At 40.1% G+C, this 144,179-nt stretch overlaps 3 protein-coding genes across 5 annotated transcripts in view; 1 reads left to right on the forward strand and 2 right to left on the reverse strand.

Moving 5' to 3' along the window:
* Positions 1-5,311: 5,311 nt before the first annotated feature.
* On the forward strand, positions 5,312-72,146 carry ZDHHC17 (zinc finger DHHC-type palmitoyltransferase 17). Its single transcript, XM_066183289.1, has 17 exons — positions 5,312-5,384; positions 22,151-22,254; positions 30,878-31,000; positions 34,241-34,318; positions 35,721-35,865; positions 41,840-41,904; positions 43,212-43,374; positions 47,939-48,064; positions 49,302-49,444; positions 51,693-51,793; positions 58,864-58,988; positions 60,962-61,024; positions 62,169-62,262; positions 65,514-65,597; positions 65,986-66,143; positions 66,954-67,048; positions 68,989-72,146. Exons 1-17 carry the CDS (start codon positions 5,322-5,324, stop codon positions 69,125-69,127), a joined length of 1,869 nt encoding a protein of 622 aa, XP_066039386.1. The 5' UTR covers positions 5,312-5,321; the 3' UTR covers positions 69,128-72,146.
* A 1,817-nt stretch (positions 72,147-73,963) lies between these two features.
* CSRP2 (cysteine and glycine rich protein 2) lies at positions 73,964-82,349 on the reverse strand. Its single transcript, XM_066183290.1, has 6 exons — positions 82,292-82,349; positions 78,774-78,892; positions 76,709-76,877; positions 75,603-75,735; positions 74,858-74,951; positions 73,964-74,260 (listed from the first exon to the last, which is right to left on the reverse strand). Exons 2-6 carry the CDS (start codon positions 78,883-78,885, stop codon positions 74,184-74,186), a joined length of 585 nt encoding a protein of 194 aa, XP_066039387.1. The 5' UTR covers positions 78,886-78,892; positions 82,292-82,349; the 3' UTR covers positions 73,964-74,183.
* A 52,985-nt stretch (positions 82,350-135,334) lies between these two features.
* E2F7 (E2F transcription factor 7) overlaps positions 135,335-144,179 on the reverse strand; it is a 19,932-nt gene continuing 11,087 nt past the window's right edge. For 2 of the 3 annotated variants that reach the window (XM_066183293.1, XM_066183291.1), the window contains 5 exons: positions 143,641-143,722; positions 142,505-143,024; positions 141,355-141,625; positions 139,700-140,124; positions 135,335-138,442 (listed from right to left, as the gene is read on the reverse strand). In XM_066183293.1, the coding sequence (XP_066039390.1) occupies positions 138,266-138,442; positions 139,700-140,124; positions 141,355-141,625; positions 142,505-143,024; positions 143,641-143,722 (1,475 nt within the window). In that variant the 3' untranslated portion in view covers positions 135,335-138,265. Of the gene's footprint in view, positions 138,443-138,799; positions 138,834-139,699; positions 140,125-141,354; positions 141,626-142,504; positions 143,025-143,640; positions 143,723-144,179 lie in introns of those variants that run through there. The other variant, XM_066183292.1, reaches the window with a different exon arrangement.

The raw sequence follows: 144,179 nt of genomic DNA on the forward strand, positions 1-144,179 counted from the left end.
AATCAATGCAGAATTTGTCAGCAGTGGAATTGCATCAGCAAAGATAATCACCTAAGGAATTAGTATGATTGCTTTATGTCACTCAAGGGCTATACATATTTCATGCTAATAAGATTATTTTGGCAGAAAAGAAATATCCAATAAAATGCAATACCACCAAAAATGAAAAGCAAAGGTGCTATGCTTAGTAACAGTGATTTACTCAGTGATTTGAACTCTGTGCTCAAATATGAAGTAATGATTCTACAAAAAACTTATTTGAAAGCAACAGAAAGTGACAGAAAGAATCTCTCCAGAAGGAGATATTCACAGGCCGATGTGCTTACTGTTTTGAAGGCACAACATTCATTTAGACATTTAGGATTCAACAAACACAATTTATTCAGGGTTGTTTTTTTTTTTTAATAGATGTCTAGCATCTTGCAGTTTGTCACTGTTTTCCCTATGTGTTTATGTCATCAGCATTATATTTCAATAACTCTATGGAGAAATCTCCTTGAATATAATTTGATACAGGGATTTGGCATCTATTTATACTGTGGGAAACTACACGTAGAAAAGGCTACCTTTAAATTAAATGGGTGATAATTTCACCACTGGAAGGGCATTTCCAGCTTCCAGTAGTCAAATAGAAAGTTTGTTCCCTTAAGGAAAGTGAGGGGGAAACAGTAAAAATATATTATTTTTCTGATGTTTTATATCAAATATTGTCATTAGGCCTTTTTTAAGACCAGCAACCTCCTGGACTGTTTCCAAGGGAGCAAGAGGCCACGTAGCAAAAGAGAAGACTTCCTTAGGCAGTCATCCTGTTCCATAAAAGCACCTTTGCAGACCAGTAGACAATATGGCTTCCTATCCCATCAAAAGAAGTTTGCCCCAAACAAATACTCTCAGAAGGAGTAGAGAAGAAGGTGACTTTCCCTTTTAGGACCCCTGTCTATGCTGTGCACGCTACAGGCTACAGGGAGGACCCAGACACCGGATGATAATTCAGCTGGGATCTTTCCAACATTTTTCCCCCTGTTTTAGGAAGATTGCTTCATGTTATCTAAAACTGCCTGGCATGATATACAGTGCTATTTGGCAAATAGTAAAGGATAGTATAAACGCAGCATCTGACTCTCTTCTCTTCACAACAATGTAAATCAAGATGACCACCACTGGAATTCAAAAACACACTGATTATAAACTGGTGTAAGAGCATTGCCAGGCTCTCTTTGGTGATGCTCGGGAACAAACTGCCTAATGCAGGCACTGTGACTAATTCTCTGCACTGTGCAGAGAAGAGCCTGACCCCGCTCGGTGGTGAGGGAAACCACATTACCCACTGCTGTCTTGTACCCGCAGCACAGACTGACGTGTGGCAGCATATTACATGGTCACACAGCCGAGTGGCTGCTGTCCCCAGTCATCCTGGCTGCCAGATGCTGCCACCTCTGAGTAAGGACACTTGATCCCCTCATGAATCCTCTCCTGAACTGCCATGGCTTTCAGCCCAGGATGCTGAAAGCTCACGTTACTTTGGAAGAGAGGGCTGAAGCCTTCAGTGGTTCAGGACTGCACTTACAGCGAGATCTGATGGATCTGCCTTCCAGGATAGTCACCCCTCTCAACAGGGCGAGGCAGTGAGTTGGGACCAAAACCAGCTTTAGTCGCGCAGGTTTCATTCATATCCACACAACTGTCAGGGCCCTGAGATACTGTAACAGAAGAAGAGCCTGCAGTTACAGGAGGCACTGTATTGAACAATTTCACTATCTGATTTCTGTTTTCAATCATGCATATTTAATATTCTCTTAATGCACTTGCTTTGGGAGCATTTTCAGCTGGATTATATTTTTAAAGACAAATTCTGTACAGCTGTCATGCAAACTCACAGGTTTTCAGTCACCCAAACTGGTCCAAAATGTGAGAAGTGGATGTTCTTCATGTAGGAATGAATGCAGAGAGAAACCATAGACTTGAACAAACCCATGCAGAATGACACGTTTTATACCCTCATTTTGGTAAACACATTTAGATGGGTGCACGTCATTTCCAATACATGAAGCACAAGGCTCAAACAGTAACGTGATTAGAAAATGAAGCATAGATAGAGAATAATAAAGATAAGTACTCATAGCCCCTCTTCCAACATACTCAGAGAACAGGACCATGACATGGCTTCTCCACATATTTTAGGCCTTGATAATGAAGGGGCTAAAAACCTTGATCTTTTGGGTCAGTGTGCAAGTGACAACTATGTAAGGGAAAATGGCAGAGACATCTCAGTATGGTGGCAAATGCATCTCATGATTTATTAATTAGAATAGAATGAATCAAAACCATGTATGAAAAGTGAAGGACATGCACAACTGTTCTAAAGATACACATTTTTGTAGGGTTGAGTAAGGTACTTTCGACTTACTACCTATTTTTGTACTAAGATGTTCCAGTATTTTTATTTAAAATACTGTACTTTATATTTTCCAGTACTTTTGTACTTAAAATACTTAAATAGAAGTATTTTTGACCTGCCAGGAGAATAAACATTTAGCTTTAATTGCAATATTTTGTTGCAAAGTTCAACAGTTTATGCATACTTTTAGTTGTTTTAAGAGTTGATAGCATAATACAAAGCTACTACTAAGAAATGTGTGTTAAAAGTCTTTTATTTCACTGTCACATTTCACAGTCCAGTAGAAGACAGAAGCTAAAAAAGCTGCACAGTCGTGCCTAGTACTGAATCATGTGTACAGATGTGTATTCCATAAATATGTTTTGTCTCTGCCAAAGGACTTGTTAAAAAAGCTTGTAAAAGAAGAAAAAATTCATGTCACAGAATAGGGAATCATAAGCCTTTGTGCTGCTTACTTCCCAGTTCGGCTGTTTTTACGCTTGCCTGAAAATTAGAAGGTATCCAGACCTCATGCCCCTTTCCACAGTGATTAACATAAAGCAAAACAAAGACGAGAAAATCTATGTGTCTGTGGTACTGGTGAACTGCTTTCCTTTTGTAAGAATATGACCTAAAATAATTTTCTAGTGGGTGTGGTGTTTAACCAATATCCCAGACTTGTCCCTGTTGCGTGCCTAGTTAAGTAGAAGTGGATAAAACCTCTCTGGTCAATACAGAGAGCACTTCACACATCAGCTACGGAGCATTCAGTGTAAACACACAGAAGAGCATTTACTGCCATTGATCAACAATAATTCCTGGCATTTACAAGGCATCTTTAATCAGAGAGATAAAATTGCTCTGCAACGGTAATAAATTCCCAGAGTACCCCCCTGAATGAGATGACAAAGTTTTGGATTTACGAGTGGGCAAAGTAAATCATAGTTAAGTGAAATACTTGCTCAATGTCAGATAGTAATTATTTTGGCAGAGTCCAGATAAACATGTAACCTTACAGCCTTTATGATTTGTGGGAAATAGGAGTAAACTTTGTTACTGTAGCAAATTGTTGGGTTTGTATCTGCCATTTGCTGACTCTGCACAGACCATAACCTCTTTGTAATTACAATGCAAAACAACGAAGAATCACGTTTCCATGCAATTATGTAAGATTGTACGTAGATTAGGAAAGGACAGGAAATGCTTGAAGTGTGGAAAACTTTTGAAACTCCTGACCCATTGCTAGCTTTTGAATGAGGAGCTCTCATGCAGAGGCACAGTAGCACAGTGCGGTATTCTAGTTCTGCTGTTCCTTGGTGGTAAAGGGACACCCATTCTGAAGAAAGATACAATAGGCTGCACATAAACCACACTCACAGAGGAGCCCCCCGTTTAAACAGCAAAAATTCTCTGTCCAGATATAGCTGTGAACAGAATTGGTTTGCAAATGTGCAGATCTGTGAGGAAGAGACTATAAATACTTAGATAGATAGTCAGACTGTTTGTTTACAATTCAGTTCAGAGCTTTGGGACAAAGCATAACTTCTTCAGAGTTGCAAGGAAAAAATAATCTGAATAGTAAAAATACTATAAAGAGTTTCAGTTATTTTATCATCCTTGCGTTTATTATAAATAGGAGTGATGAACTGTCATGATTAATAGGATTTCTATTTCTGGAGGTTGAAAGGGAGGTAGGGGGTTGAAAACCCTCTTCCTCATGCAAATCAAATTGCAAATTATATCTAAGCCCTAGTACATTTAATAATATAGACTGTTAAAAAAAGATCCTCTCCGGTATGCTCTGTGTCTTGTTCTGCTCTTTTAGCACTTCAGTCCTTATGGTTTCAAATATGTGCTTTGAGACCTGTTTCACACCCCCGGTTTCTAAATCTTATGTCATTCTTCTTCACAATTTTGAATTAAAATACAGATTAAAAAAAAAAAAGACATTTATGGTTTAACATTTTAATAATGCTGCAGTCAGATTTTATTAGTGCTTCTCTGTTACATTCTGCATGAGATAGGAAAGAGTAATGAAGAGAACATCATTGTAGGGTTTTAGGCTTATGAGCTTAATGTATTATGATACAACAAAATATATTATCTAAAGGTCCCTTTCTCACAAAGGCAAATGAGAGCACCGTAGATATAGCAATATAAAGCAGCAGTCAATCCAGCAATAACATTCTGTAATTGCAAAACCATTTTTGATTAAAATGCAATTTATTTAAAAAAATGAAATAAAGCGCTTTAGTATTCCTGATCTCGACTGTACGCACCTTATACAGCCTGTGAGAACAGAAATGACTAGCTGAACAGCACCAAGCCTATTTTGTAACTTGTCCCCAAATCCGCAGCCATCTGGGCAGCGCGTGTGTTGGGATGTGGGGAACCACCGGCCCAGTCGGGCACAAATGATTGGAAGGAATTGCTTCCTCAGGACTGCTGGGGGGTTTCAAACATTCCCGCAGCTGAGAGCAAAAACCTAATTAAAACCTTCTTGCTTTCTTCCCATGGTCTCCTTTTCTACCCTAGCAGACATGAAGATAACTCCCAACAAAAACTGGACAGACATTGCTTAGCATGGAACCAAATCTACATTAAAGGTGGAAGGTGAAGGGCTCTCTTTTCTCTCAAACTCCAACTTGTAGTGAACCTTGCTCCCTCTCAGGAGTATCACCGCAAACCTATGCTATACCAAATACCGATTCCAGGAGAGCTGATCCTGCTATCTCCAAACACATGGGGGGTGTATAGACATACATGCACATACCACATGTAAGATGTTGTGTGTGTGTACACGTATAAACAACCCACACCCACAGCCGGCCCCGCACTGACATGTCCCCCCCGCGCGCGGGCTCTCAGGGGAAGCGGCGGCGCGCGGGGGCGCCGCGGGCACGCGCACTACCCGGCATGCAGCGGGCGCGGGGCTGGCAGGAAGATGGCGGTGCCGCTGGAGGAGTACGAGAAGGAGGCGGGCTGCGTCCCCATCCTGCACCCGGAGGTGCGAGCGGCCCGCCCGGAGGGAGCGGGGAGCGGGAGCGGGGCTCGGGGCGCGGCCGGGACGGCGTCCCGCCGTGGGGCGGGGGGAGCGGGTCTGGGCGGGCGGGGTGCACGGAGGGCGGGAGGTGCGCCGCCGCCCCCCGCCGCCGGCCTGGGTGTGCGCGGCAGCGGCGGCGGCGGCGGGCCGGGGTGGGCAGGGCCGGGCCGGGCCGGGCCGGGCGGGGAGGCGGGTGCGGTTTGCGGGGAGCGGTGCGAGGTCTGCCGCCGGCCCTCTGTGCTCCCTCGTCGGCGATGCCGCCCGCCCCCGAGCAGCGGCGGGGGCAGAGGTGCCGCGGCACCGGCGGCGCTCGGGGCTCGGCGCCCGGCCCGGCCCGGCTGCCCCGGGGGAGCGGCTCACAGGAATAAATGTTTCCCCTTGGGCTTGGGTGGCACTGCTCTGCAGCTCACCCGCAGGTCGCGGCTGGCCCCATCCAGCCCAGCGCTCCCCGTGTGGCGTGGGCTTATTTTCAGAGCAAGCGGTCTGTTTTTTCCAGTGTGTTGGCGGTGGCAGAAATGTTTACAGGTAACATGCAGAGGTCGTTTCGTGCCATTTTTTTTACCCATCTATTGTGCCGCCCACCTTTGTCAGTAGAGCATGTGTGTTTTCTTGAGGACTAGTATGATTGTTTTGAAACGGATCTTAAATAGTTTAGAAAAGCTTTTACGTGTGGACTTGTCACCCGATACATTAAGGACTGTAAGAATTGATTTTCCTGCCTAAAAAACAAATAAGTGCATGTGTCAGGCTCCAGTTTTTGCTGAGCAGATGGCATCTTTTCCTTTAACAGTATCTGAAAAGGCTGTTCGTTTATTTGATGACTGAAAAAGCTCTGCAGGCCTTTATCTGTGGTTGTGTACCTTACCTGCTCTACGTCTCTCAACTGAGCCCATGACTTTAGAATAGAACAGTCTGTCCTGAAGCTAGCAATAAACCCCAAGTATGTGTCTCAATTTTTTACGTTGTTCGTTTGGGGCTTTTTTTGGGATTTGTTTTAAGGGATGTATGTAGACTGTTGCTATACGTTTTTTTAACCTAACTGGAGTCAGGCTAAATGCAATGCCCTCGGTAGCAGTGTCTGATGATTTTCAGAAGTGACACAAGTGTTCAGTAGTGATCCAGACTGTAGGATGTTGATGTTCTTTGAAAGAAAGTGCTCTTAACTTGTGGAAACTTTAGATAGGCAATCTAAGACTGGAAGATGGAATAAAAAGCATTTACAGCTTGTCAGAAATTGATTGTGTTTTAAAGATTGATGACTAGTCTTTGTTGACTTTGAGAAATCAGTGCATAGCAAACTAAAATCTCTCAAATTGGTAGTTAGCTAGTTAATCTGGTAGAATTTTTATACTGTTCCTTTGATGCATAAAGTTGAATGTGTGCACAAAGGATGGGAAAGGAAGTTAATACATATTGTGTGCTGTAACCTCAACTAGAATCCTTTAACATGCGGTAAATATCACTAATTTGGAGGGAATTTCACTCGATTTTTCCAGAAATGCTGAGTGTCTGACTAGATCTTACAAGATAATGTCTACATGGATTTGTTGAGTGTTTCCTTATTCCCTAAAGTCTTTGTACAGATAAGCTTTCAAAGAGAAGGATGTTTTTCATGTTGGTGGTGAGACAGACTGGCTGTTAACAGACACTCCAGAAATGCTTTTTTAAAAACTTAACGACTGTGTGCTGTGGCCGAGCTGTGTTGTCACAGGCCTGCCCACTGAACAATGCAGTGCATCTGTGTTCAGTCGGTTCTGAAGGTCAGGGGCCTTAATACATGGGGATTTCTACTTTTTAAGAAAATAGTCCTTATGTAAGTAGTGACGTTTGAACATATAATCAGATTCAACATTTGTATACATTTGAAACTGATGCTTTTTATAGGACTGTCAAAATCCTAACAATTGTTTTTTGTTTCATGGTGCTGTTGTTTATTGTGGGTGTCATCTTCAGGTATTCTTTGTATGCCTTTCTTGTGAGGCTTTTGCTTCTTACTGTCTTTTTGTATTGAGTTATTTGGATTACTTTCAAATTGTTTGAAGTTTCTGGGTTTGTTTTTTGTTTTGTTTTGGGTTTTTTAAAAGGGATTTATTTGTTTTTATCTGGGCTCTAAGGCTTTGCATTTTGCCATGAAATACTATGAATACAATATTAATGGTTCTAAGGAATAGTGAAAAATTATTTAAATACTGGCATGGTGGGAGGTCTGTTTATTTATTCATTTGTGAAAGACTCAGTTTAAAGGGATTGAGTAATTTCGGTAAGAAGAGGTAGAAACTGATGGAAATATGCATGCTTCAGGAAACTCGTGGTGGGAGTGCTTTGGATGGGGTTTGTGTGGTGTCTTGCTGACTGAGTTCTTGGGCCTTCCTTTCTCCCTCCCTCATGAATGCAAGCTGCACTTCAGTATACTCTTTCCAAGGATATTTATTCTGCCTTATGACAAATTCAGTTTAGTATGACAGTGTAAATCCCACTTTTCTAGCTGTAAGATTGCTACTGGAACCATGTAGCTTCTGAAGATAATTTTAGTGGTGAAGTGCAACAAATAATATTAACTGCACGTGTGATACTTGTAGAATGATGTTACAGTATGTGATAAATGCTTGGAGAACTGCTGGATAAATGAAACATTTTGGAAATAGTTGTTAGGATTATTCCTGAATTTCATTGTTCCTAAAAGTCTTGGAGGTGTTAGTCTGCTAGACTCGGATATTTTCTTTAATGATTTGGATGTAATAACAGAATTGTCAATAATAAAACTTGCAGACAAACAAGATGGATGGGTGCTAAGCAGGGAGGATGGAACTGTAGAAAACCATCTAGAATTCATGTGAAATTATGCTGGTAAAGCAAGGCACACCTTAGCGCAGCTATATTCAAAGTAGTGCACTGAAGGTAAGGAGCATGTGCATGGGATTGTATCCCAAAAGTTATTGACTGATAGGATACAAACACGAACAAGCAATTTAACAGAACTTCTCAGTATAATGCTTTGTTTAAAAATGTATAGGAACAAGGAGATGATTTTTGGCTGAACATGTGGTAATGCTAATGATGAAGTTTTGTCTTTAAAAATCATTGTTAAATAGTCAAGAGTATGGGGAAAGGATTAAAAATTGTTTTCATAATGCCTTATGGTAAAAGGCCTACAAAAGGCCCCGGTCACATTATCTGAAAAAGTGAGAGGTATCTTTTTCTTTGCCTACATGAATATTTTCTTACTGAAATCCAGTGCTTTATTCAGCTTGTGCTTAACAAGATCCAGTGACTGGCAAGTGAAGTGGAATGGGATCAAATTGAAAAGCACAAGTGGTAAAGGCTGAGGTGGGTGGCACTGCTGGATTATCCAGCTGTTGATGTTTTCAGCTGGAGTTCAGAGATCTTTTTGTTGACCGAATGCAAGTTTCTTAATTCCACAAAAGTCTCACTGTGTCAAATAAGTGAATATAGAGGAGTGTAGCCTGTGTTGGTGTGACTCTGATTCACACACGAATTCCTTAGCAGAACTGCGAAGTGCATGGACAACCAAGGGCAGCCCCTGGGTGTAGGTTTCTGGGTGGACGTGGCACTGGTTGCCTTGCAGTGTGGTGTGGTATGCAGAGCACGCTGAGATGGCAGCGTAACACTGGGCTAAGTAGTCCCTTCTGGTTCGTTTCCTTCTCCCAGTGTTCAGGTTTCTGGTGACAGAATGACAGAATAGCAAACTCTGCTTCCTTTTATACAGTGTAGTCTTGGGATGGGAGTGCTGCTCATGCTGGTTATGTTTGTTGTCCTCTGGTTCAATTATTTTAGTAGGCCAGCAGACTTGACTTTAAATTCTTTGGATCTCCTAAATAAGAGTGAATTCCTGACTCTTCTGTGGTAGGGGATGATAGGTTTGGATGTTTTATTCTGAAATTCAAGGAGCAGAAAGGCAGAAGAATCTTAGAAAATGGATTTTGCTTGTAATGCACCTTTGTATGTGAAAAATATTCTAGATGTGTGCCTAATATGGCTCTAACTGGCAAAGGTATTGCAGCTGTTGGGAGCTGCAGCTCTTCCTAAATGGTAAGAGCTGTTACTGGGGATGAAGATCTGGTTTGATACTTCAGTGTAGTGCATTTACCAGTGTCAGGTGGTGTGGGATATATTTGAGAAAAATGGAAGTTACTGTTTTTTACAGACCTCTCTTGGCATTAAAAAAATTCTTGTCCAAGAACAATCTTCCTGCAAAGCTGAAAAGCAATTTTAACAGTTGTGGGCTTTGTTTGACAGGAATTTTTCCAGATGGAAGCTGTCATTCTTATCTTTGTCTCTCTCCTTGTGGTTCAATTTGTAACTACCTAGGAAGTTAGAAGCATATACACTTGTATTCCTTTTTGGTGATTTGAAGAAAACAAGTCAACCTACTGTGAATAGCTGTGCTCTGATTCTTTTCTGTTCAAAATTACAGTGAAAGGCCTGACTTTCAACTCTGTTCTCTGGGGAGTTCCGTAGATGTTGTTGGGGCTCTACTGGAGTGATGATTGTTCTTAATTGTCCTGTACAGATACAGGACTTGCTGTGTTATTTAGTCAGGATCACTCCCGAGACTAGTCTTGCATTTGTGAGCTCATTCAAAGATCAGGTATCACTTATACTGCTTAGGAAGTACAACAGAACTGTGAAGTCTCAAATTAGCATACCTAATATTGAAGGTTGAGCCTTGCTTTGAGTATCTTGGGTAGCTTTGGAGTTTGAGGATAGAGAGGACTGCAGATCTAATCCAACCTTATATCACAGGCTGAAGTTTTTTTAACTAATTCTTTTTATTGCCAGAGTACTAATTATAAAGTAAAAAAAGAAAATAAAATCCTATGGTAATAGGTCATATTGCATAACTGGGAAAGTTGCCCTCAAAATTAATTAGTCTGTTTAAGACTTAAACATGTTTCTAGTCTGAATTTAATTTATTTCTGTTCATTACATCTTGCAGGATATCTGTCCAAATATAGATCTGTCTGTATCTATTTAATATGCTGATGTTTATCAGATCCCTACACTACCGTTATGGTCTGCAGTCCTCCTGACCCCTTTGAGTCTCTCATGTTCCTTCGTTCTTTCAGTGTTTCCAAACACTGAAGCCATGGATGGCTTTGCTGTCAGTGCAGTGGCTGTTGCAGGGACTTGGGAGCAGAGCGCTGCTCTGGCAGTCACAGCTGTGGCAGTAAATGCCCTCGGGCTCACCCGTCCCTGGAAGTCTTCAAGGCCAGGCTGGGTGGGGCTCTGAGCTCTTGTACCAGGTGTCCTTGCCCACGGCAGAGGGATTGGAGCTTAGATGGTCACTTCCAACTAAGGCCATCCTGTGATTCCTGCTCATTGTTCCCCATACATGTATTTGTACTGGTCTTGCTGGGAACTGTGTCACACTGGAAACTTGTACTCGGGTAATGCCCATCCCTTCGAGGTAGTTTCTAGGAGAGGTCTTTATTTTAGATAGGACTTTGCTTTTGTTGATGTATAAAAACTCCTAATTTTGTCCTGTCCCAACAATCCCCAAGTTGTATCAGAAAGAGAGTTAGTTATTCCCCCTTTTCTCTCTACACACACTCCCTGTCCTCCCCTCCCAGTAAGAATTCTCTCTAACTATTGTTTACTTCTAGGTTGCAGACGATGGTGAAATAGGGTGGGTCAAGGTACAGCCTCTGAAGGCTGCTCAGTGTTCTCATATTGGCACTTCTCTGGGAGTTTAAAAATGGGAGCTACTGAAAAAACCAGGACAGAGGTTTTTTGGAGCATATTCCTTAACTAGGAGAGTATGTATAATAGTCACAAAGCAAATCATAGGAAAAAAGCTTGCTTACCTCTAGTTTTTAATACATGCAAGATAGACCACATTAACTTTCATTGTATTCTAATTTCTTGATTAACAAAAACATTTTGGACATTAACTGTGTTTGACCATTGCTTCTGATTTATCAAATGAGAGTGACAGGTTTAATTTCCTGTGAAGCCATGGTACTAATCTTTGCTAGTCTGCTATATTACTAGTATTTGCTTTTTTTGTCAATTTAATATCAAAACCTAGAAAAGCCAGCAATACCTTACAATGGTAACAGTTAATAATCCATGTCATCTTGTATCCAGACTGCAGGAATTTCTTCTGCCTTAATGAATAGCAATAGTCACATCTTTTGGACTGTATAGTTGACCCAAACAACCACTATTTTACAGAAGTTTAATACTTGTTCTGTAGAAAGCATTTTAGTGGGGCAATTTAAATTTTCTGGCCAGACTTTTTGTTCTGCACTTAGCAAAGGTTTTCACATTTTGTGGATCTGTGTTTTTACTGACAGTTCTATCATTCTTACTTTGTAATCTTGACAACTTTTGCTAATTTCTTTTATTGCTAGGATGGTGCTCGGCCTTCTAGGGTTAGGGAGATATTGTATCCTTTTGCTAGCATTTTGTCTTTTCACATTTTTCTAATTTGTCATGGTCATTGCCAATGCTTCACTTGCCATTCTTACAGGATTTTTTTTTTAGAGTTGTTCTGTTACAGTTCCTGTTATAAATGGTGCAGTTTTTCACCATTCTGGTCTTTTTCTCAGTGGTTAAATTGTGGCTTCTTGGGCTTCTGGTAAAACACTAAAACTAATTTTCAACTATTTACAATTCTTGTTCTACATATCTTCTGATTTGGGCAGTAATTGATTTTAAAGTTAAAAATTTATTTTGAGAAGGCCCTCTTAGTGCATAAGAGATAAATGTCTGTTTTTACCCATATTTGTGTTGATTCAGTTTGCCTTTACTTATTAAGCACAGGCCTTATTTCTCTCAAATTTCACAGAAGATCAGTCTTTCAGCACTGCTTGTTTCACTGTGTTTGCCTGTTTGCTTAGGAAAGTAATGAGACTTTATGAATGTGGAAGAAAATTTCCAGAATTAAGGAGGAAAATGTTTGTTTGCTGTTTGCTTGAAAACTGAACAGTATTGCCATTGGTACTGACATGTTTAGATAGGAGCAACCTCAGTAATTGATATTTCAGCACGCACACTGTCCTCTGTGACTTTTCAAAGACAGGATGAGATAAAGATTTGACTTTCATGGTATCCTTGTAGTTGGGAGAAACACTGGGGTATATTACAAATGAGACTGTGGAGCAAAGTAGAAAGCTTTTTCTGAAGTCAATGGGAGTCTGGCTGAATTGAAGCCTTGGACCTGTCACACCCAGTATGTGGTGTAACATTAGACTGCGATTTGTCTTGTGCAATTTTGAGTTCTAGTCATTTCTTCCTACACTTGTAGGATGTCCGGAGGTATGCAGAAGTGTTCCTTGCTTCTCTCTGTAAGGGAGGGGGTGCCAAAAGTGGAGGGTGGTGGGAATGCTGTGGTCAGAGCTTCTCAAGAAAGCTGCTCAAGATCAGATGATGACTCAAAAAGGAGGGAGTGCAGTAGCAAGAGAGGGAGGACATCAGAGCATACTCTGAGAACACTTGCATTGCTGCCTCTGAAGGATGGGATTTTTGTGATTGAGTTGAAAGTGGTTTCATGCCATGGTGGAAACCAGGCACAGCTCCTCACCTATCTTGGGGTGAGCCCCTGCATTTGTGTGGCCAGCAGGTGACTTGGGGTGGTGAGTCTGTTACCTGATCTGACACCTTTACTGTGCTGTTGTGAGAATGGGTAGGAGGTCATGGAGAAGGTGCAACCAGGAGCAGCAGTGTGATCACCTGCCTGATTGCAGGTCACTTTTAGCTTGTCTTAAACTGATTGTGATGTAGGTGCTTCCCCCTGTACTCATACGCCAGTGAGGCTTGTCTGGGCCCAGGATGAGCTGGTTCCAAGTAAATCAGTAGAAAATGTATCCAGTAAAAAAACCACTGTGAATAACTTTCTGCCAGTTCACTAAGCCTGCTCATGGAAGGGTCAAGCGCACTAAAGCACTGACAGAAGGTGGATGGTGAGCTGGCAGTCCTGGTTTGAAAAGTGAGGAGTTGGAGAGGATGGGACCCTTCTGCAGAGTTAGACCATGGCTTCAGTGAGCTGTCTCATCTGCTGCAGAAGATTGTCTGTCAGCATGACTAGAAATACCTTTCATGCACTTCCTAGTGTTAGCTGGTGGGTTCACCAGGCTGTGTTTATTACAAGTGGGACTGGGAGTTTACTGGCTGTTGATGTGAGGCTCCATTGGCTGCTAAAAAGTTGAGATGGGAATGTTGAATTGAAATTTTTTGTAAGGATTGAGCCCAACTTGTACTAACTTTTTTCTCTGTATCTGCCAAGGAGAAAAGAGCATCTGTAGCTGGGCTGACTGCTCGTTCTGTTGGGATCACTTGATGAATGGAAAAAAACATTTACCTTTGAAAAAGACTTTTAAGAATATCCTTTTCTGTGAATTTGAAAAAGAGGACTGTTTTTTCTCCTAGTGCCTGAGTATCTGTGTTGAGCTAGACACATACTTGGGTGCATTTTTGAAGTTTAGCACTTTAAAAGACTGAAATATGTAAATGGTTTTACATTAATCTCATGACTGACTCCTAATGCTGGGTCTTTCAGGGATTTTTTTCCCAAGGTTTTATGGCTCTGTAAGCTCGTGTGCTGTGAGACCTAGACCTGTGTAAGTCGCTTGGAAAAAGAATAGTTTCGTTTTTGCCAAAGTCCTGAGATTTTTGGCTGAGAACATAATGCAACACTGCTTGGAAAGAAAGCCAAAAAGATAAATGTACATGTTGATGTAAGTTGCTGACTAAACAAAAGCTTTTTAGTGAGCTTTACACCATAGCATTTTAAGCTTTTAATTTTTTTAACCTTTACAAATGCTAATAAATGTAGCACTTTTAAAAACACATGCTTTTGATGCTGTCTGCAAATACAAAGCCTCTTTAAAAGCCTCTTTGTGAAGCTATGGCTTCCTAAAGTAGAACCCTGCTCAATTTAGGAGCATCTTCAAGGAAATGACTAGGAAACAATTGACTCGTTGTGGGTGCTTGTTTTGAAGAAGCAAAACTTACCATTATCAGCTGTGCTTTAAATCACATGAGCTCTGACCTCTGCATAGAGTGGCTGGATTAAGGCCTCTAGTTGAGCATCTCTAACTTGTTATGTAAAAAATGAGATCCATGTTGGAGAGTATGCAGGATTATGATCTCTGTGTAATGCCTGACTTGCATGTGGGTGGAAATCTGTAGCAGCAAAAGGACTGCTTTATGGTGTTTGAGGTGAGGCTTTTCTCAATCTATTTCACCACTTTCTAAAGAAAGCATTGTGAACTTAAACTGTAGATTGGTTTAAAAAAGATTGAATGTTAGGCACAGATTTATTTCCATTGTGTATATATTCCATAATTAGCTTCTCTAGGGATTTTCATCAATGCATCTTTCCTTTTAGTGCGTCAAGAAACTCTGCAATTAGACCAAAATTATGGAGGTAAACTGAAACAGGCTTCACAAAACGCAGTAAAATGTAAAAAGTAATGGAAAACAGTAACAGAAATACCATTGAATGGAAGTTTATTTTTATCATATCATACTCATTTTGTGTAATTTAGTGCTATAATGGGGGCAGGGAGATTCCTGATGGTAATGGTTAAGGATCAAAGTAAAGCAAGTCTGATGGTATATATTTGCAAATCAAACACTGAACTTGTTTTTTTTTTTAATGCGTTAATTTTATCAGTTAATAAAAAAAAGTGGTATGGCATGCCTTTTTTTTTTTTTTTTTTTTTTCATGAAGAATGTAGTCTGGTTTAGGTGGAAATTTTCTAGCAGGATTAGCTAAACTGAAGGTGTATGTGAATCATCCCGGTCCAGACAATCTAATGGCTCATAGCTACTGAACACTCTGGCTCCTCAAAGTTATGAACCTACAGAGCCCTAGAGAATTCTTACCTGTCTGGGCTAGGTGTTGCTGTGAATATGAGAAGGATCAGACCATCCCCAGCTGATGACAGTCAACAGTTAGATTAGCTGTTGCAGCAGTAAATGTTGGGAGAAACTGGTTTCTAGAGAAGAAAAATCTACTCTTATGCCTGTAAATTAATTGTGATTCTCTCTAAAACGAAGACATTTTAGCCTCTGATTCTGTGACTTTGTGTGTTGCAGAGTTAGCTGAAGGGGTAGGGGAAGGAAAGTTACCATAACCTTAAGAAGAGGATCTTCCATAAAAATATTAAAATGCCAGCAGTATCTCTTCGTTGTTGTTGTTTGTGTTTGGTTGATTTGCTTGTATTTAGCGAGCATTTTTCTGTTAATGTTGGTTCATGAGTGACTAGTTTTTGTGTATATAAATGAATGTGGGTGTTTATAATATGCAAATAACTATGTATAAAGTTGTCTGTATAGATTCTTGCACCTTTTAAAAAGTAGGAGGAAAACTGGGAGAGCAAACTAAAAACCACTATATTGCAGTAAATGAAGAACAGGGAAATGGAGCATCCAGATATGGGGGCAGGAATTCTTTAATACTAACCTCCAGTAGTCCCTGCTAAATGTAACACCCATACATGAGCATTATTATTTAGCTTCCCTGAAACAGTTGCAGTCACTTCCAATTTTATTATGATTATCTGACTGCAGCCAGATATGAAAACAGTGTAGTCATCAATTAAAAAAGAAATTATTTTGTTTCTATTAAGAAACAGAGGCAATAGTATGCAATATTTTATGGAAGGTAATACTTCTGATTTGAAGGTTTTATCTTAAAACTTGTTAGTATTTTTTCTTTAAGTCTCAATGATCTTGGTCACCATTCAGAATTTGAGTGTCTGATTTTGATCATGGTATTGCTTCCTTGCAGAGTGTTAAAGGCAAAGCAGTGCTGGCCATCTGCTAATGCCCACCAGAGCCATGTGTGGCAGCTGGAAGCAGCAGCTCTTTCCTCCTTTCCTTATGGCCAGGCAGGAATATTGACCTATTCATATCCTCCTGCTATGGATAATTGTGAATTAGGAAATTGCTGTCTCAGAATAATTCAGCCTTGGTCATCTTACTTTTTCATGCGTAACTTTTTTTTTTTTTTCTGTAAATACTATTCTCAGTATTCTTCTTAAGCTTGTTTTATTCTGGCTTTTTATTGAAAAAGATTAAAAGCTTTGAGTATCGAGGGGAAACGAGCATAACTTTATTTATGTGTTTGGTTATGAGAAGGACTGATTGGAAATGCTGATATTAGCAGAGCTTCCAAGAATAAACGTTTCCCCCTCTCCTCTTCCTTGTGCTTCCTGCTTTTTCCTTTGGAGTTACATTTCGTATTTTGCATTATCTTCTCTTTCCCCATCTTACTGGTCCTGTTTTCCAGAGGAGGTTTGCTTTTTTTTTTCTTTGTTTCTTTTTTTACCAAAACATGTCTTTTTGTTGTTGTTTCTAAAGCATTATTCTCTTGTTTGCATTTTTTCCCCCCCCTACACTGCATTACTTGTGCATCTGCGCAAACAGTCTGCACATTTTGTGACTAATGATTAATGTCAAAATAGTCACAGATGCATATGAGTGATTAGGGCCTTGTCAAAGGATAGTCACTGAAGTGGGAAACTTGTCTAGAAGAAGTGATCCTTGGTAGAAATGAAGGAACCAAATATCATTTGTACAGATGAGCAAAATTTGTCTTTCTTGCAACCTTCCATACCAGCCTACTCTAGTGATTTCTAAGCAGAATAATTTTCTTCAACATGTCAGCCCAACTTCTTGGTTATATAAAAACTGAAGTTTGTTGTCCATGATTACTTAGTCAAATTGACAATTAGCAGGTGCAGAAATGTTCCTGCCACCTTCTGTTGGCTTGCTTTCCCTCTGTCAGTGGCTCTCGAGCCTGTTTGCACGGGAGAAGCAGATTCAGCACGCTGCCCTACTGAAAGATTGAGTTTTTTCTGTGTCTTGTTGATCCCCCGTGCCCCTTTCCTGGAGTGAGAGGAGTGGGTGTGGTGTGGCCGCAGCTGCAAGTACCAAAGCTGCCTTGGGTTAGGCGCCGGGAGCATGGAACCTAGAGCAGTGGGGAAGAGTGGGCAGAGGAATGACTTTTCTCTTTGAGCAAAAGTAACAATTTTGGCTCCAGTCCTGCTTGCGAATGGCTCCCTGAAACAGGATGAAACAACTAGAAATCTAGTGTTTTGCTACTTGCCTATTTTAAATCAGTGACGTCAGGCCTCTGCTCTTCTACCTTCTTACTGGTTTTCCTGACTCAGCTGGGGAAGAGCCATTGTCACTAAAGATGAAAATAGCAAAAAACAAGTGCACTTGTTTCAATTAGCTTTTCATCTTTTAATTGGCTGTTGAGGTTTTCTAACAGCGTATCATCATGGAAAAATTAAATTTTCCTGAAATAAATATTTTCATCAAAAAAGGGAAAATATTTTAACACTTGGGAAGTGTTGTTGAAGCCATTTGTGAATGCAGTTTATACTCTAGGCTCAAAATGTTATGTTGCTACTTTATTATCAATCTGTCGTATCATATGTTTTAAAAAGTCATAGTAGTTTCAAGGATTTAAAGTGTATTCCTAAAATTTGTGTGAGGGTGTATGAATTTAGGGGAGGTTCATTCTTTTAAGTGGGAGCTTAAAAGCCTATACTCATTATTTTTAATTTTTTAATGCTTATTTCTGTTCCTTTAATAGTGGGAGGCAGGTAATGTAGATCCCTGTAGAATTTAAAAGTTGGGCTTTCTCTTCTGTCCAGCAAGTTGGAGGAAGTTACAACAGCAGCTGCTGAAACCATTGTCTGTGGTAGCAATGCATATAAAAAGAGACTGTGTTTAGTGTAGGGGGTCTTTTAAGTTGCTATGCTAAACGTTTAGCAATGGGATATGTGCCTCCTTGAGCAGATACCTTGTTTGCGTTCACTCATTGCAGGTCTTCTAAAGGTCTCCTGCTTCAGGCTGTCATTTGTTTTCCTGGTATTGGGAACTTGCCCAGTTAGTGGCGTAAACCTATGTTGCATTCTCTTAGTATTAGTCTTTCTTTGTTTTTTTCTTTCTAAATCATTCTTTGTAGAATAATTAGGAATAACTACTCTTCTGCATTTATATTCTGGTACCCTAGCCCTGCATGGGTATTTCATAACTTTGAAACAATTATTTTCAGTTCCTAGCTGCTGCCTTGCTTCTTTCATTTTTGCCTTGTCAGCCAAGCATAGTGTGTAACAGCATTATTTGCACTGACTTGGTCCAAATCACCTATCACCAGGTAAATCAAGTATTACTTGACTCACAAAATCCAGATTTTCTTTTCTCCTGATTCCTGATAGCTTTTTGACTTAGGAGCCCAGAGGTTGCTCTGCAGATTAGAGTCATAAACCAGGCACTCAAAACGCCAGGTAAGAGTTACCCCTCATAGAATGGCACTTGAATTAGCCAGCATGCTACTGTCAAGTTGCATAGATAATAATGAGTGATAAATTTTGAATTTAACATTGGGAATCTTTGTCCAGGCTGCAGAGAATTGACTATATTGGCCTAGAATTCAGATTTTATATGCTTTGCTGGGATTTACTGTTAAAGATTTATTTCCAAAATGAGCAGTGTCTGCATATTCTTCTCAGGCACATCTAAAGTCATCCATTTTTCCGCAGTTTACAATGTGGTATAGAAGACTCCATGGTATGATTTTGGAGGCTGTGATGTTCATAAAACTTGGGGGATTTTAGGAATGGTTTCTACTACTCCCAAACATAAAATATGAACTCAACTCTCTCAATAAATTATGAAACATAAGGTTCATTTTAAGTTTATATTTGTTGGGAATCTTTATATTAAACAAGTGGATTGTAGCTGCTCATGTTTGTACTGGGGGGGAAAAGAGAGAACTGTTTTTTGCTTACTCATTTCATGCTGCACCTGCCATCACCTCAAATGTTTTTTTCACTTGAGCTGTTTTGCATTAGTGTATATGAAACTTTTGAATTCTGTTAAAGAGAGTAATTCAGAGATACTATCAGTACAAAAGGAATATATATTTTTTAAAGTTAAGGGTACTGTCATTAGCTTTAAGTTATTAGAAAGCTGCTATAACAGGAGCTAATATCACCTCTCATTTCTTGAATTTACATGGTTATTAGTTAACACCTAAGGTTTTGTTGTGTCCTATAAACCTTTTTGTGGAAACATAAGTATCATAAGTGATTTCATGATCTCTCTGGGCTGACATAAATGTACTGTACTGCTTGGGAAGGCTCTCCTGGCTGGCCAGTATAGGCTTAATGGAACAGAAACTGGGTTTGCTTGCTTGAAGTGGTCAGGAAAAGGCAGGTTAGTAAAAATGTCTGGTACGCGAATATGTGACTGAATTTCACATGAATATGAGCCTGAGTTTCTCAGTTTGTTATTAAGAAATGTTAGATGAGAGACTTTTTCCCTTTCCAGTAGCTATGGGAGGCTAAAAAAATACATCAAACTACTGTCTCCTCATCAAGATGTTCCAGGACAGTGAATGTTTTTTTGTTCGGGTCTACTTATTCTTTTAGCATTTCAGGGTCTGAGCATTACGAGTTGATAATGCTGCTGCTGTTGTGTGGTGTAATCCTGGGTTAACAGAGATGGCATGAGTCCTGCTTTTTTCCTAATGTGATGGAAAAGGAAAAAAAAATCATGTGGGACAAAATAATGAATATAGTCTTCTCTTATATTTTACTTTCTCTTTTAAATTGTAATGATCTCTGGTATCTTTTCCAGTATCTTTTACTCCAGATAACACTCTGGCTTATCTAGTAGCTGGGGGAAAAAAAGGTTTGGTTAAGCTGTTGCCTTTTTCAGATACAAAGCAAAGCTGTGTTTCTGAATTGTAAGAGGATTGGTTGTAACATACTATTTGGATGACAGCAGATGCCCTGTTACATTTTTAGGTTGTCTCTCCTGTAGAGATGGCAACAGAGCAACCTTCCTGCTGGGCTGGCAATGCTTGATTGGTTCATCTAGGTAATTTTTCAGGCTAGGGAAGAAAAATTGAATGCTTCAGAATAACATTGTGATTAAAAAAAAAAAAAATTATAATCTTCTAATCACTTAGGTACTGTGTGAAATGTAAAAATTTGGTTTTTTGAAGAAAGGTCATGCATAAGAATAAGCCCGCTTTGAAAATGTGGACTTACTGCACTAGTCCATCAGTGTTACAAATGTTACAAGTGCAACAAAATGTACTTAATGCATTAGAAATTCTTGCTTGGATTTGTTTTCCTCCTGTCTGGAATAGGTATATTGTATGTAATGAATACAGACATGCTCAACTGAAGTTACTCAGTTTTTAAATAAATATTGAGAGGTTTTTAGATTTGTAGCTAGACTAATTTCTTGATAGTTTGCTCTGAAGTTATGATTGCTATCCAAAGTTTTCAGACTTTTGCCTAGGTGGCAGTTCAGCATGTTGAAATCTAGAAATACTTAAAATGTGGGTTTCGGACTTAATTTTTTTTTTAGCCTCTTTAAAAGAGATGATATATGCAATAATTTTAGAGTAGAAATAGTTACTTTAAAATAGCAGCCAAGATGAGTAACATCTGAGGGTTAGAGGGCAGTTCACTTAAACTTCCATCCATTCAATGGAGAGCTGGTTAATTCCTGGAGAGCCCCAGGAAGTAAGAAAACACTTTGGCTCGCTAGTGACAACTGGGCACAGTAAGAAGTTATTTCTCATTGTACCTGACATCTCCTTTTTTTGACTCATTTATCTTTATTAAAAAAAAAAAAAAAATCTGTGTAGTATACAGACCAAGTTGATCGCTGATTTCAGTAGCTCAGCGGAAGTCAGAACTGTTTTAATTAAACACTTTTCATAAGGTGTTTAAAAGTTTTTCCCAGGTTTAGATTAAAGATAATAATTCTTCTCATGGAAGTATATGTTAGAGAAAACTGAAAGTAAACAATACATTTTAATGAAATCAACTGAAATGCATTTTTAGAACTTGCAGGGAGCTTTCTCCTTTTTTTTTCTTTTTTTTTTTTTTCTTTTTCATCCATGTTGCAGTTTTCATGCTTTTTATGTAGCTATACTGAATTGCATGGCTGATGCACACAGGCAATCAGCTATAGCATCTGCAACACATAGAAAATTGTCCAGAAGATGTATAAAATTGTTCAATTTCAACTTGCTGAGCTTTCATGTGTTTGTAAAGAAAAATGGTGTGTTGCTGCCTTAGTGAGGTGTTAATGCAGTGTTTGAATATAGATTCCAAGGGAAGCACTGAGCCTGGAAGTGTTACCCTTCCTCAACAGAATTAAGTCAGGGAGCTCTCATCAACAGAATTAAGTCAGGGAGCTTTATCTGCCAAAGAACATGTCATGATCATGCCGTTTACTTTTGAGACCCACAGCTTAAACATCCACAGATAATCTCGGCTATTTGAAATGCAACATTTATTTGCGGTAGCAGAGTGAGACTTGGTCAGTTTATGGCAAACAGCTTTTCTACCTATGTTATGTTACCTTTATAAAAGTAAAGTAAAGCAAACCAAAAAAATAAAACCCCCAAACCCACTACTACCTAAAGAAATTTGTTCTTAGTTTTTGTTAGCCTTCTGTCAAAAAACAAGTAGGAAAAAAAAATGTAGAATTTGGCAGAATCCTGTGACTGCAAGTCATGTTTTCTTTAAAGTGTTTGAAAAGTATCCTGGGGAATATAGTGGCCTGCTTTCCAAAATGTGGAAATGTACCACTTTTATATTTAGGTGGCTTTATAGTACACTGAACTGTGCACTGGTTTTAGTTTTGCTTATAAAATTAATTTTTTTTTCCTCAGAAACTTGCTGATTTGGGTGTCCTAAAAACAAATTTGTCTTTTTTAGGAAATAAAACCTCAAAGCCATTATAACCATGGCTACAGTGAATCTCTTGGACGGAAAAGCCACATTGACGATTACAGCACTTGGGACATTGTCAAAGCCACACAGTAAGTTTATTTTTGAATGTTAGATTTACCTGTGTTTGTATCAGTTAGAAACAGTAAAATGGATTGTTTTATTTGTGTGAAGTGGAAGATAAATTTTCAATCCAATAGTAGAAGATTTCAGAAATAACCTCTACAGAATTACTGTTATGACAAATCTATGGCGATTGTATAAAAAAATACAGGAGGAATTGTGGTAAGTTGTAAATATAGGTAGTTGCTGGACAGATTGTTGGAAGAGAGAATGGTACTGGTGTTTATTTTCCATAGATGATGATAGGTAAGCAGACAACATTTAAATGCAAACACAAGGGTTTGATTGATTTATAGGTTAGAAAGAATGAATCTCTAACTTCCATTATCTCTGATTTCGCAGTCTCAATCCTACTGTAAAACTGAGTTTAGTACTGAAGGAGGACTGCGGGAGTAAACTGAGTGCAGATTTAATTGCTCTCTTTATGCAGATGTGTTATACAAATTTGTTTGTTCCACAGTCCTGTAGCAGACACTAATTTACAAGACTTTCCAGAATGTTGTCATGACACTATTCTTTAGTTTGCTACTGTTTGCCATTCAGAAACCATCACCACCATCACTGAGCTAGTTCTGTAAGATTTTCATTTTTATTATTGTATTGTTAATTTGAATGCTTAAACAATTATGAATCTTGCAGAGTTATTTGCCTTTTTCTTCTTAAGAGAAGATTTTTCTTGCATTTTTTTCTTGAACAAAACCCCTGCCTGAACTGAAAGCAGCTTTGCAATTCTGCATGTGACACAGACCCACTTTAGGCATAGGAAGCATATTTCCTTCACATTTTGTTTTGAGCTGTAAGGAGTTTAGCTTCCTGAAACAGATGTCTGACTCTGCTATTGTTGCTCTAAATACTTAATAGTAGCACTACAACCTATAATAGTCACATTAGGGTATTTTTAGGAATTAAAATATCGGCACAATATCAAACTAGCTGCTTCTTATAAAAGTATGGAAGCATGTTTGACAGCAGAAGTGGTTTTACAAGTTACCTACTTCTATTCCTTGTGTGCTCATTGAATGTTTGAAAACCTAAAATATGTTTGTCCCTCTTAACCCTCAGATTCAGGCTGATCTGTGCTTTCAGCTGAGTTGTTACACTTCTTTTCTGGTCTCCTTACAAGAACCAACAGCTATGAGTTGACATCTCACCGCAAGGACTGCAGTTTTATATTGTAGCCCTAATGGTTATTGTTGCAGGGAAGGGGGACTGTCAACGTAATCAAGTTGTGGTATCCAGGAAGCACTTCCCTGACTCAAAGGAGAAATCATAGAATAAACTAGGCTGGAAGAGACCTTTGAGATCAAGTCCAACCTCTGACCCAACATTACCTTATCAGCTAAACCATGGCACTGAGTGCCTCATCAAGTGTTTTTTAAGCGCCTCCAGTGATGGTGCCTCAACCAGCTCCCTGTGCAGCCCATTCCAATGCTGAACCACTGTTTCTGTGAAGAATTTTTTTCAGTATCCAGCCTAACCTTCCCCTGGCGCAGCTTGAGGGTGTGTCCTCTGACACACCTTTATTTAAGCATTTACTAGGTTTTGAAGGCCATATTATAAAAGATGTCTGTCATAAAGGGAAATATCTCTGAAATTTAAGGTAGAAAATAGACCCACCAAATATCATAGGACTTGCAGTAAAAGAAATAATGCTGCTGATCAATTAATTCAGTGTTGTTGGAAAGATACTTTTTTACTAAAATGATGTAGCTATTTGCATTTTTAGAAGTGTAACCTATCACATCCATGTAGGAAAAATAGGTGATCTTATGTTCTGCCCTTTGTCCTCAAATATTAATATTCATTGAGATTAAAGTATCTGCTGATTTTTCCTTACTTTTTAGTTCAGTGCAAATGTAAGAAAGATGCTGCAAATTTTTTTTTTTAGAAAAGGGGCCACTCGTCAGTCTCCTAGAACTCTTCCCCCAAGCAGGTCAGTAAGTTGAAGCAAGACGTAGCAAAATATAATAAGAATTATTTGTAGTCTCTTGGTTTGGGTAGGGTTTTTTTTGTTTTCCCAAGTCCAGTTTCTCCTGGAAAAAATAATTAGTTATGTTATTTTTCCAACGTACGTGAAAATTGAGAGCATAATTCCTTAAACTTTAAAGATGATGGTGGGAAAAATGGGATGAAAGCATTTAAAACTCACGTATATTTCCTATATGCTGTTTGAGTTTAGAGTTCTATTTTGACATGTTTTTATTGACACTAGATTACACAGAAATAAAACAATGTTAGTAAAATACTCCACTCAATTTTGTTTTTCAGCAAGGAAAAATAAGAGCTTGCAAACTCCTCATATTCTTCCATAAGTATTTGTATGTTGTTTCATATCTTACTGGACTGTTTCAGTGCTTTATCCTCTTAATTTGTAGATTAGACACAAATTAAATTAACGTGCTCATACGGTACGAGCTACAAATATAATAACTTCTTATAATCACATTAGGATTTTGTATAGAAAACAGTGGTTTGGCTCATTGAAAAGGGTTTATTGGTATTTGTATTTTTTATCCAATATGCTTCTCATAAGTTCTCACAAAGACCTGGGGTCCTCAGCAGATTTTATATCAAAAATAGTCTCTTTTTCATTTTGCACTTTTGCTGGAGTAAAAATCATAGTGTTTGCTTTTAGTACCTATTCATACAAAGAACACTTTCACTGACTTTGTAAACATGTCCAAGAGCATCTAGGTAGCTTTAGAAGTTGCACTATTGTGGACTTTCATGTTGCAGATGTTAGAACGTGCGTGTAATTTTTTGCCATCTTTTATTTGGCTAGAGCAAAATTATTTGGTTCATAGAAAGTTTCCACTGTGTTTCCGAAAGCAGAAGCAGGCCACTCATCTGTATTTGAAAAACTAATTTCAGAGGAATAGTAAAAAATTCATCCATGCTTGCCTTTGGTTTTGTTCCCCTCTGATATTCAGAGTTCTCACTGGAGCTCCAGGGAGGCAATGGAGTCTTGTCTAAAAAAACCAAAACAACAAAACCATCACGAGTGATTTAAAAGTGAAATTTAATGGTGATACGTTGGGTACGTTTATTTCTATTGTCTGGCGGCTTTAGCCCTCTGTCATCGAAGGCAGCAGTCGTAAGTTTTAATATGATGTCTTGGGAAGTATTCTGTGTTAACTTGACAAAGTTGCTGCCCTTGTTTTGTTTTAAATCTTTTGAGCTGAGAAACTGAGAAGTAGCTAAAGTTCTCAGGTAGAGAAGCATGTGATGGGCTGTCACTAGGAGAACAAAATCTGAGACACATTAATTGTTGCATTGTGATGTTCTGTTGAGAGTGAACAGACACTTTTGGCTTGTAGGGAGTTTGATCAAATTCCAGCTTTGTTGAAAGTAAGTTAAATGACCATTATGAACATGGGTATTAAACATTAATGGTATTAATAAATGCCTTTGTGACATCTGGAAGATTGATTCCTTGTGCTCAAGTGTTATGATTTCATTATCACAAGATTAACTTTTCTTTTAAGTTTTATTTGAAGGGATCATTCAAAATGAAGTTGTGTGCATTGTGAAATAGTGCAACGTAAAATATTAATCATGTTGAACCTCGCAAAGGAAAAAAATAGTTGGACACATGCTTTTTTTTCATGACTTATTTCTCATCAGTGTCATAGGGTAACTGATAAAAATGCGTATATATGGAATAATTAAAATTGGTGAGGGTTCACCAAAGGAACAGTTACTCCTGACTCTTCTGAGCTACTCACAGGACAGAGTGGACAGACTGTGACCCAGGTTCATGTCCATTATTCCTGATTATTAGTGCCCATGGGGTTGATTATATTGCTGAAAGTGAAATGTACCTGACATTCCTTCCTGTGGAAGGGTGGGACTTTTTTAACCACATTAGTAATATGGCCACAACTGTCTAGAGGATTCAGGGCTTTGGAGCAGTAATTAAGAGCTGAAGTCCTTTTCTTTCAACCCTGCTGTTAATGGTGGTCTATTAAATAGCTCTTGAGTTAAACCTTTTCGGTTGAAAACAAAACTGTCCTACTGTTAACACAAAAACCTTGAGAATGTGTTAAAGGCTTTGTTAGTATTTACCACCATTATTCATGGGAATGAGATTTCCAAAGAGAAAAAAGATCATTTTTCTGTTAATTGCATTTCCAGTTCAAACAGCTTTGACTTGAGTTACAATGATAGCAAGATGAGGGAGTGAGCTCCTGGTTTACCTAGTCTTTGTTGGCATGGTGATGTGCTCATTGTAGAGAGATTCCTTCCTATTATGGTGGCCAAATTTAATGTTAATCGTGCTGCAAAGCTGACAGTGTCTATTTTCAAGAGTCTGTGTTTGTCGATAAAAGAATAGAAAATGAATTTCATATTTAAAATGCCGAAGGCAGTAGGGTACTGTTTTTCAGAGTATTAAGGTCAGAATATCCTTAACCTGTGATGACAAATAAAATGTTACAGGTTAGTTAATGAAATAACTTAGAGACTGTGGTAGCAAAATGAGCTTGCACAAGGGTATTTTTGTCCTGGACCAATTCCATTTCTTTCAGAACAAGACAAACTCAATATGCTTTAATTATGCTCCATATTGATGTTTACAGCATCACCCTGTAGAATTCACTCAAATGCTGAATATTTGTTAGGTTAATATATCAGTCTCCTGTGAGGATTTCAGTCTTACTCTCCATTACTCTTGAAGGGCATAGAGCCCTTTATAACAACATTACAAGCGTGATTATGCTGAGTGTCTGAAATAGGTGACTTTGTAATTTTCTAACCTAATGGCACGTCATGAACCTTTGGAGAAGGCAAGGTGAAGTCAGCTGCAGCAAATTGATGGAACAAGACTGTGGGTTGTATGTGAGAGAAAAATGCTACACTTCTGGGACAGAGCTGAAGAAACCACAGCTGCAGCAGATTGTGTTTTATTTAATTGTAGAGAGCCTGCTGTTTCCAGGAAGAAGAGAAAATTGTTGTAAATTCCTAACGTTTTTGCCAGGCAAATTCAGTCTGTCAAGATCCTTAAAGTTTTTTTCTGAGAATGTAATACATTGAAGATTCATACAATTTTACCTTGTGTGCTGCATCTAGTAAACAGTTATGATTGAGTTCAAAATACCAGATGTAAATTGCTAGGAACAGACAAACTGAGGGTGACTTAAATTAAAAAATTGCTGTATACCTCATTTTCAGTATCACTTTTGGGAAGAGCCTTGTTTTCCTGTCAAGGCTGTTCTGATGTATTGCAGAATTTCATGTTCTGTTTTGTGGCCAAGTAGTACCATGTACTGTGACTTGCAGATTGCCTTCTACTGGGAAGAATGGGAAGACTGTGATGCTAAGCCCAAAAGAAGGAATCTATTCCTACTATTCCTTCTTGTATCTGAAGCCATGCCAGCAGTCTTTGCCCAGGGCCTCACTGCAATGCACAGGTGAATTCTGGAAGGAGGTACTTGTGAACATCAGTGGAGCCTAATTGGAGCATTCTGTGGGAACGGGTAACAGCATTCTGCCTCAACAGGCTACAGGGTCACTTGTGACAGCTTTCCTTAAGCCAAGTTCCTTCAGAAAGTAGCATCACATTCTCTCTAAGACTGGAGTTTTGCTTTTTATTGAGTAACCTGACAAATAACCCCTCCAACCTGCTCCCCACAAAAAAACCCCAAAGAATAATCACCCCTCTTCACCCATTCCCTGAGACTGCAACGGTGCTTCTTGGTTACATCTGTCTTGGCAGCGTGGTCTAACAAAGACTTGGGGAGCAATCAAAGGTTACTTTCAAGGAGGTTCATTTTGTGTTGTGTTGCCAACTTGATCGGACACTCATCTTAAAGCATATGTGCAGTTTGCCATAGCTGGCCAATAGTGATGTAGTGGTTTAACTGCTGGGCAGCTGAGCCCCGTGTAGCTGCTCTCTTGCATCCCTCTGCTGGGATGGAGAAATTGACCAAAATTTAAACAAAGTTTAATAGCTAAAGCAAAAGCTGCACACACAAGCAAAGCAAAAAAAAGGAATTCATTCACCAGTTACCATGGGCAGGTGGGTGTTCAGCCATGTCATTGTAATGGTTACTTGGTAGGACAAGCACCTTCACTCTAGATGTGCCTCTTTTGTCCTCAGCTTTTATTCTGAGCTCACTGCCATGAATACCTCTTTGGTCAGTTGGCATCAGCTGTTCCAGCTGTGTCCCTACCCAATTTCTTGTGTACCCCCAGCCTGCTCACTGGCAGGACAGCATGAGGAGCAGCAAAGGTCTTGACCCAGTGTAGGTTTAGCTAAATAGGTTTCCCATTTTAGCTGCTGCTCAGCAATAGCTAAAATATTGATGTGTTAATCAACGCTGTTTTGCTCCCAAATTCTAAACATAGCCTCCTAGGAGCCACTCTGAAGAAGAGTAACTTAATGTCACCCAAAACAAATACATGTAAGGAAAATCCTAATCCATTGCATGAAAGCTTTATGTGATTGCCTCTTGCATTTCATAGGAAGGTAACATTGTTGTATCCTTATGTTCTTTGTATCTTTCCAATAACTTAGAATATTTTATTTAAAAAATTTTTACTTGTTTTGTACTGCTTACTTAAGCAGGATGAGAGTCAGCTAAATTCACCCTTAGACATTACACTTTTTTAAGCTGGTGACTGTTAAACCTGATAGCAGGGCTTAGGTGAATTATTTCTTACATTGTGGTTTCATTTTGTAGTTTAAGTGAAAGCAGCAGGCTATCTCCAGCTGGAAGGAGTGTCATAACAGCTGACTGGAGCAGAACAGCTTGTCAACAAATGGTTGCATTGCCATTCTATATGAATAATTTTCCAGGCTGCCTTCAGACACTGTGATATGGCAGTGTGATATTGTACTGTAGGAAGATCAGAATTTGCTGGCCTGGTTTCAGAAGTCTGTCTTTCCCCCTCTCTCCTTCTTTCTCTTGACTCCTTGTTCTTGCCTGACCTGCCTTTTGTAGTCCTAACCTGTTTCAGTGGCCCTTCCAGCTGATATGAGAAGTCAGGAATGGTGTGTATGTGTTAAGCCATTTGAGCAGGCACTCATCAGGCCACACTAATGATCTAAACTAGGACTTGGTGGGTGGTGTGCTTCAAGGCTGCATTGGCTTCGGACCTTACCAGTTTTCCTGGCAGTTATGTTTGTCTGAGTATGTGTATCTTGTCTAGCTGGTGGCATATTTTTAAGTCATCATAACCCAAACATCTTATTTCCATCTGCCCCAATGTATTAAGAGAAAAGCTTTGTTGTCACAATTGTTCATGGCTGCTGCTTTTTTACTCAGTTTGAAGGACCACATTTTACCAGTGCGTTACCACTTGATATATACTGCATGCAATAGTCTTTTTCCTAAGAAATTGAAAACGACATGATCTAGGTGGGCTGTTATGTCTAGTGCTTTTTTAATAGTGTCCAACTAATTTCTGTGCTTCAAATCTGTGATAGGCTTAGAAAGCATTCCTGAGTTTTGTTGGCTTGAGTCATTTGATGTTCATTATGGGAGCACCATGCAGATTGAGGTTCCATTCAAATACCTGAAAGAAAAAGTAAGAATGGTAACTACTTTAGGAAGAAGGTCTCATCAGTTACGCAAGCTGATCAAGTGGAAGAGAAGAGCCTTTCCCAAGGCTGTCTCTTCTGCAGAAAGTAGAACATAGAAGCAGCATATGAAAAACTTAACTAAGTCCCAACTTTGAGAGGCTGTTAAAATTCTGTTGTAGCAGAAGTCAGATATCCCAAGGCATTGACCTTGATTTCAAGGCGTTGCCACATTCTCCTCCTTGAGACTTAAGAAATCCCTATGGGATGTACAGGTTTTTGAAATGTAATCTTTATTTGCTTTTTTTGCATTGCATTTTTGACACTAAAAATAGGTGGTAAAACAGTGTAAATATGAAGGCAAAAATTATTTTATGTTGGAGTTACTCCTACATTAAATGCCTAAGTGATGTTTATGCTTCCTGATTTGTTTCAGCTTTCGAATATATGCAGAATTTTTTTAAAATGTCTGTACATCACATTTAATAGTTCTCTTTAATAAAATAATTAATTTCATAATAATGTACAGAATTTCAAAGTGCCCTAAAAAAGGAAATTATATTAACTTGTATCAGAAAGATTGCTATTTGTTGTCTTGAGAAGAAGAATGGGAAATACTTGAGCTGCAATAGTTTTGTAACTGGCTTGATGATCTTCTCAATTTTAGGAAGATACTGTCAAGTCAGCTGACTAAGTTTTATTTGCTCTTCAAAAGCTGGAAAGGAAGGCAAACCAAAGTGGGAGGAACAAAGGTGGTGGAGTCTCTGGAAACTGAAGAGTTACTTACATTTAGTATACTACTGGTAGATAAATACTCCTGGTAGATACTTGCTCTGCAGTAAAGCTTTCTGTGGAAAACAGTTTTCTGTAATATCTTGATTTGTTTAATGTAACTTCTGCCAGTGGAAGCTTCTTGCTGCGACACATTTGTAATCATATAGAAAAGGAAAGTAAAGTTTCTTCTTCATTTCTCTTCTGTTGAAGATTTTGTATTGTGACCAAAAGTGTGGTGTTTGCTGAATGCTTTTTAATCTAAGGTAAGCATTTTGACAAATCTTACTTTATTCTTCAAGGTATGGAATATACGAACGATGTAGAGAGTTGGTGGAAGCTGGTTATGATGTTCGACAACCAGACAAGGAAAATGTAACGCTTCTCCACTGGGCTGCAATCAACAACAGGATAGATCTGGTGAAGTATGTATTACACTTTAAGTTAAGCAAAAATTAATTATGTCCTTAAAAATGCTGATTTCTTTTTTTATGACAACTGAATCTTTAAATTTAATGTGTCTAATTTGTCTTTTTTTCCTTGACAGTATCTCAAAGCTCTTGTCCATTAATGCATCTCTACCACTGTGACATACAGCACTGCATTTTCTTCCTGCTTTTTACTAAAGTGCATGTAACTACTGATGTTTCCTAACTGTATATAAAATTCCCTTCTCTTGATGCAGTTCTTCCACTTCAGATTCCTCTGTCTTTAGGGGATCTTGATTTATTTTTGTTCATAATACCTTATTGTGTGCTCTCTCACTCTCTTTTTGCAAGGCACTAGTTAATTTTATTTCCTCAGAATTAAATTATTTAGTGTTTTTTCTTTTTGTTCAAGCCTATCACATCTTTCCCCAAGTGTTCTCAATTTCCCCATTATGTGCAGTGGATAATTTCATTAATATGTTGGCCATTAAACTTGGTACTACAGAGATAAAGTTGTCTGCTGTTGTGATACTGGATCTCAGTGTCTTGCTTAGTGGGTGTTGCCTATGTAAATTCTTTCCAGTGAAATAGCTTAGCAGCTTGTCTGTGAGGAGTGCAGGCTTGGAATTAGACTTCTCTTACTTTTATCATTTCTTCATCCCATCTATTGTGGACTTGAGATTCGGTGTAGGTAACGGTGAAACTCATTCCTAAGGAAAACTACAGAACCTTTTCATACTTCTGTAGAAGCAGGGATTAGTGTCTGCACCACTATTCTGTTTTCATCATGACACTGATCTATTGCTATCTCTTCAACTCAGTTTTGTAAAAATGCAAAAAATAGCCTTACATCTCTGCAGTTACTTCCTACATTTCCCCATCCCCTGTGTCAAGCTTTCTTCAGACAAGGATTTCCCTTCTACTTTTCCTTCTTCTAATAACAGTGACTGGATGGCCTTTGATTCCTCAAGCGCTGAATGCAAGCTGAGGTAGTTTTCAAGTGCCTGCTAAAGACTTAGTGATCCTAATGTGGAGATCAGTGGAAGTATTTTCTTCTTAAGGCGACCTCTTATGAGATTTGCTTGCTTTGAGTGTAAGTAGTTTGCTTAAATAGGACTTGCATGCCTGGCATCTTCTAGTGGAAACTTAGATGACTCACTGAGAGTGGGATTGCCCAGTTCTTTCTTTGGGGTCCTTCTCTCCTAGCACAAATTTCCTTCTGCAAGATCTGCTTAGACAAGGAGGTAAGGTTCTCAGTCTGGTTTTGCAGAAAAATCTTACCATTTCTGTATACTGAACTGAAATGCGGTGATAAATCTCAACGAAGTCTAAAAACACCCTTAAAGAAACATAAAATGTTATTTCAATGCACCATCTGGCAAGAGATAGATTGTCGCCTTCTCTTTTCCCAGTTGTCAAACTGCATGTTCTTCCTTCTAAATAAAACCTACTAACCAGTAAGCAGTTCTGCTGTCAGTAAAATCAACGTATTCTGCCTTTCTGCAAGGACCAGTGTTTGAATGAAGACAATCTGTTTAGTGTTCACCTCCCCATGAGTGGCTGTCACATCAGAGAGATGAATCCAAGCTTTAACTGTGGATTTCTCTGTGCTGTCTTTTTATCTAGACAAGATTTCCTTTGGAGCTCCTTCCCAAGGGGGAATGAATAGCTCCTCAGTTAGTAGCTGATACTTCACTGTAATAAAATTACTTTGTTTCTTTACCATGTAATGTGCTTTGTGTTTTCACCTAGGTGGGACCAAGACTTTCACAAAATCTTTGGTTTTTCTCGTGGAGAAATAAAAAAAAATTAACTTCTGCAGAAGGATGTTGAAGTTTTGTTCTTCTAGTGTTGGAGACCAGTAGAGTGGTCTGTCCTGCATCAATCAGAGCAGATCTTGTTTGTCTTTCATGCTGTTGTTTTTTTTTTTTTTTTTACTTTTGCAAATCTTGTATCTGATGGCTCTAAAGCAACTGTATAAAAACTTTTTCTTTAGATGTTTTTAGTCTGACATGCACTTTTCAGTTTCTGTTCCTAAAGGTTCCTAAAAGGGCTGGTTTTGAAATTCCATTCTCTAAATCAGTGAGCACTCTAGAAAATGAAGGTAGTTACTAAAATGTTTTTCAAGTTGTTCTGTTTGTTGGCTTTCTTCTTGCCATGGCTTGAAGCACTTAGTGGAGTTTGAGATGCCAGAAATTCAATGGTGAGGATTTGAAGGGGCAGCTCATGTGGGTGGGAGAGCATTGTTCATATATTCCTGACATGTATTTTCAAAGGGAGAATTCTGTAGGCACAGGTACTTGAAATGTGCAGACACTTACAAATCTATAGCTAGGTAGTACTTTTCAAAGGTTAGACAGTGGTGAATGAAAAACTAGAGGCCTTATGGGAAGGCCTGTATTTGAAAACGTTATTTCTTTCTAAAACATGCATTTTTTTTCACAAAGGAAAAGTATTATTTGCAGTTCAGTGTCCCAGATAAAACAGCAATGAAAACAGTTCACAGAAACATTACAAGTCACTGTGGATATGAATTGTTGCAGTTAAAAATAGGTAGCTTCTTTTTTTCTTACAGATAGCTCATCTTTTTATAAATGTTCTTCAGAGGAAAATAATTTCTATCCCATAATCTAGAAATATTTTTTAAATACTCAGATCATTTTTGTACTCTGATTAATGGCAGTTGAAAAGTATGTAAAAAACTCAGTCCTTCACTAAATGTATAACTGAAGTGTGATCTCTGGGATCAATGACTTCAGCAGGGTTATTCCAGTGATGATATAAGCTGCAAGTCTAATGGTATATAATTTCACTATTTAGCCAAAATTCTCTAACAATAAGTCTTCTAGCGCCATAATTTTTCCCAGTAATTCAGAATTCTATTTAATGCAATAATTAAGAATATATTTAAGAATAGCTTTCTAAATACTTCTGTGGTAGCACAGTTTGTACTACTGTATATAGTAATTATTCTGTTTTACTTAGAATAAAATTAGGAAATAGCATAATGTTTAAAACACAGTAGGAGGCATCTCTAGTCTCCTAACCCATGTCAGAAATGCAAGAAAATTGAAAGTATGTGCATGACCTCTGAAAAGGAAGATTATATGAAGGCAAGAAAAGGTTCTTGTCTTCTGTTCTCTAACTGCCTTTTTTGCATAATATCAGACATGCTGGCTTGTGTCCTTTCTATTTAAACAAAACAAACAATAATGTTTACTATTTCTGTTATTCCAGATACTATATATCAAAAGGTGCTATTGTTGATCAGCTTGGAGGAGATTTAAATTCTACCCCACTTCACTGGGCAACAAGGTAGGAAAAAGTCTTCTGAAATTTTCTTCTGTTTGTTTGCTTAACCTGGAGTACTGATAGTTTTATGAAATGGTTGTATTTTATGGGAATACTTTGTACTAGAATTAATTCAGTCTGTGATAACTGGGCTCTCTGTAATGTGCTGTGTCTGAACTAAAGAAGCTTTCAGCATATGGCCTTCTCTGATGCAGAGGAAATACAGAGGATTGGTACAACAGGAAGACAAGTAAAGTATAAGCAACTTACCTTATTCTTACTTCTGAGATGTTATTTTTGTCAAGTCATCTGAAGTTCAGTGGCACTTTTGCAGATGGATCTTGGGATGATTTTGTGTGACATTGTCCTTGTGGTGTTTTATTTCATATGTGGGTTTTTTTGAAAGATGTACTTTAAATCAGGTTGTGTATGTAGAAGATGGTCAGAGAATGATAAATGGCTGGAAAAATTGAAGGCAGCCTTCAAGCAGTAGTTGTTCCTTCAGACAACCACCTAGAAATAGGTGGGAAAGAAACTGTCCATATTAATATTTTTAACTATAAATGGCTAAAGGAGACTTGGAAAACTAGCTTTTAGAAGATGTAATGTATCAAAATAATCTGTTTGCTAAAGGTGAAGACTTGCTTGTTAGCCTATATTAAGGATTTTAGCTTCTATATTTCTTTTTGGTACAGAACACAGTCTTTGATTCTGTGTTAATAGCACAAAATCTTGACTAAATTTCCTGGTGTTCATTCATATCTGTAATCAGTGCTGTGAAACATTGCACGAAGTGGCTTCTGCAAAATTGAGAAGGTCTTTTGCTCATGTCAGAAACTGTGTACTGACACTTAAACACTGTATCTGAAAGAAGGAAGTGCCTCTGCTCGATATGCCAAAAAGATGCATAAGCTTTTAAGACAGTGTGGAGGAAATGTAGACCTTCAGTTTTCCTTTTTTTCCTTTATTTTTGTTTTACTGCAGTTTTTAAGCCCCACAAAAAAATGAGTATCTAGCCAGTTTGACATCTCTTAAAGTAGCAGTTTTCATACATGGTTTGCGACAAGTCACAGTAGACTAGATTTCTCAACTATAGCTTGTGGTTTTTTTTTTTGTTTTGTTTTGTTTGGTTGGTTTTTTTTTTTTTGTTTTGTTTGTTGACTGTCTTTTTTTGCTATGCAGTACAATTAAGCAAATTGCATGTGAGGAGTGCACTGTATGCATAGAATTTCTCATATGAATGACTTTGCTTACTCACTTGGAGAATCAGATCATGGCAGTTGCTGTTTTTAAAGTATGAGTTAAAGTGTGGGAGTTAGTGTAATTAACTGCTAAACATACTTGTTGTATTTCATTATTCAAATTTTATTAGTTTTCCTGCATATAGTTATCCAGTTGTTTGTTTTTTGTGTTTTGTTACATTTAGACAGGGTCACTTATCCATGGTTGTACAGCTGATGAAATATGGGGCAGATCCGTCGCTAATTGATGGAGAAGGATGTAGCTGTATTCATTTGGCTGCCCAGTTTGGACATACTTCGATTGTTGCTTACCTCATAGCAAAGGGACAGGTAAATTTTAAGTAATACCATATTTAAAAGATTCTACTGAGATTTAGAGTAGGAACACATTTGAAACTTACACCTGTCATTAGGGAAATAGAAAGTATTTGCTTGAATAAATATAAAAATAATTCCATGTCCTTTTTTGTAGACTACAGCGTTGATGTGCCACCTATTAATTTCCTGCAACAGTTGTCTGAGTACTTTGGCTTTAGTTCGTACCTGTCTAATGTAGTATATAGAAATCCTAATTCTTATAATTAATTTAATCTGTAAATGTGACTGTGACAATGGTAGCAAGTGGTGTAGAATTCTTCATAGAATCATCAGTTATACATGGATAAAAAAAAATCTAGTGACACATCAGTTAACAACTTTTAATTTATTGCTGTTCATAATTGCTTCCATGTGTAAATAGAAAATGAAACAACCCCAAACCTTCTTGCTAGCCCCTTATATTACTGCTAGATCTATAAAGTGTGTATATAATGTGTATTCATTACTGTTCTTTTTTTGTCCCATCTGTTGTTCTGTCTGCTCAAAAACTTGATCCTGTTTGCTACACACCCTGCACTGTAATTTGTAGATTTACTCACCCACAGGCATGTGCCTGAAGCACAAATTGTAATTACTGTATAAACCATATAGAAAAGTCAAAGCCCTCCTCCTGTGACAGTACTACTAATGCCGTTCCCACTTCTATATTCTGCTTATTCTTTCAAATACCAAGTGAAGTACAATCCAGTGAGTCATGTAGAATATGAAATCAGTGAATTTGATCTCTGTAAAACAAATACTAAATTTGCTACAGAAAATTACTTTTACCTGTACATGTGAAAACCCCCAAACTATTGCTCCAGGCAGTATTCCGTTTGTATCTGTTTGGTAAAACAGTACTTACTGTATGATAAAGAGTAAACTAGGCAAAAGAAGAGTCTGGTCCTATTTTGTATGATTGCTGTTTTATAAGAAATAATGAGTGGAGAGGAATGTGTATTTATGAGGAGCAAGTTTTGTGTTTCCTTCTCAAATTATTTATAATTGATTATATGTGGGTTTTATGTTACCGAAAAAATCTTGCTGATATTATGCAAGTGTGAACTTGTTTGGAGCATAGCATTAATAAAGTACTAATAGTCTTTAAACTCTTCTACTGTGATTATGAAGTCTCCCTGTGTTTGTCTTTATGTTTATATACAGATTTGTCCTGTTTATTTGAACATATAATACTTCAATCCAAAAGACGCTGTATGTCCTTACATCAGTGCATACACGGAGACACTAGAATTGCCTTAAAGTTTCAAACTTGTTAGTTTGAAAACAGCTCTTTTCAATAGTTTTTAAAACACTGATTTTATTAAATTCCTCAAATATTTTCAACCATGATTTTGGTATTCTTTCTGTGATATAAATTCAAATTAAGTTTAACAGTGATTTTTCACAGTGCTTCAGAAAGTTCAACTTTAAAAATTAGGTATTGATTTGTATGTTTAAAGTCTAGTAATATCAATAGCATTATTATAACAATCCCTAAAATGTTAGTTCCCTAGCTATATTACATACAGCTACAGAAACTATAAAGTTTATCTAGAAGCTATGGGAGATACATGATTCTATTTTTTAATTTTCCTTTACTTAGTACTCAGGTCTTCAATCTCTTCCCTTTATTTCTTCTCCCACCTTCTTTGTCGTGCTGAGATTTGGAAATTTGAATTGCTTTTGCTTCTATGGGCTTACCCTACGTGCTGCAACTTAGTTTGCTTTTGTCTTTACAGAGACCAGGTTATCCAAAGAGTAGGCTAGCTCCCTGAACCTAATTCTAGTACTTGTGTGGCAAGTGACAGCAAAATAAATGTCAAAATAAGGTTTCAGTGTAGGCTGTTGTGCTGTGTTAGTTCAGATCCTGATGCCTTTGTGGATGAGTGTGGTCAAAGAAAAGCCACCTTTCATAACTGAATACAGGACTGCCAGGTGGATTAAGAAATCGCTCCTAATTGCTACCTTGTCCATTTTTGAGACAGAACTGGAACCCAACTTCAGTGTTGCTGTTTCACTTTCTTCTGGGCTGCAGCAGCCAATGGTAAAATTTGCAATCTGAGACTTGAGTTCAGCCCTCCAACTTCTGGAGTGTGGTGAAGGGGAAGAACTGTTAGTCAGATGGCTTCTGGCTTTGATTGGAAGTGAACCCATTTTCATGCCAGCCAGTACTACTCAGCCAAGAGGCAGGAGTGGTAGAAGTTGCTTTTTGTTTAGACTGATTGCTGGCTGTATCAGAATTTGAAAATATTGTTTGTGTCAGTAGGTTGCCTGGGTCAAAATCAAGCCTGGTACAAGTATATGATATAATCAGAAATCAAATAACAGAATCTGTAGCATGGTTCAAGTTTAGGTAAGATCTTTATTTAAAAAAAAGTGAGAAAGAAAAACTGAAAACTTGAAGGCACTTAAAAATGTTCAATGTACAATTTGACTGCTTGATATTTTGCTTGCACTACTTAAAATGCCAGAGGCATATCAGGACTTTGCATGCACAAACATTCACCTGGAATAAGTTAAGATATCGATGTGGTATACAAATGGTTGAAGAATGCATTATCATCCTGTGCATGTGTGAGGTAACTTAATCACAGATAGTGAGTGACTGTAAAGCTGCTTGTAGGGTAATATGTAACAAATATTCTAGTTCTAAAATTACAATTCAACTATTTCACACTCACAGTTCAATTATCACTTTCATAGTTTAACTAGCACTCATCAAGTACATGATTTTTTATTCTTAGAGTTGCAATTTTGTATGTTAACTAGCGTCTCGAGCTATGTAGGGTCACCTGCTAAGCTATGGCCTAGAAGTACGTGGCATCTAGCCTGGTAGATGCCAGAGTGGTACCAGCAGCCTTGGTTACTTCAGTGCTGTGATTCATGACCAGTGCTCTTAAGCATTGTCACCTCAGTTGCCACTGAGGCTCCTTCTCTCCACCAAGCTCAGGGCAGCGTTAATACACTGAACCAAGTGTTTTATTTCCTAGACCAACTCGGAGCACATTACTTGGAAAATTTAAAGTCCAGTTGTGTTCTTTCATATGATTGTCAAGACTGACTGTGTGTCTGATGGACTAGTGTATTCAGAACAGAGCTTTTGTTTGAAGGAATGAGGTAGGTTTAGTTCTGTGTGCTATCTTCCTTGTTGGTCTGTGCTCCATTCCATGGGAATCTTACAAAATCTCTGCTTCTAGTCAGTAACTAGCATGTCTTTTCTAAATCAAGAAATACTGTTAGACTTACATCAGCCTTACTGATAAATCTTCTTTACTATATGCTTTTAAAGACTTTTTTCCTTTCTCTGGGCAACAGGTTATGTGAAAGGAATCTTTTCCTTATGGAAAATAGGATTCTGGACAAGGATGTGATGGGTCTTTCTTATGAAGGTCTATATTTTGTGAAATAAGCAGTAATGGTTCTAAGGAGGATCAAACTCCTGGTTTCTTTCTGTGTGATTTAATAAATCCCACTTTCTGAGTGGGATCTCTTGGTGCAGTGTGTGCTTCTAGAAAGGCTGTATTGTATCGCAGTACAGGTTTGATGATTGTTTGTTAAATGTCCTGGTAAGCCTAATGCTGCTCCTATCTCCAGCTGCTCTTCAGAATCCTTTCTTGTCAAGTCGTGCTTTCAGAAAGTAGTATTAAGCAGCAGAAGAGTTGCTGCAACTCCTTTTCACGCAGAAATCTCTTTCTCCCTAGTATTTTTGATTCTAGAAGCTTTTTGTACAATCTTGTATTAGTGTCCTAGGATTAAGTCTGGTTATCTTTGCATGTGCAAAGCTTTTTCAGAACCAGAGTTGTTGTACTTAAAAAACAAGAAGAAATTTTGCCATTTGTGGTCCACAGAATTCACACTTGAACCACATGCAGAGAGCAGCAGTATGTGCAATTTTTGATCATTGCATCACTTATTGTTGGAATCTTTGGTTCTTGCAGTGGTTGCATCATGTCCTAACAGCACAGGTACACCCTTCCATGAGCACTGAGAATTAAACAAGGAAGTAATACTAAAGTACCTGTTGGGACACAGCAGAATGGAAGAACAGTCTCTTAATATGAACTGGTTGCTGAAGGTTTACTTTTTTGCCTCAGCCCTCTCTTTGGTAAAAAGCAGGAACAGAGCTTCCTTTCTCAAACCTGTCACTTGATCTGTGGCTATAGTAATGATCTGGAGAAATAACAAGGAACTTTTGATGAGAGGTTTGTTAGAGCGTGTGTCTGCTATCCACAGCTACATCTTTGTTACATCTCTACAACAGTGTGCAAGTCAATCTTAGCTGCTTTGCCTCTCCGTTTCTCCTTTGAAAAGGTATCTGCCTCAGCCAACATGGTAGCTTAATATGAGTAGTATCTGTGACCTGCCTAGGTAACTTATGTTCAGGGAATTCTCTGGACCTCATGGGTTTAGGTTTTTTCTTTTAGCTGAGTGTCACCTAGTGTGCAAAGTGTAGTTTGGATTTGTCGGGTGGAATCATTGAAGGAATTGTTCTGCTTACATCCAAACACGTTGCTACTGTCGCAAAGAGATGCTTTCCTATAAGAAGTCTAAAGATGAAGGAGTTGTTGCAGTAATTTGTACAATCCTCCAAGTACTCTATGAGCTGTGAATCAGTCATGCTTCTCAAGGATGAATGAACTTGAGATTGCGCTGTGATTCTAATTGCCTTCCTGATTTCAACCAGAGGGGGTTAAAGGCAATGCCAGCACTTGCATGGTCCTGGTAGGCTCAAAAGGATCTAACCCATTCAAGTACTGTAGGTAAACAGAGTTGGATCCTGGTCTCAAACCATGTAACTCTTCTGAACAAACAAGCAAGTAAATCAAGTAACTGTTCTCCTCCATCGACTGTATTTTTAAAATTTCCTTTTGTTTTTAATTAAGCAACAGAGTAAAAACTCAGAAATATAAAATTACCTGCAGGCTAGAGGTGTTTTAAAGGCAATTATTTGGAGGAACTAATAATTGGAGGAATTGGATTTTCTTGGAGACAGCTGCCTGGGTCAGGCTAGCAGCAGCATGAGTAGGGATCCCAGGGTGCTGAGCATTTTGTAGACTTCTGGAGCATAAGGTGGTTCTGGGGATGACAGAAAGCAACATCAGTCATTTTCTGGATTTTTGTCAGGATTTTCTCTAGCAGAAGACTTAATTGAAATGTTTTCCAATCTAGTTTTCTTAGTAAGAACCAAGGGAAGTGGTATAGGAAATGCTGTCATAGCTCTGTTGCCTCTAAGGAAAACTCTTCATATCCTGCATTACATTAACTTGCAATGATTTTGTTAGTGCTGGTCTGTGAATTCTGCCCAAATATACTTGAGAGTCTAATCTGCCTCGAAGTATTTAGGAATTACCAACTTCCCTAGGCAGGAGAGGAGAGAGATTATAGATCAATTTTATTTCTCGGGAGGTTGTTTTTATTAATGGCTTTTTTCCAACCTTGAAATTCTCTGGCATTCATTAACTGGATATCCAGATACAAATACTTTTAGAACACAGTGAGCTAAGGAAAATTGCTTTGCAAGTGGAAAAAATAGGTGGAGCTACTGTTTAGTAGGGTGCAGGATTCAGACAGTAGTATTTATAGTGATTTATCAAGTATCTTTTCAAATATTGGTGCATTATTTTAATTTTCTTCTGCTTTTTAATGCAATAATACACCACCAATATATGTCTTTAATGTTGAAGGTTAATAGTAAGTTAGAAATTACTGGTCTTACACAGCAGGACTGTTCCATAGTTTCCAAAATAGATTGGAACAGTTATTTTTTGGCAGTGGTGGCGTTTATGTTTGTTTTCATCTTTTAAATACTGTTTGAGTGCTAAAAGCTTGCCAGTTTTTCTCCCAATTTGAATGATTAGTCTTAAAACCATTCTTCTCATTGCAAATGTTGCATCTGCCGGATCTTGAGTATGCTTACCTCACCAACTTTTTTTTCTTTTTTTTTTAGGATGTAGATATGATGGATCAAAATGGAATGACACCTTTAATGTGGGCAGCTTACAGAACACATAGGTAATACATGCAGTTTTGACTATATCTTAGTGTTAACCAAGTGGCATATAGTAGTGACTGATTTGGGTTTTTTTTTTTGCAAGTTTTTCTGTTCTTTTCACAGTTGCCATTTTATCTTCTTTCATTTATGGTTACTGTGAATTTATCCCACTTGGTAGCTCAGCCCCACACAACCACTTCCTCAATCCTCCCAAATGGGATGAGGAGGAGAATCAGGAGGGTAAAAATGAGAAAACTCATGCTTTGCAATAAAGACAGTTAAATAGATAAAGTGAAATAAGGAATTAATTTGTTTCTTCCCATCAGTAGGCAGAAGTTCAGCCATTTCCAAGTCAGCAGGCCTCTGTCACCTGTAACAATTACTTGGCAAGGCCGATGCTGTAACTCTGAATGTCCTCTGCTTCCTACTTCTCTTCTCCAGCTTTTATTGCTGAGCAACTGGCATGCAGTATTGGATATCTGTTTGGTCAGTTGACATCAGCTGTCCCAGCTGTGTCTCCACCCAACTTCTTGTGTACCCCCAGCCTGCTCACTGGCAGGGCAGCATGAGGAGCAGCAGAGGCCTTGACCCTGTGTAAGCACTGCTCAGCAGTAGCTAAAACATCCCTGTGTCATCAATACTGCTTTGGTCACAAATCCAAAACACCGCACCATAGGAGCTACTGTGGAGAAGATGAACTTGATTTCAGCCAAACCCAGTACAATGACCTTTTCAAGAGAGAAGGTACTGTGAAGAAGTGCTCACTAATCCTTCCTGTGACAATGATTGGAAAAAAATGATGATAAATAACACTTCTCCAAAGAACAAATGTTTGAATTAGATTCCTATTTGGAAGGGCCTATCTCTATAGTTTGTTGGGAGGAACACAAACTAGCTCTTACCAATACCCGCCATTACCAACATTCATATTCTCTTTTAGTTTCATTTTCTGGTTTGTAAAGTGGAAATGTAACATGTTTTGAACTTTCATTGTTTAAGTATATAATCATGTGCATATTTTTAGAAATCTGTTAGTAGTGTTAGATTTTGGTAAACACAAAACTAGAGTTTGTGTTCGTAACTAGAATAAATGTTTCTTGATATCCCAGAATGAGCTGTCTTAAGGGAGATCCTTTAAAGTCAGCAGAATGGTGGTTGGTTTTGGTGGGAAGAGATTTTGAGCCATTCATAATTGGCAGCAAAACATGTCACGTAGCTGTTACATAGTGTACCTGATCAATGATCTTCATAGAAATTGAGTGCATCAACAATAAGTTGGGATGTATTTGAGTTCATCTGTAGATCTAACAAGAATTTTCTTTTCTAGTGTGGATCCAACACGATTACTGCTTACATTTAATGTTTCGGTTAATCTGGGAGACAAATACCACAAAAACACAGCATTGCACTGGGCTGTGCTAGCAGGAAATACTACAGTTATTAGTCTTCTGTTAGAAGCTGGAGCTAATGTTGATGCTCAAAATATTAAGGTAAACATTTGGTCTGTTTTAATTGTAAGTGGTTTGAGGCAGAAATAACAGAGCCTATGGTAAATCTCAGGAATAGGTTATTATCCTGGGTATAATGGGATCATGAAGATGGAGCAAAAGCAATGCCACTAATGTGTCATTTGGCTTTTATTGCCAAGCGCGAAGCATAACCACTACATTTGCACCATAAAAGATACTCAAGTAAATAATGTAACAACGATTATTTATAAAAAAATAGGGGAGTGGGGTGCACAATTAGACTGCATGTGTGAAGACCAGTGTAATTGGATGCAGAATTGAAAACCTGACTGAATATCTTCTAGTGAAGGTGTGACTTTGTTTGTTGGAGTGAGATGTAAGGCATCTCTGTCCTCTTCCAGAGAGATGACAAATGCTCTAGTTGGTTTCCAAGTGCCAGTAAGCAAATTGGAGGCCTGAAAATGCTAGTAGAATAAAATAAACAAATGGGTTCTTTTCCTGCATGTGAACTTAACTTGCCTGATTACCAGAATTTCTTAACAATGAATCTAGCTTCTATACTAACAGAGCCCATCTCCAGCATATGTTAGACCTGTGAAACAGCTCTTAGAATTTCTGCCATAGACTTGGAGCTTCTCCAGCCTTGGAAGGTGTGGCCTTGGAATGTGGTTTTATCCATTACTTCCAGATGTTTTGTATTTCAAATTAGATGCATTTTGCTACCCAAGCTGTTTCATCTCTGGTGTCAGAGAAGAATTCACTTTTAGAAAAAGAGTCCTCTACTCAGTTTCTCTTCAAATATTTGTATTTTCCACTTAAAGAGTGTTACAGGCAGAGTGGTTATGCTTGAAAACACAGCTGTAACTTAATTTAATTTATTTTTTTCTTTTGCCATTTTTCCTACTGATTATGGTGGCCGGGGTCTGTTTTGCTTGGCCACAAGTGATAGAAATATATATATATAAATGTACACATCAGTTTTCTTCAAGAGCATGGAACAGCCTTTTTAAGGGAGCAGGCAAATCTCGCTGACAGCTTTCTAGGTCCTACATCCACTTCAGAATATCAGAAATGTTTCTAATCATGAATGAAAACTCATTAGAAGAAATTACCTTTATACATGTTTAAAACAAATCAGCTAACCTCTTGCGTACACTGAGGTGAATATATATTAATTATTCCTGGTCTGTAAGGTCATTTGTGTGGAGGAGTTATGCTTCTAGTCTCACTTGTTGTGTTGAAAAGCTATTTTCCTATGCCACCTATGGGGAAAAAAAATGGTATTTTTGTGGAAAAAAAATCAGCCTGTCATACCTTGCTTCTCTTGACAGACTGATTAGTGTGACAAGAGTTTTAAAATCATCATCTTAGCTACATTTCTGGACTCTTGTGAAATCTGTAACAAAAAATTTCTGTTTGGCTATATGAAAAAATATCTGCTTGCCTGAAGTAGTTCATGGTCTTGCCTCCTTTATTGACAGACAGCAGCAGTCAGTAGAAAAAACAGGTTTTTGAACCTGCTGGATCATGATATCTTTCCAGTCATGCCAGAAGATGTGTCTGGTTTCACTGACCACTACTTGCAGTGAAGTCTAGGTTTCTTGCATGCCATCCCAGGTTTTTAGGATCTTCAGAGGATCAAAATCATTTGAGCAATGGCAGTTTTGCTGTCCAGCCAGTGGCTTTATAACTGATGCTGATTTAAGAGGTAGTAAATATAGAATAAATATAAAAGTTTGATTGATTCTTAAAGGCCAATGGAAACTCAGTTTAGTGCCCCTCATTTGACTGTTAACAAAAAGTTGTCTTTGAGCCAGAAACTAATTGTTTGGCTCATGTTTCCTCAGAAATAAAAGGAATTGTGAAAGGCTTCTTTCTGATGCAGTCAGTTCCAGATTTCTGCAGCACTATCTAGTGAAGTCCTTTTCTCAGATAGCCCAGGGAATTGACCAAGAGTGGGGGTAAGACAGCTGAGATTAAAGAAATACATTGGCTGAAAGCTGTTCATCTTCTTCACATGAAGAAGTGACTGAACTATTAGATGCGAGTTTTGACTGAATTGTTATCAGCTCTAGTCAGTCTGTGTTAGAAAGGCATGTGCTGCTGGCTGCCTAGGCTTGGAACAAACTGGGACCAGTCATCTCAGTAAGGTGTTTTTTATTTTGCGTGATAGTTTGTGAAGTATTTGAGCCACAGCACCCCTATTCTAGAGAAAAGCTTGATACAAGCAGTGAGTTAGTCCTGTTTTGCTATTTACCTTCTTTTTATTATACTGTACAATAAACTAATATTTTTCTTTTTGTAGTAAGATACTTCTTTTTTCATTTTTGAGAACTAGATTGATGTTAGAGATGGAAGCTGCTTTTCAGTAATCTAAGTAGAGTAGGGTTTTTTGTTGGGTTGATTTTTTTTTGTCTTAAATTAACTTGCCACACCAGTAAAGAGATAGGGCAGACAAGGACAGGATTTCCCAGGGAGCCGGGTTAGCACTGAGGACTTGGGGAAAACTTGTAAATTTTATTTAAGTAGGAGCAGCAGAAGCTCCTTTTTTTGGTAGAGAGAAACAGAGACCTGAAAGAACTCTTATGGTCTAAAAATTTTTTTTTTTAATCTGTAAGTGAATCATTTATTGAACTTTAAATATTTAAACTTTTCTTGATTATGCGGTGTATCTTAGGCTTGTCCGTGGAAGTCTACATGTACAGTTCCCTATCGTAATGACTCTTCAGATTATTTTTTCTACCTAAATACTTTAAATATGTATTATTGAAGCCTTAGGTCTTGCTGACAATCTTAAGTGTGTTACTAGACTAAGTTTCCCAATACATTTTTTTTTTTTATTTTTTAAGCAAGTCAGCCATCCACTACTCCTGTAAAGACAAGGAAAATATTAAAATGGCCAGATGATGAGAAGTGTAGTCAAAGATTTCTTTAAAGCTCCCTCAATTTTTTTATCTAGGCAGTTCCTAGGTGTCTCATGGCCCTCTAGTGGAAGGGATGCTGAGCTGGACCCCAAGACAACTTCAGGATTTACTTGGGAGATCAACTCCCAGAGGGGGATTGCTTGTCCACAGGTAATCTTTACAGTCTGGATATATAAGGTGGTACTAAAACAACAGCATCTCTGGAGTTTCCCAGATATTAGCAATTCAAGGTACTATCAAAGTTGTGATGAAACAGGCACCAATAGTTTGATTTTAGGCATTTCTGTTGAGAATGGAGTTAATTTAATCTGTTTTTTAAACATCTGGCTAAATAACTTTGAAGCCAAGTTAAGTCAGAAGGTTATTCTCTTTAAACTGGTTTTTCTAGTTAAACTTCTCACACAGAAGGTGTGAATGGTCCTGTTAACTAGCAAAAAACTTCACCTCATAATTTATATTCTGTGCTGTTTACTCTCCTAAAGATTTGGGGCAAGATTTCAAAGGCAGAGATGACAGTTAAGTACTCAGTTCCCATTGTCTTTCTATGGGATATAGGTAGCTAACTGTAGTTTTAAATCTTTAAAATCGCTTCTGTCTATAGTAATTATTGCCCTTTCTGGGTAGTTTCAGTTTCTAGTACCTGTCTCACTTTTTTTTTAGGAGGGGGCCGAGCGATGGAGGATTCAGCCATTTTTCAAGCCTCCATGAATGGTTTGTTTAGGAGGGGAGTTAACTCCAGTAGAAGAGAGGAAGAGTCAAATGCAAAACTGAAGCTGGAGGTACCTATAATTGGTTGTCTCTTGCCTCCTCTATAATTTTAGACCAAGTCAATAACTTTTTTCATTTAGCTCTCTTCCTAAGTATTTAAAAAGCAATAAAATCAAATCAGTTTGGTAGGCACCTTTGGTCCCTGTATCTTTCACTCTGTGCTTCTCTTTTGCTTCATCTGTTAGTCCTTTCTTAAATTATGGAAATAAAGACATGAGCCATTCATTGCTGGCTTAGCACCCGTACTACATGAAACACAAGCTCAGAGTAAAAGCTTGGAGTTTTGAAATAAGATGAACGTGAGCACTCAGTTTATTCTTTCATGTTTTCTTCCTAGGACTTCCATAACTGAAATGAACCTAAGAACATTAGACTTGTGGAAAAAATAATCCTAGAAGCATTCTATAATATTAGTAACTTTAGTCTGCCAAAAGGCAGAGAATTACCTAAGAAGTCAGGCTTTAGACTTGGAAGAGTTTCCATGATCCAGTGGGTCACGAGTTCTTATTCTTTGCTTGATTTCTGCTGCCTGTCAATAGCTGAGGGGGAAGCACAGTCTTTCATTTACAGACTAGTAGACTGTGTGTAGAATAGAGGATCATAGATTTGTTCTCTGCCAAAGACAACAGTTATTACTGTCAGGGCATACATCTTGTCAGGATGACACATTTAATATGCAACTTGTCCACACTTGTATAGTTATGGGAGAGTGAAAAACCAAAAGGAATGAATGATGTTTGGTGTCAAGTAAGCTGCAGAGCAAAAAGTATGCCAGAATCTAGTTAAACTGGTGTAAAATGTGTGGGTTTTAACAGCCAATCTTCTGTTTCAAAAGTGTTCCGAATGCATTTTATTTTTAAATTGGGTGTTTCCCACATTTATACTCTTGACAGGGAGAATCACCACTTGATCTTGCAAAACAAAGGAAGAACGTTTGGATGATCAATCATTTACAAGAAGCAAGACAGGCGAAGGGGTATGATAGTCCATCCTTTCTGAGGAAACTAAAAGCAGATAAGGTGAGTAGTAGCATAACACTTCTGTAAATCAGTCTTACAGCTGCTCTTGGTTTGGGGACCTGTGTGTTTGTTTAGTTCAGGGCTGTGGTTTCCCCACATTTCAGCTTCAAGGAATGTCTTTTTATTATGACTAAAGTAATTGCAAAAGAAAAAAAAAAGTATTTAGGGCAGGAAGAAGTAAAACCGTAAGATTCCATATACTTAGATTTTGTGCTAACTAAAAGAAAGTGTTAGCAAAGCATTGAGTGGTCTCATATTGTTGGGCTTAGCCAAGATGTTCCATAGCTGACTCTCAGGTAGCTGAGGAAAGAAGCATTTTGGGTATCCTGAACTCTGATCTCCTCTCTAATTATGTATTATGGTGTTGAATGAAAGAAGCAGTCAGTATTAGCAGTATAAAGTAATACATAAATCTCTAATGTGGAGACCTTTTGTTCTCAGAGTATTGTTTAATACTGCAGATAGGAAGAAGACATAAATGAGGCTGTAAGGGTTAACATACTGCTTCAGCATGAAAAACTGTCCTTCTGTCTATTGTTTGAAAATCTAAAAACAGTTAATGTTTTCTTCTCAGTACCATCAACATTCAGATGGAGTGTTGTGCTGGATATTAAGTGTTGCTACCACTGATTTGTTATAATTCTTTGAATTAAAGATACATTGCATCAGGATGCTTAAAGTACAGCTACAGTCTGGGCTTTAACCCTGTGGCACTGTAATGATGCAGTGATTATTGACCTGAAGTGGTTTGTACATTTAATTATCACTGTGCTTTGATTATTTGGAACGAGTTTGGTGCTCTCATCAGGAATTATATCCACACAGTGTAAGACAAAAAAAGTCCTATCTTTATTCATGGATGCTTCAGTATGACTTAAAAACTGCAGTTACATGAATAATAAAATTTTACTGACATTGTCATGGGCTGTGCGGCGGTTCATACACTTATGGATTCTTTAAAAAGAGCTAATGTTGCCTTGATTCTGGATTAGAAGCAGAGTCTCTAGAAGACAGCTCTAAAACAAAGTTACTGATTTGTAATATAATTTTAGGAGGGTTTATTTTCTTTCCTTGCAAATTTATTGGAGGTGTGTAAAGACAGGAGTGAGAAAAATGTATGAAGAGTTATCCCCCAACTGTCAAGCTTCCTGAAAATTTACGTTTTCATGACTGTCATGTGTATTATACAATCTGTTCCTGAGAACAGAGTTACTTACTGGTGTTTGTTTCTATATAGGAATTCCGTCAGAAGGTGATGCTGGGAACTCCTTTCCTAGTTATTTGGCTGGTTGGGTTTATAGCAGACCTAGACATTGACTCTTGGCTCATTAAAGGGCTGATGTATGGTGGCGTTTGGGCTATGGTACAGTTTCTTTCAAAGTAAGTGTTTTACTGGGACACCATCTGTTTAGTGTGCACGCAAGAAGTATTTTGCTGACATCTTTATTGGATAGATAACCTTAAATTTCCATTTGTTGGAATTGGTCTTTATTTCTGTGAAAGATCTTGTGCAACCATAGTTCCTGTAATGCTCTTTTGTCCTGTGGAACATGGAATTATCTTGGGTGAATACCACTGAGCTTACAGAAGCTAACAGCAGAACAGAAATTCAGTCATTATCCAGAGGAGGGTGCTGAATGTCTGTCTGCAAAGAGTTATCAGCATGAATATTGCAGAAAGTAGGCAATGGAAAAGTTACTATAAAGTAATAAAGACAACGTGCAAGTGTACTATTAAAACTGTTTTGTTTAATAATTTAAATGCACAAAGGCATATTAACAGATTTATAGAGAGAAATTAAGTCAGAATCAGATTTTGTAGCTTTTGTTGTTGTGGAAATAAGTGACTAAAGAAAAAGGCTACTTTCTAATAGTGTTTCTTGTACATCTGGTTACCCAATCATAAAGACTTTCAGTTGTATTTATGATTACTTTAAATGTCTGTAAATGCACCTACAAATATACACACATGTCATGCTCCAGTGGATTTTCAAAATCTGTAGACTATGTCATCTCTCCTTTGCTTTTCATTATCATGTGTGGCCAAGGTAGAACTTGTATTCTGAGGTTAGATGTAATGTTTATTTAGAACCACTTGCTTCTCTTTATTTTTTTTTTCCTGTATAAAGAGGCAAATAGATCTGTTCCTTAAACCAAGTCCAGAAGATTTTAGTGAACTTAGTAGACCCGGAGGGAAGTGGAAGATTATCAGGCTTTTACAGGGTCTTGGAGATGGTCTGTTTAGTCTTCTTGTCACCTCTGAGGCTGTGCAATTTGCTGGCCTCTTCCCACAGAAGAAACCTATTTGTCTGTGCAAATCCTCAGCAGTGCCTCCTACAGAAAGGAAGGACAAGATTTCTTCCAATCTCTCAAGATCTGTGTTTTGTCACGTTTTATGTTTTTTTTGCCTAACTGACATGAGTTCAGGATTAACATTTTTATTTTCTCTTATCTGTTGCTTGATGTTTAGTATAAATCTATTTTGAAGTGTTTTTCACAAAGCCCTGGTTTGAAATAATGAACTTGTGCGGTTACCCTAATAGTGTTTTCTTTCCCTATAGGATTTTAGCTAATCTGCTTAGCTGTGTTTTCCTCCCTACTTTCACACACACAAAAATGCACAGGAGTCTCTGAAACAAAGATTAGTGCAGAATAACTACTATGTGTCCAAATGTATATTCACTTATTATTCATCAAATGAGCTCATGTCCCTTACAGGGTTTTCTCCAAAGACCTAAGGAATTTCCACAAGAGAAGAGAGCGATACTGTAAGGGAGTAAAGAAGTGAAATGGGAACTATTCCCTGCATGCATTTGTCTGTGGCAGCCCTGAGGGAAACAGCAGCACAAAAAGCAAAATGGATCAATATCAGGATGTTTAGGCAGATAATGCAGAAATTTTATTTCAGGGAGGTTAGTTGTTCGGTGTTGCTTTCCATAGGTTTCATAACAATTTCTTGAATATGGAGTAGCCTAGTCATTCACCTAGTTTGTCTTAACTGTATTCAGTTTTATTCAGAAGAGTCTTTAAAATGCAAAAGTGTAAGAAAGTCAAAATAATTCTGATGACTTAATTTTTTTTAAATTAATGTGGCAGCATTTTATCTTAGAACTTGGCGAGTATAGTGTTAGATGGGAAATTAATTACTCTTGATTTTTTTTTCAACTTTCTATTGGCAACTGTAGCAAAAGCAAAATATTGAATAATCTGAAATATTTCAAGTATATAGGCTGATAACAGCAAGGTCTCTTAAGCTTTTTTCTTAGTGAAATAATTTTAATGTGCACTTTTAATTGAATGGGTTTCCAAAATGTCTTAAGCACTGGAATGTCAAAACTTAATATAGTGTGCAACCACTGTCCATGTTGCTAAGACTCTCACAGGTTCCTAACTGCTTTCACAGTGCAGTTTTAGCATGAGTCTTTACTCATTCTGCCTGTCTTGACAGGTTAAAAGTGGGAATTTCTCGTGAACTTTGAACAGAAAAGTGAGGAAAATGTATTTGTGGCATATTTTGCAATATCCCATATAGTACATGTTTCAGTAGGAAGTGTTTTCCTGAAGCAGTAGTTCAGGATTTATGTTTTATAAATTGAAACTTACTGTGTGACATTGTTCCTACATTACAGGTCATTCTTTGATCACTCCATGCACAGTGCACTGCCTCTTGGAATATATTTGGCAACAAAATTCTGGATGTACATGACGTGGTTCTTCTGGTTTTGGAATGATATCCTTTTTTGTGTACAGTAGTATTTTTATTCATGTTCATAGTATAAGGAATTACACAGCTATATCCTGCATGTAACAGTAAGTAAAGTAATGAAAATTCTAAAAAGGGAATCGCCACTAAACAATGCTTTCTATATTAATGGTAATTATTCTGTTGCTTTGAAAATGTGCATGCTATTGCTGTGCTTCAGTAGAAGCAGAAGTAGAAGATTTTCCTCAAAATGTACTTACAGTAGTCTGCAGAATTTCCTGGGCTTTACTGGCTTCTTATGTGGAGGAAATGTTAGCAATTTTGTAGAATATTCTCTGGGTGTGAGGTAGCACAATGTAATTGACTGCATTTTTAGACACTATTCTGAAAAGCTGATTCATGGTCTGTATCAGTTCCAGTGGAATTGGTTTCATAGTTAGATCTTCCTAAAAATTTTGGAAATTCCATTTTGTACAAACTTTAGATACATTTGATAGCTATATTTTCAATTATTTTAAATATTTAAATATATATGTAATAATAACACTAGATTATAGAGATTCAGCATATTGCCATATTTTTGTGGCTTTAATTGTCTGTCTAGATATGTTATTTCCCTTACTCAGGGAGGTAGAAATTGATTCAGAGTTCAGTGGGGAATGTTAGTTTTCCATGGCATGGAAATAGATTCAAATTTTTAAACAACTTTCTTGGGTACTGTAATTTCAGTAGCCAAGAGAACAAAGTGAAGATTCGATGTTTAATACAGTTTTTATAGCTGTAAATAGTTGAAGTGAATTTTGAGGATGTTGGTTTGGCTTTTTTAGAAGCTGGTTTTCTCTTCATCCTGAAAGGAATTGCCATGAAATAGGATAATAGCAGTGCTTTTGTTTTGGCATCTTCTTGATACTTTCTGCAAGCCTAACTAAATCAGCCGTGTATTTTTGGGCAGAGAACAGAGAGGAGACCCTGCTTCCATGCTACCTTTGGCTTCCATTTTGGCAGCGTTTGCAAAGATGCTGCTGTGAATAGCAGTCCCATGCCACTGGAAATGACTGTTATGGCACATTTGAAAAAAAAACAAAAACACCAACAGCTTAAAAATTAAAATCTAGTTGCTGTTAAGTTAAACAAAAAAAGAATTATACCCGTATTAGTATGTCTTGAAACAGTGATTTAGAAATGCTTGTCCTACTACCAGTCTTTCTGCCTGGCCTGATTTTTATGTTTTTACTCAAATTTAGTAGTGACTGCAGAATGAGAAAAGTGAGTACAAAAGGAATATGAGAAAGATTTTTAAAAACAGTAGTTAGAAAAAGCAGCTCCTGTTAGCCAACACCGTTACGTGTTGTGGATTGCGAATGTTGAGGTGCTGTGAAATGCTTTCTTGTGCTAACATAACATCAGCTTGGACCTAATCTAAGGATGTGTCCAACTTTGATTTGAAGTCCTTGACCACATTGAAATGGCTGTACAACCAGTACATGCTGGCCTGTATCTTGATGTAGAAAGCTGTCGCTTAAAACTGGCAAATCGTGAGGTTTTTATCCTGGTATCACATATTTCATTCGTATTTCTACCAACCTGCTTAGATTTTTATTTCTGTTAGTCATTCTGATTAAATAACTTAAAGTTTGGCTTTTTTTTTGTCATAGAATAATCTTAGTTGTTTGCTAGAAGTATAGACAATTACTCAATTACAATAAAACCTGACTTCAGAATGTCAATAGAACACTATCCCTTTTCTTCTATCCTAAGCTGGTGTCTCACAACCTTTGCAACAGTCTTTTTGTACACCTAAGCAGTGGTCTAAGACCTTCAGTTACTAATTACTTTCATTAGAGCTGACATAATTCTCTGACAAGCTGTTTTAGAGACCAAGTGCTTGAGGCCATCTTCCTTTAATTGGTGATTTTTAATTGGAAGTCTTTGTAATAAGATTCCAGATTCATTCTTCTTCTGGAAAATAGCCCTGTAGCTTTATTGCAGAAAGAAAATTGCATGCCTCCTCTATTTTTATAGTATGAGGCACAGGATTGTGGTTGGATAAAGAATTCCTGTATTTTTACATCTTTATATGACTGCTTACAGCAAACTAGAGTACTGCTTTGTACTTTGTAGTGTTCAAGTGATAAAACCTGTCCTGGTAGTTTTTACAAATTCTGACTGACTTTTGCTTGGGGAAGAAACCTTAAGCAACTATCAGGGATTGCCCTACTGGAACTTTATCTTATAAATAACATTAAGATCTTAATTGCTGCAAGTGCAACTTTAAGATTTAGGGTTTTGGTAAGAATTTTTTTTTTCCTAGATGTGTTGAAGGTATCTGGAAGATCATAAACTCTTGTGTTTAATCCTAATGGGACAGAAAAGGGCAGTTAATGCAATGTATCATAAAGAAAAATAAACCCAAGGATTTGCAGTGCATTTTCTTGAATTTAAGTGTGGTCACATGAAAAATAACTCTAAATTCTAAGGTTTAATGGTGTGTCTTTTAAAAGGCCAATATTTAAAATGTACTGAATTTTTTTGTAAATGTTTCCATTCTATTGGATTTTTCTCAGCAGTTTGTGAGTCCAGTGTATTTGATAAGTAGAAATCCTATTCTTGCAGGGAATGAGAAATATGATCTGTGTATTTTTGAGTCTGTATATGAGTTTATGGTCCTCCCTACCACTGCTTTGCTGCATCCCTGTAACTATATTTTGCCTGTAACAAAGGATAGTTATGTCTTGCTCCATTAGCGTATTCTAGTTTTTGTAGTGTTTGCAGACTAGGAGCGAAAATGCCCTCAAAAATCCTACACACTAAGTCACCATGTTTTAATTTAGTTTTATTTTTAAAAGAAAAAAAAACTTACTTAAAATTACACCTTTAATAATGTGAGACTAGAATTTCACATTTCATTCTCTTTCATTAGTATTTATAGGTAGAACATTCTCTTGTGTCCTGTAAATGTCCTACCAAGATTATATCTTAGTTGTTCATGCAGTCTTTTCAGTTCCAGCTGAACAAATACTGCTTGTTATGTCAAAAGGTTCTTATACTGCTCTGTTTTTCTAAGATGTCAGCTTGCTGTAACCCAAAATATTCACAGTATTTTTTTTGTTTCTTCTGCTTCCGTTTGGTGCAAATGGGAGTGTGCAGTTTTAATTAAGCAAGCTTTTATGGCTATTGCATCCTATTTGCAATGCTGAGAGTATGAGATTATATAAGGCAATTTGTATTTTTTAAAATAATTTATCATTGACTAATACTGTATTGATTATCTTATTTCAAATATACCTCACCAAATGATGGGGTCTAGGTTAAAGAAAACAAGCATTGCACACTTTTTGAATTAGGGGTATTTTAAAGCTGGATATAAGAGAATTCATGATGATTTTCATTCTTTCACAAAGCTGATAAAATTGCGTAGGATTTTAAAAACTATAACAAACTAATTGGTACAGTTAAGCAGTTAAAAAAATTATTATGAAAATTAGTTTCAGGAAAAGAGCAAAAAACTTTCATGCAGAAAGAAAGAAGTCAGCAGCCATGCTTCTACAGGAATCAAAGACCCCAAAAACCCAAACTCTGGGCTCAACTGTCCAGAACTTCTGTTTCCATGTCTAAATACTTTTTCTGAGGTTAAAAAAAAAAATTAAAAAAATCTGGGGTGTAGGAGAATTTATTTGTAAGCTAAGGGATTTTTTATGTCAGATAAAAATGGAGGTAGAGGGCTTTTGCAGAGCTTCAGTTAATTACAAACTGATTTTGTCAAATAAATGCCTAGTTAAATGAGGCTTCTCATGTAGCTATCTGCTGCGACCTGCCTGGACTCTTCCATCCAGATGTATCGCTGTTGGGAATTTGAAGCATCTTTCTTACAAGGAAAGGGTGAGGGAATTGGACCTGTTGAGACTCAAGAAGAGATGACTGAGAGGGGGCATCATTAGTGTCTTAAGAATCTGAAGGGAGGGTGTCAGAGGATGTTTCCAGGCTCTTCCTAATTGTGCTAAGCAATCGGACAAGAGGCAATGGGCAGAAACTGATGCACGGGAAGTTCCACCTGAATATGGAACGGAGCGTCTTTACTGTGAGGGTGAGCATGCACTGGAACGGATTGCCCAGGGCGGTTCTGGAGTCTCCCCTCACTGGAGGTATTCCGGAATTGTCTGGCCACAGTCTTGTGCTGTGTGTTCTGGTATGACCCTGCTTGAGCAGGAAGGTTGGACCAGCTGACCCACTGTGGTCTCTTCCAGCCTGACCCATTCTGTGATGCTATGATTCTGTGAATTGGCAGGTTTATTAGCATGTTATTTGATCTCTGGCATCTTACGCTGGCTGCAGATTTTTCTGTGTAGAAGTAAAGGATTTTTGATTACTGAAAGGGCACGTCTGGGTCCATAATGTGCATTTTGGCTTGATTTCAGACTTGTATGATAACTGATAGCAGGAAGCTGCACGTATTTGGGGCCTTTTAAATAGGCTACAGTTCACAATGAAAAATTAACTTATCCAATGTTTACCTGACTCAGGGATTGTGTGGTGCTTGTTTGGTGTTAATTTTCTTTTTAATGAGATGATCTTTTTTGTTCCAGTTTTTGGAATAATTTTCAGCATCTTGTAGTTGTCCTAATAATTTAAGGATATTAATCAGGACTAAAAGTCGAAAGTGTTTTGTGGGTGTTTCTACTTTGTCTCTCAATGAAAACTGGGGAAACTGCATAAAAGAGGAGCAAATTGGTGACAAGGCAGGAGGTATGAATGCCTGCATTCATTATGCGTTTTGCAGCCCTTAATGATATGTAATGTACTTTTTCCTTGTGTAGCTGTAAATGAGGATGTTAACACAAAATGAGGCACTCTCCCTAGAGAACCAATTCTCTAGAAAACCAAATAGTCTGAAGCTATTTTTAACCTGCAAGGGTTTCTTACATGTGAAGAATTTTGAGATGTCTGTGATGCAAGTTGCCAAGATCTCTTTCGAAGTAAAGAAGGGGAAGTTCAGCGTGATTTTAGCTACCTCTTGTGTGGGCTTCTGTATTGAAATTTAAACACTCTTCATAGCCAGTGACAAAAAATAGCACTTGTAAGGCTCTGCTTCTCTTACATAATGTAAATATCTTGATGCTGAAGATAGATTGGATGTGGCTTTTTTTCCTTCCTAGCATCTGTGAAGGCATACTGTGTGATTTAAAAGTTGGTGAGATGAATCCTACAGCTGAAGTTATTTATCTGCATCACATGCTGGAAATACCCTGGAGAAGAAAACTTATAAATTCTCATGTAGTCTCCCAGCTGCAGCACAGAGGTCACTTATCTGCTACAATTTCCATTGTCAGCATTGCACTCATCTGACACCACCTGATAAAAGGACAGGGAAAACGGACTCTGTGGAACATCTCGTGTTCTCTCTGTAATTGAAGGAGTAAACTGGGGGAGGAGTAAGTTGAGGCAATGGACAGCTGATTTGTTACATGTTATCCAAATTTAAGTTAGTAGAAAATTCCATTGCATTACGGTTATAAAAACACTCTTAGTCTTTTCTCACATCTTCCTCAAGTCTAGACATGACGTATGGTATTTAGAAATGGGTCATAAAATTGGTTCCAGTTGTACCTTTATTGTTTGTAATAGTTGTCTGATTAAGGTACATTTACTGGAAAACCAGTTTTCACTATTGTAAAAAACCCAACGATTATTTTAGTATTCTAAAGAAAATGCAATCTCTCTCTAGCTAAGCAGTTCAGTTGCACCAGCTTATTCTTGGCAGCAGGTAGCTTTAGGAAAAAAAAATAGGTAGAAGTTTGATCCTGTAATTGCCTATAGTGAGCTGATACTAACATTCTGCTGTATAAGATACATTATTAAAATTTTAATTTAACTTGCCAGGTTTTTTTTTATTAGAAATTCACAGCCAATTCCTTGCCCCAACAGGAGGAAAACAAAAATTATTTGGGATATACTTCAGATGAACAATGAGACTCTCTTGGCATTTCAGAAGTCAAAAAGAGGCCTATTTGTATTTGTTTGCATTTCTTCTGTATCACAAACTATTTAGATCTGAATGTATTTAAGTTACCCAAAATACAATGTCATTTGGCTGTGTAGTGCTGCCTGAGTACTAGGTGTCCTTTTTGTTTGGATAATGCTGTAGAGGCTTCTGCCACCACTGATTTGTCAAGGGCATCCTCTTGCAGTTAAAATTGGCAGCTGGCAGCAGGTGTCTTTAGTCAGGTTTCTCAGGTCTTTTGTTTATGAGAATAAATTATTTTCTTTATGTGGAAGAGAAACATCTGAAGTATTTGGTTTTTCAACATCACTGCTAAAAATGTTTTAATTCTCTGAAGTGATGTCAAGTACTTTAAGACTAGTATGTTACATGGCAAGACATTGAATGCAGGAAATGTATTTCAAAACAAATGGTGATTTTCTGTCTCTATGGATAGTGATTTTATAAACACCAAGAGAATAATAAATCCTGTGGTTTTTAAAGTATTAGACGTCTTAGTATGTTAAAAATAACTTTCAGAGATGTAAAATATGTGCATTGCCTTATTACTGGACAAGGTTTCAGACACTACCTTTCTTGGAGATAAGTGGTGTTGGGACATGATTACTATGCAACAGTGGCCATTGCAGCAAAATTCCTTCTATGGCTAGAAACAGCCCGTCCTGTGATATCACAGGAATGTCAAGCCACTGAAGACATAGGCAATCAAATGTCTGTCTTATAAATAGAGCTCCAAAATGTTTATTCTGAAAACAGGAAGTGGTTATTAAGAAGATAAATTTCATGGGATTTAATTTAATTAAAAGGGAAAACACTTACAAAAACTGAACTATCATTAGTCTTTCTTTAGAAGGATAAAGGCTTTCGAAATACCGCGTGGAATAGACCATTCTTAAAAGTAAGTTTTGAAGGTCGAGCAATGAAAAATGCCCAGTACCAAGCAAGTTCTTACAGCAGTGCTGAATTTTGTTAATTCTGAAGACAGTGGCTCAAGGGCATTAGTAAAATTTAAGTTTAGTTAAATTTTATTTCAGAATTCTCAGTGAGAATGTTAAGAGGAAATTCAGTTTTACACTTGAGATTCCTTGACTGTAAACACATCTCAATTTTTTCTTTATACATCTTCCGTTCCTTGCTAATAGTGTTGCACTTTTCTACAATTTTGGAAAATCCTGGAAATCTGATCCAGGAATCATCAAAGCCACAGAAGAACAAAAGAAAAAGGTAAAGCCAAGAGATACAGACTTCTTCTTCAACAGCCTTCCACCAGCTGATCAGAGTAGTTAGTTTACTGTTCAGTACATTACATTTCAATAAGTTGTTTAACAAAAGGTTTAAAATGTTGAAAAGTCTTCCAGATTTTTCTTTCATGCATTTCCAGTCATAACTGGTGCAAAATTGCATATTGATCATTTTGAGTAGCGAAATAAAATTGTAGCTTGAATTTTCAATTTTAAGAGTTTGAAAAGCAGTTCAGTGAAAAAGAAAATGGAAAGTTTCAGACTTTTGCTGTACTGAAACAAATAGTCCATTATGGGAAAAATGTTAGTTAATTTAATGAAAACTTTCCAGACTTCTAAGCACCTCTAATTTGCTTTATCTTTGTATCTAAAAATATTAGACTGACAAACATTTTGAGGCTAAAACAGCCAAAAACCCAGGCAGTTCGGGGTGGGCTTTTGTTTTGGCATAAATGTCAGGGAAAATATAGGTCATCTCATGATATCTAAGACATTGTATCATTGTTAGCATCTCATATTTTTGTTTTAAATTAAGCGCATTGTTCTCAGCAGCCAAACTGAGCATTGAATAAGCCAAAATTATACAGGCAGCAAAAGCATTTTGTTTTGTTTAAGTTTCCTAGAAGCCAGCATTCCACCTAAAAGGAACTTTGAGCTTCAACTTCATGGTTATTTGTGAAAAGACCTGTGTGGATCAAGATCAGACCGTTTGGAGTTATATCCTTATGTAGGAATTAAATTATAATAACCATTAAAAGGATGGTGTAGATGAAATAATTTTGGTATTCTGCAATAAGTTATAGCTGAGTTCTTAGTCAATGTCCAGATTTGGATTTACTCTGAAAATTACATTTCTGTTATTGCCAGTTTGCCAAAGTAAATTCCCAACTAAATTCTCTTCCTTCAACTGGACTAAATTAAGAATAGTCAACCATGACACTTTGGATTGGATTCAGCAAATTGCACAAATACACAGTTTATTTGATCTACTTGCTTAAGTACGCATGTGTGGTTCCAAAAGCCTTGTTGAACTGGGTAGGAATTGCAAAATGCAACTTCTTGAAGCAGATGCATATGGCTGTGAAGGTTTTGGATTTCTTACACGGCTGCTAACTGCATGATAAAATGTTCTTTTACCAGGGGTATGAACCACTGTAGGACGTGTGTGTTATCTTCATGCAGTGTAGCACTTCCTAACATTTTCAGAATTTGTCTTCAAGTATTTAATACTGCGTTATCCTTTAGCTTTGAAATAAGAAAATTATTTTCATTTCAGATGACCATGTTAAGTGTGTTTAGAAATGTGTAGTAAGCAACAATTTCGAGTGTTTGTTGTTTTAATGTGTCATGTCCTTTCTTCTGTATTACAAAATAACCCAGGTCACACTTAAAGCAAGTGAAGGAATATGTAAATAAAATTTTCCTATAGTTCAAAAGCATAGAAGGTAGACACAAAGGTTTACAAAGCACAATGATGTGAATCTAACTGAAGTGATCCTGGGTCTGCACAAGACTTATATTTAAAAGCTGTTCATCTGCTCTTGTTCAGTTCTGTTCTCCTGAGGTTTGGGATTTTGCTTGTGGGCAATACTGAACTCCAGTGTTGAGTGTCAGACCATGCACATTCCTTTTTGCATCCTTTTGTTACTCTGTAGTGTAGTCTTAGAGTCCCACTGAAATCAGAGGGACTAATTAGGAAATTGTCTAGGGTATCAAAATTCGCACCAGCAGCACTGGAATCACAGTAGGTGACTAGGAATAAGTATAAGCTAGAATTAATTTGGAAGTAAATATGCATATTGGTTTAATAAAGTAGATTCAAAATCAGTTTCATTTGCGTTGAATTTGTTCCTGAGTGTAGAAAGTACCCAAAATAAAGGGGTCACAGCCACATGTCTGAAAATGCTTGTCACCATTTGTTTATATGCTAAATTCTTATTTTTATTTTTCCTGCAGACAATAGTAGAACTTGCAGAGACAGGAAGTCTCGACCTCAGTATATTCTGCAGTACCTGCTTGGTAGTATATTTTTTAATCAATTTCACTGTTCATTATTTTCTTCCTTTAATGCTGAGCCAAAATTAGTGTTCCTGTAATTAACAGATGTTCAACCTTATTATTGCAGTTTCAAAGGCAGAATTTATTTGTACTTTTTAAGCTAAGCAGTGTTTTCCATACATAATATGTACACAAAAAAAAAAAAATGAAGTGAGAGGAAAAAAATTACTACTGTGGAAATAACTTGTCAGTGTCAAAATTCAAGTATCCAGTATATCTACCACATCAGTTGGGTATACACCTAGCAAGTCATAAAAATCACACTTTTAAGTTCCACTGCCTTCATAACTCACAGTAAAATTATGTTGTGCTTCTAGTAAAATATCTTCTTCAAAAACCAAGTGTGTTTCTGTATCTGGCAATAATCAGGATGGGGAAAAGCATCTTAATTTTTGTAAAGCAAATACAACGTGCTTTTTCTGTGGAAGTTGACTAGCAAATACAAAATGCTGAAGCGTATCAGTGTTAACACTGCAAAGCTGTGATGCATGTGGAACATTAATGATGTTTGTATCTCCAAATTTGAAGCTGGAAAATGATATGCAGGTGTGGCACCTTAAAGATTATGTGTGTGTATATACGTATATATCTCAGACCACTTCTCTCAAGACATAACCTTTCAAGACGAAATTTTGGGAGTAATTTAGCATTTTAAGTTCCATTGAGTTCGGCTTGTTGAGTCATATTTCTGTCTTTAGAAAATAACCTGAAAAGTTTATTTTAGACCTTGGTTATGAATGATACAGAATCATGGAACTCAAACTCATTCTATATTTTTATTGTTAAAAGCTGAAATGAAGCTGGTTGCTATACAAAGGTCACTATCTGGAGGTGATAGAAGAACTTTGTATGAAAAAAAAGAATCCTTTGTATAAGAAAAATAATGTGAAAATCATTTCAGTGCAGTTGTAAGGATGTTTCTGTTAAACAGTGTGTAGATTAAACTAATACCTAGGGTTGCCTTGTTAGTTTCAAGTTTGAAGTTCTCTGAGGAATTAACAATAACGCAATCAATTTACATTTAAATTGCGGGTTTGTGTTTTCTTCTATTTAAAATATATCAGGGTAACTTGCTTTTCTAAACAAATGTGTTTATCCTTTACAGATACGGAAGCCAGTGAGGTCCAAACACTGCGGTGTTTGCAATCGATGTATAGCCAAGTTTGATCACCACTGCCCGTGGGTGGGGAACTGTGTAGGTGAGTCATTGGCCAAAATACTCTGCAGGGTTTTTTGCCTGTTCTCATTTCACCGTGGAAGTGACTTGGCTTCTTAAGAAATGCTTTTCAAGACTGAGCTTAATTCTTTTCTACTTGTGATTCTCTGAATTACTCTCATTTGTATTGTCTGTTATATACTCATCCTCAAAATTGTTCTGTGTCTAATTCAGTTTGCTACATATGTGTTTTTATTGACAATAAAGTTTAGTAATGAAAAGATGGAAAACTTAACTGCTGAAAAGGCATGTGCCAATTCCACAACTGATTATTATCCATTACATAAGGTGAAAATTTTCATTTTGACCAATAATGGTCAATTGCTTATTGGTAAAGTATGCGTATTTAAAATGATTATGATTATAGAAGTTAGATACAGAATGACTTCCTATTGAGGTATTCTCCTCTTTTCAACCATCCAGGTTGTCTTTTGTTCTCCCTAGTGATTATGAAATGAATGGATATAGAACAGAAATAAAGTCTCTAAATGCTGCTATTCTCAGTCATACTTTTTGAGAAACTTATTTGAAAAGCATTATTATTATTATTATTATTATCTCAGCTAGGAAATGAGTGCAACTTGCTTCACATATTTAATTTTTTAGGACACAAGCAGAGGTAACTTTAATCTTGGAGAGAAATTAAGACCTGGGTTCACTGACAGCCGAGAGTTCATAAATGCTTCATTTTAGTTCTTTCAAATAGATACAATAATGAATAATCAGAGTAGTTTGGTCTGAAAATCAAGAATAAAATAGTTGATCCTGACATTTAAATTGTAGTAGAACATCTCTAAAGTCTCACTGAGATCAACTTAAATCACTCCCTTCTATTTTGTTTCCTGCAGATGTTAACTATCTGAGATATTTTTGGTTTATATTTTAGATGTTTTACAATGAAAAACTAAGAATTTTTAAATTCAGACAGGCAAAGGAGCATGGGCTCAGGTTTTGCAAGAGTGCTGAGGAGTACGTGTCAACGGGACAGAAAGATCCAGTATTTTAATCAGTAACTGGGAAAAAAACCACAAATGGGGGAGGAAAGACCTTATTTGTGTACATTGAGAGAGTCTCTGAGTGTTGGGTTTAGGGGAGGTGGAGGAAATGGTTTTTAAGTAGCAGTGATGATGGAAAAGTAGAATCCGTCTTTTAGTGGTGGTGTCCAGAGTGGGGTAACTGGGGGTAAAAGTAAACATTAGTACCCCTGAAAGTATCCTGGGAAAAAGCATTAGAAATCATAGTATGGGAGCTGGAGCTGAACCAGAGGAAGTGATGGTCTGAACAGCCTTATATGGCTCCTCTGTCTCAGATCGGTACGTGGTCATTCTAAGCATGGGATTGCAAAACAGAATCCATTCTTAAAACAGTATTTGTGGTATGTTTGCCAAAAAGGGAAACATGAGTCATGCCTTTCTGGAAAGGTGGAATTTGGATGTGTGTGGTATGTGTCAAAAGGATAAGAATGTTGCTAAAAATAGGACTGAGGAATCTTGTAAGAGTGTTTACAGACACTCTGAAATAAGTCCTTTGGGGATCAAACTTGGCACATAAAGAGACTTAGAATATTTTTACCATTTTGAAGAGGTTGACAAAAAGAGGAGTCTGTTTGAAAAATAAATGAATTGGCAACTAGGGCAAATTGTTTTCCTCAAGATTTTAGTTAAAATACAGCAGGCAAGTCTCTAGAAGTGATTATATTTATCTTCTAAATGGAGTATCAAAATGACATTACGGGTTTTTTACAGTTTTTTCATTATTTTAACTGCAGAAGATGACTCTATTCCTGCCAGTCCAGGAGGCAGCTGTAGAGCACAGTACTGTGTTTTGCCTAATCTTATTCAAAATACAGTTTCTCCAGTTTCTTTTTTCCACAGATTTTTTTTTTTAAACTGTGATAAAGATTGTACCATTTCATTTATAGTTTTAAATGCTACACCCATGTTTTTACCTCACACATATGGATTTCCTGTTAGGCAGAATTTACTTTAGTATCATTTAAGATGTTGCTGAAAGAAACATCCCATCAGATGCCTCTCAGATGGACTTCTAGGCCACTGTTTAACTTCTGTGTTCTTTATAGAATGTCTTTTATGAAACTTAACAGTTTGAAATTTAGAATGCAAATGAAAGTGATACCTTAGGGACATTCCCAACACTTTATCATATGCCCTTAGGTGATTGAAGGCGGTATTACAACATAATTTTGTGTTTTCAGGAACTTGTTTGATTTTTCAAGGAAGTATCTTCTGTTTAGTCTAGCTTGTGTTGTATGTATGTTTTTCCTCATCTCTTATTTATACAGTCTTTCAGCTCACTTGCTAAAAGCACTTGATTATTTTCTGCCTCCAGAGGATGCTCTTGTTTTAGCAGGGAAAACATTTGACATAATAAAGAAGTAAATGCTGTGCTAGTAAATGATGACAGCCAAATCTTTTGTAGCCCATTATCATCTCTGTGGGTTTAGTTTACAGCCTGGAGCTGTTGGAAAGTTGCAACACTGGACATATTTTATGAACAGAAGAAAGGCTGAGTACTCCAGAATTATGATGTACTCTCATAAGAGGCATATTTTTAGCTCTACTACTATTAAAAATAGATCAGTCTTTTAGTAACTTAATTTTCTTGCATTAGAAGTCCGTCTAAAGCAGAGTCATTTTTATCCCATTCATTGTTATAGTTAGGTTCTTAGGCCTTGTCTGTTCAGTTACAGGTATTTGTTTTACAAGTTTTACTAGATATTTTATTTTTAGCTAGCTTCATCAAGCATCCAAACGTAAGATCTGGGTTAGCTTATTATCAAGGAAGGTTGTATATTTGTTCATATTTCTGTTACTTTTAAAAAGTGGACTCTGCAGTTTGATGGTTTTTCAGTGGCTTTTAAAAAATACTTATTCATGTGTAATTCCTGGCTGTTAAGGCTCTGCAACAGCTGCCACCAACATTGCTCTAAATATTGTCTATCAATAATTTTATTCATGAAAGAGATTACAAATGAATTAGTGAATTGCAGTTGTAACGTGACAAAAAATTAAGTTGCTTTGTTGTCTGAGAAATAAAAGAAATATCGTAAGTAAACCAGATAATTTCACTGTCTTGAAGTTATAATGGCTTAATATTGCAGAGTAATGTTTCTATATACAATAATAAGCAGGAGTTCTAAGCAAGCAGTTAAACTTCTGGTGTAATGTCTTTTGCTGAAAGTGTAGTAATTTGGTTCCTGTTGTGCAACTTTAGGAGCAGGGAACCATCGCTATTTTATGGGATACCTGTTCTTCCTACTTTTTATGATCTGCTGGATGATCTATGGATGTATCTCTTGTGAGTAAATGTGACTTTTTGTCTTTTTTTTAAAATTGCTTTTAAGTACTTTTATCTCCTCATATGAATTTTTATAGATCTTTGCCTTATCATAATTTTGGGTATTTTTATCCTGAAATTTAACTACACATTAATTAATATTTGACTATAATTGGGTATTTTAATTTAGAAGATGATGTTTTTCTTGTCCTAGATCTTTTCTTTCTTCACTGACAAGTATGTGCATATGTCATGTGTCCAAGGAGTTGGGAAAGGAAGAGAGAGCAAGTAAAGCTCTTCTGGCACTTGTCATTTTCTTATTTAATTTAACAAATTCTAATGTGGGCATTATATGTTGCTGTACAGTAAACATACATTAAATCTTCCCTTTTTTTTTTTTTCTCTCTAGACTGGGGTTTCCACTGTGAGACAAGTTACACAAAGGATGGGTTTTGGACCTACGTTACACAGATTGCTACCTGTTCTCCGTGGATGTTTTGGATGTTTCTAAACAGTGTGTTTCACTTCATGTGGGTGGCTGTGTTACTCATGTGTCAGATGTATCAGGTATGGAACAGCACTTCATTCATAATGCTGTGTCTTGGGAGTGACATAAGAATATCAAATAGTTCTGTCATTTAAATTTTCGTGTTCATTGTGGTAGACCAAGTGTTCAGTCTCTCAGCCTTGCTAGCAAGCATCTGCTGGCTTTCAGTATTAGGCATCATTCAGTTCTAAATCACATGGCCTTTTTTTTTTTTGTGCAAGAGGTTAAAATACCTACCTCCTGCTTTCCGTTCTCAGAATGACAAAAAGGTAAAACAGACCAGAAAAAGGCAAGAAAGACTAATACAGGATGAGAACTGTGGGGCCAACTTATAATAAAGCTGTATGTTATCAACAGAAAGGGAGCAGTAGCTTGAGAAGAGGTTTCAATAATTTTTTAGGTTGCTTCAGTGTGAGTTGAGGCTGTATTATTGTACTCTAGTCTGGCCAAACCCAAGTTTTCTTTATCATTTCTAAGGAAAGAAAAGTAATACTGAAAATCCTTCAAGTATGATTTGTCATTAATAAACCATGAGAATTAATCTTTCCAGAAAGATTTCCTGGAAGTAGAAATTATCCTCTAAAACTTAGGTGAAATTTTTCAGTAAGTGTAAGTTTTGTCCTCAGTTATTACAATATTCCCTACTTTCAGCATATATCCATTTCAAAATCTTACGGTTTATGTTTGCTCCTGATAATTTCCCCGGTCAGTAACTTGTTTGTCAAAAGAAGGACTTTAAACCAGTACATTTGGTCCTTTTTCAGTCTCTCATGCAGTACTTGTTTGCATGTTTTTATGTGAGTTAAATTACTTATTCTTCCTGTCTTAAGATATCTTGCTTGGGTATCACAACAAATGAGAGGATGAATGCAAGAAGATACAAGCACTTTAAAGTTACAACCACATCTATTGAAAGCCCATTCAAGTAAGTTTTGAAGCATATACAAATTTCTAATTCTACTTGGAGTGCTGAATCTTGTCAGCAATTTTCACAGTCACACATTCTATCCAGTTCGAAGAAGTGATTAATGTTTTGTAGTGTAGGGTGCATAAACACCGAAAAGAATGCTTTCCAGCGGTGGTTGTATTTCACTGTAGGGTTGATGGGGAAATAGATACCCTCTTTATAAAGCAGATGCTCAAAACAGAGGTAGTTGCTTACTGTAGCATGTCTATGTTGATCTGGAAATTCATTTCCACACTGGGCACTTTCTGCTGAGTGATACTTACTGTGCTGTTGAATTTGCTCTGCAGTAGCTCCCCTTTCTCTCTACTGTGAGAAAAGAGGCTTCACTTTCTTCCTATTCCTGAGGAAGAGCATGGCCAAAGCTGTTTGTGGGGAAGGGAGCAGGATGTTCCAGGAACTGAAATGGGCGTTGCATGGGTGAGAGCAAGCTGTTGCATACAGTTTTTGAGCATCAGAATGTAAAAGGGTAGGTTGGGATTCTGGTTCCTGTAGTGATGAGGGTGCAAGATGAAAGATGGGGGCTTGGGGATGAAGTAGCACTGAGATGGGAATATGGGGTCATGGAGCAGCTTGTGGAGCCAGAACAGGACCTAAATGAACACACGGAGCTGGTATATTGATGGGTCGAGAGCATGTTACAAAAGGAGCTGGAAAAAGCAAAAAGCACATCTCATCCTGCTGTGTATGCTGTGTCTCCCGTGGGAGCTGCTGCTCTTTCTGGTGCCACAGCGGGTAAAGGAGATAGGAGATGGAAATTGTGGTCAGGAGCAGTTAGTATGAATTCACACAATCCTGTGCAGTGTGCTCTAGGATGGCCCTAGTTGAAGCAGGGACCCTCTGCGGTCCCTTTCAATCTTGCCCAGTCCATGTTTCCGTTATGTAGCAGATGGATTTCTGTGCTAGAAATTTGTGTGGTCTTTTTTTAATACCTCTTCATACAAAACTTGTAGTGAGAAGCAGACAAGCATCTCTGTGTAGTTGCAGTGTTCTTACAGATTAGAATTGTAACGAAACCAGGTAATTACTTTGCCTAGAAAACACAGGGTGGTGCACAGGATAGGAGAAAAGTGTTAGTTTGATCCCGAATTACTGTCACATTCACAAACCATTTTAGCTGAAATAGCTGCTATTATAAAAATTACACCTGAAAATAACACCAGCTGTCTGAAATAACTGGCTTAGCATCACCTGTCACGTGAAGCATTGACAACAAATAGTTTATTCTCCTTTTTGCTTAGACCTGCTCTCACATACATCATTACATGAGCTTCTCTTCCAGAAAACTGTGATCTATTCAGCCCATTTCTAATTAAGTTTAAACCCCCCCCAGCATGTTGGGAGTTTTTATGTCGGTTTCTTAAATATTTGACAGTTAATTGATTCAGCCGCAGAAAGTGCTTGAATAGTTCATTTAATTCAGATAATGCTTCCTTAATTTTGTATTGTAAAGGGACCTGGTTGATCCTAGACCTGCAGCTGGTGAACCAGTATGTTTGCAGAAACAGATATCAATAAATATGGAAATTATTCAAGGAAGACATTCACTTCATGCCATTTTGTTTTGCATCCATCTGTACGATTCAACTGTCCTCTTAAAACAGGATCTGAACTACCAGGTTGTGCTACATGGTGGTGGACTGCTAAAAACATATTTTGGTAGATAGTGGAAGAAAGTTGGTGTCTTGATTATGCACAAGGATCAAACATTCACCAGTCTGGTGTCTACTTCCTATTTCAGAACTTGCAGATCAAGTACAAGAATAATTCTGAACAGAGTTGGTTTTCTGAAGTTAGAAACTTTAAGAGTGAAGAATCAGATTTGTAGGTAGGCAAAAGATGTACTTTGTTAGATGAGCTATGATATTGCTTGCTAATGTGTTTTTTTCTTTTGTTTTTAGCCATGGATGTATAAGGAACATTATAGACTTCTTTGAATTCAGATGCTGTGGTCTTTTTCGGCCTGTTATTGTGGACTGGACAAGGCAGTATACAATAGAATATGACCAAACTTCAGGATCAGGCTACCAGCTAGTGTAGCACCACCTTCATCCTGTGAGCATATCATACTGAGTGGTGCCTGAAAAATTCTCTCTCTCTCTCTCGACTCCGCATCACTTGAAGAGTAGCATGCTGTGTGTAGGGCTGATGATGAATCATAAAGGTACCTTCTCTTCATCAGAGTTTTATTAACAAAAGTAAAAATGGACAGAATAAACTGCCAAACCTGATAAGGAAGAGGAGGAAGATCAAAAAGGGATTTTAACAGTTCTTAACATGAGAATTATTCATGACAACATATTCACAGTATTTGTTATCAGGTTTTTTATTTAAGGTCTTTCACAATGGAGCATGAGATTATTGAAGTATTGACATAAGTAGTTATATTGTGCTGAGCAGAAAAATTTGTATCCCAATATCAATAATTCCACTGAAAAGAGAATCTAGAATATAAAACTAAATTTCATGATACAGAGTTCACTGATCGCTATGTTGTAGTACTTGTAATGTGATTTTTTAAATACAGATTTTCTGTAGTACTATGTACATTGAAAAATGTGCTTTTCAGTACTGTTATAAACATCCTATGGTGGGGATCCCCTGTAACACATTAAGTTATAGCAGTAGGGCACGTCAGGTAATGTTCAGTAAACTATGTTGCCCACGTTTTTTGGTGATTGTTTTTGCCACCAGTTAGTGGTACAACTAAATACTTGTAATAACCCTGTTTTGAAATAATGTAGTCTGAAATAAACAACTGCGCCAATAAGGAAAATTTTCTGTCAGAGTTAAAGCCCTGCTTAAATGCATGATACACCTGTAAAATTAGTTTACAGTATATAATGTTCAGGGAAAAAAAGTGGGGAAAAATAATTATCTTTGAAGTAATTGTATAAGCAACTTGCAAACTAGCAATGTTTTAGTATTAGGTTTGGTCCTCATACAGTGTAGTGTATTGGAGACACGTTGAAGAGAAATTACACGGGGGGGATACCACAGATGTGAAAGCAAACGTCTCAGTTATAAAAAGACAAGATGATTTTAAATTGAATGCAATTGCAGAAGAATCCAAAGTTGCCTGAAATGCATATTTCATTTAGATGTGAAATTATGTAACCCAAACTTTAACAAAAACAAAAAATTAAGAATCCCCATAACAGCACGTGCGCACAGAAAACACAGAGCGGTGTTCTGAAGAAGGTGGTGTAATTGGCACGTGGAAATCGCCCTTAATTTTTGTTTTTAAGTTCTCATGCTACAGATGTGTTTGGAAGGTAAGGAATGATCTGAAATTGCATTCCAAAGGAGCTTTTCTTGAATGTGATGCACTGATTTTTGTTATGGTGTTTTCATATACTCATAGTGAATTGTTCACTGCTTCCTTAACTATTGTTTACAGAGAGACTGAGAATCAGTTTAGTTCTCTTCTAAGTGCTGTAGCAACCCTGTGGTTCGAGGAACCTGTGAGGGGAGTTTGGGGAGGGACCTGAAAGCAGATGTCTGAGACCAGTGTAAAGAATGTGTATCTGTATATAAATAATTTATCAAATAGTTTTTTCTCTGTGAGTGTGTGATTAGTGTATTTAAAGCTGCTCATTTTCATTTTATTCAACCAAAAAAGTGTAGGAAGATATCTAATGAGCTTTTAGTGATGTTAAATATTGCTGTTAATAGGCATTATGCCCTGCAAATTCACTGCATGTTTGATGCTTGGCAAAATTAGCGTTTTCTGTAACACGCAGATTACAGGTAATAAAGCAATCTAGTGGTATTCCCGGCCCTTGCCTTAGTAAGAGGAGCAGTGAAACTGTAAATAGTTGATGTTCAGTATTTGCAAGTAAACATTTTTTCTGTAGTTGTTCATTGATCTCAAGACACTCACTTAGTTTGCAAGTACCAGATATCAGGATTTACAGAAGTGCAGCATTAGAGTCCTTGAACGTTTAATACTGGAAAAATCAACGTTGTCTTGGACACTTTTAACAGGAGGGGTTTGGGAATAGGGGTGGCAAGAAGCTTTGGCTACTGTTGTCAGACAAAATTTTTAATCCTAACAAAAACATGCTCTGTTTCTTTGAAAACAATTGACTTCAGTTATTAATTTTTTTTTCTAATCAGAAAAAAGCATGAAATCTTTACACTATGGTTTGTTTTAATCACCAATGACGTTCTGCATATTTGTTCATTAATTTCTTTTTTTGCATTTTAGTTGGGGGTCGGTTGACTTGAGGAGCTTCAATACACTTTAATAAATATCAGCCAGCCACCAGAGGAGCAGTTCAGTGCATGATGCAAGTTTTGGTCATATTTGCCCAGTAGCATTAACTGCCATGAATTGCGTCATGCACTCCATGTCAAAAATGTTTGCAAAAGAAGGGCTGATCCTTGGTAGCACATAGCAAGTTCTACACTATTTACATGTCAGTAGCTCTCTGGTGACAGATTTGTTGAGACCTGCAGAATTTGAGTGATACTAAGCAGTTGTGAAAATTAATATGCATATATGGATTTGGGATGTATGAAGTTTCCAGTGCAAAATGTAACTTGAGTAACACTGAATTGTTGATGTGAAATCATAAATCTAGCAGGGGGGAGCCAACTATGCAGCGTTTTTCTGTCAAGTTATCAAACCTAAATTTTACTTGTTGAACCAAAACTGTATTGCTTCTGAAACTTAAGCTGATCAGACCAACAGCAGATCAGACCAATGTAAACTGACATAGGTAGAATAAATAGGAATTTTGTCTTGGCCCTAAACATGTGCTGTTTCTTTGCAGGTTTTTGTATTCTTTGATGTCCACCAGATTTTTTTTTTTTCAATTAATGTGTAAAACAGCATCACTACATTTTAAGCTGTGGATTTTTTTGTATATTATTTATAACTGTGCCAAGTATTATTTTAATACTGTCAAGATCTTGATGTGTATTACATTGTGAACAAAAAAAAAATCTGTAAAATGTTTAATAAATTAGCTCTCCTTACATAAATTAAATCTGTTAAATTTTGTAAGTTATTAATCAAATAAATATTGACTCTTAGATGCAGTGTTTGTATTGACTTGGGGTGTGATTTCATACAGTGTAGTTTCTGTCCAGTTTCAGAAGCCTTTCTGGAAAGATGTACAGGTGTCTTACAGATGGCATGCACCCAAATCTCTACAGATGTGAAATCGTATGAGTTACTACACTGTTGTGATAAATTACATCTTTGCACTAACAATTAAAGTTAGCATTCACTAATTAAAATATTCCTGTCTTTTGAGCGAAGCATGCTATCAAGGTAACATTTCTTAGAGGAGAACTCTGTCTAGGGAATATTTCAAGTGGCCTAATATACTTAAACAATGACATTTGAGGTATTCTGAAGGGTCAGCCAGACATCTACATTGGGCTAGGATGTGTCACCAAGATGTGTGCTTCTGGGTGGCACTTTGCAGGAGACAGACTACCTTGGCTCTTCTGGTCCATGCCAGAGGTTAGGGTTTGAGCAGAAACAAGGTAACAATCCAAGTTGGAATTTAATCAGAATATTTATAACCAGCAATATTTATTAAAGTTCACATCTAAAGGGAAGGAAAGAGTGTTTTCTACTGAGTCTTGGTTTGACATTGATAATTGGTGGTGGTGTTCTCCCCTTCCCCAAGCAGTGTTCCTGGTGAGGCTGTGTCCAGGCTGACCACCCTTTGGCTTGTCAGGGAGAGGACCAGGGAAGACTTTCACCCTGTGGTGAAGCTCTCCATCCAAGATTTGCAGTGCTCCATCAGAGGAATTGCTGTGCTTGGGAGTCTTGATGATTGGAAAGCTGGTTCCTGGGTTTGGGGTTTTTTTGGAAAGAAGCCAGCCCTCTCCACCCTCATTACACCTTGACTAGAGTTCAGTGCCTTGCACCTCCCATTAGCTGCCTTTTAGTGAAATCAGTTTTTCTTGCTATGAAAGCAATGTCCATGGTACGAGTTGCAGGATTGAAAGTTTTTCCCTAAGTTTCCTACGGTGTGCTGTTGCTTGCTGCCTCACTCCCACCTGAAATGTGCTGTTTCAGACTTAATGTTGTCTTTTTCAGCTCTGATCTTTCCTGCTCTGTGAACTGGGCAAACTCTTGGGTCACATTTTGAGCTGGCTTGTTTTTCCTCCTATCCACATTGTTCCTTTATAACCTGTACAAAATGCCCTTTGTGTACTATTTTGAGTAGTACATATTTTTCTAATTAGGCTTTTGGCTTGGACTGCTTCAGTGCTTCACTACCTCAGACCACTGTCATAGATGTTGCTTGAAACTACTTTAGACAGTGCTGACACACTTGCTTAATGTTTTGTTGCAGCATTCCCAGTCTTGAATGTGTTTCCATAAATTCAGTGTTGTGAAGGATTCTTTTATATCAAAAAAGTATCAGCCTGCTTCCCAAACCAGACACGAGTTTCCAAGTTTGTTTTTTTTTTTTTTTTTAACCTAACTTCTTAATCTGCAGCTGTCTCGGTGGAGGCTTCCTGTGCATAACAGCACCTCAATACCAAAGCATGCACAGTCCCCCAGAATATTATGGTGAAAATGGTTTGATTTTCATTTACTAGAGACTGTGCCAGAGACAGGCAGCCATTTAGGCACAGTTACCCCTTCTCTATCACTTTTAGAGCTGTGGCACTGTACAGTCAATGAAGATTTACTATGTCTGTGCAGCAAATAGCTCCTTGCCTTGCAGATGCATATAGATGATGGTGTGATACTGGTGGAGAGTCGTTCAGCTCTGAAGGCCATGACTGTGTACGTCCAGCTTTCAGCAGAGCTGTGCATCAAGCCTATACACCATTGTTCTTCCACCCCTGAAGTACCCAGCACTCGCCTCGCTTCAACTGCTGACAAAGCAGGCAACACTTAGATTTAGGGTATATCAACAAGCAAAGCTTTATTGAATATATAGTCAGTATTAAAAGTGTTGCAGTGTGATATACAAGGCGAGGAAAAAAAGCAGTGTGTGTGTTTTTAAAATCATTGGCTGAAGGTACACTACAGTAACATTCACAGTAGTTAGTAACATTTAGGAAACTCTCGTTCCTTCTAGCAGGATCTCAGCAGAGCTGGAAGGCATTTTCAGGCCCCTCACTGGGCATGAACGAGGGCACCTGCTCCCTGGCCATACCCAAATCCCTTGGGGCCAAAGTTCTTCGCATAACAACCTGTGAGAAACATGAACACATAGTAGCTGAGTCTTCTGGCACATTAATTAAGAACAGCACTGTCTAGGCTAAGCCTCTCAGCAGCTTCTCCTTAGTCACTAGAATACCCCCCTGGGAAGCAACACTTAGAAACATTTTGTTAAGCTGTGTAACAGGACTGAACTCAGTAGCCAGGACTGTTCCATCGGTGTAGCTCCCAGCCCACTCCGTGAGACCAATTCACAGGTTGGTGCTGTGGCTTGGTACCTGTTAAGGCATTTGTTACCACCAAACCACTGTGTGGATCAAGTTTATATCCACAACCACTCAGGAAGGCAGAACAGGATGCTTGCTGTCTTGTTTCCTTACTCCGATGAGGCACAGGGCAAGGCTGCTGCTGCAGTTCTCAGTATGTGATGTTTTACTTGATGCAGATGTCAACTACATCAGCAGCTTCAGTAGTATCTATTTCATTTTTTACTCTATTCCTATGACTTACAGAGCACTTCCATGTGAACGCGAGCCTGAAAGTTTCTTGTATCAGCAACATACTGACCATTTGTCATTGTAAGACACTATCTTGTACCATAAACAAATGGTCTTTGCGTCTTTTCTCACCTTTACAATAGATTTCTCCCTCTTTTTCAGTTAGGGTTGTAGATTCTAGGCTTTTTCCACACTTGGCACATCGGAAGCAGTTCTTGTGCCATGGCTAGAGAAAAAAATAAAATAAGATAGTATTAACACACAGGCTGCCCAAAAACCACATTAATGAGATATCGCATCACTGTTGGCTAGAGACTGGTGCAATGAAAGCCAGCTGAAGTGCACCAGTAGCAGACAAGAGCATCTGTATTTCTGTAAGTAGCACAAAGCCCCAGATTCCACCCAGCCTCCTGCTCAGAGCAGCATTCTGAAAGGTCTGGGCTTGCTGTGATCAGTTCAGAGCACATCTTGGCTCTCTGCAGCGAGTGAATCAGACAGCTGGCAGACTGACATGCAGTTTTACATGGTATCTTCAGAGACCATCCCCATTTTGCTGAAACATTCAGCCTCCCTCACAAGCTGCACACCTCAAGATTGTTTCCTCTTCTAGGTGAGAGGGGCTTCTGTAGTCTGCTTCAAGACTAGCAGGAGACAATATTAAATCTTCACCTCTCAAATCTAAGGTGATCACTCATCACTCTGTATTTCAAGTGCTTCTTTTTCAATTAAGTTGATTGATTTTACTATTTCCAGTGCAAAGAAATGCAATTTTAAGGTAACTGCCCTGCAGTTGGTTCCCTGCTGGGACCGATATAACACAGCTTGCTCAATTTAAAGTCCACATAGCAGGTACGAAACAGCACCTGCAGCTCCTTACCTTTCCAGCTCCTATTACTTTCTCTGCTGCATAAACAGAATCACCACACCTCGAGCATTTCTCTGTCCCTCCGAACTTCTGAGCGAACTTGGACGGGTTTGGATTTGTGGTGGGCCGGTGAGGAGAAGGTGTGCTGAAAGAAACAGGACATTTGTTTTCTCTACTCTGGTACTAAATGATCTCTTGCTCTGCTTAGCAACATGAACAGACCAGCATCCAGCACATGGTACAGAATACAGTACTGCTGCAAAACTGGAGAAGTAAGTTACGAGCAAGGCTATCCAATTACACATGGTAGGGAAAAAAAGCCACAACAAAAAGAGTAAGGCTATGCCTTATAGGATAAAAAGAAGCTACTGTAAAGGCTAATTTCCTGAGGAGCCTTCCCCTTTTCACTTAGAAGAGCTGAACTTGATCAAGACATGGATTTTTCAGATAGTAAGCTACAAATAATTCTGTTAAGTTCCTATCCACTTATTATAATCAGGAACCTGCATGGATCACTGAACCTGGCTGGAGAGCATACATCATATAAACATTAGGCAATAATTCAGGAACTTGCATGAAGCAAGTTGTGAGACCTATCTCAGCTTCTTTCCACATGCTTTCCTTTACAGCAAGAACTTAATCAGACTAGGAATGTTTACTATTTAATGTGACTTTTGGTTTTGGCTGTAATTAAGCACAAACGGTTCTTCATTTGCTATTAGAAATTCATTCTGCTTGTAGCCCCAGATTCTCAGCTGTCCAAATCCATCCCTGCATGAACCTGTTGAACATTGCCATTTCCAGCTTTTTTAGGAGAGCAATGTGAGACCCACAGTCACCTCTGTGAGCTCATGCAATGCCATCAGCAGCTCCATAAACCAATCCCCTACAGGTCATTCATGGGATGAGTGTGTCCTTGCTAACTTCTGCTTCTACTGTTCTGACTCACATAGTCACCAGTGGGAGCTTTGTGCAATGCAGCTTCAGTGCCCTGCATTCAGCTAGATGGGGTATTATGCAGCATTTCTATTCCAAACCTGAACATAAACAAAATCTAGCCTGAAAGACTCCTCTGAAAACAGTACTGAGGGACAAGGACCATGCACCCCCCAACTCACCTCTCGGGCTTGATGCCTAGTCTCTCTCCCCTGTCCATGTTCAGCGTGCCTGCCCCTTGGCCATATCCATAACCTTTTGGGCCATACTTTTTCCCATAGCAAGATTTGCAGTAAACTTCAGCATCGTGAATTGCTACAGTTGTGCTGTCCAAGTTTTTCCGGCAGACCACTGGAGGTAAAAAGTTAAACTGCCTTAAGGACTATTTCCATCAGCACACACAGTAAGCCAAAAATCAAGTGAGAAGTGATGTTATGGGTTTCCCTGTCCAAAATTCTTCCCATTAGGCTGTGAGACCACCAGAGATTAGTGGGAGCAAGTTGCTGTTTGAATTTATGAATTATGGGCTCTATTCCCTCCCACCTCTTTGTGACCGTGACATTTAAAGCCTGGAAACTTGCTGTGGTTTGATGAACGAGGCTGCTCAGAAACCCAGAGAGGGCAGTCAGCAGTTTCCCTGGACAGATGCCATACAGCATGAAGCAAAAGCCTATCAGTACAGAAGAGCCCCTGTCCTGCCCTTTTGGCCAGGATGGGGCTGGGGAAAAAAAAAAAAAACAAACCTTCAAGGTTCCCCCTTTCCCCCCACCTCAGTACTGCTTCAGGGCAGAGCTGGGGCTGGTTCACAGCTGTCACCGGAGGGGCTGTGCTTTTCTGGCATTCCTACATTGTCCTTCAGCACAATGCAAGCCCTCTACTCAAGGTTACAGTAGAAGGGAGAATTATTTTCTTCTTAAACCTCCTTTTGTATGCCAACTGGCACGCTCTTTCCATCTGCAACAGCATTATGCCCATGAAAAAGAATTTGGGGAGAAAAAGAGACATGCCCTCACAAATTTTTTGTTTGAAGATTTTAATGTCTTCAAAACACTGGGTGACTTTTGCTTATGGCAATCATTAGCCCAAGGTTCTTTTTATAAGACACTAATATCCAATAAGTAAATCAATTAATGCATGTTTGTTAAGTCTACGGACTTTAACCCCAACAGAAGTATGCAATAAGGAAAACCACGTATTCAGACACACTAGATCCATTGTTTGACTCTAAGTTCCAGGTTTCTTTTAATAGTAACTCCCATAAAAGGCTGAAAATGAGGCAGCCAAGGCATCTAATCTTTTTTTGTGGCCACTGAAGAGCTCAAGGAAGGGAGCGTAGGTGTGCCGAGGCTCTCAAGGCCAGCACAGCACACCAAGGTTAGGCAGCAGACTTAACGGCAAACTTGTTTGAGAGGCCCAGCTGTAACTGCAGCCAATATAAGAAGACTAAACCCTAGCTCTGCCCATAAGTATTAATCACCAACAAGTGGGGCAAAACAGTACCTCATGTTTGCAATAAGGTAAAATTCTCTGATTCAGACAGAGAGGATGTCTGCTTGCAAAGTAGGAGCCTCTGATTCACAGTGACCCTTTGTTCCCTTCATCTAAGCAGAGGTATTTTCAGCAGAGAAAGCGATTTTCAATGCCTCACTGGGCTTGTTGGTTAGACTGGAAAATAATGCTTTGGACTCCTTTCATTTGAAATAAACCACAGGCCCCTGTGCCAAGAAAGTTTAGGCTTTTGGCTGTACAAACACATCAACTCGGCTGTGCTCGTGCGCACTGCTGTCCTGGTCTGCACAGGACTCCAGGGCAGCAGTTTGATAACTGCTCCTTCAGCTTCTGCCAGACTCAGGACCACAGGGAGAAGGCCAGCCAAGCTCACATCAGTGCAAACAAGGCTCCGCATGAGCAACACCTAAGCCGGGTTTCCAACCTCAGGATCCCTCCGATTCCTGAGTACAAGACTGGCAAGAGTGCAAATGGATGTGCTCTGCTCTGAGACGTACATCCCACCCCCAATACAATAAAACCTCTCCAGGAGGTGAGCTCTCCCCTTGGGACTGCCAAACCCAGGAAGCACATGGGGAAGCAGGAATCAACCCCAACACATGATGGACAAAGTCACCTCTGGCCACTGCCATCCCCAGTGTGTCACTGGTACCAGCTGAGCCTGGGACACCTGTGGACCAGCCCCTTGCTGCTGTGACCCCCACAGCTATGCCAGGAGAGATTCTGGAGAATACTTACTGCAGAGGAAGCAGCACCGGTGGAAGCTCCTCCCGTCGCACTGCACTTCCTCAGCGTGGTAGACGGTGCGGCCACAGGCACCGCATTTGTTGCCACCTCCCCAGTTCGGCATGGTGGTTCTGTGTGCCCAGCCAGGCAGGAGGGGAGAAGGGGAGATGTTTGTTAAACACAGTGTCCTCCACCACCCTGGCCCCAGGACAGCTGGGGTTACAGGCTTCTTTAAACCAGATCTGTGAAGTTTGTGTGGCATCAGAGCACAACTCTGCAATTTCATGAACTGCTTAAAAACGTGACCTTCCACTGCGTGAGAAGTTTTTGGGACCAGTTCAACTTCCCAACTCTTCAGATGCCAGACCAGACTTAAAGGCTTAGGCAGGCTCTCTACAGCTATTTGTAAAAGCAGACAAACTGGCAAGGGGAACAGAGACCACTGCTGCTGAACAGCAAGAAAAACAGAGACAGTCTTCATGCGCCATGTCCTCTGTCCCTGCCTGGGGATTTTGAAAGTTACATAAATTGGATATGCACAAATTACAGTTTCATGCACAAGAGCTTTACTGTACCTGGAACGAATGCCCCCCCCCGACGGATATAATTTCAGTTTCTATGCTTCATTAATGCTGGGCCTCTTGTCTGAGAGAAGCAAAACAATTGTGCCAACAACAGCATTTTGTTTTACTGCAGGGCCTGTCACTTGGGACGTGGTACAAGTCAAAGTTCACTTCACCGGAAAGACACTTACTACGATTGTAGGAACATTCTGAACTCAATGCATTAAGATCACATTCCACTTCAAAGAAATTTAAGGGGGATTATTTTCCAGGGACTCCACCCCTGTTACATGAACTGCACCTTTACCAGGCAGGTATATCAACCAAACCCAACTGCTAAAGTAGCCACAGCCGATTTAAAAGGAAGTGAAACTCCCTCTCCTGCATTACTTGCAACAGACACTCAGAAAACTATGGGACAGGCATCTCACCCATTGTGTCAACCTGTAGTCTTGAAAAGAAACAGCCTCGTACATTAAGCCAGAAGCAGTGGCTGTCCCATCTCAAGCTGATCTGCTCCCTCCCGAGCTCCCCTGCACTCCCTGTCACCACCACCTGCAGTTCCCCCCCAGCTCGACAAGGAGCTCCTCCAGTTCCTCCCATTAACTGTCTGGGGTTCAAGTTCCAAAGCAGAGCCCTGCCCATCACCTTCGAGATTTCTGGGGCTTTCCTCTGGCCCCCACCACCATGAGCTAACACAGCTGTTTGCTGAAGGCTCATCTCACTGTCAGCCCTGAACTGCCCTTGGCTTGTGACTGCTGTTAAATGCTGGTTCGCTCTCCTGCAGCTCAGTGCCTCTCACCAGCACAGAGGCCAACGGCAGCCAGACAGCTTTACTGCCTCCATGAGCTTAACCCAGCAGAGCTGCTCAGCACTCATCACCCCCACTGCTCCTTCCTGATCCTCGTCTCACACGGGGCTTTTGGGCGAGGATCATGGTTTGCCCACTGGAAGCCCAGAGGGCACTTCCACCACCCTACCCCAAGCATTCCCTCCCTGCAGAGCTCCCACAGCAGCACTGCAGTACAGGTCAACTATCAGGGAAGGAGGCTGGGAAGGAATTTCTTGAGAGAATTTCTGACTTTTCTCTGCAAAACTCACCTTCAGTTACCCTGAGCAGCTCTCCTAGGCCTGCCAAGGAGAAGATCCACACAACAGCATCCACACACAAAGCCCACAGCCTGCTGCCTGCAGTTAACTTTGCACTCATCCCTCTGAACCAGAAGCTTGCTTAGCAAAACAAGCCTCCTGCCCCAGCAGCATGAGCAGCAGTTCAGCAGTTTTAGGGACGCAAGATAGGATGCGTGGTTCCCAAGACATGGTGCCAGGTAGCTGCTACAAGACCTTTGTCCAAGACAAGCAGACAGCCATTCATGGCATGTGGGAAAATAAGATTAGTTTATTAACCTAAATTTGGGCACCTTAGGTACATTCCTAAGCAACAGCTTAGGAAACTTCCTCGGAGTGGCTGAGCAGTGCCATTTCCACGCTGACACCAATTACTGAGATAGCTCTTTGTTTAATACTTCCATGGGATTAGCATCATTACTGCTCCATGGTTTAGCACTAATACCCTGACCTAGCTCATAAAATTAGTTTTATGACATTTCCCACTTTGCTTTTGTCATTCTTGGCAGAACTGTACAGTCTAAAAATCAAGATTCCATTTCTTTTATTCAAGTGCTTGGCTGTGCTACTGCACGGCAGCTGACATCAATCACAGCAAAGAGTGTCCTTAGTTAAAAGAGAATATAGGCTGCACAATGCTTTGGAAAAGGAATGCATGGACTGGGGGGGAAAAAAAAAAAAAAAAGTGTAGAAGAGATTCCTTTCCACTGTGTATGCTTTCCAAAATGTAAATGGTATCCGGTACAAGAACTACTTCTGTCTTTTCCTCTCATCACCACCATACTCATGTTTTTCTGTGCATTTAAATGAGCCTACGTTATTTTAATTATTTTGTTAACAAACAATAATTTAGTTTTCATGCACACTAGAGCTGAGGACCTGAATCAGGCTTTCCCAGCTTTACCCCAGGTTTCGCACGCAATAATGGGCAACACAGGGTGCAGCTCCACCCTTTCTTCCCGAGAGAGACAAAATACTAGACGATCCGACGACCATCAGCTAACTCAAAACTTCTGACAAGAGCTTTGGGAATGCATTGAATGAAAACCAAAAAGGAACGGAAGCCGCTACTTCAAGGTATTCCCTTCCAGAGAAGGTATTTCCATTTATCGTCCCCATGATGTTCCCATGACGGCTTGCGTAGGAAGAACGGCAACGTTTCCTCAGTTGCCCGACAGCAGGAGTTCCCTCCTGGCGGCGGTGCCCAGGAGGCGCCTCAGGGGCGAGGGGCCGGTGCCCCGCAGCAGCTCCGGCCCGGCACAGCACAGCGCCCCGGCCCGTGTGCCGCTCCCGCTGCCCGGGCTCCCTCCCGAGCCCCACAGCGAGGAGCGGCTTCAGACCTCCAGCCCCGCCTCAAGCCCGCCATGCGCCCTCGGGACTCTCCGGCTAGGTCATGAAGGCCTCTGGGGAGCTCGAAAGCAGCAATTAAACACCCAGGTGATCTCGCTGCCAGCACCAACAATGCTGGCCGCCGGCTGCGACTTGACGGCAGCCGCTTGTACCCAGCCCGTCACCCACGGGACAAGCCACGGCAGCCGCCGAGTCCTTCCCGACCCGTTGGTTAACGGCAGCTCTAATTCAAGAGTCGTAAGCCAGCCGCAAGACAGACACACAAGAATTCCCGGCTATCCTCGGTAGCTCTTTGGGCGGCCCGTCGGGGAAGCCCGGTGCGTGGCAGCTCCATCATTAGAGCGGCCAAGCAGCAGGAGCGGGTGAGCATCGCCCCCCGCCGCCTCGCCCGCACCAGCCCGCGTTGTGCCGCTCGCAGCCCCGACCCCTGCCCGGGCCGGGGTCCGGTCCTGTCCTGTCCTGTCCAGCCCGCCCTGCCCCGGCACTCACCACTGCTCGGCTCGGCGCGTCTCAGCCCAGCACGGCCCCGCGGCGCCTTAAAGAGCCGGGGCGGAGCCATGAGGGGCCCGGCCCAGCCCCCGCGGCCCCGCTGCCGGCGCGGCCCGCGCTGGGCCCTCCGCCGCGGGAGATCAGGGCTTCCCTTCTCCCGGGAGGCAGCAGATGTCCCAGCTGCAGCCTCGGACCGCCGGACCCCAGCTAGTGTTTTTACCCAGTGTTAGGTTTTTGGCTTGACATTCTTGCAGGCTCCGTGACCGTGTTTCCCCAGAGCACGGGGAAGGGATGCAGGGCTCGGGAATGAGGTTGCCAGGACGTGAGGAGCGGACGAAGGCAGGAGCCCGTGCCCGGCTCGTGGGACTCGGGACCGCGGCTCCGCGGAACCCCTGCTCCGGTGGGGTCTGATTAGGAAGGGCAGTACTAGTTTTCACAAAAGGCCAGCTCTTAGGGCTGTCTACAGCATGCTGGAGGAAACCGCCCGAGGCTTCAGCTGCTTTTTGTAAGTGTCCCCATCTCCCAGCTTTCCAGCACCGTTGCGCACTGGCTCTGTCGGTTTCAGGATTATGCACAGGGCTCCCTACGTCTGGCGAGAGATGTGGGTTTATCCCCTGCTCGTTATTAATCCAATACCAAATCACCTACTCGTTGCCCACAGGAATGCCAGGCAGCACGGGAACGACCTTTTCACACGCACCAGAGACAGAGCCCCAGGAATGAAGCCCAGCGAGCTGGGTGGAGGCAGCCCCTGGGAAGCCTCCTGCACAAGCACTGTGCAGTGAGATGGGCTGTGCGCTGCCTGGGGTGAAACAGATCCCGCGGAGCTGTTGGCACAGACTGCTGAGTGACGTGCAGCCTGGGCCCAAAATGCCTGTATCTCTCATGTACTGTGAGATGACTGAAAATGACCTCCACACCAGGTCAGAGAATGAGAAGGGTTACCTGTTCTCTTCCCTTAAAACAAACTTTCCATGTACTGCAGCCTGCATGCTGGCAGCTGCAACTTGCTGAGATTTTTTTGCTTTCCAGTATTTAATTTTCTTTTTTTATTTGTAATGAATTTTGAATGGTCAGATTGTGCATGATTTATGCGCATATCAGAGTCCTGCTCCATTAGCAAAGCCAGTATCTGTTCCTGTGGAAAAAGCTGGTGTTCCCCGTGAGCAAGACCAAGAGTCTGACATCAAGCATCATCGCAAAAACTTTATGCTAGGCTTTGAGGGAAGTGAGCACTAGAGAAGCAGAAGTGTTAGCAACTGTTGTTTCTCAAATTGAAAGTTGCATGAAGGGAGAGGATCTCTCAAAGTCGGACAAGTAAGAGGTGTATGAGTCAGAGCAGACTGACTCCATTTGCTGCAAGAAATGCCTGTGCTTTCTTGTCCAACCTGTCCTGCTCCCAGCCCTGCTGGAACTGCGTGTGATGATGCTACGTTATTTACCATGTCTCCTCGGGTAGCCTCCAGAGCTAATAGATTTTGTCTTTTGATAACATTTTCTACAGATTATAAAAAATAAACAGCAGAGATCCCAATGGGAAGAGAGAAGCTTTGCAGACCTAGCAAGGTCTGACCATACTCAAAGAAAGGAAATTCTCACTGTGACTAAGGGGCCAGGCTGGTATGAAATAAAACACTCTTGAGTGGTGAGGCACTGCTGAGTGAGCTAAAAGACAGTCTGACATCCAGTATTTCATTTTCTCATGTTTAATACTTAGTCAGCTTGTCAGAATAGGGTAACTATGAGGGTCAGACATGAGTATATCAAGTAGGTCCATTACTATAGGAACAATATTAAGGGATACATTACTGCAACACTTGGGAATAGTACCTTGGAATGAAGGAAAACGCATGAAAGAATGAAAGCTTTTACCATGTACTTTATTTTTATTGATATGGACTATTTTTATCAATAAATTTTATAAATATCAGTATGTGTATGTATATTTGTTATCTACATATAGTTATTTTATTTATGAGTGCACTTATTCGATCTCCTCTGCAGGTCTCTTTTTCTCAATTTCTTTCCTGGGAGCATAGTTCAGAATTTATTTAAGATAAAGCCCGAATCCAGCCCTGCTGCATTCCTCCCTGCTGTCCTGCACTCCTTCAACCTGTCACCCTGAACATGACTGCCATTGCCCAAGTAGCCCCACTGCCCCCTTCACCTTCCTTGGCATCCTCCTGACCTGATCCTATCCTTCCCTGTGTTCCTGCCTAACACCTGCTCTGAACTACTCTTTCTGACTCACCCAAAATTTCAGATGATGCCTTTACTTACTGGCCTGGGGAGGAATTCCTTCCTAACCCCTATGGCAGGCCCCTGTAGGCAGCCTGGCTCCTGCAGTCTGCCAGCTTTTTGTCTGGCTTTTGCCATTTTTGTGCTCAGCAGATTATAATGAGTACAGTTTATTTCTGAAAAGCAGTGTTCAAGTGTATTAACAGGTCCTGTTCCTTTCCCCTGCTGATACAGCAGCTCAGGGTTGGGGGGGGTGGTGTGTGTGCATTTCCTCTCTGTTCTTCTGCTTCCTCGGCCATGGGAAAGCCCACAGGCTCTACACAAAACTAGTTCTCCCTTCACATGTAAAATTCACCTGAAGCACATTTATCACCTCCCAACAAATTTCTCAAGGTTTTAGCCATCCCATAATTTTATGCAAGACTTGTTTCCCATGTGTTGAAAAGCTGAGTAAATCATCAGCCTGTTTGACCTAGTTACTTCTAAAAAGACTTGGCACACATCAGTGTGCTCAGACCTTTTGCATCCACTAAATACCTTCCGCTCACCTGGGATTATCTTATCCTCGTTTGATCTTGTAAGTGTGGCCCCATGTGTGCCTATGGCAGAGTCAATCTGCTCTGCTCATAATCTTTGCTATCATTTTCTGAAAGTTTATTCTAGTTAGTCTCAATTTTTCTTTGCAGGGGGTATATTCATATACTGACATCTTTTTGTCAGAACTAGTTTTATCCAAATACTGTTACTACTGACTAGCTACCTTAAGTATGCTCTCATAAGAGCATAATTTTAGCTATTTTTACCCATTAGGAAAGCTGTTTTGAAGCTAGCATTAGAGTTTATAGTTTACCAGCCTGGGAGGTTAGACGCTGTGCAGTGCTTCCCGTGGTACTTTGGTTAATTTCTCACTGGCCATCCCCCAAACTTGCCCCTAGTAGAAGGGATTTGCAAGTGCAGTATCAGCAGGTGAAAAATTAATTTGTGCTCAGAATTACACACATTTGTCCTATCACAGGAGGAACTACGTGTTTAGCTAATTTCCTTTTCTAAGCATATATGCATCTTAAGAGTGTTATACATTTATTCTACTATAAATATGATAATGATAAATTAGTGAAGTTTGCACAAATTAATAAAAATACAGCAGACAATCCTAGAGTTTACCAGAGCTGTGACTTTTAATTGTCTCTTCAAGTCCAACATACAAATATGGAAAACATTCTCAGTATAAGAAGATTGTGCTTTCTAAAGCTATTGATTTCTTCAATATTGGTCATGTTTTTATTTTATTTTGCTTTAGGGGCTCCAAGCAGAAATAGAGGCAGCTGCAGAGCTGCCCACTGTTACAAGTGTGAGTGCTGGTGGGATTTTAAGGAGATTGAGCAGTGGGTTTTGACTCAGAGGCTCTCAGATTCCTCCCCAGTTCAGTAAAGTTTTTGGGACTCAATGTGTTCCTGGACCCCCAGGGAGATGGATTCATTCAACCTGAGCATCTTGCATGCAATGCTTCAGCCTGATGTAAGACTTATCTAAGTGAAACACACAGTATGCATCTAATCCTAAATACATTTAGTGAGGTAAAGCACAGTCTAGGCTGCCAGTGATGAAGTTATCAGATCACAGCACTGTAAAAACCCAGCAAAACGTTGAAGTTACTATACTGAAGTTCTAAGGATTCAAACAGCGGTTTCTGAAAAGTCTGGAGAAACATGAGCTCTATTTTAGACACCAGCTCAGCAGAATATAAATACCTGGACTAGTAATGATGTCACCTCCCTGGCAGGAGGCATAATCTAGGCTGAAGGTATGGATTTCTTTAATAAAGCTCAATTTTTTTCACTGTACTCTCACAAGGCCAAATTATCCCTTGTGTTGTACTGTGGAAAAACCTGCAGGGAAGAGCTTCAGGAATCTCAACCATGTACAAGTTCTGTTGCTGACTGACAGGATATCATTAGTGGTGGACAAAATTTGAGGACCCACACAGCTTGTTCCAATAATACTGCTACTGATTTTGAGGAGGGCAGGGAAATGTGTCTAATATTAGATATAAAGCAAAGAGGTGATAGTTAGGTGAAACACTGTTTTCAAAAAGCTTCCCAGCTCTATCAGACTGCTGAATAGCAGACTGCTGAACTGCAGATAGCAGTTTCTCCAAATACATAATTTCAAAAAGTACTGGTTGGGCCATAAAAAGGAGCCCATATGATCTTTTTTCCCCCATTGTCCCCTTTCCCAGTAACTCTTAGGACTCTAAACCCTTTTGTACCACGTCAGCACCTCTGCATGCAGCTTCTTGTCCTGATAAGAAGAGGAAGCTCAAAGGCAAGTTATGCCAGGGCGTTACATCACCTGTGAGCAACCTTCCTCAGAGCCACAGGCAGTCTTGTGCCAGAGCTCCCTGCTAAGTGCTGTGAGAAAGAAGAGGGAGGACGGTTTCCAAGTTGCATTGTGTTGCCATTACATGAAGTTTCCAGCATCCTTACATCAAAGGAAAAGCATTTCAGACTCCACAGAAACAGCTAGGGGGTGGTCAGCAGTAAACCCAGCAACGTGCTGATGCTTGCTGCAACTATTGTTACAAAAGCTGTCCCTGCCCCGGCAGCACAACATGCTAAGATGCAATGATGCTTTACCTTTCCCAGGCCAGGAACATCAGATGTAGAGAAAGGAAGTGAAAAATTTGACAGAAAAACTATCCCCCTGAAGGAGAATAAGCTATTGAGTGTGGTGGGGCAGGTAGTTCTTAATACATCTCCTTGCAGCCAGCAGAGCTTTAATTATCCTGACTCTCTGTAGAGGGGCTTGGTGGGATTTTGTTCTCATCTGAACAAAACATGAGCATCAGACTCCTTTTATCTGACTGTAATGCCAGTGACAAGCATGTGTCATTTGGGAGTGTATGAGCATGCTGTGAAGCCTGTTTTTCTCCAACAGTAGAAAAGGAAAGGGTAGGTAAAGCTCATCTCACATTGAATCTCCTGGTGGGAGAAAGAGAGAACTCTCCATACATATGATTGTGCATCATTAACAGGCACTGAAGGGGAATAGGTGGCAGTGGTCACCACTTTAGTGGTGCTTCTAAGACTGGATGTGGCAGCAGCAACAAGAGTCAGCCATAAGATAAAGCCCCCTCTGATCCCTTTACCTGAAAACTAAGCACCTGAAGCAGTCTCTGTCTAAAAAAGCAAGGGTATTCTGGCTGCAGGCAGCTTGCCAAGGCAGACCCGTGCCTGAGGGCTATTCCCAGCCTGCAGAGCTCCTGGTTTGGTGCCGAGCAGCTGAGTCTGAGCCCGTGTGGTGAACCAGCAGCAGCACTGCATTTGTATGATGCCTTTCTCCAGTGGATGCCAGCAACAGGTGAGGCTGCATTAGCTCCTGCCAAGAAAGTGAGCTTCCATTAGGCTCTTGATGGATCCATTTCTGTCTCTGACATATCCCTGGTGTGCAGGATCTGTGGCAGCAGCTTTGTGGCTGTCTTCATTTAAAAGACAAATATCTGCCAAGGAAGGTGGAAAACTTCCTGGAATAGAAAGACACCCCCCTCCTCCAAATTATTGTGACTGTGTGACACAACAGTAATACCTCACATGTGCATTTTAAAGCTGAGCTGCTCAGCTCAGTGCCATCTGAGGAGGAAAGAATACCTTGTCAGTTCAATCAGTTAATCTGGTTATTAATTAATGTAGTTATCATCACTGGTTGGAGTATTTTAATTACCTCTATCACTAAATCATTATTTGAACCCATAAAACCAGGTAATAATACTACCATAGAAATGCTGATTGTATGCAAAGGTTTCAGCAAGGAGAGGATGTCGGGACTGAGTGCTTGGAGAAGTGTTTTTGATTGTATTAACATAAAAGCCATTGCAGTGCACAGTGAGCACCCAATGCGGGCTGCCCAGCAGAAATGGCTCATTTCGGATGCTGTTTTCCCTCGTCAGCAGATATATCCATCAACCAGCACTGACGCTGGAACTCCCCATGTCCCTTGGCCCCAATGCTCATTCCTTCTCCCATTTCTGCCCATGCTTTACCCCTCTTGTTGGCCAGAGCATTAATCAGGGTGCTCAATAACCCCAGTTAATAGAGACTGTGCAGAAATCCTACCTAGTGGCCATGCTGCATCATCAGGAACAAATCGTAAGGCACTCTTCTTGTCTGGTTTCTTTGGATAGCAAAGAAACCCCCCACACACAGCGAGTGAAAACAATTGTGCTTAGGAAGAGCACTTTGGCCAGCTTTTGCACATCACACAGTCTTGGCAGTGTTCCCTTTTTTCTTGGCACAAATGCAGAAGCTCCGGGAGGCTGGGGGTGTCAGAACCTCGTCTGCACGGCGCCGATGGTCAGCTTTCAGTGCTTGGCTTAGTCATCATTGTTAACGCTGCGTTCAAATTATGACAGCCACTGTCATGTAATGCGTGGTCTGTGACAGCCACACACCATCCTGCTGTGATAGAGCAGTGCCTGTAAAGTACAGATCTCTTTTGCTGAGAAATGTGGGCATAAAAAAGCAATGAAAGAGCTGAAAGGATTCCTATAGAAATTTTATCACTTGGAAAGAAGATCCAGCATCAACAACAGTGAAATTCCATGGTCAGCAAAAAGCCCGAACAATTTCCAATATTTTCCTTAATTGGATTACAAATGTCACCTTTGGAATACGTTTTGAAATCAATTATTCTTTTCTCTTTGTTGTGCTGTCAGTTTGGTTTTTACACTTCATTAAGCAAGGCAATGAAATGAGGCTGTTTTGTTTCTTATTGATTCTGCTTTGTGTTTGAAGTCAGTTTATCTTCCTAGATGCTAGGCTACAGTAAACTGTTTTCTAGCACAAATGAGATAGCTATCTGCACAGACTTTAAAAATAAGAGAACCGCCATTGTCTACCACAGATTAATTTCTGGTCTTCCTTGATGTCTATATTCTTCCATACACTTAATTAAAAGACATATTACAGCATAAAAGAGATTGTAGGGAAGTTGGGAAGACAGCCTGCTTAGCCCAACCCCAAGAGGAGGTGTACTAACAGAGATTGAAGGGGAAGTGGTTGAGATTTATTATCTAAAGGGTAGGGATTTAAAAAAGATTTTAAAAAGGATTGTTCTGAAGCTTGTTTTGTAGGCATAAGTGGGGACACTGTGACAGGTAGAAGAGAAAGTGTCAAGCTCAGAGTGAGCATAGGAAGCAAAGAGAATAAACAGGGTAAATGTGTTAATACGGGAAACAAGATAAGTGGTACTAAGGGAAACTGGAACAGAGATAAGTAGGAAGATAATATGCAAGATCCTGTGGAAAAGATTCTGGAGGAGGACAAAGAACCAGCATTTAATGCTGTTTGAGACTGGACACTGACCTAGGGAGACAGTCATCAGCATGAGAGAAGTTTTAGTATGCGGTTAATTTTTTTTTTTAAATTCAGAAGTTTATTAACTCCAAACTGGCTATGGGATGCAGGAATATATGTACTTTCTGTATTCCTTGCAAGTTATGTTACTGTTTGTACAGTTAGATTTATCTTTGATTTTTTTTTTTTTTGTCCTAAGATTTTTTTCCTGCAGCAGTCCAGATGTTTAAAAGGTTTAATAAACAACACTTTAATAGGAATTTAAAGATTTAAGGGTGATCTTTTCTTACCACTGGAAGGCTTGTTCTTGTAACTGAAAATAATTTGCACATTTTGTCAGAGACTGAGTTTTAGATCAGAAATGTATATAGCTATATCTATCTACCTAAGTATCTTTCCATCTGTCTGGGTACAGACGTGAACCTGCTGGAATGGGTGCAGAGGAAGTCAGAACAATGATCAGAGGTCTGGAACACCTCACGTATGAAGGCAGATTGAGAGACTTGTGATTGTTCAGCCTAGAGAAGAGAAGACTCCATGGACACCTTATATCACTTTCCAGTGCCTAAAGGGGACTGACAAGAAAGCTGGTGAGGGACTTTTTACAAGGGCATGTAGTGCTAGGGTAAGGGGAATGGCTTCAAACTGAAAGAGGGTAGGTTATTAGGAAGATATTCTTTATTGTGAGGGTGGTGAGGCACTGCAACAGGTTGAAAGAGAAGTTGTGGATGCCCCATTCCTGGAAGTGTTCAAGGTCTTGTTGTCTGGGGCTTTGAGCAACCTGGTCTAGTAAAAGATGTCACTACTCATTGCAGGGGCTTTTGGACTAGAAGGCCTTTAAAGGTCCGTTCCAACTGACCCTAATCTGTGGTTCTATGATACTGATGTCTGTGATTTTTTGATCCTAGGCTATGCACATTATTATTTATTCTCTATGATTTGCTCAGCACCAGTACGCACCCACCAGTCCAATGCAAATCACCTAAACATTTCTGCTCTCAATTGAAAACCCATAAGTTATCATGTTGTACCCTGCAGTTTAATACTATGCTTTGTGTGCACATAACAGCCTCAGTGTCATGGTTCAGAGTGGGAGGAACAGCAGAAAGTTTTTGGCATTTCTCTCTCCCAGGGGTTGGTGTAGGCTGCTCTAGAGCAGCTGTGGCTGCCTGCTGTTGCTGGGCTACAAAACCCTTCCAAGAGTAGGCAATCCCCTTGTCTAGCCAAGGCTGAGGCCAAATCAAAAACCCACTAATCATAGAATCATAGAATGGTTTGGATTGGAAAGGAACTCAAAAGTTCACCAAATTCCAGCCCTCCTCCCCTCTCCCCACCATGGTAACTAAAAGAAGCCCATGGATTTCGGTAAGTTTTGGATGGTTTGTTTTTTGCTTCCTTTCCTTGGCCATCTTACCCCTGTCAAGTGAGGATGGCAGCTAACATTGTGATCACTGAGCAGAGGCAGTAAGTTTTAGAGAGCCATATCCCTATCACAGCTGGTTCCAACTATAATTAAAGGTCACTAATTAAAGGTCAACAATCTAGTCTGAAGATGAAATGTTAGGCAATACTGTTACGGTGCTGGTCATTTAGCAAGCAGCCTGCCGTCTGTCTCTCCTCCACCATTTCAGTCTTGTTCCTGCAGTGAGCCACAGCTTCTCTTTGTCCAATGGCAAATCCTCAGCACAACTCAGGCCAAACCCTGCAGAAACAGCAGTGAAGCAAAAGTGCAACAAACACTGAAAAATTTCAGCAGGTATTGCAGCATTAAAAGCTTATTAATTTTTCAATTCAAAACCTAACCCTTGTGTTTGCTTTACAAGAGAAGGAAAAGACTTCAGTTTCCAGCCCATGATAATTTGGTGTGAATCAGGCCTGGCAAAGGCCCCTTGGTATGTATGCGTTCCTCCAAACCTGGCTTTTAATGTTCTAAGGGTAATTACGTGGGCCTGAAATTCACAGCTAAAATTTGTTTTGATTTATTTACATGTAATTGTTGTCAGGCAACCAGACACTGTTTTCAATTAGGCATTATGTTCCCAGCAAGAGAGTTAGCAGAAATCAAAAGCAATTAGCTCTCCTGAAAAGCAGCCATTTTATGCCAAACAGGCATAAATGCCAAAAATGCCATAAAATGCCAAAAGAGGATTTTTATTTTTGCAAAAGACATAAGGTAAAATAGAATTGCTTTGTGGGTTAGCACAATTTTTACTGTTTGGTGATACGTTTGATGGTCTTTAATAATCAGAGAAGGGAATGAATGGGGCAATTCCATTGCCTGTGGCGAATTTGGAGTCTGGCAGCAAAACCAGTATGGAAATCAGCTGAGAGATGAGCATTCAACCATTGGACGAGACGCTTGCTGATAATTTGGGGTAACCAATGCTGGTAATTTCCATCAGCTGTTTTGCTTGAGCAGAGGACTTCCCAGATTGAAGGCACACTGCAGAAGCCCCCTCATGTACATATTGCCTCCTCTCTCAGCCCACCTGGCTTGCTCTTACCAGTTTGGTATTTCAGGAAAATGTTCTCTCAGAGCTGGTGTGCTTCAGGAGCACAGCTCGTGTTTGGAGAGATGACAGGCAGGCTGGTTAGATACTAAATCAGTTTTTGATCATTCAGGTTTACTGTAGGGCACCTGGACACCTTGGAGGTGTTGGAGATTTCTATCAGTTTCTTTCCTTGCTTCCAGCCTATTGTTTCACAGCCCTGCAATAAGTACAAGGCTGACATGGCACACAGCCAGACATTCTTTAGCCTGTTTGCCCATGTTTTGTTCCTTGTGCTGGGATCTGATTGTATGTGCTCAGGTCTGTGCCAGCTCAGTGAGGCTTTCACTGCTGAGGATGGAGACCCTGCACTTGCCCGTGGTTGTTTGTGGGGGTCAGCACATCACTGGGGCCTTGTTTGGAATGAGTTTGTATAAATGAAGAAACAATGGGTTGCCTGGTCATGCAAGTGGAGACCACTGACAGCTTGCCTGCCATCAGGACACTGCTCTTTCTGCTTTGGACTTGTACAACCAGAAAAAGTCCTCCTTAAACGAGGGAAGTCGGTGTTTCTTGGAGTTGTTGATTTTAGCTACTGTAACTTTGTATGATACTCAAGTCTGTGTGAATGTAATCCTTGTGTTTTCTATGCTAATCACCCTAGTAATGTGTATGAAAGTAGTTTCTAGGGGCTGTTCACTAACTTACACAAACATTTCCTGAAACTTTTTGCTTTCATTGCCTTTTTGCTCCTCCTGTTCTCGCTGTATGGAAAATGCAGGACATAACATGTTGCTTAATCCTTTATTTTCCCCCATGCCCGGCAGTCTTTGTCACCTTCACTCCAAAGCCTTAATCTCATGTATTTTACTCCTCCTTGCCTTAGAGCAGCCCTCAAATTGGTATGGAATGCACACACATGCACAGATGCATGTGCACATGTATACATATCTATAGACAAACATTGTTTTCACGTGGACTGGGAGGACAACATGGTTTACATCATCTCATATCTATTGCCCTGATCTTTTCAAATAACTCATGTGAAGTTTCAGTGTTATTTATTTTGTCTTAGTAGCAAGTCTGCAGTTAAATTTATATAGTATTTTATATTTTGAGTCTTTTTTCCCTAGTTCAACTGTACTTCAGGGAAGAAATGTTGGAAAAAATAAATATATATGAAATAAAATTATTGTGCAATATACCACTAATATGCAAATATATCATGCAATATACTCTGATGTTAGAAATTCACTGTGCTATAAATAATTTTATATATAGCTGAGGAACAGGCTTGATTTACTACTGTCTGTCTGAATTAGTCATATATGGTAAATTTCTCCAAAGGGGTCATATTTGACCTAAAGTATCTGTTAGTGTTGGCATTAAAGTGATACGCTTTCTAGAACTGCTAGGCCACTCATGGCACTTGACCAATTTGTTATTTTGAGAGTAGATAAAGTCTTTGTTTAGCCTTCTGGCACTCAGTGTAGCTCTTAAAAATGGTTTTCTTTGTTTTGCTAAGGTTTTCTGTTCCTCTTAAATCTCCTCCGGTCTATGGGGTTTTGTCAAAGGAGACAAGAGGCCTGAGTATTAGGTGTTCTCTTTCTTGGATGTCTTCCCAGAAGGCTCAATTTCAGGTGGGTGGGAGGGGGGACACGAGCAGATAATGTACAATACTGTGCTTGTACATTGCAGTGTCAGCACTCCAGCATTTGTCTAAAACCAGCAGGTCTCACTGTTGCTGACATTCACTAGATGTCAGATAAGATTTTCATACTATACAATAGGACCTGGAGAAGTTGAATCCTTTTTTTTTTTTTTTCCCACATGTAAGTGTTACCTCATTGTGTAGAACTTGGAGTCAAATCCAGTAGAGGTCTTGGGTAGTGAAAGTGTGGGATTTTTATCTGGTGGCAAAACTTCCTCAGCTCCTGATTTTAAGATGGCTGGACCTGCATGTTTACACAGAGCCAGAGCTGCCCCAGCGCTGGCACAGATGTTACCTCGGGGTGTAGAGGATACAGGAGACCAGCTGGGATCCTAAGCAAAATGTTCCTGCCCCGAAGCCATTGCCGTGCTTAGTACACAGGCAGGATTGTTCTCGCAGAAATACCATTGCCAGCTTCCCTGAAGGCAGTTTATGGTGCTATTGTGTGCGACAACCTTGCAATTAGAGCAGTTAATGAGAGTCTGGGAAACCTGGATTTAGGTCTCTTTCCAGGCAGAAGGGATGCCAGCCGCCCCCTTGCCAGGCTCCAAGCTGCCCTGTGGGAGTAGGACTATCACTTGTGGGTCCAGAAGGGGCTTATTCACCCTGCCCTTCCTTATGCCTAGGGCTGCTTTAGTTCATCACTTGGGGACTGTGTCCTGTAAGAGCATCCATAGGGGTCTGAGCATCTGTATTGCTCCCAGGTCTGTGGGCTTGATCCCAGCTGAGGCTTTCATCCTGTTACACAGTTGAGACAGACTTTTGTGAAGCTCCAGAGGTCAGTGGGCTCTACTAATTTACAATCCAGAGCAGTTTGCTAGATTCAGGCTCTGTACTTACACTATTTTTATTGCAGAAGTTCCAAACAATGACTTTTGGTTTGGTCAGGGATGAAGTAAGTAAGACCCCTGATAAAATGCCCACTAAAGGACATACTTAAGTCCCCATCAGCTTGAATGAATCTTAAGCAGGCTCCCCATAGCTGCTTTGCAGAACAGAGCTGTGACCCATAGGACCTGGTTTCACTGTGCTTGCTCAGGCATTGTAGTCGATGGGATGAAGGGGCTGGTATTCCATGCTGTGGCTCAGGTCTTGGAGCTGAGTGAGGGTTTCAGGCTTTGGTTCTTAGTAGAAGACATGAGCACCCCTTTGGATGTATAGCACAGAAATGGCACTGTGCTGTGTTTCTGTACTGGCCTGCCATGGCATGTTTTCTAGAGTTCAACAGAGATGGTAGATTTAAAACATTTTTTTCATTTGAGCCTCATAAAATATCTTTCCCTCCTCAGCCTTTTGAACTGAAGCACTTCCATATTTTCTCAAGGCACTTATTAAAATGCCAGTCAATGAAAACATCTCCAGGAATCCAGTTCTCCAGGAGACATCTCTTCATTCATCACGAGTTCCAACTTACACTGCAAAAGGCCCAATTCAGCAAATGTAAACCCAAAAATTTACCTTAAGTATGTTTCAAGGGAGCCTTGCTGGGTACAATTCTGGCTTGCATTAGCATGTGTTTGAAAAGCCTGAACACAGAGACCTAATATTGGAAAATTTTATGATGGTTTAACAGCATTTATTTGGAAATGTCATTCCAACAGCCTGTGGATCTCACGCCAGCCCTCAGGAAAGCAGCAGGTGGGTGTGTGTCACTGATGGCCTGTGCTGCAGGTGCTCTGATAACAAAAGTTTAAAAGAAAAGTTTAAATGATTTTTAGGGGGATGAAAACATGTTTCAACACTTGGTTAATTTTTATCCAACCTGTGCCCAGTCTGTGTAATTCAGAAGGCTAAATGTCAGCTTGCAGTGTTGCTTAAAATGTAGGGCTGTACTTTGTAGTCTTTTAGTTGTTATTTGAGGCTTAGGCATCTGGATCTTCTGAAACTCAGCTGAAGGAGCTGATGTGGACAGTCCTATGTCACAGGTATATGCAGTACTCCCAACATCCCTGTTTTCCTGAGAGCTGGGCTTCTGGCTGTACCCCAACCTTTTGCGGGGCCTGAGGGGAAGGACATGCCCCAACATCCTTATATATAATCCACTAATTCTGGAATCAAGCCTTTGAAGACTCATAGATGTCCTTTGGTTTGTAGTTCATGTGAAGTGGCAGGACAGGGAGTGTTGGATGCAAAGAAGGGAGGCCATCCAAAGAGAGCAGCACTTAGCTGATGGGGGCAGGCTGGTGAGCAGCATTGACCAGGGCTTGAAAGGTGCCAGTGTGCTATTGCTGGCCGCATCCTGAAATCCTCATGCTGCCATTTGCTCAAGCAGGCTGTTAACATCAGATGGTTTGTCTGTATGAGGGGAGGTGTATACAGAGTAAGGGCACCGGTATTTGATGTCTTACAGTGAGGGAGGGAACTGTATAACCACAAGTAAAGAATATGCTTTAAAAAACAATTTGAAGGGCAAAAGTGGAGTGAGAGATTGGACAGGAAGGCAGGTCTCTTGGTTTATAGCTAGAATGGATTTTAACACAGAAGATACTCATTGCGAGTACAAGAAGATTCAGCTGCTTTTTTATACAGTGTTTTGGCCAACTCATCGCTTTGCTTGTTTTTGGCTGAGTGGCTGTAGTGGCTTGTTTCCATGGTCATCGTTGGCTCATCAGCTTTGCTCAATTCTTTGTCATTTTCAAAGGGACCAATTAAGGCCATTTCCTTGAACTTCATCATTAGAGACAGTGCTCAGTTTGTGCATTCTGGTTACTTGCCAGATCTGGTGCAGCTGTCCTATGTTTGGGGACTTGTGTGCAGCTTCATTTTGTGGAACTGGGATTTCTCCTGTCAGCAGAAGAGAAGTTTTCTACCTGACTTGAATTTCCCCAGGCCTAGAATGATACCCAAGAGGAAACTGGAACCCATTTTTCTTTTATTTTAAATAGATCTGCACAAACATCTGCCATAAAGGGGGCTTTGAATTACTGGGAACAGGGGCAAATGGGAGCACTCCACAGGATATGGGAACATTTTGTAATGCATAGGATTTGGGTCTTAATTTGAGTTTAGCCAAAAGAAAGGTGTCAAAATATTGATCTTTCCAAATTCTATGCAGCATGTATTAGAGTTGGCTGCTGAAATTTTACTTCAGTTTGCATCAGGATCATTGATACAAGTCACTTATATAAACATTACTAAAAGGTTCATTTTTCTCCTTTAGCATGGCTTCTGGTGCTCTGGAGTTTTCAGTTTTGAATTTTTTTTTTTTTTTTTGACTATTGCTTACTAAAAATACACATTTAATGGCTTGCCTTTTTGGCCAGATAGATATTGTAAGGTGTGGTCAGTGATGTTTATTGAACAAAGCTACAGCCTGAGTCAAAAGGGATGCAAAATTGCAACTGTGCATTCCTAATATCTTTTATCAGGAAAGTAATGTTGAAGAAATATGGTTGCTGTCCTACAGTACCTGGCAGTGGGTGCATTCTCCTACTCGAAGATTTCTTAGCATCGTATCTCATGTGAGGAAATGAAACATATTAGAAATTTTAGATGAGAAGAGAGGTATGTGGGCATTTTAGTCGCAGCTACCCCAGCCAAGAGCCAAGCCCCACACAGCTCTCATTCATTCCCCCACCAGCAGAATCAGGGAGAGAACTGGAAGGGTAAAAGCCAGAAAACCCATAGGTTGAGATAAAGACAGTTTATTAGGGAAAGCAGAAACTGTGCACAAAAGCAAAGCACAACAAGGAATGCACTCATCACTTCCCGTGGGCAGGCAGATGTTCAGCCATCTCCAGGAGAGCCCCATCAGGTGTAACAGTGACCTGGGATGAAAACACCATCACTCCAAACAACACCCCCTTCCTCCTTGTCACAGAGGAAGATGATGTCAGATGGTCTGGAATACCCCTTTGGTCAGTCTGGGTGACATGTTCTGGGTGTGTCTCCTTCCAGCTTCCCAGGCACCCCCAGTCTCCTCATGAGTGTGGCAGCATGAAAAACAGAAAAGGCCTTGGATCTGCTCAGCAATAACAAAACCATCTCTATATTATCAACCTTGTGTTCAGCACAAATCCAAAACACAGCCCCACACCAGCCACTGTGAAGAAAATTTGCCCTACCCCAGCCAAAACCAGCACACTGCTCTGGAAGTCAGGATCAAAGAGCAGAAATGATGCTTCATCTTCGCTTTTTACCTTAATGAATTAAACAAATTATTTGTTCCTGTCCTGGGCTCTGGCAGCCTGAGAGGCATGGATCTCATGATGGCTGTTTTGCCACAACAGATTTCTTCTCTCTTTTTTTCTTTTCCCAGCTCACCTATTTGTTTCAAATATATCCATCGATTTTTCTAAGTCCTTGTAACTGGGTTTAACTGAAAAATTCAGAAGTCATCTGTTTCCAGACAGTAGTATAGTTAGGAATGAAAATTCAGGTTGTCCCAGGTTGTGCTGTACAAGCAGTAAATGTACTTTTGCTACAGAAAATCACTCTATTAGTAATGTTTTGAATGAAGGAGCAGTCAAAGTGACAAATGTCAAGCTGATTTTTTTTTCCTCAGAAAGGGCTACTAAAAAAAGAACTCATATATTAATTTTCAATTCAGTACTTACCTGGATTCTGTTCTGAGATGTGCAGAAGCTGCATCCTACTTGTGTCTCTGGTACCCATTTCAGCAAGTCACCTCTGCTGAAGGCAATGGGGATTATATCACATGAATATGTTGATTTATGCCCGGGACGACACATATATTCCCCATGTACTCTATGCTAACACCCTGTGGTGAATAAACTCTAGTCCAAGGGTTCCCATCAAATGCAGTTATTGACAGAACTGGTTTTGGCAAGGCAATGAACTTGGGCCTCACTTTGTATCCACTAAACAATCTTCTGCTTTTGGATAACTGACTAAGAAGCTTATTTGCCAGTAGATTTCCATGCTGAAAAAATGAATACAGGAAGTAAGGAGAACTAAGTACAGCAGCAGATGTAGGTAAGGATTTAATAGCCCAGAAGGAGCAATGAAAGCTTTAGGATGTGGAGGTTTTCCCCACTGCAGTGTTACAACTCTTTTATATTGTGAAAGGGAAGATGATTAACCATAGCTGTTGCTATAATGTTATAAAATGGATGGGATTGTATCTTTCAAGGAGACTATCTAATGATCCAGTAGCATGGATAACTAGCTGCAGATTTCTCTGCATGACAAGACTAAGTTGTAATAACAGCTTGGGAAATATTCTGGTACGTTTTTCCATTAACAAACATGTAAGTTTTGTAGCTTTGACAGATTTTTAAAGTAACATAGACATTTCTAACCACTGAAACTCACATCTTTATTACAAAGCCAAACTGTTCTTTCTGAAACCACATTATGCATGTTGTAACAGTACTCTCCCACAGATGATGAATACTTAGGACATATTTTTCCATGTGAATCATCCATTCACTTAAAAATAAATTCTCTTATTAAACAAAATACAACTATGTGACACGTTTTGTAGGTTTGTCGCTCCTTTTCATTAGTTTATCAATGTTTTATTACTGCCTCAAATAATTTTCTGATGACTGTATTATTTTTCCTCTTTACCCCTTCCTCCTCTCCTTTTTGATGTAATATAAAGCAGTTTCCAGCCTCACTTTGTTGCAAGCACAGCTCAGTAAAATCAGTGACCAAGAACTGATCCTGCAGCAAGATGAGTGTAAATAGAACTGGAGTGTTCCTTGGAACCAATGGTCACACAGCTGTATATGAAATTTCATGCCTGCATTTCTCTGCCGGACAAAGTCCTTAAAGAGAAAGCCATCATTGCAGTTCCTGAGCCTGATCCCTGAAGAAAACAGTCTCCACCTTTTTTTTTTTAAATTTCCTTCAACCAGAAGGTTACAAGGGGCCATGAAACGCATATGTTGTGGTAATGCTGACACTCTGGGTGAGCATCCATCACTAGATGCTAAGTCTTGCCACAGGTGATAAGGTTTTCATGGTTGTTATCTGACTGTTTCACAGCCCCGGATAAAAGATAAATAACATCCTAAGTTCCAGGACTGATTAGTTTTGATAATTGTTCTGCTGCTTGCTTTGTACAATTTACTTCTATAAATACACACTAGGGGAATCATTTGTCTAGTGTACCATGGCACAGTAATTTCCTATATAATTTCATCCAACTGCTGCAGGAACTCATTTGAGCAATTGTTAATTAATCATTAGCAGTCATTAACTTTGGGTAGCAATGATTGCTAATCAAGATTTTCATGCTGCATTTTTTATTTCTGAAGGTTCCTAATTAATCAAATTAGTAACATTTTTTGTTATTTGAGAAAAAAGAAATAGTATGTTTCTAGCAGAACTGTTAGTTGCATCTTTGCCTTTAAAATCCTTGCATGCCTTCACTCTGGCTGCTTTTTTGCTGCATAAATTGCTGGAAAATATTTTGCAGTTTAAGTTAACAATGCTCTCCCATTGTTCATGCTGTTGGCAATTATGCTGCTAGGAATAACCATGAAAGTAGTGACACCACTCCAACTATTTCCCTCATGGTTAATTTTCTTTCCTCATACCTCATGTCTTTGAAAAAAAAGAAAAAAACCCCAGATATTTATAGTACTTTTATGCCGGTTTTTTTCCCAGTGGTGTAGCTAATAATAATCTATTTTTCTATTAGTGTACCCTTGTGGCCCACCACCATCATGCTTATAGATGAGGTGGATGTTGCTACATCAAGATTTTGTGCAGCTCCTCAATAGAGGAGCATTTAATTCCAATTTTCTCTTGCACTGAAGTGACTTTGCAGTGTCCCCTTAGAAAGAATGGAGTGGCACAACCCATGGATGATGCTGGGATGGAAATTTTTCCTTAGGGAAAAAGGTCAGTTGGCCAGGTATCTCTGCCTTCCTTCTTCCACACCTTTGCCTGCTACCCTGGATGGCACTGGTGGCGGGAAAAAAGGAGTAAAGGTTGAGCAGAGCAGCAGCAGGGCTGCACCACATCTCCAGCAAGGACCTTCACCCTCTGTAGCTTGCTCAGGCTGCACCAGACCCACACAGAATTTAGGGTGACCACATGGGAGAAACTGGACTTCGAGAGTAAAATATTTCCCCTTTCTGAGGCGATGGAGAAGCAGCCCAGAAGCTGTCAGGTTAACAGTGGAACCTTTGCAAGTGCTGGGAGGACAAGGACAATGGGCTTCCTAAATTGGCAATTGTATCAGCTCCAGCACCCCAGCTTTAGGCAAGCAACTCCCACAAATGTGCCTTCAGCCTGGCCAGAAGTGTCAATAATTAACTCACAGGGCCGTGAAGTGCTTGAACAAGAAAAGAGCAGCCTATTCGAACAGCACCTAAATCCAGTTGAGCCTACCTCCGTGACGCCAGAGCCAGCTGCTGGACAGGGTGTGACCCACCAGCTTTGGGATGGAGAGATTAACCACTCCTATCACTGAGATTAACTGATCAAACACACCTCACTGGGAGCTGCAAAGACTAAGGCTGGAAAGTCCCTGGACAGTGAAAATGCTATTGAATTGTGCTAACATTTTATCACTGCTGCTTGCTGCACAAATGGTTGCTATTATATCTATTATGAAAACACATGTCCTATACAGCTACAGATTGCAAGGCAATGAAAAGTAAAAGGCTGAAATCAGGGTGATCTTTTTTTTCAAGGAATTCCAGAGGAATGAACAATAATTTGCCACTAATTGCAAAGAACCTTTGATAAAAGCTCTGAACAGATTCCCAACAGCACATATTTTCCAGAAGCCGCCTGGTAATTTTCAGTAAAACCCAAGAACAATATGACTATTAACTTGTATGTTAAATGTCATCCAGATTTGTTCATATCATCCTCCTCTGCACTGCATCTTTTCTAGGCATTTTTTCATAATTTATGGTGTGTGGCCACATTTGGGCTCGCTCAGTAATAAACCCATGGAAAAACATTAGACGAAGGTCAAATGAAGCCCACAGGGATGGTGATTATCTTTCCCATTTGCCTCTTCTTTAAAAAGTACCAAAGTTACCTTCTAGCCTGTGGTTTCATTTGTCAACAGATTGCGTCTTCACAGACCTCTCCCACATAGAGGTACAGTCAATACTTCCTTGAAAGGAGCAGGGTCACGAGCAGTGATGGCATTTGATGGCATGGTGAACCCCTCGGGGTGGCTTGTGGCACTGTCTGCAACACTGAGGGCAGGCTAAATGACAGGATGTGCTTGTTGAGAAAAAACCCAAACCTCTTCATGCTTGGCTAGTGCTGCTGGTACTGTTTGATGGCTGTAAATGCTCAGAAAATTGCCAGCTATTTGTGAGGCTGTGCTGAAGGCTTCCCAGTTCTAGTAATGCTGTTTTGTTGTTGTGAACATTATACAAGGTACAGGTTGGGTCTGCTTAGATTTGTTGCCATTTAAAATTCCAATAGCAGTAATCTGTACCAGATGACTTAAGTTACCAGCCAAACAAGACTGATGGATAGTGGAAACAATTTGTAATACCTCATGGGAAAGTTAATTGTTCAAATTATTCAGCAAATATTGCAAGTTCTCAGACAAATAGAACATTTGAATATTTTGTCATCAGGAAAGATCTATGTCTGTGCAGAATATTATTTTAAATTAATATTACTACTGACTCATGTTTTATTTCTTCTGTGTAGCTGGCCTGGTTTTGTCCTATTGATAGAGGAAGTAAAAAATGTATGAACATGTTCTGATTCCCCAATTCCCTATTTAATAAAACTTATTAAAAATTAAAAACAAGCTTTAAGGCATGTCCTGCTGTGTGGTTAGTTCTCTTAAGAAGATTAGCAGACAATCCTAGCTGTGCTGTGATCCCAGCAGCCAGTGCTGAAGGGTTGGGATGCACAAGTCATTAAAAAATACAGTTGTTGATACTTTTAAGTTGCCTAAATTAGGAGAGGTCCTGACATTGCCTAAACTGAGAGATGTGCACAATAGTCATTAGTTCAAATTCTTTGCTGATATAAAGCCACAGAAAGAAACGCAACTGATTCTAAAGATTTAGAAAGATCTTCGGCACAAGACTTTTTATTTCAAAATAAAAATACCAGCTATTACAGTTTTATGTTTAAATACTAAGGGTCAGCGTAGATGAGATTCTTTGTACTTGCTAAGCATGTAGATAAGGTTTATTGTCTGTGTCCTGCTTTAAGATGTCCTCTCCAACTTATGACTTCAGTGTGACCACCACTCTTTCCAGCTATTTGTTGGTCTGAAGGTGACCAAAGAGAAATTTTGTATGAGTCTTACAATTTAAATGCACTCTGATTTAAAATGTAGAACAGTGGCAGATGCTGACATTTTTTTTCCTGAAAAATGACATGCAGCTTTGTCATTTAATGAAGCCTCCTTGAGAGTTTCTGTATGAAGGAGAATGGCTTGTACCCCAGAAAAACACTGACATTGCTGAGACATGTTGGTCTAATTTTTTTGTGGATGAGAATGTGACAGGTAGGGTAGCAGGCTGTTGAAAGAGAGGAGACTGTGTTTTTCCTGGGGACAGCAGTTTCCCCTCTGCATTAAGATACAGAAGCTGGTTTGTGGGATAGAGCTGAAGAGCCAGGGTGTCTCTCTGGTTTCTAGAAGCTTTTGCCCAAAAGAATGTGCTGGATTTAACTGCACGTGAACATTCAATTAAATGATAACTCAAGCTTCCTAAAATACCTGAAAATCTGGTGTGGATGGTCTCCACATACTTGATCAAAGGTGTGTATCTTACCCATGGGATCAGCAAAGATAAGGATTGAACGCTTGAAAACCATTGCAAATGTTTGCAGCTGGTCTTTTTAAATAGAAAATCCATTATAGCTGCAATTCTGGGGCAGGCACAAAGTGAAGATGCCACAAAGTAAAGATGCACAGGTAGAACTGTGAGACAAACCATGGCTAAGGGCTGAGAGGGTCAGAGCATGTGCATCAGCTTCCCCCATTCACATCTCAGCCTCTGAGTATGTTCTGCTACAAGAGACAATGGACACTGAAATATTTATTGAAGTCGAATAGTCAAAGTTCAATTTTTCAGCTTTAGTCTAACAATAGGGGAAAAAGGGCCAAAAAATATGCTGTAATAACACCCACTATTAAACAAAAAAACTGGTTTTCATCAAGACAAATTACAAATCTGCACCTCAATTCTCTTATTTCCAGAAAGCACTAAGGTGGCAAAATGCTTATCATTTCAAATATTTATGCAAAAGGACATGGATAGCTCTAGTATTTTCATTTTGCTGGACTTATGTTCTTTTGTGTAATAAGATATTTTTAAATTACACCCTTCTGATAACTTTATAGAACAGCTATAATTTATTTTCTCCCTTTTCTACCGTGCTTTGTAAAGTCACATTACACTGCAACATTTAAAGCATGGACAGAATTTGACAGTACCTCATACCAAATGTCCTTTTCAGGAACAAAAATATTAAATACCAAGAAATTGCTGTTTTTACTGTTATTGTCCATTAAATCCATGGAAAGGGAGAAAAATACACTGCAAAGTTGGTAAAAGACCCACCAGCTCAATCTGGTTTTTAAACAGAGAGGAAACCTCAGCGATGTTTTCTTCAAGCAGGAAATTTTTGAACTAAGAAAATTTCATGTAGAAACCACTAATATAAATGGTAAGCTTATTTATACTCTGAGCTCTATTCTGCAAAAAAGTTTTCCATGCTTTTGTCCTTGTATTAGGTGTTCCATCTGAGGCCAGGCAGATTCGGAAAGGCCAAAACCTCAGTTGTCATTAGATCTATGAATCCATCTTGCTACAATAAGGAGCTTTAAAAAAACTGAAGCAATCTGATATTTCTGCTATAGGAAACAAATAGTTTTCCACAAACTCAAAAGCATATTTTTTTGGTTGCTTAATGATAATATTCTGTTCTTTTCCTGATTTACATGTCTTGGCCCTTCCAAATACCCTTTATCTTCCAATTAGTTTCCCCATTGCATGCATAATTAAAGACAAATCAGATTATGGTGATTAGCATATATTATAAGTCATTTTACTAATTTCTGAGGGCATATTCCTACAAGGGATAACACAGAAATTAGAAGACTAATTAGGCCAAAATTACCTTTGCTAATGAATCTAAGCAGTAGTTAAATCCTCGAACAAAAGAGACATTTTTGCTCTTTGGAGGTTGAAGGTATGATTCTCAGGAACCAACTATAGGAATAAATCTGTGGAGTTTCAACATCTAGAAAGGGCTCCAAAACAGCTGAGCTAATTCTCTGAAAATCTGCTGCCATTGGGTCTAACTGTGGGTGCTGGAGACTCATAAAATAGCTCTCCATGAAGTACAGCTCTTTGCTCTTGGGACTCCCGAGGAAAAAGAAGAAGGGTTCAGGATTGAATGCTGAATTTTATTTGTGATGTGAGGTTATGGTCAGGCAAGAACAACAACCAGCAGGGTAAAGGCAGGGTGTTTGTCCATGTGCTTCCCCAGACAAAGAGAGGTTGCATGAGCAGTTGATGCAGAGTCGTAGTCAAAGTGTCAAAGACAGAAACCTGCAGTGGAGGAGTTCCTCGTGCCTGTCTGTCCATGCCACGCGTGCACTGTTCCCACTCCGTTGCTGAAAGTATTCTCGACTCAGGAACAGTTGTAACAGAACAAAACATCTCTAGGGGTGTCAAAACACAAGCCCAGAGTTCAGGAAACCCATTGTGATTTGAGGCCATGCAGTGGGTACACAGCCTTTGAGGGTTAGTTAATCCCAAACCTTCACATGCATTTGAGTTGTTGAATCTACTTGAATTTGGGAACCAAAATACCTTTGAGGGCTCGCATCTCAGTATGCCCATCATAGAGTGCTCTGTCTGTATAGAGGAAAAGAAATACTTTCTGCTTCAGATATGCTAAATATGCCAAAGGGGGAGGAGTGGTTCAACAATAGAAATGAAAGGCAATAAAAGTACTAAGGACTTAGGATCCACCAACTAAGGACTGCCAGAGCTGTTGCTGGCACAGTGCCTCCCCAGGCTTGGACTCACAATGAAGTGGCACTATTCACTCCTTCCTCCCAGTTCTCCACTGGAATAGGCATCTGTGCTCATCCTGGAACAAAGTGCTTCTTCTCCTCATTCTTAATTGGATGTATGTTTGTTCCTGTTTAACAACTCTATTTTCAGATGATAATTACCTGCTGAAAATTTGGGCCTCTGAGCTTAAGCTTTCCAGACTAGGTTTCTACCCCGGATTAATTTTATTTAGAAGTGTAGTTAACAAAGAGCAGCTCTTCTTGTAGGCAGGGAAAACCTCCGTCATCTGAAGGAAAAAAGAAGAAAGTGATAGATTGTTTCGAACAGCTTTGGTGTCAGAATGGGTGGGAGCAAGTAAAGACTGAAATAGTATAGGAAAATAGTCCTTGGAGAGGTGACAAGACTTTTGGAATTCCAGTGAAGCTAGCCAAGGTTTGGGTATGATAGTTTCCATATGTATAACTGGTTTGCACAACCATTCCCCCACTTTCTGCATAAAACGAAGCATTGCTGCATGTGGTGATAGTATTCTTTGTAAACACTAGAAAACCTCCCTGGCTGGTGAGGTGGGCTGTGCCTCCAGTGCTCTGCTACAGGTGAGGGTGCAGGAGGAGTGAACATGTAGAAGGGAACAAGCTTTAACTTGCAAAGGTGTCCATTGGAAGTGATGGGGGTCGATTTGTCCCACAGCCAGACAGTTTTTTCCTTAGAAAAAAGAATAGGAAAAGACCTGCTACTGCAGTCACTGAGCATGTGCATGTGTGTAGGTAGGTTGAGCTGATTCCAAACTATGTGCCTCGAGCTATTAAGATTGAGGCAGCATGCAGTATCAAAGAAAGTGAACTATACATTTCAAGAGGAATATTATGGACTCAAAAACTGAAAGGAGAAGAGAAGTAGGTAAAAGGGGAAAAAGGTTTTTTGGAGGAATTCACTCACATTTGGGGCTTGTAACTGTTTTTCAACTCTATTAGAAGTCCAAGGGCACTTTTGAATGTGACGCTGACAAAATAGTTGGACTTTACTTTGGAAATTAGCTTGATTTTTGGCACATTAACATCAATTTTTTATTACCAGTTTGGATTTTGAGGAAATGAAGATGACTAAGCTAACAGGAAAACACCTTTCCTCCCCATTGTCCTAACTCAGCTTAATCCAGACACCTCCCAAGCTTCAGATTCCTTTGTTCCTGCCAGCCCTCACACCCAGCCCCTCCTAGGTCCTGTGGTGAGGTGATAGGCACTGCTGGATGATGGATCTGTGCATAAGGATTTCTTTCAACTACTAGTTCCTTCTTATTTTTTTTCATCTGTTCATCAGCTGCAGGAGTGTCCCTGCCCTGATGTGGGTCATGAGTCCTGAGGTACTGCCCCAAGCACAGAGCAGCTTCCCCCAAAAGTGCATCCCCAGAGTGCTGCCAAGGAGGGGAGAACAAAGTACCAAGTGTGAGCAGTATGTGCAGAAGAAATGCAAAGGAGGTCAGATCTGAATGCATGAGTTACTTGGCAATGGTTTGGAAAGAGGAGGTGACATCCCTGAAGCGCAGCAAGTGGTATGTCTGAGAGTGGGGCACACACTCCTGGCCAGACAGCAGGCCAGGAGGGGCTTGGCCTGGAAATCCAGTGTTGACATGCACCCCACACCCCCAGCTGGTGTTTCCAAATAGGGAAGGAGTTTCAGTTTACCTCTAGACATTTTAGGAAGTTTACCTAGAATTTTCCATACCCTCTCGACAGTAATTGGCTCAGTGCCGGCATGAAAGCATGGATTGAGCTTGGAGAGTGTAACTCAAAGCCTCTTGCTGCTCTCACTGAACCAAGAGCCAAAAAGCCCACCTGAACTATTAAGTACTACAGAGAAAGAGCAAAGAAGTCCCATGCTTTTCAAGGTGTTGTAGAAGTAAGAGACTTGTCCCTATACTGTGTTTGGCTTTGCCTTTGGTTTTGTATTATTTTCTTTCCTTATTAAAACCTTTTTGATTTTTCAAGGCACACACACTTGATCATGCTGTCTCACTAATTGATTTTAGCCACTTCTCTGCAAAGGCTGGACCCTCAGAGGTATTGGGAAAACCCATAGTCCGGCTACAGGAGTTTGCAGAAAAATATCCAAGCCCAGGATGAGTGTGATGGGGTTAGGTTATGTCACGCCCTTCCTTTAAGCATTTCCTTTTGGCTAGGTCAGGTTTCTGCCTCTTAACATCCAATGCTGGCATAGTCAAGGACTGTAAATCCTTCTCTGGAAGGCAGCCAGCTGAAAAGCTGGTCACTACTGCAGCAGCTTGTTGTGGTTTTAGGTCTGTTTGCCTGTTCAGAAGACACTGCTGGTAGCTCTGCTCCATGTACAGTGCCCCCCAAGCCAAGTTTTTTGTGGAAAAAGCTAAGTCCTAGCCAGAATTAGGTGAATGATTTTATGCACACTAGCACTGGGCCTGGACTAAGAGACTATCTAAAAAGAAAAAGCTGATAAAGTCCTGGTGATGAAAAGCAAAATTCCCTTGAGGAATTTATTGTCGTATATCCTGAGCGATAAATGGATGAGGTCCCTTTCATTTTCCCTGGACACCACTGCCACTCAGCACCTGGGCTTCCTTTTCACCACAAAGTCTTCCTTCCTATGGACTTGTACAACAGTTTGTCCTGGCACCTGTGAGCTTGGTGGTGGCCCTTTGGCAATCACATAAAGCAGCCATAAATCACAGCTTATGCCAGGCTCTCCGGCACTTGGTTTAAAGCCTGGCCACCAAAAACTACCATCTTCACTTGGAGGAGACCTGCCTTAAGGCCAGCATGAGTGGAGCAGCTGGAGACCTTCTTAGACATGTAGTTCCCAACCTTTCTTACTGTTGTTTGTTTGATCTGTGTGTCCTTGTCCTCTGAAGTGGGCACCCCCCAGAGGGGTGTCCTTGAGTTCCAGGTAGCTGGACTTGTTCACACTGGCTGTCTATAACCATCACTGCAGCACATATTTAATCTCTTTAGAACATTTGCTTAGCCTCAGGAAGGTTTTCTGTTAGTGTAAGCCCTAGGAGATAGCCTGATTAAACTTGAGAGAGTGTAATTTTACTGCCTTGGGGAGAAATGGTTTCTGCAATGTACCATGCAACAGTTTATAACACTTTTCTTCCCTGTGGCACTTACACAGTATGTCAAGTGCAAAGAATTCCAGCCAAATATAGAAGTCAAAACATGAAGAACCTTAATTAATTTTCTGGAAAAAATTATCATGGGGGAATCAGTGGGAGGTGAGAAGCAGAGCCTTTTGCTGTATTTCATTTTCCTTAGCTGTATGTGACAGTAGCTGTCTCTTATCATGGCTCTTTCTTGTAAGCATGCTCAGATGCAGCTGGTAGCTGGTTAGACTGCGACAGATGGTGCCAAACCTCTATTGTTTGGCTGGAGGTGGGTATCTTGGAATGGTTTTGCTTTGAAAACAACTCTTCTCCAAACTTTCCATTCTCTCTGAGGTCCAGTAAAGGTTTCCAGTGAGGCAGGAATCCTTACAGTGATGTAATGAGTGTAAATCTACCATTACTCTGAGATCATTTCTATAAGTTGAAGGATGGAAAAACTCAGAAGCATTCCCATGCCTGGTTAAGCATTACTGCTGAGCCATTGCTAGAATGTCATGCTCCAGGACAAAGCTTTCGCCAAGGGGCAGACAGACACTGCCGGTTGTGTACAATTACAGCTGGCTGGGAGCTCCGGCTAGGCTTACCCTAGAAATGTTGGCTGCTGTAGGAATGTTGGCTGGGGCAGAGGCATGTGTTTTAATACAGAGGATCAGTGCCAGCAACAGCCGTAGTGTGGATGCAGCCATGCTAACAGAACTGCTCTCGCCAGCACAGTGTGTACAAAGTAGAAGAGTCATGGACTCCCTTTCCAGTGCTTGACATCCACTTGGGGAATTGAACTAGAGCAAGCTGCAGAGCTGAGGCCTTGGAGGAGGAGGTAGTGTATCTGAGCTGGGCATAACATGTCTGACAGGAAATGGTGGCTACTGCTGCTGTCCTGAGCACAGCCCCAGAAACCAGTGGTTCCCACTGGTGGAGCAGGTCACACCTTCAAACAGGGACAAGCTTTGCGTGCAGAAGGAGCAGGTTCTTCCCGTGCACTGGGGATTGCATGGATGTGCCTGTATTGGTGTTTGGTCTCCTGAGAGCTCAAATCAGGACTAATCCCTGTTATTGGTAAGTCCTTACAAAAATTCTGCTAAGAAGTGTAAATCTTGGTAAATAGCCGTTCCACTTGGCAAGAGTCATGGCTGGCTGGCTGAAGTAGGCTAAGATAGCTGGGGCTGACTGTTCCTTCAAACTGAGCACACGCAAGGCCCTTCGAAAAGCACCCCCACTGACACATTTCCTGAGCCAGCATATTGCAAAAGCCAAAGGAATCTTGGGTAGAAGAGTTTTTGTTTATTGCTGGGGAGCTTGACATCCTGTAAGAACGGCTTACCTTGTTAGAGGCTAGCGGGTGCCAGTGGGAGGGAATTTGTGTTCACTAGACAAACGCAAATTCCAGTGAGGAGATTAAACTTGTAAGAGTCTTATGGAAAATAAACATCCTGGTTAGGGAGGGAGGCTGGAGAAACAACTCTAAGTATAACCATTGAGTGCTTAGCCTCAGCAAAGAGTATTAATGGATAACTTGATATCCAAAGTGCTAAAGAAAAACTCAAAAGCCCATTTGAAAGGAGTTAAAGAAACTCTCTGTGTGTATAAGATAAGGAAAGAGGCCAACAAACACAGCACTTCTGAAGGTGCTGGGTGTGATTTAAGAGACAGGAAGAAGATCCAAAAAGCTGTTAAGGCTGCAGGAGACACTACTTGCAAGGGTAATGGGATTCTGATTTTCACAATCTGAGGTGCAGGATACAAGCAGGAAAAAAAAAAAAGATTTTATTCTCAATGAAAATGTAACCAATTGAGTAGAAAGAGGCAGAGCCAAAGCCCTTGCCACCTGACTTCTATTATAAGCTGTCATTTTTCTGTCTAAAGCATATGCTTTTGGGATGGAGTAGGATGGTAGGGCAGAGGGTAAGTCCTGCCAGACCTTTCTTTGAGAATCTCTCTCTCTCATTTGCTCTCTTTCTCTCTCTCTCTCTCTCACACACACACATACAAAAAAAAAAAAAAAAAAAAAAAAAAAAAAAAAAAAAAAAAAAAGGCTCAAGTATTTTGTGTCTTTACAGATTATGTAAAAATGAAATACTGGAAATACTGACCTACCTGGACAGAAGATGGACGTGGTAAAACTGGTAAAATTCTGTGAGTCTCCTGAGGTTGTATCTATTCTGTGATCATGCCAAGGCACACAAGGCCTAGATGATTATGGCCTTCCCCTCCCAAGAGACGATAAGTTATTGCTCCTGTTTACACTAGAGAACTTTTTCTCATATGCTCTACAAGTAAATGCATATGTTCTTATAAGTATCCTGTAGGAATGTGACTTAATATGGGAGGCCTGATTCTTTACTACTTAGTGCTTGAAAGCCAAGGGAAACAAAAATGAATAAAGAACTGCAATGACTCCTTGGGTTTGCTAGCTTTTTTTATTTATTCAGTCAACTTTGCACAAGCATAAGTGACTACAGAATGTGCAAAGCACCAAAAGCTGCAGTGTGATAAGATGTCAATGTTATCACAATGTCTTTGTAGCCCATACTTTCTTGAGACAGTATTAGAAGACAGAAGCAGGCAACAGTAGAGCTGTGTTCATCCTGCCCATGGAGGTAATATGGACTTGTTTAGAAAACAAACAGATTATTTTATTAAAAAAGGGTATTCTTTAGAAGTGGTTCCATGTCAGCATTCAGGATGGAAGTTGATGAACTACACACAAAAATGAATACACCAGGTGCTATTAGAAGGGCAGGCAGCAAAGGACTTGCATGAAACCGTTGCTTGAATATGTACACATAAAATCAGGAAGGTCAAAGTCCTGGAGCTGATATTAGTGAGGGATCTTAAGGATACTAGGAATCCTACAAGCATGCTAGTTGCAAGAGTGGATGCAGATCTGTTGGAGAAGACAAGTTAGTTTTGGACAATATGGAAAAGGCAGAGAAACTCAAACAACCTTTAGCTTAGGTTTTCACAAGCAAAAACCTGCTCCCAGACCACTGTGCACATCAGCACATCTTGGAGATTGGAAGGACTGGCAGCAGTGGGGGAACAGCCCAGTCAGTTCTGCCTGGAGAACCTGGATGCATTCAGCCCTGAGGGGCTGGATGAAATTTTCCTGAGTGTTGAAAAAATTGGCTTACGTGATATCAAAGTGTTTTAACAGCCTGTTCTCTCTGACAGATTTGGTGAATGGGAGAGGTCAGTGACAACTGCAAAAAGACTTGAAGTAAATCATTAAGAAGTGGAAAAGGGAAGAAATTACCTAGGAAGCCTCACTGTGTGAAGGCCAGCCAACTTCGCTTTTGTTCCTGAAAAGATATGGGATATGTCTTCTTGGAATTCATTCACAGACATGAGATGGGCAAGAAGGAACTCAGAAATGGTAAACATGGATTGTTCTTCAGCTGTGTGACTATGTGGAGAAGGAGAGAGCCATGTAGGCAATACATTGTGACTTTATTAATAATTTTGGTGTCATCACCCACAGCATTCTCATTTGGAAGCTGAAGAAAAACGAGCTAGAGAAATAAAATGCTTGGTGAACTGAAGAGCAGCTGGACCTCTGGGCTCTAAGGGTGGCTTGCATCTGGTTGGTGGTCGCTTACGAGAGGAGTACTGAAGATGTTGCTTAACATTTTCATCAGCAGCCTGAATGATTACACAGAATTAACCATCAGTGAATTTATACAAGATATTTAATTAAAATAAACATTTGACAAGATGAATGGCAGAGCTTCAATCTAAAACACCTTTGCTAAACATACGGACCAGACCAACCTAAACAGCTCAAACAGTTTAACAAGAAGAAATGCAGAGTTTTGCACCTGCTGCAGAATAACCCAATGTATCAGCACAGGTTGTGAAGTGACTGACTACTGGTAGTCCTGCTCAAAAAGTCCTGAGTGTTTAAGGATGCTGACAGGGCACTCTCACTGCAGATAAGTCAACCCCTATCTCACTTGCAAATAAGACAAGGCCTAATGTAGCTTTCCATTAGGAAGAGTCTTGGAATGGCAACAGTACTGCTTTGAGCATAAGATTGGAGTAGATGGCATTTAAAGATATATTCTGACCCACAGATCCATGATCCTACAGCTTCATTATCAACAGCAACTTAGTCATTAAATGGCTTTCTTTTTTTTCCCCAGCAAATATGTATGAATGATTCCACTCTCTAGGAGTGGAATTTAGACAGTACTTGAATTTTCCACAGTCATCGCCCTCCCCAGGCAAGAACACTTACCGTGAAATCATAATGTAGACAGAAGAATGTGAATGTGGTATGAGAAAGTTGGAAGGTGGGCCAGTTACACTCCTACACTGGATATTTCTGGTTGTCTTAAAACTATTTGCTTTATAGTTTAGCTAATTGATGTTGGTTGTTATGAGTCTTGATAGCTGGGAGGGATTGGGTTATAATCCTTTCTAGTTTTCATTACTGTATAATTACAGTTAATAAAAGTGATGATTTCTGAAAATGCACTTTGTCTATTCCAGGTGTCCTCAGACAAGAGAACAGTATGTCTTGTTTAACACATCAGCCTTTACAGCAGCAGCATAAAGTCTAATGTTCTCCTCTGAATCATGGGAGAGGATAATGAAGCACATCCCTTGCTGAGAACAGGGTTTTGAAATTATTTTCTCCATCTTACTCTGGTTACCCAAAACCCAATTTGGTATACTCATTTATACACCCACTCTCTTTCTAAATTGAAAATGGAATGCTTTGTGCTTTTGGGGGTTAGTGACTTCAGCAGAGCCACTGAGATGAGATCAAAGCTCATGGGAAAATGATGAGCTAGACTTTCTCCAAATGAAAACACAACAGAAACCCTCTCAGAGTCCTGTTGTCGCAGTGGCATGAACACCTTTGGCCCAAATTCATCCCATCACATCATAGGCAGTTAACAAGACATTAAAATAAGAGTCTAAATGCTTTAAGCTCTCTTATTCCTTTAGTCAAGGGACTCCGGAATGCCATTTATTCCTCTTGCAGCCTGAATTATTCTTTCAGACTGTCTCTCACTGAATGCTCAGGAAGCCTTGGGTGACTCAGGGAGGCACCCCGAACTTTCATTTTGGTATGACACTCAGGGTCTAGATATTTTTCTATGGAAAGATTACAAGTTGTGGTTGATTCTGTTGGTTGTATGATTTGATGCTATGAGCCAGCCTGGGGCTGACACACGGCTGATTTACTCTATCCCATCTAGAGGATGCTACGGAGGAAATGAAGGAGTCAGTAACCTCAGTGACTCTGCTGTGGACAGATGGGCAAGAGATTAGGTAAGGGTTAAGAGCTGAACTTGAAAAATAGTTCCACAGCTGAGCCTGCACAGCAGCCTAGCACTGTCAACATGCTGCAGCTGTCCTCCCTCCACTTGCTTCCCTCTCTCTCCTTCTTGGAGGCAACAGACAGGCTGTAAGAGCAGTATGGTTTGTTGCATTGGTCTGCATGTATTGAGGGAACAGACTTCCAAGATTTCCATAGAATGACTCTGACTCCATTGTTAGCTGTTTGAGATTCTGAGACGTAAATTAGGTGGGAAAAGACCTGCCATAGGGATCTAGTAGCACTTACCTTCTAGTAGCACTTATCATCCAGAGACTCATCCAGTCCCACTGGACATGCAAGTGTTAAGGAAACTTCCCAGTCTGACCATTCACACGTCTCTCTGGCCATCACACTCCCAACAGATTTTCAGTGCTGGGACCAAAGCCCCTTCACAGGGGGCACTCCAGTGGACCCATGGATGCCCTGCTTGACTCCCCACAAACACCATTTACACTCAGACCAGGTTTCCTGACTGGTTCAGCCCGAGGTTCAACCCCACAGCAGCATCTCAGATGTTTCATTCCATAAAGCCATTTATTCACGGAGCAGTAACACAGAAACAGCCTGACCTGGTGCCTCCGAAGAGAGACCCTCCAACCAAGGAACCCAGTGCCTTTTATACCCTCACAGTCTGCTTGTGCACAAGTCTTGCTCTCCTCCTGAGACCTCCTCTCCTGCTCTCTCCCTCAGTGTCCATATACCTGGCTTATGCCTCTGGTCTTTGTGCACTTTGTTATCCAAAGGGTTGGCAGTTCATGGCTTCTTGTCTCAGGCTCCTGCCCAGAGGTCAACCTGCACCTCAATCTGCATCTCCACCAGCAGCAAGATGCCTGCACCAGATGTATTCCTCAACACAAACGTGAGCTGAGGGGAAGTTCCCTGATCCTGTGCCCCCTGTCAGCTGGGCTCTTTCAGAAGGGTGTGAGATGGTTAGGGTGACATACTTCTGTGCAGCATTTGGCACACTAAGTGTGTTGAGGATAATGATGTTTAGCTTTCCTTAGGGTTGGATTGTCTCCTGCTAATGATTTCTTTACCAGCAGCTTATGTGGACTTCTCTTGGCTGATTCAATCATCTTATTTCTCAGCACCATTTCCAAATAGTTCTGAAAGATGGCACTGTCTTTCTTCTCCTATTCCAAGGAATGCAGTGATGTCTCCCTTTCCATTTATCACACTCACCAGGAATTTTTCTGGACACGCTAGTTGTGTCATACTTCAAGAAAAGTATTTATTGCCCGTGTATGGACAGAAACAGAAAGGGGCACCACAGAGACAAGCTTTTGCAATGACATCAGGGAAGATTTTTTAAAAACTGTACTAAAGTAAACCAAGCTAATTCCAAATGGCAGTTAGTATTTTTTAGCTTTCTTCAGGTTCCATCAGAAAATGTCCATTTTTCTCTACTGTTCTCTTATCCTAGACCAGGACTGGACTGTGCCACGACTCCTGAAGTGCTAAAGGAGGTTGTCTGCATCCTGGAAATCCTCTTTCCTGCTGTCAGCCTAGAAAATACATCCCAGGCCTCAAGAGTTGTTTCAATGAAATAATGGTGTTGGTACCCATAAAAGATGCTGACTTTCCTGTTCAGATGTCCAAATACACATTTAGCTTTTGTTTCATGCAGCTACCCACTTGTTTGAAGTTGCAAGCACATGTTGAGTGTTAGTTTCCTTCTTTCCTTGTTTCAAAGTGTACACTCCATGTCTGTATAAAAGTATCTCTAAGTGTAGGAAATCCTTCTTCCTTTCATTGTGCATCTATTGGACATGTGATCCATTTGTGTAAACAAAAAGGGAAATTTTGAAAAAGTGGAAGGAAAATCCCAAACACTTGACTGAATTAACACATTTTTTGCCATTCAAGAGATTGTATTTACCTCATTTTCCAGTGTTACACTCCTGAAGCTTTCCACACATTTCTGAGCGACCCAGATTTTCCCCAAGAGACTCAAGGTATTGGATTAATCAGGGATGGCTTACATTATTGTGTAAGCCTGGCTACAGACAGTGGGCTCGTCCTCACTGGAAATCATCTGCAGGATGTATATTATATAAAAGAAATTGAAGTTCTTAGTTCATCTAGGCAGAAGTAAGCAGTGCAGAGACACGTAACCATTGCACTACTCAGAGGAGCCCTTCTGCAGGGCACGTGCTGCAGCCACAGGGAAACTCAGCCAGGCTGGGCAGCCATGGGCAGCTGTGGCTGCCTGTGGGGTGCTGCCAGCTGCAGCATCCAACCTTTCAGCCACACAACACCAGGAACCTGGAGCAGCTGCACAGCTTCCAGTGGCCAGAGCACGTCTGGCCCAGCACAGGGGACTGCAACAATGGCCACTGATATGTAGCCAAGTGCTTCCATATGACTTTGAAGTGCATTTTTTCTTTTTCATAAATAGCTTGCTGTCTTTTTTTTTCCCAAAGAAGCACAGAACATGTTTTACTTCCCAAGGACACCCATGTGCAGGAGGGAAACACCTGTGGAGGTGAACGGGCATGGTGAGGAGCTTTTGCTCTGTGCTGGTTTGTGGGAATTTATTGCAAGCCACTTGAAGGTTTTCTATAAAATGAGTAGTGTGCTAATGCCCTGGCCTTCGGGAATATTTCAGGGCTGGGGTTTTCCATTTGTTTTATGTTTTTCCTTGTTACGCATGAGATGCCAAAAAAAATTACTTGGAGGGGCCAAAGCTGCACTGGCACTGTCTGAGCAATGTCCACCAGCCTGCCTGGAGCCCAGGCCCGTGTCTGGTCAGACTGAAGAGCATGGCCAAAATGATCAGGTGCAGGCTGTTTCCAGAGCACCTGGCAGGACCTGGAAGGCAGCCTCTTGGCACCCCCACTCTGTACAGAGCCCACACATTGTGTGGCACTGCCACACATCGTGTGACACAAAAGGTGTGGACCAGGGCTCCAGGGCCTCGGTGCACTCCCGGCTGCTCCAGTCCCAGAGGTGACTTGGCACAGCCTGGGCAAATGAACTGCTGAGAGAAAGAGGCCACAAAGATGTAACACAAAGCTACTGTTGGAATGCTGGCTGCCCAAGTTGGTTCTGGAGAATGTTTTGGAGACTCATGGAGCTTTAAGCTGTGGTAATTCAACATTTAAAAACAAATAGGTTCTCCTGTCCTACTTATCCACTAGATGATGATGTTGATCCCAAATGTTCACAGTGCCAAAGGCCTATTCAAAGTGATAGGGGCTTTGAATCTTTCCTGTCAACCCTGGGTCTTAACATATGTCTCCATGGAAATCAGTGCTACAGGCCTAATCTGGCAGGCATGGTTTGGAAGAGCTCAGAAGATTTGTCTGTAAAAGAGTGGCAGAAGAGTACCCTGTGGTATTTCTAATCCCAGTTGCTGTAAACTGTAACAGGATCTGTAATGCTGTAGTTGTTCAGATAGGTGCCTTGGCAATTGTTTTCCTCTCCTGGTATTTTCCCATTATTTTTTCTTGAAATGCATATATAAGAAATAATATTCTATTTTATGGAATTGTTCAGAAACTGGAAAAAAATCAGCTAGGGCAGGGGCTGAACCCATTTTGAAGTAACTTCTTCCCATTGCTCTCTGTTCTCCAGGGCTGGCAGCTAGCTTCATTCCCAGGCATTCTCTTCATTCCCAGCTTATAAGGTCAGAGATGAAGTGCTATTAAATATAATTAAGTAAATTTAGGAGACACAACCTACAACCATGGTGGTATCTATAAGAACAGGTGCTTAAAAGCTGCATGGAAAAAGAGAAGTCCATTTTTCCAAGTGTAGCAAACCTGCTGCTCAGTAGTGGTTTCTGTCAAACTGAATCTCCATGCCCTACTGTTAAAACCCAGGAATCTGGTAGAGTATTTATTTCCAGAAAACCTTTTTTTTCCCCCTACAGTCTGAAAATGGTCTCTTAGTTTTAAATAATGACTTTAAAACACACCAGAAATTTATTTTCCTGCATTGGTTATTCATTCTGCCTTAAGAATATATAAAAAAACAGATGGAACTCATTTTCTCTTACTTGGTCCAAACATTTCAACAAGTGGGTTATTTTTCTTACCAGCCTTTGGACTCCCTGCTGTTCTTAGCAGGATTATTTGGATAAATAAACTGATCCAACTTTGACCCTTTACTAACCATTCACCTGAGGCAGAACATGCAGAAGTTAAGGGAAAGAAAGGATGTCTGTTCTGGTGAGAAGTGAGTTTTCCTCTGAAAAGACATAAAATTATTCTTGTCTGAAACAAAAAATCATGCATTTTTTGCATAGATATCCTTTTTTATTTCTGATATAGCTGAACAAACATGAAAAAGTTAAAAGGTTGGAACAGTTTGGGAAGGAAAAAGAAGGACGTCTTATTCTGACTACCTTACGGTTTACAGATGTTTCAGGTAGGCATATAGAAATCTCCTTTGTTTCAGAGTTATCCCTGTAGGATTTTGCCAGTGTTTAAACTCATTTTTGCCTTTAAGACTTTATCTACCTTAACTACAATTAGAGGAAAGCAGGATACAGTCGAGTATACAGCAAAAGCAAGATACAAACAAACTGTGAGACAAAACCAGTTTCCGCTGTAGACAGGAAATGAAAATTTTCAAAAAGTGAAATGATGAATAAAATAGGACAGACATCCTCCTTGTTCTTCAGGGCTGAGTGAATTAACAATACAAAGATGCAATGAGATACCTGTATCAGTGATAGGCTTCAAAGACAATACTGAGGTGGAAATCCTGAACAAGGGAAATTAAAAGCTGAACTGCACTGCGTGAGTATGCAGGTCACAAAAGAGGTGCAGGTTAAATTCACATATGTTATCCTTCAACTGCTTCCCAAGCTCTGATCACCAAGGAACTGAAGCACTAGTAACATGTTCCAGTGGGCTGTACCTACCTTTAGGATTAAATATTTTGATGCTGTGAATGACAGCCATGACTGAGGTGCTCTGACATGCCACATTGTGTAAGGTTTCTGGCTTTCTCCTCATTATCTGGTCTTTTTGCAGGGGGATTATAGATGAAATGGAAGTGATGCTATGATAGAATGGAAGTAGGAGTGGGACTGAGGCATCACTTGTGCCTGGTGACTGAAGGCATAAGTGACATTTGTGTATTGTCCCAGTGTATAAGGAAGCATTCTTTGCAAACAGACACAGCAGTGAAAGAGGGCTGCTCCTGCTCCTGCTCCTTTTTGTTTCTGCTGGGCTGCCAAAGGCTCCTGTTTGCTCAGATGTGCTGATAGGACTATACATGAAACTCCCTTCGTTCAGTCCCTGTGAGCTGAGGTAACCAACACCTCTGAAGGGAATTGTTTGGACTAAGAAGGGGTTGAGGAGATGCTCTCCTGAGGAGCAGGGCAGAGTGGTGATGAGTGGTTTGCAGCAAGGGAAGAGCACTTGCCTCTTTGGCTGTCAGTGTTGCATTTGTCCTTGGTGTCAGGCCCTGTGAATTTGGCCCAGACATTTATGACCCTGTAACAAGGAGCTGGTTCCAACTGTGAATTCCAAGAGCAGGCATATAATTATAATGTTTTTACCAACTCCTTCAGCTAGAACTGCATTAGGACAGTTAACTATGGCAATCGAGAAACTAGGCAGATCTTTAAAAGATTTTTTCTCAAGCAATCCTCTTATTTTATATATAAAGTACTAATTAAAAATAATTGAAGTTGTGGAAGAGTGTGTAGGTAATTGCTCTGTACTATAATTTCTCTTTATATTCAATATTGTGGGAATAATCCAAGGAGACAGAGCAGCATATTTGACCAGAGGCAGAGGCGATGACCCTATCCAAGATAATTTTGTTTCTGTATGGGACATATGTCACAACTGCAGTAGTGTTCTGCTCTGGATGAGAAGGGTGTGCAATGTAATTATAATGAAATATTTAAGACCCTGTTCCCAATGTGAGTGTGGTCTAATGAACACTGTGTACTAGTCTCCATTAACATTGACTGTGTAGTGACCTTGGATAAATCAATGCATCTCTCTGTCCATAAGCTCATCTACAAAATATCTCCCTCACAGATATGTAGTGAAGATTCATTAGTTAATACTTACAAATTGCTTTGAACATATAAATAAATACCATTATTTAACAATGCTGAAGTTTTGAGATCAAGAGGGCATTTTAACCCTCTGCATCCCACTGCCAGTTGGGGGCTATGGTGACTGTCCATAACTAAATGGATCTTTCATATTGTTGTTTGCACATAGCTGTTATCTTCCACTAAACGTCATTATAAATCTACATGGTCACTGGCTATCCACTGTCTGTGAGTACCCAATCTTTTATAGCAATTAGAGAACAAATTATTATCATTTTTGCAAAAATTGTACACTAGAGATGAAAATCTTTTGCACACACTGGCATGATTTGGCACTCCAAGCAAGTACAGGGTGATTTGATTTCAATGAAAATCTTCATTCATCTAATCCATAGCAATTCATTTCCCAGGCAAACAGCAGAATCATATCTGGATCTGGGGATGACATTAAAATGAAACATGTTTGAAATTCATAAATATATTTCATGCCAAATCCCTGGAACACATTGGCACTGTTGTGTCTTTTCTGAACTTTCAGATGAATATACTAAACTGATATACCCACACTTCTTATGCTGTAGTTTAATATGCAACAGGAGATCTCTCTAGCATAGTGAAACAATAGAAATCTTGATCAGAACTATTGAAAAAAAATGCATTTTCATAAAATCTGACAAAAATAGTATAAGTTGCTGAACATTAGATTTCTACCAATTAAAGTTAAATTAGACTTTGTCCCAAAGTGGTTGTTAACATATTTTTGGGGTATTTTTTGCCAAAAGGAACAGCACCGCCGTGGAAATAAAGAGGAGCTAAAAACTATTGGAGTCGTTCAACATTGTTTCCATGTTGATAAGCATCCAGTTATTATCATGTCTCCAATTCCCTATGTTCTTCTCTTCTTTTGTATAGGGGCTAAATGGGGTCATTTCCACCACAAAGGGAGATACATGGAGATATGGGGAAAAAGAGCTGTGTGTCTGGAGTGGCATGAAACAGACCATGAAATAGTGGATGAGGGTACTTTCCTTTACCAGGAAGTGTTAAAAGGAAGGACGGACGGACGGACGGAAGGAAGGAAGGAAGGAAGGAAGGAAGGAAGGAAGGAAGGAAGGAAGGAAGGAAGGAAGGAAGGAAGGAAGGTCATGACAACCATAAGCATCATTCACTGATGACAAAACAGAAAATCCACAGGTTTTTTGGCTTTGCTGCCATCTAGCAGAAGATGGACAACCTGACATCCATCCACCCGCTGGGACAGAGAAGAGTGTTAAATTGCTGAGGTAGGTGGGAGATAATGTGGATTATGGTTCAGGTCTGAGCTGGCCGCTCTGGCTAGCTGACTCTTAAAAGGTGGCTTGTTTCTGAAGGAGCAGATTTAGAAGCAGAACTAGCTGAGACTCACTCCTGTTGCTGAAGGAGTGAAACAGGTTGGTCTCCCCTGTGGGCATTGTTGGATTGAAGGAGATGTGCAGCCGAAAGAACAAAACTTAGGAAAATTCAGATTCGCCCTCTAAAGACAAAACTTCTGAGCAAGATAAGGGCCATTTTCCTTTCTGGGAAAAGGCGAGGAGTCTTTGTGTGTACAGACCACATTTTAAAATAATCAGTTAATAATATCAGTCACCTTGATCAAGGTTTGGTCAAGGCTCATGCTAAAAAACCCTTTAGCTTGTAACACATTTCAAGCAAGTCATTAGCTGATTCTGAGTGTATACTGCTTTATCATCTGAATGGTCTTGAACAAAGCTCAGTTACGTAATGATCATGTTCGGCTCCTAAATGAGTTTTCTTTCCTGTAATTATTAATCCTCCAGCTTCTCTCTTTCTTGCAATCTCATTTTCTCCTGCAATGTATGTTCCTTTTTCAGGGACAGATAACTATGTCTTGCAGACAGTCATTTATGGTCTGTGTTCATTAGTTCATAGGCAAAGGAAGCAAAGCAGACTATACTCTGATTTTCCCTTTGTGCAATGGAAACTGAACATTTATTATGGTTTTGTTGCTGAGGAGAAGTTCAATTACTTATGTAATACAGGCTAAAAATCTGCAGAAAGAAATGTTTCGTGTTCTGGAACAACTGAATTCGTATGTGTTCTACTGGGAAGGGAAAAAATGGCTAAACCTGGGTTGAGGTTTTCTTGGGAAGCTGAGAAACACTATGATAATGTTGTGCTTAGGCTCAGAATAAGTATTAATCAGCCTGAAGGTTAAGCTTTAAAAGAAACTGAGACAAGTGAAGATAGAGGACTATGCACACAAATCATCCAGGTAAGTTTGCCCTGTGGCTGTGTTCTTTATATGATTGAAAGTAAATTATTTTCCTGCCAGATCCAATTAAACTGAATTTTTAAAGATAAAGCGAGAAGTTTTATTCCCATTCTTCTTCTATTTGACATCGCAATTTGGCAAAGGGCATTTGCCTGTGAGAAACATATCAGAAACTATGAGGCCCACACTCAGCTGAGTTTCTGTGATGCTGCTTTTTCCTAGGGCTTATGAAAACAACAATAAGTTATAGTCTAGGTGTTTAAATTACATTAGATGTCATATGAATGCAAATTTTTGTTAAGTAGTTTAAGAAGTTGTCTTGGGTTATGTAACCAAAAAATGTTTATTCTATTCCATCTGTTGAAACCAGCTGGGGAGGTGTTTTCTTTGTAACTCCAGGGGGAGGGGGCGGATGCCTTCTGATACTGGGCCAGCTGTAAAAACCAGGTGGAGCATTGCTCCTTATCTCTTCCACTACACATCCACCCTCCAGGGGGACATCTTCTGGTAATGGGCCAGTAAGGCCCACCAATGACATGACACATTACATCATCCCATTATGAGATGCTCCACCCAGTGGGGGGAGCCAAACCGTTTCTACCTAGATAAAAGGTGAGATGTAGGAGCACCAGGAGCTCGGGTTTTCCACTGGATTCTTGGAGGATGATCAGACCCAACTAGCCATTACTGGACCCTTTCAACAGGACCATCTCTACCCCAACAAAACCACATCTGCCACTCCAGGAGGGCTTACTTCTGGACTGCTTCCAACACCTTGACCAACAGGGTGTCAAGTTGTATTTCTAACTCTATCAGGGTTTCTAGGATTTTTGTTTGTTTATTTGTTTGGGGTTTTGTGGTTTTTTGCTTTGTTTTGCTTTGTTTTGTTTGTTTGGGGTTTTTTGGGTGGTTTTTTTTTGTTGTGGGTTTTTTTTTGTTTTTTTTTTTTTTGTTTTTTTTTTTTTGGTACTACTACATTTGTTCCTAAATATTCCTAGTAAATAACTGCCATTCCTATTCCCAAATCCTTGCCTGAAAGCCTCTAATTGCAAATTTATAATAATTTGGAAAGGGGAGGGTGGTTTACATTCTCCATTCCAAGGGAAACTCCAGATTTCCCTGGCAGATTCCCATCTTCCTACACCAAGACAGAAGTGCCTTGGGGAGGGGATGCTGGCCACCCTTCCATGCTGGGGTGGCTAGCAGGGCATGCCTCGCCTTCCTCAGGGGAGCTGTCAGCTGGACAAACCCCTTCAGGATGGGGAAGCTCTCAAGGGCAAAGGGCTGTTTCACACATTCAGCACCTCCAGAGCCACAAGCCTTCTCCAAGTGCTTTGCATCAGGATATCACTTGCCAGGGCCCGTGGCAAGTGTGGGATAGACATTACCCCATGAGCATCCACTTCAGTGTGCCGGGGCGATGGGCTGGAGGGACGGAGAGAGATGGGGATTGAGGGTGTCCAGAAAACCATCATGTCCCATCAAGATGCATGGATTGCCCAGAGGAAAAGCCTGGATGCTGTGGGACCTTGTACTATCCTATGCATTACAGGCCCTGGGTTCTCCTCTTGACTTTGCAGTAGGGATATTTTAAAGTGATTTTATTTTACAAGCCTTCTTCAACTATGCCTTTTCCCCAGGTCCAGTAGATCAGAGGGGAGTGCTGTCTCTGCTCAGAGATGCCCCAGTACCCAGCCCTGAAGAGCTCACTCCACTCATGTGGTGTCTGCAATGCAGTGATATGAACTGCATGTGTTCCTTGTGGGGCTCAGCCTGGCAGAGTTCCATGGTTAGCCTCTGCTCCTGATTAAGAAGGAAAACATTCATGTATACTTAGGTAAAATAAAAGACCTTAACTGAGAGAAAACTGAGACAATAATTTTAGCTTAAAAACAAAATAGTTTTCAAAGCATATTGTCAGTGTCACCAAATAATGATTTTAAATCCAGTTAACTCAAATAGACTATCAAAATGAGAGTGTCTCATGCTGCAGAAATGTACATTTAAGCCATCTAAACAACATTATTGTGGCAGTAATATTATTTAAAGGAAAATTAAAATTAATTGATTTTTGCATCAACACACTGATGCCTTTACAATTATTTCAGTCTTTCTGAAATCTACCCCAATGCACATTTGCTTTGTGAACTGGGAACTCTTAAAAACTCTAGAGAACATTCTTTTTTTATGTTCACCTGGTCCAGGCTGGTAGATTTTGTGCTGTTTTTTGTATGTGCTATCCAAATCAACCTCTGAAGGCAAAGGATGTGTAAAGTGGCAATCCGATTCAAAGAAAATGGAGTTATGTGCATGCTCCTTATATTATTCTGACTGACAGCTTTATTAAATCACTCATGGGTGTGTCAGCGCTTTCTGTGATAATTTGCCTGCAGTTGGTCTGGTGATGGGAATGGAACTATATATATATATATATATATATAATTTATTTATTTATATATTTATATATATTTATACATAAAATATAAAATATAAATATATAATATTTAATTATATTTACATCATGTTATGGTATGACTGCTTTTTATGCAAGCAATAAATGCAGCTAATTAGAGGAGGCAGAAACCAGTGTCTTTCATTTTGTAGAGGGTGTAAGGTATTGTCCAAAAAAGAACTGTTTGTCCAACCAACATGGAGTTAGCTAAAATAAATGTACAAAATCCTGGCATTAGATGATGGATTTCTGGGCTACTGATAAGTGACTAAAAGCAGGAATGAGCAAAGCTGCCTAAACCACCACTGTCTCTGTTGTGTGTGTTTATGCCTTCTAACATGCATTGATGATATTCATTCACTTTTCAGTGTGTTTTAGTCATTCGTTTTAACATATTGTCTGGTTTTCCCAGTGGAGGAGAAGGTGGACTTTTTGTAATCTCCACTCTATAATGTTTTCACTTCCTCACTCAAACCAACAACTCTTTGTGTGCAGATAACTGAATGGACAGTTTAGCTTCCAGCGGAGCCTTACATGTTCAGGAGATGTCAGTTAGCCATGGAACAGTCATGGAATGATGCTCCAGAAACCACAGTTTTGAAGCATGATGTTACCCACACAGAAACTGTTCTCTCATGTGAAGGCTGATAACTTTGTGGAAAAAATGCCAAGGGCTATCAAGGAAAAGGCTTTCTAAAAATTCTCAAAAGCTAAAGGCTTTTAAAAAATGTTTTTCAGAAAATTTTTTAAAAATTGCCAAAAATGTGAGGAATGGCATCTTTCTCTCCAAGATGTAAACCATGAGCAGAAATAGAAATTATTGTCTGTGCTGCCCTGCTGTTGAGATATTTCTAGTCTCAGAGAATTTATGGCTGCTTAGGAAAACTCTTACCTGGGTAGAAGAGCAATAAACATAAGGAGAACTAAAAGACATGCCAAGATAGTATCATCCATGTTTTTTATACTGTAAGGAAACTGGAAAAACCCCACTCTGTTTATATCATGCATAGATTTAATTTCTTGCTTACTAAGGAAAGCTGAAATCACTCACTGCTCTTTGGAATATGAGTGCAATATGATCACTTTGTAATGCTGGGGAAAATACTAGAAAGCTCTACATGATAGAGATAGTCCCTGGAGGCAGTAGCATCATTTGATCCTCGGCACAACCAGTGTCTGACATCATCTGAGACTAAAGACTGTCAGGTTAGTAGCTATTATCTTTACATAAAGAGGCAGCAGTTATGCACCTTAACTGTTGTTTGAAATTCCCATCCAACAGAATAAATGCCCAGTGCACAGGTTATACTTTGCACATACCCTGAGGAAATGTATGTACCTGGCTATAAAGAGGAAAATGAGGGCAGGCACTGGCAAGTCGGCTGGACCCAGAGACCTGTTTTATTCTTGCAGTTGAGCTATTGTCAGCAATGCTGCATTTCTAGGAGCAGCCTAAGCATTCATTCCAGCTGGGGACATTGCTAGTGCCTGTCAGAATCCCAGACTAAAGCACTGACTTGCTCAGGGTCCTTCTAAACTCCCCCCCTATGCAGGACTGCATGTCACATACACACGCAAAAAAAAAAAAAAAAAAAAAAAAGAAAAAGAAAATAACCCCAAACAACATTTTGGTTAAAGTATATTTGGGTTATGAACCTATTTGGGTCTTGAGTGCAGCATTACAGATTTCATTATTGAAGGCTGTCATCAGTTTGAGGTCACTTGGTGAGAGCCTTAGTGGTGCAAAACTGAGTGGCTGTAGTTTTGCTGCTGCTGGGGACTTGGGGTTGTTAAAGTGGAGTTAAGAAAGCTTCTTTTTCAGCCTCACAGCTGGTATTTGTTTGGAAATCAGCAAGCTGTTCATGTGGACAAAGCTTGGCAGAACCTGAACATATCAGCACTTGTGTAGTGAAGGATGCTCCCACTTGCTTGTCCTCTGAGATCCCCATTATTGAGATGCATCTGTGTCTAGGACTTTCTAGAAATTGTAAGTTTCTTAGGGCCAAAATAAACCTTTGTAATTCTCTGTCTGGAGGAGGTGTTTGGAAGAGGAACCAGCTGCAAGTGCAGTAAGAACTGTGACAAAATGGTGTTGAATAGATGATGAGGAGCACTCCTAGCTGGGCTGTTAGGAGCTCTTGGAGACTATTCCACTTCTATCTCCCCATTCTTATCTTTCTGAAAAAATAGCAAGCCCTACACAGCCAAACAGTAGTTTTATAAGGTATTAGACTTCATCCATCTGTGTTACCTAGAATACCCATATAGCACTTTTCTAGCTCTTCAAATACATTACACTTGGTATGTGATTTTCCTGGCCACAGCAGACTGTGGTTTGGGCATGGTGGTGAGCTGCTCACAGCCATTTGTTGCTAGGTAGAAATGTTATTTAGTTGCATATCAACTGAAATATTTTCAGTGTGTACAGTTCCCATTCCTGATGTGCATTTCAATGGCATAAAATCAGAAGCTATGAACATCTTGTCACACTTTGCTCCAGGGACCAAATGTGTTGATAGGACAGAATTTAATTGAGATAAATGCAGTGAGATAACAATCTTACATGATATGACCTTACTGCAGGCATTAAAAAATGTCTTGCAATGAGACACCTTAGTCTAATTATCATGCTGCTGAGATATTTTTCTTAGGAATGAATTTTATCTGCATCTCCAGCTACATCCGTTGTCCTGTACTCAGAGAAATCAGTCCCACAAGCCTCACAAAATTGAAAGCCTTAGGAAGCAGAGATCAAAGCAAGCTCCTTTAATAGTTTTGTTGTTTGTGCAATGAACACTCTCCTTGTAGTATGTCATAACATGAATTCTGATGTGTTTCCGGTCATATTTAATCCAGGTCCAAAGCGGGATTTTTTTTAATCTATGTTATGGCATGACCAATGTCCCATAGGAGTGACTCATTCCTCCCTAAAATCCCCTGGAACTGGGTCACTATGCAACGGGATATTAATAGAAAAAATCTACTCCCAAACAAAAAACCAGAACTGCACAGTTGAATTACACACTGGTAAAAATAGGAGGTGGATGTGGTAAGGCTGAATGCTGAATCCACTAAACTGAGAGTTTAAAAAATACCTTCAGTGTTTTATATATAGATATATATGAATATTTTACTCATGGTATAACTTTTACTATCTTGAGAGAAAGCACAAAAAGATTTGACTTCTCTAACAGAAACCACAAATGTGATTTATGGATTCAAATTGATCTATGAGAGGAGAGAAGAGAAGAGAAGAGAAGAGAAGAGAAGAGAAGAGAAGAGAAGAGAAGAGAAGAGAAGAGAAGAGAGATTTTTACACTTTATTTATGGAAGTTCAACCATAATGCAACAAGGACTCAATTAAAATACAGCAGAAAAGTTCCTGAGAACAGATTGACACAGATTCATTCCTTAAAAAGTAATGGGGTGGCATACAAATATTCTGGAGACAGTATGGTGTGAAACAGTCCTCTGTTATCAAGACTAGATGAATTCTCTATTGCTTTTTTCAAGAACTGCTGCAGTGAGGTAAATTCCCTCTTCCCACTTCCAGGAGCTTCTCCATATTTCCTGTATATTAGAATTGCTGATTTCTAACTGACAACTTGGGACAAGAAAGCAAGGACTGTCCCTATAGAAGCAATACAGTTACTTTCCCTTTTTAGTCCCATCTCAAAGCGTGTGAACACACATCCCTGACATGGAACTCCTCCACACCTATAAAAGCTACTACAGGGTGGACAGTCCTCGAGAAAATTACCTCCTGAAGAAAGATGAGGGGGGTCGTGCCCCACAGGGCTATGCCTGAACAATTGTGTCACTTTCCATGCAGCACATTTATGGATTTACCTCAAGTTGTAACATCTTCCCTATTTTACAGAACTTAATTAGGATGTGCATCTGGTTTGCAACATGGAGAGTGATGAGACCCATCAGAATATGTCAAAATGCAGTGATATAACTGGAATACGTGGGAGAAGACGTTCATATGAGGGGCTATAGTTTGGAAATGCGGGGTGTTTGACTCAAAGGGTTTCACCCTCAGTTAATGCACACAGGCAGAGGCAGCTCTGTCTCCAGCTGTTGTGCAGTGCTGGATGAACACCAGAGTTGTGCCAGTTCATGCAATTAGAGGGGATGAGAAAACTGGCATGAAAAAGCATCCCAGTGCAATACTCAGTGACTGATTGCTTGGATTTGCTGACATGGTTTACTCTTTGCAGGACTGTTTCTGAACCTGTGATCATCCCACAGTTGTTTCAGATTTTCCTAGGCTGAAATGGAAGTGAGCTAGCTTCTATTCTGGTTCAGCTGTAGGTCACTGCCTGGCTGCTGTTACCACAAAGGTTTCTGAATTTCTTTTCTAATTCTCCTGCTCCATAGAATCGGTTTCAGTTCAGCATCTTGTCCTCCAAAGCGTTTTCAATGGTTTTTTGCCCCTCTCGCATACAATCTCAAGCACCTGTAAACAAGGTGTGTTGCTGGGGAGCAGACAGGAAACAACTTGGAAGGATAAGAAGGACATAGAAAAATTAATTCCTTTTAGAAAAGAGCTTGAGTATCATCAGTTGTGGTTAGGCAGGTATTCGCACTTCCAGTGTGGCAATTAGACACTGCAGTGCTGGGCCACTGGAGGGATATGCAAACTTCTTATGATATAACTTTCTGATAAGCTGCTCAGAACAAAAGTCCATCAGTTCTGGCAAATGCTCTGACTCTGTTTGCTAGAGGAGAGCTTTGGCCAGATGTAGTAGGGCAAAATTTCCCCTGTGCCCCCAGGGTGGATTACTGTTCAGCGAGCGGTGGCTGCTGCATCATCCCACAAATGGCTGGGTTCAGCTGGTCCTGGTGAGCATGATAGAGTGGCCACAGATCCTCTGGTTGGAAAGATATTTAATTCGTCTCTTCACACTGCTACCCATTGATCCAAATGTCCTCTGTTTGAAGTATTGCTGAAGGGGGAAGTTCCTTTTACTCTCATGTGGTTGTCATTAATCCTCTCAGCCAGGCTCCCTTTGGCCAAGGAGGAGCCTAAGACAAGAACAGTCTCTCTTCCTCTTAATTACACTGTTTTAACAGAGAAACACCAGTAATTAGATCCCAGAGATGCCAGCAGGTATATGTGAACATGGTGTCAGTTTACAAGGTCGTACGTTAAAGCTGATTCAAGCCTGTACACAATCTCTTTCTCATTACAGAGGTGTAATTAATCACTTTGTCTCAGTAGCACACTATTGGATTAAACAGAGTCATTTTAACCTTTCTCCCTATCTTAGAATCTGCTCTCACACAACAGAAGCCAGTTTCCTTTGGAAAATATGATCAAGCTTTTGCATCAGTGTGGACATGGCTCTGCAGAGTTAAGTTAATTTTAGTCTTTTTATTACTCACCTGAACTCGAATGACATGCTTAAGTCATTGTCTTGGAGACCTTCCTGGTCCAGACATTGGCTAAGTTGAGGAGCTTGGCTGGCTGACTCCAAGGTGGAGGCCTTTGCTGACAAGGTGAAGAGAGCTAAAGGTGAGACACTGCCCCTCCTCTCCCTTGGGAGCTGGTTTTAAGCTTTATGGCTGGTCCCACCCAGGCTAGATGGCAGCTGGGTAGCAGCTATGCCTGGGCTCAGCCTGTGGCTCGGCCTCAAAGCAGCCTGGTCACTGAGCTGGGTGGTTGTTGGGCTGCATCTGACCATGGCTACTGTCTCAGGGCCCAAACCAGACCCTCACGGGCTCCTGGCTGCTGAGGCTGCTGCCTCCACCGGCCTTGCTACCACCCTCGGCTCCCAGCTATCCTTCCCTGGGGAGCAGCCGGCCATAGCTGTGCCCTGCCACAAGTTTTTAGGATTCACCTGAAGGAGAAGGATCCAGGTCTGTGTCTTGCCTCAGACCTTGTTGGTGCCTCATAGCCCTGCATGGGGAGATATTTCAGGGAGGGATTTCTGCTGCTTGTCTGCATCTCATTTTTCTTTTAATATTGGCCAAGCAGAATCCCTTCTTGAAAATCAAACAGAGCAAGTTTTGCATAGAATTACAAAAATAACATTTTTCCACACAAAATCATAATCCAGAGCAAGTTTTTCTGAGCTTCAACAGCCTTAAAAGGTTTATGACCTTTGAGATTCATTTTGCTCTCTTTAATTAGGCTCCTGTCTTGAGAAGGCCAAGGGGAGGTTTACAGACATCTTTAAAAAATAACAAACGGCAAGGACTTTGCTAGGAAAAAGCTGGTGGTCTGGTACTTTCTTCCTGTCCGCTGTTTTTTCCCAGAGATAACAATTCACTGGGGTTGTGCAGGACTTTTCAGCTTGCCTTAACTTAAAGAGATGTCCAGAGAGACTCTTAACAGGGCAGGAGGGAAGCTGGCGCCTAAGTGAATCCTTTTATCCTCTACAGAGGCTCCTGGAGCTCAGCCCTAGCTAATCTGGCAGGGCACTGCATAGTTATCTGATTATACCAAAATATATTCCCTGAAACATTTTTTCCTCTTTAATTGTGCATGCTGGGAAGAGCTTTTGCTTTCTCAGCCTCTTAAATACTCTTTTTTCTAGTGCATTTGAAATGTTTTTGTAAGTGTCTTATATGCATAAGGGCATCCAGCTATGCGCTTTCTGCCACACAGTGACGGAGTGGAATCTTATATTAAAAATCAGTGATAAGACAGAAAGGGAAGGTCAAGCCAAGACCATCTGGCTTGTACTGCAGGTGCACAAGGGCAGGTTTTGATCCTGTCTCAAGCAAATAGGCTCTGACATGTCCAAATAATGGGAAGATCCAAGTAAAGCTGAGCAGAAAATCCCTAAATTATTTTCAAAATTATTTTCAGATCAGTGAATATATTGTCTGATTGTTTCTTAAAACCTGCTCAATGGGGCTGGTCCCTGCACTCTTTCCATTTTCCTCCACATCCACAAGGTAGATCTTCAGTTCTTGTGAGGCCAGGTGATATTCCTGGGTGCCATTTCTCTGGATTTAGAGAAGTGAAAGACTGCTTTGCTTAGTAATGTACTGTAGCCCTGGTTCGTACCTGAGACGTTTGGTTTTCTGAAATTCCTCTCCCAGGAAATTTTCTGTTAACAAGAGATGTGTTTTAGTAACAGCAAATTTGTTTACATATTTTCCCTAGGAGGGCCTTCTTCTTAATGTCCCTCCAGTCTAACCAATGTGATTAAAGAAGTTTGTCTTCTTGTCACCAATCGAATTGGTCTGTGTAACATAATATATAAAAAAACCCCCCACATCCCAATAATAAAAAAGTCACTTTTTCAGCCTTCTAAAGTCAAAGTCTTTGTGTCATTGTAGTGTGCAACATCAATGTACAGTAGATCATGGGTAGAATTAAGAACTCCAGAACCAGGAGACTCACCCTCCTCCCTTTCAAGCCAGCGCAGACCAAGAGTGAGTCCACTGAAAACACTGGCATTGTGGTTGAACACAAGCATTTGAGTGTTTACCACTTAGGCCTAGAGTGTCTGTAGATGATTTTTAACCACCATCTTCCAAACATCTGAGTTTCAGTTCAATAAGGATGAAAACCCTCATGTAGGTGAGGTGCCAAGTGGGGGATTTTGTCATTACTCGGGGCAAGCCTCAGAGCAGAGTTCCAGTCAACTCCTCCCTAACATCTTCTACCTTATGTTCATTTAATTCCTAGTGCAGTTCAGGCACAGAACTAATCATTACCAGTTAATCAAGATATTGAATGGGTGTAGGGTGATTGAATTACCTGCTGATTGGTTATCAGTGAGACGCAGAGACTGAAGATGCAAACCATTTTTCTTAGCATTTAAGTGGCTGTCCGAAAAAGGGAGGTGTTTCCTTCCGGACAATTTATTGTGGAATCTATATTTACTTCTTATTTTCTAGGCTTTAAATTGTTTCTCTTTTCTTCCCAAAATACTAAACCTGGTCCAAATTGGCCCATTTCAGCTGCTGTTACAGGCACTTACCAAGATGTATTTTACATATATTGATGGTTTGTTTAGCCTCACTACATTGCCTTCGCTAACACGCCATGCTGTGGGGATCAGAGTGTAAACTGCTCGTTCCTAGCTGTCAGTTTTGAAACAGGAAAGCAGCTGCTGGAAAAAAAACCAAACAAAAACAAACAAGTTTCATGCTCCCCTCCCACCCAGATTTGGTATATCATCTATGAAATTACACTGTCATCACATCCAAGGTGAGAAATACTCAGCCAGAGTCAGGGGAGAGGCGTAAAAGTCTGGCATCTCACATTCAGGGCCAAAACGAGAAATTAGTTATTTGGAAAATGCAGTAAAACGGAGCAGCTCCAGCTGAGACAGAAGGTTTTGTCTCCTAGGAGATCCAGTGATATCAGACTTGGAGGTTCCAGCGTTTTGTGAACAAGAAATGCAGCCTTTTGGCACCCACAAACAAAGTCACTGTGGCCTGCAAGGGGAATGGGGGAAGGCTGCATGCTCTCCTAACTTAAGCTGGTGTTGACTGACATGATTAGAATTCATTTCATCACTGTAGGAGTCCTTGGAGAAAGTGCTTGAGAAAATATTCTTAATTCTCATTGCATTTCTGGTGCAATAAATGAATCTGGAAAGAATCTGGATGCTAATGCTTCCTGCACACATGGATCGTCTCAGATGATTACAGGCTGCATAGCTTGAATTTGCCTCAGTTGTGTGTGAAGCCTTTCTTAACACTCCTTTACATCCCAAGCCATTAAATTTTAAATTTTTAAGTAGGTCATAGAGCTCAGGAACTCTAGGCTGGAAGGAGAAAACATTGCCATCACCAAACCACCTCTCAGGAAACCCTCCTTGCTGACTGAGACAACTTGTAAAGACCTGCTTCCCTGGACATGATGGGAGCAGGCTTTGCTTTGCTGCCCGTTGGAGGGCTCCCTTTTGCTTGCCTCTGGCTGGGTTAGCAGTGCTCAACACGTTCCAGCACCAGGGGTTGAGTCTCTGACTCTCCCAGCTGACTGTGGGCTGCACAGCCCGTGCTGGGAAGCACTAAGATGTTCATTCACAATGGTACTGCTTGTCATTTCTCCGTTTTATAGAGAGAACTGAATCAGGTGGAGTTTGGTGTACTCCCCGACCTATTTTTTACTTCAAAAAAAGAGGGAGTTTGAACGGCACCTGGGGAAGCGAGGACAAGAACTGTTGGAACACGCAGCCCTGCTCCTCCTCAAGGAAACAATGGCCATGGTCCTGGAGCAGAATTAGGGCTTGCTAGTGATTCTCATAGTGTAATCTTATTAAATTTCTAATTTTTCCTGTGTCGAGTGAAAAAAGTATTATTGTTGGAGTAGCAGGTCAGAAAAACTCCAAAAACAACACTGAATGAGATGCTGAGTTTACTTTTAGAAATGAGTTTTGAGAATCTCAACCATTTGCAACTCAGAGTCATTTTGCAGTCATTTGGGACATTAACTCACATCTCTTTAATCCTGGGAGGGGAAGGGTGGCAATACGAGGCTTGCTGAAATCAACAGTGCCATTGATTTTAATAGGAGCAAACTGAGGCTTGGGTTGAGCTGTGCCTTATGTGTGGTTTGGGAAGGGCAGGAGAAAGGGAAGTGGAAGCAACAGGTCTGTGGCTGTGCTATCCACTTGTTTTTTCCAAGCAGCTGGTAGTTCTAGCACCAGCTCCTCGTGTCTATGGCTGCAGTCGGGCAGGCATTGCTGCCATCCTGTGGAGAGCAGGACCGAGGGAGGGCTGCAGGGCCACTGGGGCCCAGGGCATGTCTGGGCAGGCCCTGCAGTGGTGCTGGGGTGGGGTCCTATGGTGGCCAGCTGGGGTCTCGTCGCGTGGCTTTGGGTCACTCAGTCTTGCCCTAGCCAGCTCTGGGACTTTAAAAGCCAATTTACATTGCCAATTTACACTGGTCCTTGCGCCTGCAACAGCTGGGTGGGAACTGTGGCCATGATGCATGAAATAGCTGGATGCTGGAGCCACTGGGGCGAGCTGTTATCCTCTGCTAGTCCTTCAGTGCTCACATCCAACAGAGACTCCTCGCCTGGACGTGTGGTGCAGAAATATTTCTTTTCAAGGGTGTCCTTGAAAGTCTTCCGTACTGAAATCACAGCCTCAGTTTTAATTTCATTTTTTATTCTGCAAAAGTTTAATATTTTGCTAACAGATAGTATAAAAAAACTTTTCAACCCCACAGTGTGATTGGAGTAAAGCTATATGCAGACAGGTAAACAGATAGCTAGAGAGCAGGAAAAGCAGGACATCTAATCACTGAAGAACAGTTATAAACAGCAATAAAATTAATATCTATATTAAACTAGCAGTGCAAAAAAAAAAACCAAACTGGAAGCAGCTTTACATTAAAAATACAGCTTTTTAAATACAGAAATAGCACCAATTTACAGAAGACAATCAGAAATGTAAACGTGGCAGATAGATTCAAGTATAAGTTATATGCTCAGCCTCCTCAACAACTGACTTAGGACAGAAAGATTTCACAAACCCTGCAGAACTTCCTGGATATGAACTTTGCCTCAGTGCAAATACAAATCCTGCTTTTCCAAAGCTACTTTGCTGATGAATTGTTCCTAGTTTAAATTCTTAGCTTTCAGTGAAGGTAGAGATAGGAAACGTAAACCCATTCCCTCTTGACAACCCACTGCCAGTCTAGTTCAGCAGCTTGGGTACACAACGAAGCTGCCCGACTGCTTCAGTGGTCTCACTCTATTTCAGTAAGAATTTTGCATTGACAAAATCAAGACAGCATATCTACATCCTTTCTCTCCTAGGCCCAAGACCTGCTTTCCCAGCCATGACCCACTGAAGATGGAGTCAATCCTCATTACCAGACCTGCTGTATTTACAGAAACTCAAATCTGTAAGCAAAAATTGGAAATTGAAAATCCATTTTCACTCCCTGCATTTTCAAGTATAGTTAAGTTAATTATGGCACACAATAACACCACTGACAAAGAAGGGCAATTTTGGTGATGATGCTTACACTGGAGCAAAGAGCCAATATTAGTTCTATTTCTTCTCCCTGCTCCCAGCTGCCATATCACTAAAAGTGCCATATCACTGCACTGTACTAGAGGGAGAGAGAAGAGACAAGGTTTGGAAAATCAGCACCCACTGTGTTCCCTGGAACCCCAGCAGCCCATTCCTGCCCCAGCAGCAACACACGCACACCAGCAGAAGGGCAGGGGCAGCACTGTGCTAGTTACACGCTGCTTTTCAAAGCAAAATTCATCTAAGTGGGTGTATAAGAAGAAATAATTCAGAAGAAAAAATTGTAAACTTTCATAACTGTAGTGTCATTAATCTATAAAAAAATTAGCAGTCTGAAGATGTCTCTTTATCATCCCTGAAATTTCCTATGATAACTGCTATAGATTTTCTTTCAAAAAGGGATAACCAAACCCCCTCAAAAACCTCTTACTGGTCTGTTCTAAGAGAAGGCCACATTACTCAAACTCTCAGCTTCATTAAAATTCTTTCTTAACTTCCATTTTCATAATACATTTCATTATAAAAATAAGATACTGTCATCAAATCCCCCGCCTCAAAATGCTAACCTCCCTTTACCAACAAAATAGCACATCCAAGAGTGCATCTACCCTTGGAAAACCAACACCAGTACCAAAGAGAGAGCTGATCATGCTGGCCTTACATTTGCTAAAAGTCCAGGCTAAAGTGATGTCAACAGCAACACTTTCTGTCTTTTGAGCAGGAGACTGCACAAATTTAATTGCAGTTTGCTACATGAGTGAAAACATACCCAAACATAAGAGCATTAGCTCTTAAAATTATGTCCTATATTAATAATAGCACCATCTATTATTTGAGGACTCTGAATGTGAACTCTTAAGACCCTTCTTCTTTTTTTTGTTTAAATTTTTTATATTACTTTAAAACTCAAGGTTCCTGCTCTTTTCAACTTCTTTTTCTGGTTTTGATAGATAAGTTCTCCCTTGTCTTCCCAACATGCTCAAATGCACTATTAACTAGTCACAAAATTCCTGTAAGTGAAGAGTTAGGCACTTAAGTACATACCCCTTAAGTACACTTCAGTAAACAGCTAAGTAGGCACTTAGTAGACTCAGGTTAGACTGAATCTAATCACGAGTGAGGTTAATGACTTATCAGCATTCCTTGGTCATAAAGTCTAGACTGGATATTTAAACAGGAGATGAAACCTTAGCACAGTCCTCTCAGTGGTTTGTCACTCTCAAAACACTTTGTCAAATCTGTTTAAGGATTCAGGTTTTGTAGTCTTTACATCTAACTTGCATATTTTGCTCAAAGTAAAAAAAAAAAAAAACCCAAACAAACCAACCAACCCAAGGACTAATACAGTTCATTAACACAACTATAAAAATGTTACCATTCACAGTTATTTTGGTCTTAATATTTTTCACATGTATACATTCAATCATACTGTGTTATTATTAGGTTTTTCTAATCACAAGTGCAGGGCAAATTGTACAACAACCAACTGACATTCAAGTAATCCTACCCTGAGAAAATCTGTTATTCTGAAACTGCAAAAATCCTTTTTTTTTTTCCACTAATCCCACTCCAACATACAAAATAAAAAGCAAGAGGCTGCACTGCAGGATTTGACAGATTGAAACCAAGTAAGCAGTTGCTCTCACAACTGCAAAAGTTTATCATTTTCACCACAGATTTACTCAGGGTAAGTAGAGTACATGCAAATGAAATGCTTACCCAGATAAGTGCTAGACATCTTACTTAAAACCATAAATAAAGAATCCCTGGGGACTTCAAAAGAATCTGTTTGCATCTCCTCACAGAAATAAAGAGAGTTTTCCAAATTAAAATCACATGCCCACAAGGCTGTGTGAAGCACAGAATTTGAATTCATATCAGTACTGAAGGAACAATTCAGTAAAAGGATTTCCGTACCAAGGGTAATTTTGAAGAAGATGGCTAACAGAACCAGTGGGTGAATAGATAGAGGGGAGGCAAAAAAGGGGTGACATTTTAACGTGCTCCTCTTGCTAGGTTAAGAGCTTGTTCTCCTATAATTCACTCAGGGCCCGAGGACAATCTGTGCACCCCTTGCAAAGAGCGGAATTAGTCAGGGCTGGTGCTAGAGATTTCCAGTCTCCTCTGCACAGAGCTGGCATTTCTTGTCTGGTTGCCTTCATGTTTCTTCCATGCCACAGGGTCTCCAAGACTTCCAGGAGTTTTGAAAAATGCCTCATGATGAGCAGGACGAATACTCTTGGGAGTGAGAGGAGCTGAGGAAGGCTATTAAAAAAAGCCCACCAGAACAAAACACACACACACAAAACAAACAAACAAACAAACAAAAACCAAACAAAGTGATTTGGCAAGGTTTTCTCAAAGCCTATACACAAACAGGCAAACAGAGGACAGCTGGGAGACATTAATCCCTGTACCCTGCTACATGCCCTTTCAGAAACTCCACGTGAAAAGCTATGGGCTTTGCCCCTGCTTTTTGTTGTGGTACTGGATGCCAGTATATCACTGCTGGAAGATGAAAGCCTTTCTCTCATTTCCAACTTGATTTTTTTCATGATTGATACATACTCATTTGTTCTTATGCCAGTCTTGTCCTTTAGCTTGTATGGCTTTTTCTCTTCCGTGATGTTTTACTCACTTTTGTTACTTGTTATCACTAAGAGAAATCAAAAATTAGTCTTCTAAACCCTGACCACTTCTAAGTGCCACTCTATTGTAACTTCCAGTGTTAGTATCTGTAATCAGACTGGCTGCCCACCAGTCTCTTATTACAGCCTTTTTCTAAGCTCAAAGAAGATAAACACAATGTTTATAACGCTTCCAAATGTTTGATCTATTTGTCACTGAATTAGGCAATAGGCAAACAAATCACAGATTTACAAATTAAGCTGAATTAGTGCCAAAATGTCACTGCTAATAGTTGTAAAGACCCAGGTAACACACTGTAGCACGACTGTTTTATGTCACTCGTATTTCAGATAAATCAGTCCTCCCTCACATTGGAATTTCTGATTTTTTTAACCAAAAGTCTGGTCCTATGGTAGACTTCAAAAAATATCTTTATACAAAAAGATCAACAATCCTGCAAGAATAATTGTTTTCATTCAGCTCTGATGCTGCTATTACTTTTCTATTACCTAGTGAAGAAAGATCAGAACAGGGCTGAAGGGATAACCCAGAAGACTACTACCTGAAAAAGTGTTGCAGCCAGCTGACTCCTAATTGTGACACATAATCCTCCTGTCCTCCTAATGTTTTTCTGTAGCCATTGTATAGCACACAATGACACTGTCAGATAGGGAAAAAAACCTTAGATTGCTGGGGGATTTTGAGGACTAAATGTGCTGTGCTGGGCTATGTATTCATACACCCTGTGCCACTGCTAAGACGGACATACACAGGCTAAGGGGAGGACACCAGCTCCCAGCACTGACACGGGGGCACCAGCCTGGGGCACACACCGACATCAGCCAACCTGGCACAGCTCTTTCATCACCACTCCTGTTCACCTTTCCCCCTTACCTGCTGCAGCTTCAGGAGGGTCACTGGGTGTCCCATACACACAGGGGAGTCCAGCTTAACAGCACTACAAGATCTTGTCAGCACAGGACTCAGGTGCAGAGCGGGGTGAGGCGGCTGCTGTGGGTCCACTGAAGGGGCTGGTGAGACCTTGGGCGTGACAACAGCCGTGGTGCTTATGAACACAGGGGTGGTTGGTGCCAGGCTGGACATACTGAAATTTGTAGAGGCAGCAGCTGAGAAGGAGCCATCAGGAGCTGGGGCAAGAGGACTGGTGAATGAGGGAGAACAGACCAGAGGGAAGGAAGCCAAGGCTGCTGATGGCACCATGACACAGGGTACACTTAGAGAAGGCATCTGGTTCGCAGCCAGGCTGATGGCACCGGGGGCTTGGTTTGCAGATAACAGGAAATTGAAACTGCTTAATCCTAAACCAAAGAGAGAAAAAACAAAGCATTAATAAACCTGAAAAGGGGAATTAAACTACTGTAACATCATCTACAATAGGAAAAAGGTGTGACAATAGAGAAAAGTCTGCCTAGGAAGTAAACGATGACAAAAAATAATAAAAAATAAGGAAGAAAATTGTCACAACCCCCTAAGTCTCCTGTCCAGCTCTCTTTCCTAATCTGCCTCCATTTTCTTCCCTACTTGTCTACTCACTGTACCTGCATCCATTTACTTAGGCCATATGAAGTACCAACCACACCCTTTGCTGTTTTCCGCCTCTAACTTCAACTACAAGCAACATCCTAGTTAAAAAAACCCTTTTTTTTCACTAACTGGAATCATCCTCTGCTGTTTGCAAACATATACATTACTTCTAATGAGGAAAAAAAACCCAGACAAATCAAACCAAACAAATGGGAGACACCCACAAGGATATATCACAGAAGCATTAATTTTTTTGAGAACAGCTGAACTACTGTGTTGAAGTAGAAGCTGCTCTGGCTCCCAGTTTGTCTGGCCTTCCAAAACACCAGGATCAGCACTTTTAAACCAAGCATCTCCAACCTAAGTGAAGTGCCATAGACCCCACTCCGTGTCACAAGTGAATCAAAGACTAAAGCAGTAGTCATAGAAATCTGCCACACATCCTATTGCCACAAAGCAGTCACCCACGGCACACAAACACAGGCACAAAACATGGTGGACATGAAATTCCATTGCAGTATTTTCACTTGCTTCCTCTAGACCCCCACAGTGTCATACAAGCAGGGCTGGCTACATTCCCAGTGCCTTGGGTTTCAGGGATTTTACTGATAATGCATGTAACAAGACAGTACAAAGTCTGAAGGTGATGAAATTCATACACTCAGGGGATGCTGCTGTTTTATACTGGCCAGTTTACTGCCAAATCCAAACTTCCAGCTCCTTTGAGTTTTAATGCTGGATAAGTGTCTTTTTTGCTGCACATAATTCAGGCATGCAAACCCACATTGTTCAATGCTATTAGTGTTTGGGAACCTCAGAAAAATGCCTCTTCTCAGAGGAGCAACAGTTTACATTGAGTCAAGAGATTTCAGTTACTAAACTACTACAGAGAATGGCTGTCAGGGGTTTTTATGCGGAATATTCACCCATTTGTAGGAGTCAGTATTTGCTCAGTGAACAGATACAGGGGTTTAGGTGTGTCTAGACCTCATGGCTGTCCTTACCAGCAGTAGGCTGAACATAAAGATACTGTGGTTGGAAAGGTTGACTGGCATTTTCTTTAGAGATGTGCTCATTTCTTGGTGGGGGTTCATCAGGGTCTTTGTTCTGGGATTGTTTCTCTTGCTCCTGACAATCTAAAGGCTTAACAGACTCCTTGTTTGCGGCCTCTGGAGCAGCAGGACTTGCAAGGTCAAAACGATCCGTTTCTAGATGTACAGCAGCTGAACAGCCATTTCCTGGGGAAGATTCTGCCTTGGGTGACTCAGAAGGCTCCTAAGCCAAAAGAAAAGCGGAAATGAAGATTCCAAACTGAAATAAAACAGTGCGATACCTCTCATGCACCTTCCTCATACATCTGTGAAAAGGAGCAGCACAAACCTCATTAGCAAATCACCAAGTTAAAAATTTTGTTTGAGGGTTTGAAGAGCCATATTAGTGATGCCTAAACCCTGTGCCCTTTGCTGTAGTTCACATTCAGTACTTGGACACACTACATAAGAAATACCTGACTTCTGGGATTACTTTTTTATTGATAAGGAAAAACACTTGTTTCAAATACTTTATATTCAATATTCAAATGGCCTATATGACATGGTCTTGAGCCTGACCCCTCCTTTCAGTATTTAAGTGAATTCTCAGATAACTATGCATTACCTTCATCATCATCATCTTTCTCTCACCAGCCTGCTGTGGGCAACACTGGATCTCAGAGAGAGGGACTCAGGCTGGAGAGTAGGGGGAAAGAACAAATCACATTTGGTATAGCTCAGTGCAGTAAGCAATGCTGCTGCTGTCTGGGAAAGCCCAAACCAAAGGGGAAGATGAGAAGCAATAATTACATTGATTTCTTCCCCTCTGACCCAATTGTTTTGCTGAAGAAAATGATCAGGACGCTAATTCCAAAGAACAGCTGAGCATCACACCACTATGCAAAGCAATCCAAGTCCATTTTCCCCTGGTAGTGTGAAAACATCTCCCAGTTAATGCTTATACTTCCTGACACAGCCTACTTGCAAGTTTATTAACATGTGGGAGGCAGCATTTTTATCTCTTAAGAGCAATGTACTGAATTTATCGTTCTAAAAACATTGTCTTAGGCGAAAGACTTTCCTTACTATGGGAAAGCCTATGTGATAATGAAATTCACTTTACCTTAGGTACTACAAGTGAGAGGGGCAGAAAACTGTGCTCCAACATCTGCTTTTTAGCCGCTGGCTCTTCATCATCTAGAGGTGCAGAGGGCGAGGAGCACTTGTGGGAGCTGCGTTTTTGGCAGCCAGTGGGAGGTATGGCAGCCTGAGTTTCTGCACTCCTGTTCCCCAGGTCTCCTGCAGTGGGTAGGAGCTCACTCAAGTTATTTTCCTGAAGACCACCACACAACATAAAAAGGGATGAAGACGGGAAGCACAGGAAGGGTTGGTTGGGGACCAGGGTAGGTTTCTCGTTTTCGGCTTTGGAGGCTGCTGGTGTGGAAGGGTGCGAAGCCTGGCTGCTGATGCCAATTGGTAGTGAGAAGCTTGGCCCTTCTGTCCGAACCACAGGGAAAACTGCCTGAGGCAAAGGGTTAACACAAAAATCAGAGTCCCCAGGAACCGGAAGAAGGGACAAAGGTAAGGTTATGTTGGAATTCTTTGCTGAATTTAGTAACATTTCGGTGTCACAAGCTTTATTCCTAAAAAACCAAAAACAAAACAAAACAAAACAGCAATGAAAAGAGGAAAAACATTATTCCAAAATTAAACCCCTGTTTTATCCTTACAAGCAAAGAGATACATGTTTGGACATATATGTGGAAAAAGTCCACCCCCAAACAACAATTTTTAAACAATTTTAAGTTTTGAAGAAGTGGCTCTTTTTATCATTTCTCATTACACAGAAACAGAGTTCTCAGGTTTTTGCTTTTGGCTACACTTGACTAGTCAATCATTCACAAAAGAATTTATATTGGAATAGGTGTAGAGAAGACAGATGAGAGACAGAGATGACCTTCCATGGAATCAAAATTTGCTCAGCCTACCCAGACAGTAGGTCAAAGGATGCAGGAATGACCTGTATAAACACATATGACAGAAAGAACTACTGAAGCAAAACACCAACACTGGTACAAGTACAGGTAGTGTAAAAGGACCATGAAAAAAAAAAGCCATGCAGACATCTCCCAGTGTTAAAATTATAATAACGAGATTTTATGATGATTTTTTTATCTCAGTCTCATCAATCAAATCTATTCTTAAACTAAGCATGACAAGCACAAAGCTGCAACTGGACAAGAGTTAAGATCAACCTACCCAGTATCTTCCTCTATTTTCTGCCTGCAGATAGCTGCTAGATCTATCATTTTGGAATTTTCATCTGAATTCACAATAGAGGCTGAAAGAACAGAAAGGCATTCAATTAATCACAGATAGATTTACTAAGCATATTTTGATACTGGCCAGATAAAATAATTGCTATAATTTTTCAGTCCTGACACATTTTAATAACATCCACTAATCACCTAGAGCCAGAACCTACAAGACACTCAGAACCCTCAAGTCCCACTGGAGACATGTTCAACATGATCATTTCCTATAAGAGGGAACTGTGAAAAGCCCTGTAATTACTTTATCTTTTTAAACAACTATCCATTAGATTATTACAGTAAATTTCACTATATTAGAAACCATAAAATAAAGCAAGCCTTTCGTGGCTGAAGATTTTTTCTTAATCAAGTTCTCACAGAAGAAACTGCAGAAAATAAACCGCAGTTCCAATTGCAGTATGGCCCAGATTCACCTCATGTAACTGTAGGCATTTGACTGGAGGTTCTAACCCAGAAGTTTCATTA

This window comes from Chamaea fasciata, unplaced genomic scaffold (genome assembly GCF_029207755.1).
Source record: "Chamaea fasciata isolate MVZ Bird 193981 ecotype frontalis unplaced genomic scaffold, bChaFas1.0.hap1 SCAF_5, whole genome shotgun sequence".
Lineage (NCBI taxonomy): Eukaryota > Metazoa > Chordata > Aves > Passeriformes > Sylviidae > Chamaea > Chamaea fasciata.

Bases quoted from the DNA above. Each gene is read 5' to 3' on its own strand.
- ZDHHC17 (XM_066183289.1), top strand. From the start codon at position 5,322: ATGGCGGTGCCGCTGGAGGAGTACGAGAAGGAGGCGGGCTGCGTCCCC. The intron at 5,385-22,150 runs GTGCGAGCGGCC...TGTCTTTTTTAG, and splicing joins TCCCCATCCTGCACCCGGAG to GAAATAAAACCTCAAAGCCA. The intron at 51,794-58,863 runs ATATCCTTTTTT...GACTGTAAACAC, and splicing joins GTTCTTCTGGTTTTGGAATG to ATCTCAATTTTTTCTTTATA.
- CSRP2 (XM_066183290.1), bottom strand. From the start codon at position 78,885: ATGCCGAACTGGGGAGGTGGCAACAAATGCGGTGCCTGTGGCCGCACC. The intron at 75,736-76,708 runs GTGAGTTGGGGG...TGTTTCTTTCAG, and splicing joins CTAGGCATCAAGCCCGAGAG to CACACCTTCTCCTCACCGGC. The intron at 74,952-75,602 runs GTAAGGAGCTGC...TTTTTTCTCTAG, and splicing joins AAGTAATAGGAGCTGGAAAG to CCATGGCACAAGAACTGCTT.